General features: G+C 45.2%; 1 protein-coding gene across 1 annotated transcript; it reads right to left on the reverse strand.

The window, feature by feature from the left end:
- Window positions 1-1457: 1457 nt before the first annotated feature.
- On the reverse strand, window positions 1458-120384 carry KCNK18 (potassium two pore domain channel subfamily K member 18). The gene is made up of 3 exons (XM_085603119.1): window positions 119920-120384; window positions 76259-76408; window positions 1458-4895 (listed from the first exon to the last, which is right to left on the reverse strand). Exons 1-3 carry the CDS (start codon window positions 120215-120217, stop codon window positions 4054-4056), a joined length of 1290 nt encoding a protein of 429 aa, XP_085459245.1. The 5' UTR covers window positions 120218-120384; the 3' UTR covers window positions 1458-4053.
- Between the last annotated feature and the right edge of the window lie 23795 nt (window positions 120385-144179).

Raw genomic sequence — 144179 nt, forward strand, 5'->3', positions numbered from 1 at the left:
TGGTAATAATTTCTTACTTTGCATTAAAAAAAATGTCACATCACTCATGACGTTCTATGACATCATTAACAATATCACTGCAGCATCTGAAATGACATCATTGATGACAACAGTGTGTATGGTGGGGTTTCGAGTTATAGGTACTTCAGGTCACAAGTTATAGTTACTTGAGATAACTATAACTGGTAAACTTCAGTGGTCGTCTATACTAATTAATATTCTTTTTTTCTGTTTGGGGGAAAAATCCCAGTCCCCCATGTTTATAATTTACTCCTAACTGCACTTCACCGTGTCCCACACCTAAACCCTAAAATTACAATTACTTCACTTTACACCCTACCCACCCTATCCATAAAATTACCCTTGTCTCCCTGTACACTGCCCACTTACCTGCATGATAAATAATTGTGTGGTAAAGACACAAACATTTAACTGTTTTGCGCTTGCCTGCATGGTAAAGGCTGTGTGATAAAAGCATTGAATGTAAAGACTGTATTATAGATGCTGTTTCCCATTAAGAACTATCACAAGGACTTCTTTATCAGTAGCGGCCTGTACTATAAGCAGGGAGAGGGGGGTGGTTGGGGCACAAATGCACTCATAAACCATCACTCACACTCATGCATTCACAACACCCACACATGAAAGCAGCAAAAATGAAAAACAAAGCCATACTTGCCTGCAATACTTTTCCTTTGACATCCCATGAGGGTTGGGACTGTTGCTTTTCCTCATTGGCTCACCTAAGGCCAGCCAATGAGGGAAGGCAGCAGTCCCAATCCTCTAAGGTTCCAGGCGGGTTGGGATTGCTGCCTTCCCTCATTGGCTGGCCTTAGATCAGCCAATGAAGGAAGGAAGCAGTCCCTCACTCGACACAGAGTAAAAAATGAGGTCTGTGAAACTTCTTACCCCACCCCACTCTGTCACGAGGTGTCTGTGATTGACACTCAGCCTTGGCACTTCAGGGCTTAGAACTGAAGTGCCCAGGTACGAGGCAATCAGTGACTATCCCATCGTCATGAGGGGGAGGGCCTCGAGGTGCTTTGCCAGGTTAAATATGTCACGCCTACAGGAGCTATGACTTCTTCAGCCCGGCAAAGTTCAGCTCAGCCAGCCAGGAGCCTGCACATTTAGCGAATGTCTAGCTCCTGGCTGCCTGACCTGAAAATGAAGTGTCTGCCTAACAAACATTCTTTATACAGGCCAAAATGTGAGGGGCGTGGCACATTAAGACCAAGACCGACCACAGCTATCCTTTTTTTGACAGCTCATTGTTTCTATTGAAGCTTCACTCAAATACACACTCTACAGATTTCGTTCTAAGTATCACCTAGCATTATTCACTTAACAAAGGATATGGTCGACATATTCCAAATAAATCAAGTGAAGTAAGAACGACGTGGAAACAAAAAACCTTATTCTTATGTTTTCATTGGAAAACGATTTATGAAGAGCAGTTCATTCAATGCAAGACTACGTTCCATTCATATTATAAAGTGCACGTGCAAAATGCAGTGACGTGTACAAATACAACCTAATACCAGAGTCACTGAATAAACAAACCAAAGAATACATATAAATATTGCATTGGTAGATCCTGAAATTTTGTTTGAAAAACGGTAGTTTCTGCACATTGTGAAGGTAGTTATGTAGACTAGCATCAAGCAGGGCGTACCAACACTCATCTTGTGAAGGCAAGTTCACGTTGTTATCAGAAACGGACATTCCTGACCACAGGGATTTGACTTGTCATGAAATCTTGGAAAACTATAGTCAAATAAAGGTCAAATCCAGTGAATGACATATATTTTTGCTTGCAGCAGCTTTGAGCATTTAAAAGCAATTCATTGATGTGGTTCCATCTTTGCTAAAAGGATGTCATTTGCGTCACACTCAATGCAAAGCATTTTCCAGAATACTTTTGAGCATTTCTGGGAATTATCCTTGCCATCTGTAGCCATATCTTGAAATTTTGTTGGACTAGAGATTCTGATCATTCAGACATTTCTGTTTTCTTGATCACTGTTTTTGTTTCCTTGGATAGTTTTGAATTCCTTAAGCGTGCCTGCTTGCTTGCACGTTGCCAATACCTGACATGAAGAAGAAGGTCGTGTTTGAGGTGCAATCTTGTCCTCTGACTGCTTCAGTCTTTTGCGAGTGTCGCTAGAGTGGTTGAGAGAATGTTGATCTTCGGTCCACATTCCCATAACAGAACAAAAGAGATCATGGACATGTTTGGCGCATCTCCATTCGTCATTTCAAACTTTATATTTCATTTTTCGTTTTGAGAAGGTATGAGATTTCTAAATAAAATAATTCAATCTTCTTTCGAATGCAAATAAGTTCCTGTTCCCAAGACCTTGAACAAGAATGTGTAGCTAGTGCTATCCACAGAATTTTCTATGAACTCATAGGTGATTTCTTGCAGCAATATATTTTCTGTTGCATGCTTCCATTGTTAAGGCAGCCCCTTTTGACAGCGTCTAATAATGAAGAAGTAACGGTGGGTTGAATGGTGATGTGAACGGAAGGCACAGTTGTGGTATAGCTCCAACGGATACACCCAAAGTGTCACAAGTCTTATATGTAATACCATTTTCAGAGCCACGACATTTAGCTTTGGGTGATGCATGAGTTTGCACAAAGGATACAGGTACACCTAGGTAGCTAAAATACACCGTCCCCCCTCCCCCCACCACCGCCACCAAAACATGCTGTTTAAACTCCTTGCAGATTGAAGGCCACACTTTGGGTTTTTATGTGGTATATAGTTAAGCCTCTTTCTTCACACAACTGGTCAAATGTATTAAGAACCTATTGCCATCCCAATGGTGTTGCTGTGTCATGCACAAATAACATCACTCAGACGTTCCAGGTAAGCCTCAGTCATCCCTGGATTAAAGCCTCTTAGTGAATGGATTGTGTAAAATAAAAATGTTCTAAACGTTGGAGGCTCTCAAGTGTACAGGAAGGCTGAATAGGAAAAAATAAAAACCTGAAATCTTGGTTTTTGCCATTTGCATGAAATACTCCAACCACAACAATAATCAAAAATATGCTGATTATAAGATATGTTAAATTTTTGTCTTTTAGGACCTGCAAGAGGTACGCAAACTGAGAGAATAAACGTCCAGACAGGTGATTTTGTGCCATCACTTTTTATGGCGCTAAATCAAGAGAGTGCTTTATAGCACATCTTTAACTTAGTGCAAATAAAAAAACTTTGTTTATTTATTTATATAGTTATGTGACATAAAGTCATCGAAACATATATGTCCTATGGGCCGTTCTGTGTCTATGGGAAAATGTGTTTGTACATATAGCCCTATATTTTGATAGGGCACTTACTGCCACAGTCCAACTTACTCTTTCAGATTCTACTTTGGTCTCAAGTTCAAGAACTGGTTAGCATATCTACCGGTTTCAGGGCTGTTAGGAAAATTCCAGAATCTTTAACATTCTATGACAAATACAACTTTATCCTAAACTGGAAGCCGGGCAGAATATATGTGTACATCTAGACTTCAACCAGCTAATCCTGCTGGGTACCTACATCACACTCAACTCAGTCTCTTTTCTATCTTGCTTGCTATTTGACAGACTGGCCTTTCATTTACTGTATATCAACCCCATCGCTGGAAATAGAAGAAAGACATCGGAGCATCACTGCACACTCATTAGCCATAAGACAGTTTTACCCCTTTTCATCCGCTTCTGCAGTTGGCAGTATTAGCACTAGAATGGAAGAGAAACTTCATGTGCTGTCTGAAAAAGAACTATTGCAATCAGCAGTCTTGGTAGTATCATTCCAAACCGTGTTGCTATAAACACAAAACCAAAACACTTTCTACCAGAACATAAAGTGTTGTCGGGCACACAATAGTTCAGTTGACAGTCACTATCACTGAGGTCTCTGAAGGCAAATGGTGTGTATAGTTCATGCGCCTGTAATGCAAGGAAGTCAATATTATAGTGATGATGACTGGCCTTGCAAGTAGGCCACTGAACATTCTTTGGGGAAGACAAGGACATGGAGGATCAATTGCGAAGAGCCTACGCTTTGCTGTACTTGCGTGCCTTCCCCCCACTGATGCATGAAATGCTCTGTTTGTAGCAGCCTACTAACCTGTCTTGGCCCAGCTTGAAAGCCATAACCATAATGGCCATGCCAATGACCGTGTAAACCGACAGCCCCAGGAAGTAGTTAGGATGATTGGGAAAGATATCGCCAAAGCCAATGGTAGTCAGTGTGATGAAGCAGAAGTAAAAGGCGTCCACATAGTTCCAGTCCTTCTCCCAGATTAGGAGGATGGAAGCCCCGCACAAGGTGTATGCCACCACAATGAAAGCAATCAGAAAGATGGGCACATTAAGCTTGTTAAGTTCCTTCCCAATCTTGTCAAAATCCTCCATTGCACTGTGGGCCAAGGGCATCTTGTCCAGCTCTGGGCAAGAGCGGCATCGACCTAATTTGAGGTTGTTTACAGACAATAGTTTTAGGTTCCCTTTAGCGATGATCAGTTCAAATATTTCTGTGTTTCTGAGGACAACAGATTTATTTTTCCCCAGCTGGTGTCTCTTTACCACGTCAGCGATGCTTAGAGGTTCTTTTAAGACCACACGTTGGCTCAAAGGGAGCACGGGCTCAGACTTGGATGCAGTGTCCTGCTTGGTTTTTCGTTGTGAAGAAAATCGGGCGGACAGTAGTGACGTTGACTTTCGAGATGCTCTTCTAGACCATGCCTTCTGAACAATACAGTAGGACTTAGAAAGTATTGCTGCCAAGAGGTCTCCTAAGTCAGCCAGAAGAAGGAGCATCAAAGGAATTCCCACGGAGGCATAGGCAATGCATGCAAACTTCCCACCATCGGTGACCGGGGATAAATGGCCATACCCTAAGAAAATGAAAGCGACAATGTATTAAATGATGGAACCATTGAACGCATCCAGCATGAAACTCATTTTACCAACAGCCTTTGAGCCAAACCAGTAAAGTGAAAGTTTTCATATGGGAACAATGAGCATTTCAATGTAGCGTGGAATAAATAACACGCTAGCAGGGCAGTGAGTCCACACATTTGAGAGTTAGCAAAGAATGTCAGCTTTGGTTTTTTGCAAGCCTCTAGTTTGGGATATTTCTGTGAAATATATACTCAAGGATGATTTGTGATGGCATTAAACATTACTATTCCATTTTAGTGTTAACTAGATTAATTAATTTACTGACATTCAATAACTACGCTGTATCCAGGTCATATATTTGCTACTGTGCATAAAAACATTTGCCAAACAATGCTACCAAGAAATGTGATGGTTTTAAATTCAGCGATGACCCATCAGCAGTCCCCCATGGTGAAAGTAATCTTGAATAGGTAGGCCATACCAATTTATTAAAGCAAAACCTAAGGGGATGATGGACGGAGTGTTGAACATTGCAAGCACTCACCCCCAGTCAACTGATCTAGGTTTAATCCGTCATCATTCTTTAGTTCACTCCACCACCCCAGTTCAGACATGGCCATATGCAAATCAGTCTGACCCCGTGCCTCATGGAAACAGTCCAGCACAAACTGCCAAGCCATGTCTTCACTCGACCAGAAACAAGCATCCTGGGACCGGTTTCTGGCTAATCACCCGTCATCAGCCAGGCTAGCTTGAATCCAGTGGCAAAGTGAGCAAGGGACCCATGTCTGGGCATACCCTGCCTACTTAGGGCGAACAAAGCAAAACCAAAGGGGATGATGGACAGAGTGTTGAACATTGCTAGAACTCACCCCCAGTCAACTGATCTGGGTTTAAATCATCATCATTATTTAGCTCACTCCACCACCCCAGTTCAGACATGGCCATATGCAAATCAGTCTGACCCTGTGCCTCATGGAAACAGTTCAGCCCTAACTGCCAAGCCATGTCTTCCCTGGTCCGGAAACAAGCATCCTGGGACCGGTTTCTGGCTAATCAGCCGTCATCAGCCAGGCTAGCTTGAATCTAGTGGCAAAGTGAGCAAGGGACCCACGTCTGGGCATACCCTGCCAACTTAGGGCGAACAAAGCAAAACCAAAGGGGATGATGGACGGAGTGTTGAACATTTCAAGCACTCACCCCCAGTCAACTGATTTGGGTTTAATCCATCATCATTCTTTAGCTCACTCCGCCACCCCAGTTCAGACATGGCTATATGCAAATCAGTCTGACCCTGTGCCTCATTGGAACATGGGGTGAGCAAAAAAACGATGGATTTAGGCTCAGATTTCTGTACTGGGGTGAATGTATGACATTGTTCTGCATTCTGTCCATCAACTGTTATTTTTGCATTTGTCACCCCGATTGGGATGGGTATGCCAGATGTGGGTCCCGTGCTCTCCATGCCACTGGAATCAGGCTATCCTGGCTGAAGAGGGGTGAACTCCCGAAACCGTTCCTAGGATGCTTGTTTCCAGTCCAGGGAGGACCTGGCTTGGCAGTTCGGGCTGGACTGTTCCCATGAGGCACGGGGTCAGACTGATTTGCATATGGCTGGGTCCAAACTGGAATGGCATGGTGAGCAAAATAAAGATGGATTTAGGTCCAGATCTCTGTACTGGGGTGAATGTATGACATTGTTCTGCATTCTGTCCATCAGCTGTTGTTTTTGCATACCGATTTATTACAAATTACTTTGCATTCAAAGAAAGTGCTATGAAATGGATGTTCTCGAGATCAAACATGGATTAAATTTTTCAGCAAAGAAACAAAGAACTGTAAGAAACAAAGCAACAAATATGTATAGCAGCCACTACAAATAAACATCAACTCGACAAACTGGAAAATGGCTTCTCACACTAAGATCTCCTAGACTTCAAAAACAGCTGCACAAAACATACTCTTATCATAGGTAGTATGCAATAAATTCAAAATTGTACTGTACTGTAGATGATTTAGTTATCTCACATCCCTAACAGTCAAAAATATCTCGTTGTTTTAAAATAAAAACATAAAATCACAGCACTAGAGCACAACACCCTTTACGACATCCAAAAAGAGCACAATAAACAAATATATTTTGTTAGTGGTAAATATCTATTTTATCTCTCTTGGGTGTAATGAAAAGTCATTCCATAGCCCTTAAGCAAGCATCATCTGTACAAGAGAATTTAGAATTTGTGACAGCCACGGTATATGCCATACTGACAAAGACAGCTGTGTTGGTTGGTAGTGTGAAATTTTACCCACTAAGCTTATGGGGTCATGGAAGGTAAGCACTTGTCACACACAAGATTTGAAAAGAGATTCTCTGCTGTATAGAAAACCAAGAAAGACAGAAAAACAGCAGGGTCGCCAATTAAGGTGTTCTCTGTCCAACATTCAATTGCCCTGCCCAGTTCTGTGGATTCTGAAAACAATAAATCTGGTAGATTGGTAAATCAGAATCCATGACATTAGGAGAAGAAATTACAATGCCAATATCACCAATGCATGGTTTTTCTATAGGAATTAAAAAGAAACTCAAAATGATAGAAGATTGTTTTAACATGCCTTCCAATCTAATAAACCAGCCAATGATCCGCATCCTAGGATGCTCCAAATTTTCAAAACGTCTGCTTTAACCATCATAACTGCATCACAAAAGATAGTTGGATGCTCCAAAAAGATTGTATGGCTGGATCCCCAAAAGCTATGTTTGCTCCCATCGTGTTTAAGAATGTGTACACCTCAAACGTATTTCCTGGGCAAACCCTGCCTCTGACAAAGTGAAAAACTGGTGATGCTGCCCAGAAACCTACATGTAAATGTATGTGCCATTAGCATTGTACTGAAATCACAAGCTGTGGTCACCCATCAGACCATAGTCCATGTGTGGTGGCATACTGAGATTGAATACAAGAGGTGTGAGCAGAGACTCCTGGGTAATGCCTCGTGCTACTGGAACACATAAAGAGAGCATACTTCCTAATCACTGCTCTCTATGAGATAGAATTGAAATTATCTTCATAACGAATCCAGGTCATTTGCACCAACACCAAAGAAAAATATCTTAATATTATATTAGACAATCTGTCACTGCTAATTGTACACATATTTTCTGACCCATTCTATTTAATCTTTACATATTGTCAGTAGGAGGCATAGAGCATGGGCTAAACAAATCTATACTAGGGGTGGGCAGTAAACTACATCTCTGACGGCAGAGTTCGCAGTGTTTTGACACTCTGCACTCCGCTTGGAGCATGGAGTTCAGCAAAAACTCTACCAACCGCATTTTGTCAGAATATACCACCCACCCCTAGTTATGAATGGATGAAAGTGTGTGTTTTTTCACTTTCCTGCATTGGTCATTGATCAAGGCCTCTAGTTCTAAATGGATTGGCAGTCTGGGATGAAGATAAAATGTACTTTGTCTGCTAGAAGCATGTCTATCATGTATGTGTTGTATCTTGCATTTAACACCTGTGTGGCACACTTGTCTGCAAGGCACTTCATCGCACAAACTGATGAGAATATCATTCCTCATTCACCCACACATACCCCTCCCCCTTTCCTTTCCTCCCGTTATTTATTTCCAACTTAAATATTGGCTGGAGGTTGCAGAGAGTACGTTTGCGACAGTGCTGAAGAGCCTCTACTGGAAAAGGCTAAATCGTCTCACGTTAATCCATGCCCGATGGGGCTATGCCTGGCATACCTTGCTTCATGATCGGGCATAAAACAGTGAAGAAGGACTGTACGATTTTCCTGTGAGCACTCAGAATTGGCGGCCTTCTTGTAGTTGTAATGCTGTTCGGGCTTTTAAGCATCATTTGTTAGGAGTTGTATATTGACTAAATACAGTATTAGGATGGCAGCCTAATTTCGGTCACTGCCAACGAAGAACTGTCAAGTATAAAGGAGTGTCAAAGTTGAATATAATGCAAATGGGATCTTGTGCAATGTACCGTTTTTGTTTCTGGTGCAAACTTGCAAGTGTTTGGATAGCTTCCTGTCAGCTGATGCCCACAGTGTGGTTCTTTCCAAATGCAGTGGGGAGTGGGGGTGTTTTTATAAAGAGACACACTGAATGGCTGTGGTATGAAAGCCGTGAAGGATGTACAGTTTGGCGCTATATAACTGAATACCAAAATACATGATGAGTGACGTGCATTTATATTTTTATTGCCATGTCCCGTGCAGCGCGGAAGCCCATGTGTTAAATGTTTTTACCTGGGATGACGAGTGACAGTAAACAGGCCAGCGGCGCCATGGTCCGTCCTGTCCTAGTGGTGCCTCCAGCTTGTAGCGCCTTCTGTTCTGCCTTTGGGAGGAGCCAGACGGTCTGTGAGACAGAGTAGTCAGGCTTGGTCTGGGCACAGGCTGGCTGCAGCAGGGTGCAGCTGTCCAGTCAACAGGCCAATGCAGGAAGGAGAGCACAATGGGAGGGCCTGGTTACGCTCCTGGCTGGGTGGGTATGAGAAATCACCAGATGCTGGCAGTCCATCCAGGCACTGAGACCATCCAACCTGCCCATGGCAACAGCAAATATTCTGCGGATACTTCCCACGGAAGGTCATCTTTTTTATAGCATGGCAACCCAGACGGGTGTGATTGTTGGCAGAAAAACTAAATAAACATGATTCTTTGGGATGGGCAGAACTCCTCAGAACCTCAAGTAGTTTTTATGTAACTCCGGGAGTTCCACCCACCCCGTAAGCTCTACGTCACATGCATGGCTACATTGGGACATATGGCCCAGCCATAATATGTTAGGTTTATTTATGCCCCTCGGGGTTGGTGCTGGGTTGGCTCACCTTGCAGACCTGAATTTAATACTGGAAAACAACTTGTGAATTTCACTCAGATCACAGATGAGATCCAGCACTAAAGCTCTGCACATCTATAGACCTAGAGATATCCGAGTGAAATTCATTCCACAACTGTGACACCACAACTTGAATGCTATTCCACTATCAAGCAGGCGATTGCAGATCTATGATCTCAACTGGGGATATGCCATGCAGAATGTGTCCACCAATGTTCTGGGCACTTGTAGCATGCAAATTCTCAACCATGGAAAGTGCTTTGAACTTGATACAGGCTGCAACGTTCTGCCAGTGAAGCCATCATAGCGGTCGAGAGATTGGTCATTGCAGGCTACTTTTGTTGCTATGTTGGCCACAAGATTTTGATTTTTCTGAATATGGCCTGTTAACATTTTAAGGGTCTGTGTAAAGAAAGTTACAATAGTCCAAATGAGATTCCACAATAGCTTGGGATGTGGTTGCTCTAGCTTGTGCTCCTGGGAATATGCACAGCTAGGTGGGTTTCCTTATAGAACCCTCAATTTATTATCACTTGGTTTTTCGTAAGCTCAAATCAGAAATCCGAAGTTTTAACTTCTGTGGAAAGGCACATAGAAACTGGCCCAATACAGTTGAAGCTGAGCTTCTGGGAAATTCAGACAGATGCTGAAGACTTGGCTCTTCAAGCAAGTCTATCATTAATATTCTGAGTAGTTCTATGTTACTTACCTCAGCGCCAAGCAACAGTTCGGTGTATGTGTGCTATACAAGTTATATTAACAGAACATAACAGTGTAACTTTGAGACCCTCCCAACTGCTGCTCAGATTTTCTGGTGCTAAAGGGCAATGAATTTCCTCCTTGCGATGGATGTGGTGCATCGTGCAAAACCTGTTTATTGCTCTTTCATACTATTTATGATAAGGACCAGATGGCAAATGGGAAAAATTGAAGAATGGACTTCTCATGAGCAGTTTATTTCATTTATTATTTTCATGACATGTACAAAGTTACACATTATGTTTGTGTTCCAAAAGAACAATCAGATAAGAGTTTGCACAGGTGCCATTTGAGTCTGCAATGCTGTAATACTGCCATCCAAGATTTATTTTCTGTGTTCATGGAGGTATGTGAGTGCAGTATGGGGTATCTTGTTGGCAGTTTGAGTAGGTCACTCTAGGCCTACTCTGATGTGTACAAAATCGTATCTTTTCCGAGAGGCCAGCAGTGCTGGTGTCACTATTTCTCAGTGGATCCATTAACCATCATCAGTTTCGCTTTGGGTGGTAGTGATGTTGAGAAATGTCTGTTCATCACATGCAGTGCTAAGGTGCCCTCAACACCTTGCATGTTCACCAGACTCGCTATTCCGTGATGCACTTCCACTGAGACTCACTACATTATCTGACTTCGCCTATTGTTTTGTATCTACGTGTCCAGGGAAAAATGCCCCTATTCTACAGCAAATAGAGGGGAGACAAGGTTTTGCGTAGGAATTTCATGTAGTTAGCCGTATTGGCTGTGTTGGTGGTCTCGGGCAGACCCACCGCTCAGGGGTCATTACGCTGTGTTCGAGACTCCAAATTTTCGTTCCTTGCCTGGATAACCTGCAAGACCTTGGCAATATTCTGTTGTTTGTTGCTATGTCCTGTAGTGAGGTCTTCAAGGAGCCGTATCCTTGCATCAGTGTCTTGGAGTCTTTTTTCCTGTATATTAAGTTTGGTAGCTATCTTATCAACCCTCGCCGTGAATGTATCCAGATTCCCAGATTCCCATTAACGGAGGTGAGTTTTTTTGCATGTGGAGCAAGAGGGATTTAAGCTCTGGATCATCCGCCACCTTGAAGTGTCTTGTGTTCCGTCCAGGCCTTCAAAAAATGAAGTGTTTTTAGCACATCATGCTCAAATGGTAGCATGGTCTGCATCTGGTCGCCTTTACCCATGCTGGAGGTACACACAAGCACGAGGTGCTGTTATCCCTGGGTGTTGGCAAAGTTGTTAGTAGGGTGCACTCTCCAGTGTAACAGGCCCATTGCTTGCCTCCAGTGGTCACCCAGCAAATATGGGTAGTGTAGTCAGGTCCCAACAAGGCAATACCAGTCTGCGATAGATGGAAGACAGTCTAAGAAGCTCCAGCGTACAGTCAAATGGAGAAATCTAAGGCCCCTCTTAGCGAGAGACAAAAGAAGCTAGGACAATTCAACAGCTCTGGGCAGGCGGATCCATCAGGAAGGGCCTTATGAGGCTGTGCCTAGCGTGTCCATGCAATAAAATATGGAAAGTTCCCTGCTGTGGGTTGTTGGTTGGTCAGGCTTCCGCAGAGAACGGTGGCAGGTGTGTAGTTCACGCAGTCGCTTTGGCAATCATGCTCATCTGCCCCACCGTCTCGGTGAGTATTGATTTGAGTGGGCAGCTGGTTAACAGTGCAGGTTCCCTCCAACAGTGCCCTAAAGTCTTCAGGATAGATGCTGGTGATAGAGGCTGGAGCCACCACACCATATCAAACCACCACCGCTCTCCAGAGTTTCTCAAGGAGGCCGTTCTCCCACCATGCCCAGGCAAAAAGGCGCCAATGCAGTGGAGCTGGTTCAGGCATCTAATTCTATGGTGCTTGTTAGATCTGGGGGTCTCTATTTGGCAGAGGTAGGTACCACTGTCCAAATAGGGATCCTTGCTTCTAGTTAGGGTAAGGGGGATACACTCTTTAGATAACCCCTGCTCACCCCCTTGGTAGCTTGGCATGAGCAGACAAGCTTATCAAAGGAATGTGTAAAGTATTTGTACCAACACTCACAGTAACAGTGAAAACACCACAAATGGACTCCACACCAGTTTAGAAAAATAAAAGTATTTAATCTAAACTAAACAAGACCAAAATGACAAAAATCCAACATACACAGTTCAAGAATATGATTTTCAAAGAGTTCTAGGGTTTGCGTCAAAATAATCCACGGTTACGTCAATTTTAGCCCAAAGTACCTGGTGATACGACAAAAGTTCCAAGCGGCAACTGAAGCGTCAAAAAACAAGCGATGCATCACTCTTGAGACCCCTGGGGAGGCGATGCGACAGCCCCACTGCACGCAGCGGACGTGTTGCGATGAATCCGGTCTGTATGGGGAGGGAGGCGATACCTTGTGTGGATTCCGGAGCGCAGGTTTCTCCGGTCGGATGCGCCTCGCACAGGCACGATGCGACGATCTTTGGGGCGGCGACGATCTCCGGTGCGGCGCCGATGCGCGGCGCAGTCTTGCTCTTCTTCTCTCACGGCCTCTCGATGCGTTGGCTCTGCGACGATGTTCGCAGCGACGTGATGCGGTCCGCAAGCAAGCGGTGCGACGATCTCACCCAGCGACGACAGGCTCTGAGACAACACTCGCAGCGACAGGAATCTTCCCGCACTGGGGCGATGTGCTAAGCAAGCGAACGATGCATCGGTTCTTGCAGCGGCAACAGGCGCTGCGACGATCTTCGCGGCGACAGGAATTTTCTCGCACTGTCGACGATGCGCTCCGCAAGCGAGCGATGCTTGAAAATTGCAGATCTTCTTCTTTTCATCTTGTCCAGCTCCCCAAACAGCAGGCACAACTTCCAGAGGCTCCACAATTGGATCAAGCGCTCTAGGAAGGGCAGAACTCATGCAGCAGAGTTCAGGGGGGAAGCTGGGGGTGAAGTCCTTTTGTTACTGGAACTTCTTAACAGGAGGCCAGCTCTCCTCAGGCCCTTGGAGATCTCTTCAAGCAAGGGGACACAGCAACAGCAAAGTCCTTCCCCTCTCCTTGGCAGCAAAGCAACTGCAGGACAGCCCACAAACACACAGCAGGACAGTCCTTCCTCTTCAGTCTTCCAGCTTTCTCCTTGGCAGAGGTTCCTTCTTTATTCCAGGATGATCTAATTTCTTGAGATCAGGGTCCCACTACTTATACCCCAACATCCTTTGTCCTCTGGAGGCAGAGGGGCCTTTGCCTTGTCCAAACCGGTTCTGGTCAGTCCTGGAGCACTTTGTTTACAGTACTCCTTCTTTCCTTTCAGAGTGCAGGGCAGAGACATCAGACGCACCACAGGAGGTGGAGCCAGCATTGTGGAGGGAAAGCACAGCCCTATTCAGGTCCCAGGTGCAACTCCTCCCACCCATCTACATGGAGATCTCTCTATTCAGCCCTGTGCTGACTCACCCTGTCTCTGGGAATTTCCCAGCCCCCTGGAATTCCCCAGCCCCTGTCACTCAAACTCCAGACAAGGAATACACAGCCTAGCAGAGGCAGGCTTGGACAGTTAAGCAAGAAAATACCTATTTTCTAAAAGTGGTATTTTCAAACACAGAATGTTAAAAGCAACTTCACTAAAAGATGTATTTTATCATTCTGAGTTCAGGCATACTAAACTAGAATTTCTACCATGTTCCCTGAGTCAGTTAGGATTATAAGATGTAATATTCAAACTGCCCATTCTGGCCTATGGAGAACAGGTAGCCTTGCAATAGTGAAAAACAAAAATGGCTGTAATTCACTATTAGAACATGCCACACACACCAGGGCATGTCCTACCTTATACTTACAATGCACCCTGCCCTTTGGCCTACCATAGGGGTGTCTGATATGAAGAAAAGGGAAGGTTTAGGGACTGGCAAGTGGGTGCACTTGGTCAGTCAGCATGGCAGTCAGAGACTGCACACAGGCTCTGCAATGGCAGACCTGAGACACACATTTACAGGCTGCTTCTGTGGGTGGCACAACCAGTGCTGCAAGCCCGCCAGCAGCATTTGACTTACAAGCCCTGGGCACACATGGTGCACTGTACTAGGGTCTGACAGATAAATCAAATAACCCAATCACGGATAACCAATCATAACAACAATTTTACAGAGAGCATATGCACTTTGGCACTGATCAGCAGTGGTAAAGTGCCCAGAGTCCTATTGCCCACAACCACGGGTCAGAAAAAACAAAGGAGGAAGAAGCAAAAAGTTTGGGGATAACCCTGCAAAAAGGGCCATTTCCAACAGTGCTACAATGTTGTTACACTTGAGTCTGCTGGGTTTGGCGTGGTGATGCCTCATCAGGTCCGACTTCCATGTAAGCGGCCTACGGGGTTTCACAGAAACGGTTTTGCCAATCTGTGGTAGATTAGGAGCCTTGCACCCCTGAGATGCAGATGGATGTTGCCCCGGGACCCAGAATCTCATGCTAGTGCAGCCATCATGGGGCCCAGCACTGTAGTGCCACCTTCACTCTCCTTTTGATGCAATGCAGCTGATAGACATTCTTTACTGTGCTGTATTGCAAGGCATTCAGTACATTTCCCCCTAAATGTCCTTCAGCATCAGAGAGCTTCTATACGACTGGGCATTTTATGGAAACTGGCAGTACTGGAATATGAGTCAAGTTGGGTTCGGCCTTGGTGGCACTGATGTTTCTGAAGTCTGTAGTAAGTGATTATTATTACACATATTTATGGGGCTTGGATTGTACAATAATTAAGATATTCTCTTTTTACATTTAAAAGAGTTGCTTCAAGTCAGGTGGGTGCCCACAAGCTACTCCTTCTGCCTTTTGGCTTGTAGCTAGGTAACACATTTTAGGGGCAGTTTGTTCTCGAGGGCGGAGGAGAGTCGCCCCACCTCCCGCCTGCTTCAAGCTACGCAGGAAATAATAAAATGACAATGAAAATATGTAATTGTCAATTTATTTTTACCGGCGCAGTGCGCACCGCAGAAGCACAATCCCCGAGGCCAGAACATGCTGGGTTTGTCCTCTGCTGCCAGAGCTGCCAATTAGCAGCAGAGAAGGACTGAAGCAGGGCTGACTGGACCCTCAAAAGAGCACATGTCACTTTGACATGCACACTTTGAAGCTCTCCACCCAGCTGTCCCAAGACAGCTGGGTGGAGACCAAGCACAGGCCTTTAGGGCCTTAAGGGGTCCAGCCAGCCCACTCCATCCAATCCAGCGGATTCTCTCATGCTGGTTAACAGCATGAAAGCAGCATTTGGTAATGGTTAGGGGAGCTCTTCAGGCATCGGCGAAGTAGAAGAACACCGACGAGGACACGCAGTCCGTGGGTAAGTGTTGTTTTAATGTATTTTATATGATATGTGTGATGCATGTAAGTGTAATGGTTGTATTTTATTTTGTAGTTAGTTGTATGTTTGTATTTTGACTTTTGGAGGGAGGGAGTATTTTATTTCGGGCTTTTGGAGGGAGAGGTGGTTTACTTTTGGGTTTTGGAGGGAGGGGGTGTTTTATTTTGTTTTTTTTGGGTAGTGGTTGGGCACTTCACTCGCCTCACCACTGTCAAAGGGTACCAACCTCCCTGGGTAACCTATCTTTCTTTAAGGCGCAAGCTGAATTTCCCACACTGGTCTTTCTTATAAACTGTTTGTACTACTAACATTACAGTGTACCACTGGGAGTCCAGTAATGAACACACACATTTTTATGCAGAGGGAATCTAAGCTGAGGTCTCAAAATAAACAGTGTTCACATAAACATGGACTATTGTGCAAAACCAATGTACCTCAGAGAAAGAACCGGCTGCGATGATGTGATGTGTCCTGATCATCCTATTTGCCTCACAGCCTCTTGCTGGGAGCAGAAGCAGATGTAGATCCAAGCTAATGATTTGTTTCAGATCGATTGCCAAATGAAAGGAAAGATTTGGGGGCAGAAAGCTTGCAGTGGTCTCTGACGCCTTTAATTGGCGTCCTTGTGCTACAGTGCCTTGCCCTGTCCTGGCCCTGACCCACTGCATATGATATATTCAAACCTCTTTCCTGGTTCATGTTGCCACTGCTATCCTTTCTTCCAACATCATCAGTGCATTTTATAATTATTTTGTTTCAGAGAGCCACGTTTGATTTACCACAAGGGACACTGGCAGCTTCATCTCATTATGTTTTAATGACGGATTGTTTGCTATCCAAGTGATAATTAACAATGACAAATTGTGCCACGTTGGTTTTTGTGTACAAATCCATACAAAATGATTTCGATCTGATGCAGCAATGAGCTAACAAGGTTTTGTAATGAAGCTAACTTTATACTGTGGTCCAGTTTTACACAAATACAGTATATGCACCCCGGCACCAATGTAAAGTTTAGCTAGAGCTGTCATTCTCACATGTACAGTAACTAATCTTGGCATATCTGAATCCACTTGGTCAGAAGTGCTCCGGCCCATTGTAGTATCTGGCAATTATCTACTAGAACCCACTCTGGTCGGATGGAACTTTTTACTTGCCCAATAGCGTGGAGGGAATAAAACACAATTATCAAAATTACTGTCCACAATTAATCATAATCAAGGACTCGAGACTTAATCTCTTGGCTCTCTGGCTTTTATTATCAGCATAAAGATTTGAAGATACAAAGTCCTCAATACGAGGCACAACAAGTACATAGGCACTAACACAAATGCTACTCTACGAAGAATCCGCATACGGCTAAAAATAACTAAAAGCACAATCTCTAAAAGCATGAGGTAGAAAACTACCAAGCCAATGTCGATGTTAGGGACACTGGACCATACCATCTCTGTCCCTACTCTGTACTAGATGACATCCCTACTTAGCAATCCCTTGAGACCCTCAATCGAAAGGTGTCAGAGTGAAACTTCCTAAGAAGTCTTCACTTAGAGAGCTTGGTCTAAGTTGCCCCCTCTATCTCTTCGCCTAGCCTTTCTCTGCTCTGGGCTGCTCTGATCTGCTTCCACCCTCGGGGCGCTTTCCCTAATACAGAACCCCAAATCTCAGAACACGCCCTTCGCACCTCCTCTTCTGCGGGGTCGTCTTTCAGTAACTTTCCACAGAGCGCTGTCCAGTTCCATCGTCCATCGCTTGGCCTTGAGTCCCAGACACCATCCGCACTAGGAGTTACGATTGGCACATTCCAATGCACTCCCATGTCTGGCTTTTACTACATAAGTCAATTCATGAACAAAGAGCTTCTCTACTAACGAGCAACTGTCCTTGCACCTGGGGTGAGATCATGCAAGACAGACATACTTCACATCTTTTAACTTGCAATTTACTACAGCCTAAAACCTCTACTGGAATAAATCCTTTTGGCCTATTGCCCTTGGCTAACATAAGAAAATACCAGGCCTTTCGCCTCAACGATATATGCGAATTCTGGCCACTACTACGGTTACACAAGCATGTCTAAATCACAGTATTGACATTTACGTCTTTCTTTCATGTGTGGTCAAACTAAACAGTCTACAGACACGAATTCTAATCTACACGTTTTAACGTCACATTGTTCAAATGACTGAACTCTGTGCATTTCTCTAATACATTCACAATATGCTTGTACATAGCTAAAACTTCTATTGAAATCGATATAGATTATACAATTCTTAATACATTGCACACAAAATACCTGAGTACACATTTGATTATATGCGGGTGCCGACTAACAGTGAATATAACGCACCCCAACGATTTTCAAACTTTTAAGCGCTACATCAGTTCCCCCCTTTGATGACATCTGTCATCACACCATTACAATCTCCCTTTCTTTAGAACTGATTTAAACCGCACTGGTCATGACTGTACCATGTCGAACTCCCTCCATTCTCTTAAGACTCTCATATTGCTGCTCCTGAAACTTCGCCATTCTTTTCTCGTTTGCTCTAAGAGCTCTTTCAACTTTGCCTCCTTGATACCACTTCCACGCTTTCACGCATCCCCACAAACAAATCACACAAACGGCAGCAATGATAATTGGCTTCAACACTGATCCAAGAAATCCTCTTCCCAAATTCGCAAACCACGTTCCCACTCTTCCAAACCCTTGTCCAATCTTTTCCCACACATTCTCCTCCGTCAAGTCCATAATCTCCTTGTGAATAGTTGTGATGTTATCTATGTACTTCCCTATCTCCCTCGTGTTGTCTGGAATATATGTGCAGCATTCTTGAACCTTCAATAATTTGCAGACTCCGCCTTCCTTGGCTAATAACACGTCTAACGCAAGGCGATTCTGCATAACCATATTTCGTATCGACAACATTTCTCCAGCCACCAACAACAAAGACCTCGCCGTATTCATAGACAACTCATCAACTACAGTCGCCAACCTCCTGATCTTCACGTCATTCAACACCACACCCATACTAGGTATCATTGCTCCATATATATCACCAATCACTGCACCTGCATTTACAGCCCTACGTCTTCTAGAATGTTGCTTCGTCTCTAACAACTCCAAATCCTCGGTGTGATAAATCTTCGGGAATATGATAGCCAAATAGCATATGCCATACCAATTTGCGGGTAGCCTGACATAAGCATTCTTCCCACATACATAATACACTGTCGGAATCACTTCTACCGGACCTTGCATAAAACCCTTAACAGAAGCTTCCAGAGTGAAGGTCTGAGAACAGGTACTATGTCCTACTGCAACCTTCTCCGTGGCCGATTGAGGCCGCCCAATACACAAATTCCCTCTCTGCACTTCATCTAACGCTATTGGTCCATAACTTCCCTTGGACTTGTGAGCCTTCTCCTCCTCTGTCCAATCTACTGGGCTATCTCCGGTGTCTCGTGTCTGGGTCAACTTTCTATATCTGTCCTCCACTTGATCAATGAATTTCTTCTCCGTCCCCGATAACGCACATGTCAGGTTATGCCTGTGAGCATGCGCAGTATCCAACTTCACAGTCGGTCTAAAATACTTCAGGAGTCTGTCCTCTTTCTTATAATAATCGTATTTATTCAAATGCTTGATTGCTGGAACTTCAGGAAGTACCGTGTCAAAATTCGAAAAGAAATACTCGAAATGTCTCCTATCATAAAATAGACTGAGCAATAAACTACAAGAAATCCCATATGTCAATGGGAGATGATGATACTTGATACCTTCATCCACTGAAGCAGGCAACTGCATACACACATAATAATCCTTCACATCCATCGCATCAACATATTCATACAATAACTTTGCATAAGCATTAAGCTTAAAATCACCCTTCGACAAATCCATGTGGAGTCTGCGATCCTCACTTAACTTGGATGTTCCCTGTTCCCGGATACTGACATCTCTCTGTCCTGGGGTAATAAGTGTGGGTGCTCCCTGAACCTTCCCCTCCTGCCTGTGAGCCACCATGTACGAACTTATCACTACTGCGAATATAGTGACTATCACAACCAACCCCTATCAATGTGCCTATTATCAATTTAGCCCTACGATGTGTGTTTGCAGGATCTGCCATCTTCGGAATATGCTCAATGTCCAGTACAGTCTCTGAAATGGTAAGTCTCTTTCTCATTAATGTCTCTTTCGTGAACTTAGGCAAACCCTCCCTAACTTTTCTTCGTTCTATAACGGAAAAATCCCTAATTTTGTTCTTCTTCCGCTCGGATCTAGGTTATCTTCTTCTCTACTTGCAACCCTCTCAAATCAGTCCAACATAACCGCTGGTCCCAACAGTTCCAGGACTCCCTGCAATATTTCGAGCTTAAGGATGATCAGTTCTTGTGGATCTGGCACAGTAGTGAACGTCGGGAACTCCAAATTGTCCAAGATCATACCTCGAATGACACTCAGAAAGGGTGGACTCGGAATGTGGATAGTCAGAATTCCTTCGATCTCCAGTCCCGGAACTTTCAGCAACACTTCCACTCTCTGGAGCGGGACACTGTTGACCAATGTCATCGACCTCAATCTTCCCGTGCTCGGTAACCCTGGCATCAGTCACTGGATATGCCCACTCTGGTGAAGCGTACTTCCGACTTGGCACTCTTGTTCTCTTTGATCTTCTCACACCACCTTGAGGATACTCCTCGTCGCCTGATTCCCCTTCTGGCTCCTCCGAAACTGGTGCAAGATCTGTGTCCGTCACCAACCTCAGGTTTACCCGTTTCTGTCCTGCGGGCCAAACCCTTTCTGCTTCTGTGGCACCTCCGGTCTTCCCTTCGATACCCTGTGCACTGACCTCCTCCTCTTCGGCAGAACTCGATTCCGTACTACCCACTGCACCTCTTGCTCCTTCGCCCGTTTCTGGGTCAGTACTTCTTTCACGTCCTTCCTCAGCTCGGTTCAGTGCACCACCAGCCGCTTCAGCAACCCTTACAGCTTGACTGGCCCTCTCAGGTGGTTCTGTCGGCTCAGCTGGATTTTCGTTCTCGAGAGGGGCTGTATCTTCTAAGGGTGCTGGAACTCTGCGGGTATGGGAAGCATGCACCCAGTTCGGTAAACCTCCACACTTGACAGCTGTGTTCGTAATGAGGATCACTTGAAACGGGCCGCGCCACCTTGCATCCAAGCAACTCTTCCTCACGTGCTTGCGGACTAAGGCCCAATCGCCTGGGCATAAGTCGTGGCACAGGTCGCTCGCAGCTGGAACCGTTGCTGTCTGCACCTGCTGAGACACAGAACGGACCACGTCAGCAAGGCCTTTACAATAGTCCAGGATCATATCATCAGTGATATTTATCAGCGCAGTAGCAGGTATTGCAGGCAAACGCATCGCTCTCCCCATGAGGATTTCATGGGGAGACAACCCAGTCCTTCTATCAGGCACACTTCGGAGGCTCATAAGGACCAAGGGTAATGCATCAGGCCATTTCAGAGACGTAGACGAACATACTTTCGCCATCCGAGCCTTCAGAGTTCCATTCACCTGCTCCACTATCCCTGAAGCTTCTGGTCTATAGCTACAATGTAGTCTCTGATCTATATTCAGGGCAGCACAAAGCAACTTCATAACTTCGCTATGGAAATGAGTTCCTCTGTCCGATTCAAAGGACGTCGGGAACCCATACCTTGGAATGAGTTCTCTCAATAGTAGTTTAGCTACCGTGAGTGTGTCACATCTGCGTGTAGGGTATGCCTCCACCCACCTGGAAAAGACACATACTATGACTAATATGTACCTCAACCCATTACACTTCGGCATTTCAACAAAATCCAGCTGCATCCTATTGAAAGGTCCTCCTGACCTCCCTATGTGGCTCAACGTCACAGCTGTCCTCTTTCCTACATTCATCTGTTGACAAGTGACACACCTCTGGCACACGGTTTCAGCCACTGCCCGAAACTTCGGGTTGTACCAAGTCTGACGAAACACTCTCATCATTGCGTCTCTCCCAAGATGCACAGCACCATGTATCAGCCTGGCCATGGGGTTCAACAAACTTTCCGGCAACACTGCTCGTCCATCATTCGAAACCCATATATCCACATCTCCTTTCTCACACCCCGCTCGTATCCAACTGTCTCGCTCCTGATCCGAGACTCCTTCCTGAAGCTGTTTCAGTTCTTCCCATGAGTCTGCCATTGCTAACATCTGATCATACACCAATTCCTCCTCGGTTTCTTCAATGTGAGTCTCCGTAAAATTTCATCCCTGCTCTGCACAAAACCGAGCTACCTCATCGGCATAATTGTTACCCAACTAAACAAAATCATTTCCCTTCGTATGAGCAGCACATTTAACAACGGCAATTTCATCAGGGCCTTGCAATGCTTCAAGCAATTTTCGTACATGGTCACCATTTCTTATAGGAGAACCTGAAGACGTCATAAACCCTCTCTGGGACCATAGCTGTCCGAAGTCATGAACCACACCAAACCCATACTGGCTGTCCGTGTAAATAGTTACACGGATCTTCTCGGCTGCCAAACAGGCACGAGTCAAGGCAATGAGCTCAGCCACCTGCGCGGAGTGTACTCCTTCCAAACAAGCGGCTTCAACCACCCCCGTGATGGTGCATACAGCAAACGCTGCTCTCAATCGACCGACACTGTCTCTTAAACATGAACCGTCCACAAAGAAAATCTCATCTGACACTGGGAGCGGTTCATCGACAATGTCAGGTCTCGGTTTGGTGCATAGTTCCGTAACGTCGAGACAATCATGGTCCTCACAATCTTCATTATCATCTATATTTGGAACAGGTAACAATGTAGCAGGATTTAAAACAGCACACCTCTTCAATGTCACATTATCGGCTGCAAGGATAACTTGCTCATAACGAGTCAGCCTATTATTCGTGAGGTGCTGTGTTTTAGTCCTAGTCATCAACAATTCAACAGAATGTGGCACATGTACAGTAAGAGGATGACCCATCACAATGCTCTCACATCTCTCGATGCTGACACCTGTTGCCGCAACGGATCTGAGACATCCGGGCAACGCAGAAGCTACTGGATCTAAAGTAGCTGAGAAATAGGCAACTGGTCTACGGACACCCCCATGATTCTGAGTTAACACTGCTAATGCGCAACCTTCCCTTTCGCAGCAGAACAATGCAAATGCCTTGTTGTAATCTGGCATTCCCAACGCAGGAGCGCTACATAAGGCTTCTCTCAGCCTCAGAAATGATTTCAAGCAGTCGTCGTCCCATGGTACCGGATCACTCACATCCTTTCGCGTCAGCCGCTGTAAAGGCTTCGCTTCAAAGGAAAAGTTTGGGATCCACTGGCGGCAATAGCCCACCATTCCCAAAAACATTCTAACTTCCCTCTGTGTCGAGGGAACTGGCATTCTCAGAATTGCATCAATGCGATCTGGAGACACCTTCCTTTTACCCTTTTCAATTCTGTGCCCCAAATACTGTACCTCAGGTAAACAGTATTGCAGCTTGTTTGGAGACACCTTGTGACCGTTCTCTCCCAGGAAATTCAACAGCGCAATGGTATCGGCCCTGCAAGCGTCTTCTGTCTCTGACGCGACAAGCAGGTCGTCAATGTATTGCACCAAAACAGAGTTTCGCGGCAACACAAGACTTTCAAGATTCTTCTTTAGGAGCTGATTAAAAATCGATGGGCTCTCCGTATACCCCTGTGGGATACGACACCACGTTAATATACGATTTTCTAGCCTAAATGCAAAAAGAAATCTGCTCTCTTCGTGTAGGGGAATCGAAAAGAATGCCTGACATAAGTCAATCACTGTGAACCATCCAGCTTCACATGGGATCTGAAACAGTATCACAGATGGATTCGGTACCACTGGACAACATGGAACAACTATGTCGTTTATTTTCCGCAAGTCTTGCACTATCCTGAACTTCCCACTTGGTTTCTGCAGTCCCATAATGGGCGAGTTACATGGACTACCCATGATCTCCACCAGTATTCCCTGCCTAATCATAGACTCGATCACAGGTTTAATCCCTGCAATCGTTTCAGGGGATAATTTATACTGAGGTGTTCTCGGGAATTCCGCGTTTGGCTTAACCTGTATCTTCACCGGTTCCACTCCCCTGACTAAGCCAATCTCCTCTCCACTTAGGTCCCACACGTCAGCCGATACTGACTCCCTCAAATCCTGTGGAAGCTCCTCCACTGTCAAAGCTGGGTACATTTCCACGCACACCCGCTGATTTGCAACCTTAAAGGTCGCATCATCATCTCTTGTCTGCACCTCTACTCCTTTCGGGTTACAGTAGATTGTGCAATTGAGCTTGCACAATAAGTCTCTTCCCAACAAACAAACAGGACTAGAATTGCACACCACGAACTGATGTCGATCCCTAAAATTTCCTATCCTGACTGGAATCGGTTCTGTCAAGGGGCTAACTAGCCTCTTGTTCGCTACTCCAACCACTTGTATGCTTTCTCCAGAAAGGGCTACACCCGGGACTACGGCTGATCTTATAGTTGACCTGGTAGCCCCCGTATCAACTAAAAAGGTAGTAGGGTGTCCATCGAGTTCTGCTTCCACAAAGGGTCCTCTCTGATCTACTTCTAAAATGGCCCTAAGTATGCAATCATCATCCTGGCCTAAACTCAACCGGGCCAACAAATCTGTATCCCTCTCCTCGCCCACTTCAAACATGGGCATCTGCAAATAGGTTCGAGCTCCCTGCTGTATGTTCTGTATCCTGGGTGGCTGGGGAATCTGCACTTGCGGGATGCCGGTCCCCCCTTGCATCATTCTCGGTACAGTCACCGTCTGTACCTGTTCCGCCCCAGGGACCTGACCCATTCCTCCCTCCATCTGTGGCTGATTATAGGGGTTCAAGGGACACTCGCGCCTCCAGTGTCCCACCTGATGACACTGGTGACAAGCTGTCGTCTTTTTCAGTATTGCTACGTCTATACCTGTCCTAGGGTCTACGGGCCTCGGCCTCCCTTGACCCTGCACGTTCTGATTCCCTGTCTGATAATTTCCCTGTCTCCTTACCACTGGACCCCCACTCGGCAGTCCCTGAGCAGCTTGCATCTGAATGAGCAATAGGTTATCCTTCATCTTCTTGTGCTTCGACTCAATCTCATCCGTGCAGTACCTGGCGTACCGCAAGATTTCATCTACGGGCTTATTCTGCCAACAGATTAAATGCTGCTGTATCATGAGACTAACCTCGGGCTTCAGACCCAGCACGAACTTAGACACAAACTGTCCCATATCTTTCGTCTCTAACTCGTCTAGACCACTGTACTGCTTGAAAGCCTTCAAGAGTCTCTCATAAAATTCATGTGCTGTCTCCTTTGGCTCCTGCACCGTCCTGTCTATTTTCACCCAATCAATGTCTTGGGGTGAAACCTTCGATTTCAACCAGGTAATTACTTTCTCATACAGCCTCATCACCGCTGGCGACGGACCATTTGTAATCATATTCCTCTCAGGCTCATAGTCCGGCCAATCAACAGCAATCTTACATGCGTTCCACAGATCTCCCGGAACCACAATGTCGAATAAGGTATTTAGGTCTATCCACAACACCTTCGAAATCTTGACAAAACGCTCAACTTGCTTGTACCACTCTGCAGGCTTCTCCCTGAGCCTGGGAAAATCATTCGTAAATGATGCCAAATCCCCCCTGCTCCATGGTACATGCACATATCCTCCATTTGCCACTTCCCTCAGGGGAAAGGTCTTTGCTAATAACAACCCTTCACCCGGGGTTCCTCCTTCCGCTTCCTTAGAGGTCTTTTTCTTAGACCATTTCTCTTCCCATTTATCAAGCGTCAGCCATGGCCGCATGGCTAGAACCAGTTCTCTGGCATGTGACCTCAATCCAACAACCCTCTTCTCCACCAACTCTCGCTCAGTATAATGCATCCTATGACTTCCTTGCAACACCCTAGTCTTGGATAAATCCACATCATATTCCTTCGCCAATCCCCTCAATTTCTCGTGTGCCATTCGTGCTTTCCGAGTCACATCTTTCGCTACGAAAAACAGCTCATCCGGATTGTAAGATACTATCCTCTCAAGAGGTAGACTTCCATATATAATTTCGTCTACCTCTGCCTTGAGCCTTACTATATCTATCATCCCTGCCTTCAAGGCTCCTTTCAACACCTGACAACTGGCTCCACGTCCCTCATCATATTCACATTCCGGTTCCTTCTCTCTCCTCTCTTCTGGTGCTTCTATAGGAGCAGAATAACTCCTAAAGTTATCCTGAGCTTTCTCCGCTTGGCCCATATTCCGGTTCAGGTGCCTCTCTGACAGTACCCATGACCTTAAATCTGATCTCGACTCCATCAGAGTCCTCGGCCTCACCGATCTCTGGTCCTCTTCGCCCCTAGATGTATCTGACACCGCTGCCAATGGTGTACTCCATTGTACAGGGCTTGGAGGTCGGGCCATTGCCCCTTCCAAACCCACTTTCCTCGCTTTCTCTCCTCGTTCTTTCTGCCACTTGTTCAGACCTCTCTCCTTCCTCCGATTCCGGACTGTATATCGACACAATCGGTCCAATGGTGACCGGTACCCTCAATGCATCCGGTAACCTCATCTCCCTCTCAATCCTCCCACTAACTTCAGACTGACTCCGTGAACTCTCTGTTCCACATGAAACCAACCCTTCCACTTGGGTCTCGGGTTGGATTGATACCCTTCTAGTTTCTCCCCTCTCACCCCACCTATCATCCGCTTCATCTGGATTATAAGGAGGTGGTCTTTCGTCTAACAATCTTTGCAATACCCTATCATCGGAGTCACTCTCTTCATCCTGTGCTTTCACATGCCTTATCCCCGTCGAGTCTATCAGTAAGGGATACAGTTTCTCTTCCTCAATTGTCTGCACTCTCCATCTTTTCTCCGCTGCGTCCCACTTGGCATCCTGAAATGCCCTGATCGACTTCCTCATCCTTTCCTGACTTCTTCCCTTTTCCTTATCATGCGCTGCTCTAATCCACGCATGTAATGCTTTGAACTGTGCCGGTCTTGGCAAGGGTCTTAAGGACCCCATCACCGACTTCAGTTGGTACAGCACCGCTAGTCTAAATGAGCCATACCTCGGGAAAGCTAGTTCCCCTTCACCTTGCCAATTCTCGATCCAAACTATAGTATGTAACCCCACATTCTTTGCCATGTAATGTGCTGGGGTGTCCTCGGGAGGGGCTTCTTCTCCCTCACGAACAACCACATGCTTATCGCCTCTACACAATTCTCGCAAAACCCTAAGACACTTCATGACGAGCGAATTTGGTCTCGCGCTCTATTTACTTCTTGTTCTTAAATCCTCCAATAACAGCGCGACTCACACCAACCGGCCTATCACAGCGCGACACCCTCTGACGTCACCTTCCTCCGTTCGCAGCAGTTCCCTTCTCCAAACACGTTTCACGCCTGCTCTCGTCCCATTCGTACACTGAAATAACCGATTAAGTTACTTCTCTGGCTGTCCGTCCACAGCCTCTGACTGTTCGTCCACAGTCTCTTGACCTTGTTGACCTCGATTGGCGCCCGTCTGCCCCGTCCGGCCAGACAGATCGCCACTGATAGGTTACTAACACTCCGATCCGCACACAACAACCCACGACCAGCGTTAAGTTGCCATACACACACACATTCGCTCCCCCTATCTCGGTCCAGGTGATCGATGGTACCTCACGATCTCCTTTGGGTGGTCAACAAAATCTATCTCAGGTGTCTTTTACACCACAATTCCCGGGCTGCGCGCGCTCACAGCCTGATCTCACAATCACACGACATACACATCAACTCCGCAAGACATCACACAACAAATCAACACCGCAATCTACAACATCTCATTATGTTCATACTCACTCCTGGAACTTCTGCTTTCTGCCGCACTGCTACTCGCCGTCGATGCTCATCTGCTGCCGTCTGCTGCTCGCCATCTGATGATTCAGCATCACTTATCGTCTTTTGGGCCTCAAGGATCACTTATCCTTATCTAATCTAATCGTCCCTCGCTATCGGAAGTAACCATCCGTCTCTGCTACCAACTGCTCCGGCCCATTGTAGTATCTGGCAATTATCTACTAGAACCCACTCTGGTCGGATGGAACTTTTTACTTGCCCAATAGCGTGGAGGGAATAAAACACAATTATCAAAATTACTGTCCACAATTAATCATAATCAAGGACTCGAGACTTAATCTCTTGGCTCTCTGGCTTTTATTATCAGCATAAAGATTTGAAGATACAAAGTCCTCAATACGTGGCACAACAAGTACATAGGCACTAACACAAATGCTACTCTACGAAGAATCCGCATACGGCTAAAAATAACTAAAAGCACAATCTCTAAAAGCATGAGGTAGAAAACTACCAAGCCAATGTCGATGTTAGGGACACTGGACCATACCATCTCTGTCCCTACTCTGTACTAGATGACATCCCTACTTAGCAATCCCTTGAGACGCTCAATCGAAAGGTGTCAGAGTGAAACTTCCTAAGAAGTCTTCACTTAGAGAGCTTGGTCTAAGTTGCCCCCTCTATCTCTTCGCCTAGCCTTTCTCTGCTCTGGGCTGCTCTGATCTGCTTCCACCCTCGGGGCGCTTTCCCTAATACAGAACCCCAAATCTCAGAACACGCCCTTCGCACCTCCTCTTCTGCGGGGTCGTCTTTCAGTAACTTTCCACAGAGCGCTGTCCAGTTACATCGTCCATCGCTTGGCCTTGAGTCCCAGACACCATCCGCACTAGGAGTTACGATTGGCACATTCCAATGCACTCCCATGTCTGGCTTTTACTACATAAGTCAATTCATGAACAAAGAGCTTCTCTACTAACGAGCAACTGTCCTTGCACCTGGGGTGAGATCATGCAAGACAGACATACTTCACATCTTTTAACTTGCAATTTACTACAGCCTAAAACCTCTACTGGAATAAATCCTTTTGGCCTATTGCCCTTGGCTAACATAAGAAAATACCAGGCCTTTCGCCTCAACGATATATGCGAATTCTGGCCACTACTACGGTTACACAAGCATGTCTAAATCACAGTATTGACATTTACGTCTTTCTTTCATGTGTGGTCAAACTAAACAGTCTACAGACACGAATTCTAATCTACACGTTTTAACGTCACATTGTTCAAATGACTGAACTCTGTGCATTTCTCTAATACATTCACAATATGCTTGTACATAGCTAACACTTCTATTGAAATCGATATAGATTATACAATTCTTAATACATTGCACACAAAATACCTGAGTACACATTTGATTATATGCCGGCGCCGACTAACAGTGAATATAACGCACCCCTACGATTTTCAAACTTTTAAGCGCTACATCAGAAGTATGAGAGGCTGATTGGATCCAAAGCAGAGCTCTGCTCCTCTTTGAGTAGATGTGCAGACTGCAGCCTGCAGGCCGAATCAGGGACATCTAAAGGATTTTGGGGGCCCTGAGCCAAACGTATTTTGTTCATAACAGCTTGGAATTCATGATTACATTTCAGCCCTGTCATGCCTTCTTTGGCCAAGACCGTGTTTACATCTAATATTCAGGGGTAGTGACTGTGTTTTCAATATTGCACCACAGCAGCAGCTCAGCAATATTACTGCAAATATAATCTTTATGACCCCACCTTCCCATTTCTCATATGTGAGATCCTATCGTGATCTAAAATAAACTTTTTATATGGATGTTGCATGAAACATAAACACAACATTTCACTTCAAAATGTCTGTAATAGACTCTCACACATCGCACACATTAAAAATAATTGAAAGGAAAACGGAATTTAAAGCAATCTGTTTAAGAATTATTCAAGGTCATCAGTGCAAGACTCTCTGCAGAATAGAGCTGGCTCTATCAGGGGATCCCTCAAAGACTTGGGCCCTGGGCCAGAGCCCACTTTGCCCATGCCTTTAAACGTCTCTGGGCTGATTGCAGGGTTGAGTCGGTGTCCGTGTCAGTAATGGCCCATGCACGTTTTATGACAGTGAGGCCTTCACATTTACCCATCCAATCACACAAAGTGTGAGTGGACTCTCTACAGCGCACCAGTGTCTTTCGGTTAGGTTTGCGCTAAAGAAACACCACAAACATACATGCAGGCAGGCAGGCAGGCAGTGCACCTTGAGAGACCTACACTGGCAGATTCAGCTCATTTCTTTGTAAGGCACTGTAGGTATTCTCTCAGAAATAGTGTTGCCTTTATTCCCTCCTGCCACAAACAGAGTAAATAGAACTTCTTGACAGTATGTTCACATTATTGATACCTGGTGAGCCTCAAATAAGCAAATTCATGGAACTGTTCACACTTTAGATGAAACAAAAGACTAACACTGGCCTCTCTCAGGGAAATGGTTACTGGGTTGGACTCTTACACTTATTGCTGGTAAGGCGCCCAGTCTCAGTAAGCCAGACATCTTCAGAATGCTCTTGCTTTTTAGTCGAGTACTTTGAATCAATATCTGCTTTAGTATTAGAAGCTCTTCCACAGGCACACCAACAGGCTTTATTCAATAGCATGGAAGTAAAGCAGCGTCTGGTCGCCTGGGTAAATGGAGAGCAATTGCCCCACTATTCGGGAGTCGGGGCCTGATTTAGATCTTGGCAGGACTTCTGTTGTCCCTCCGTGGTGGCAGTCACCAGTGCTCCGTTGAGCGGAATTGGTGCATAGGTGCCCTGCCCTGCCACTCTCTGCTGCCACTCTGCGTGGACGGAAAAAACTGACAAGGGGGCCACCAGACCCTGGGGAAACTTGCTCTGATTTAACACGTTCCAGTGTAGGAACTCAGGAACAGATCCGGGTAAAGCTAGTAGGCTTGCCTCAAGAAGGCTGTATGTATTGTTTGCAGTGTGTTTTATTGTACATTGTGCAAGCAGATAAATACTCCTTCTTACATAAAAACAAGCATTTGACTGACCAATTATTTATTGAGGTCGTTGGATGTGTTTTGAGTTGTGAGTCTGTCCTCGCCTTACACCTATCTCATCCCCGAGAGGCCTTGGACTGCTCAACCCGAGCTACCAGTGAGAGTCAAGTGCTGAAGGGGTACTTGTCCCAGTTGCTCAGTGCATATAGTAGGCAGTAATTCCTCCTTGCCCCGTGGTCATCTCAAATGGTTTCTGACAATTGGCAGCAAGTGGTGGGAATTAGAAGTTTAGGCTGTTGTGTGCATTGGCCATTTCCAATTAATGTCAGCACCACAATACGTCCAGTTTTACGCACAAACCTACACACTCGAATAATGGAAAACACAGGGATGGGAAATATCCTCAGCACCAAATCACTAGATTAGATGAAGGATCTATGTAGGGACAGAGGGTTGAGGGTTTCCAGGATCAGGGGCGGAGAGGTCCCTGCTGATTTCATTATGAGAAAAGGCTGTGGTAGACTCAGGGGAAGGAACCATGTTAATAATCCAGGAGGAGAGTGCTGTGAAGTCAGGCTGTCTCCTTAGGACAGATCTATCTCATGAACTTTCTAGAGTTTTCCTAATACAGCCAATCCCTTAGAGTTTCTAGACAGCCCCAGGTGTCTACACCACCCAAATTTCTAGAGTTAAGTTGTCACCATTTCCAGAAGTAAATCCCCCAGGTGGGTCTAGCAGAGATCCTGAGCTTGCAGTTGGCTCCACAGAAGGCTAAAGCTGAGCTAGAGGAGAAGGCCATGGAGTTCAAGAGAGAGAAGCTAAGGACTAGCTCACCAGGAACAGGACGAGCAGAAGCGGGGAGAGACAGGAGGAAAGGGCCCAGGAAGAAAAGTCACATGAGAGGGAAAAGAAACAGAGAGAAAAGGAGGAGAAACAGAGAGTAACAGAAGTAAAAGGAAAGAGAGCTGGAGAGGGAAATGATAACCCCTGAGAGAGAGAGAGAAATTTTGGGTTAGAGGCAGGATAACTCCATCTGGGATGAGTGACTCTACCTCCACCTCTGACCAGGTTGGGGTCAGGATTCCAAGAGATCTTGTGCATGGGTATTCAGAAGGTCAGGACATCTTGGAATGGTTTGTGAGGTTTGAGGTTGCTTGTAAGGTGCAGGTCTTTAATAAGGTATCTAAGGCAGCTGCCATAATGGGGAGTTTGCCATTGGAAGGGACAGCCATCATTGGACGGATGTATTTGGCCAACCAGAAGGTCTATATGTGGATTAAGAAAGCTCTAAGTAGAAGGCTTGGGGTGAAGCCAGCTAAGTACCTTCACAGGGTTAAGGAATTCAAGAAAGTGGATAATGTTCCATCTGAGGCATGGATTCATGGAGTATTGCATGGCTGGAATGAATGGGTGAGAGTTATGGAGGCCAAAGATTTGCAGTCCCTTAACAAGTTGATAGTGACTGAGTGACTTAAAGAGAAGTACTCTACCCCACATAGGCAATACCAGTCCATTCAGACAGAGAACATTTCAGGGAACCTTGTACTTTTGGCTGACAAGTGGTAGCCAACAGGGTGAACAAGGGGATGGAATAAAATGGTTCTAGGCCAAATTGGGAGAAAAGCTCTCTCCAGTCTGGTGTAAAACCTGAAGGTACAGGCCAGGGTAATTCCCAAGTGACCCAAGAGGTCCCATGGAGAAAAGAGAATATTAATGGTGCATCTGGTAAGGAGCATCATCAGAAGGGAGAACAGTGAAGTTCTTCCAAGACCAAGGTAATGACTCACCACAAGCGCCACCAGGTGGGACATTTTTAAAGAAAAGAGACTGTGAGGTGAAAGACCCTGACCAGTGGCATTTATGGTTGCAAATCAATTTCATGTGGGTTCAGGGACCTGGGAGGGTCCGGTTACCCTCAACCTAGTGGCTATGGACATCTGGGAGACGGACCCAGATGTTCTAAGGCACATTCAAGTGAACACAATGGGATTTCTGCAGAAAATTATCAATGGTAGGAAAGTGCCTGCCCTGAGAGATACCAGGGCATTTTGCCTAATGGTTGATAGGAAGTTCCTTAAACCTTAGGAGATTCTTCCTGGTACCAAGGATACAGGTTTGCTATCCAGTGGAGAGAGCAGGGGGTACTCACTTGCCCAGGATCAGATTGAGCTCTAAGGCAAGGCAGCCATGATTAATGTTGGGCTAGGGGAAAAGCAAGATGCGTGTTGTCTCTTGGGCAATTATCTTGGTGCCAGCACCAGAAGCCTTTATGGCTTGGACCATGTCACCCGTCTTGACCAGAGCACTGGGAGAGACTGGAACCATAACCAATTTGCAGGGATAAGGTAGTTTGTAGGAAAGGACAGACTCTGGGAAGGCACGCCCGTTGAGGTTATTCCTTGTACTCAGGAAGGAGAGTAAAATGAGGCTCCCGCTACTGACCCGGTGCTGGAGTCTGGGCCACTTCCAGAGTTGTAGGGTTTGCTAGGTGCTGGGGGGGCCTACCCAGGATGATTTGTGCAAGGCACAGGAAGAGTGCCCTACGCTTGTGGTACTTTAGAAGGAAGACCAGGAACAGGTCAGCAATGGAGTGGTTGGAAAGCATAATGTTGGCTGGGAGGATGGCCTAATGTACAGTGAGCCAGTGAATCGTGAGCCAGGATCTAGTAGGAGGCTTGTGGGTGCATTGGTACACAGGAACTTCCTGTTGTCAGTGGCCCATGAAGGGCCCTTAGCAGGTCCCTTGGGTGTTAGAAAAACTCAGGGTAGGTTGGTCTCTCTGTTCTACTGGCCAGGGATGAACAGAGAAACAGAGAAACAGAGCGGTTCCATAGAACCTGTCCTGCTTGTCAAGTAAGTGGTAAGTCAGTAGGGAGGGCAAAGGCACCTTTAGTGCCTCTACCAGTTGTAGGTGTTTGGTGTCAATGGATGGGAACACGCATAGTGGTCCATTTGACCCCCTGTCACAGTCAGTTAGCAAGTACATTTGACTTGTGGTGGATCACACCACCAGGTACTCTGAGGCAGTACCTCTGAGGAGAACTACTGCAAAGCTTGTAGCAAGAGCTCTCCTGGGGATTTTTTAAAGGGTTGAATTTCTGAGGACAGTGATCTCAGACTGAGGAACCAATTTCATATTGTCTTATATGAAAGAGATGTGGGAGGGGCGTGGCTTGGATGCCGAGGGGAATGGCGGCGTGAGCTCGGAGCTCCGCGCCCGATCCCCACGAGAATCCTGATAAAATACACGGAATCCGTCGCGAACAGTGCCACTGAAACAGCTCTGTGCGTGGGACGGGTGGCGGCACCTCACAGGACGTAAACCGGAACTGCTTCAATGAAGATCGGCCCGCCGAAGAGTGCAGAGTGTCCAGCGAGTAACGCGGCCGCGGCCAAGGGCCAGCACCACTGAAAGGAGCCTGGACCGCGGAGCCCCCGTGGGAACAAACGGAGAGTGAGCAGACCCTACCGGGATTGCCCTGAACACAGGCGGCGAGTTGAGCCGCGCTCTTGAACGCTGTGGGCAAAGATTGCACGGGCGGTTGATCGACCGTCGGGGGGCAGGGATTAAAATGGTGACCGCCCTGAAGACTAGCGACTGACGGCGCTGCAGGACGAGGCAGCGGGGAGGTAGACTGGGAGAGCGGCGGTCGGCGGGCCCTGGCCGAAGCTCCGAGGGGGGACTGACGCCTCCGCCAGCCATGCGACGGGGAAAAGGATCCGCGACCCAGGCAGTGGCGACCCTAAAGGAGCTGGCGAAGGGCCCCGATGGACACAAGGTGAGAGGGGCGGCCCGCAGTACCAGCGGCATGGAGGAGGTGAGAGGCCCGGGGCCCCGAAGAGTCTGCCCATACCCCTGGGAGTGCCTTCAGGGTTTGCGGGAGAATCGGATGAAGGAGACCTGAGAGGGGGAGTGATCTGGGGCCCTACCGGCGCTGCAGATACTGGGCCGAGAATCGACAGGCGCGGATGCAGCTGGGCGCGGCGGCGAGGGGGCGCCGGATTGCGCCTTCCACGAGCGGCAGAGCTCCCACCGAAGGCTCGAGCTGCGAGTAGCGAGAGGGGTCTGCTGGACGGAGGAAGAGCATCCTGACAGCTGGGATCTACGACCTAAAGCCTTTGAAAGGTCGGTTGGATGTAGCTACGAGGCCAGCACCAGTTGAGCGAGAGGAAGCGTCCACTGGGGAGCAGGCTCTGAGGAGGTGCGCCGCTGGGGCTGGGCTGCGGTTGCCCACGCGCTTGGAGGACACACTTCACAGGGACGCAGAGCGGCCTCCGAGTAGGAAGAGCCCCCGCGCAGAGAGAGGCCAGCACCGCAACGGAACTGGGGGTTGGCAGTCGGCACCCTCGAGCATCCCTGAGGAGTCTGGAGGAGCCCTGATTGGAGGAGGATACTCAGCGGGGGCCGCTCCCAGAAGCGTGGCACCACGAGGATCACCACGGGTGGGGGCCCACGGAGGCTCGGGAAGACCCCCTGACGGAGGCTGCTGCTGGGAATCGGGCGGGAGCGCCAGGAGAGCCCCCCCGGCGGCGAAGGGCCCGTCGGGCGGGCAGAGGCAGCGGTGAGAACGTGGAGTAGCCTGGATTTGGCGTCAAGACGGAGGGACAGAGGGGAAAGAGAAGGCTCAGGGACCCCCGGAGCCCCAGAGGAGGGCACACTGCAGACGGTCTTGTTGAGTGGCACGAGGAGGCTGGTTGCGCCCCGCTGTCGGTCGCAGAGAGAGCTTGGACAGAGGGTGAGCTCCCGGGAGTAGGGGAATAGGAGACCAAGAGTGGGTGCGCCGACACCGATTGGCCCTTGGGCCCGACAGCCCAGGGTCCACTAGCAGAGGGTTGGGGTCCTGGCCTTGCGGGCCTGCTGCCTTTGGGAGAAGCACTATTGCGCCCCTTCGGTGAGGACGGAGCTGGAGGAGCCCCTACTCGGGCTGCGGGACGACCGCGACCCACTGGAACACCTGAAAGATGGGCAAGCCCAGGGCTAAAGGAGGGGAATTAGCACCCGGCGCGGAGGCGCAAGACGGAGCCACCCAGGGCTCCGCAGACTTGCAGCAGTTGCGGGACTGTATCCTGGAGGCCATAGCGGCCACAAAAGATGCATTGCAGCAGGACATAGCCCAAGTGGCGTCGGGGTCGGGGCTCCTGCGAGCGGACCACGGGAAACTAAAGGACAGAGTGAAAACCACGGAAGACACGTTGCAGGAACTGATGCCGGCACACAAATCCCTGGAGGAGAGGCTGGTCAATGCGTTAGATCGCATACAGGTCCTGGAGCAGCGAGCGGAGGATGCTGAAAATCGCAGTAGGCGCAACAATGTTCGCTTGGTGGGTCTGCCGGAAAAAAAAGAAGGCGACGACATAGTGGGATACCTGGATGCTTGGCTGCGGTCAGAAGTGGCACCAGAGGGACTCTCGCCCTTCTTTACATTGGAGCGGGCGCACCGAGTGCCGGCAAGGCCCCCCAAACCAGGCCAACCACCGCGTCCGGTGGTGATAAAGCTGCTGCACTACAAGGACAGGGACTGGCTGCTGCAGCGAGCCAGGGATGCGGGTCCATTTCAAGTGGATAACAGTAATGTCACAATGTTTCCGGATTACATGTTTGAAACCCAGAAATTGCGTGCCTCCTTCTTATCAATCAAACGAGAACTGAGAACTGAGGGTATACAATACTCGCTCCTCTTCCCGGCCAAGCTGCGAGTCATGGTAGACAACAAGACGCTCTTCTTCCCAACATCGGCGGACGCCTGGGCGTGGTGGGACATTTACAAGGCAGGGACGGATGGAGCGAGATTTAGGGTTGAAGGGGGGCAAGGACTGCAGCCAGTGCGGAAATCGCGGAGGCTCCGGCAGCGGAGGCAGAGAGCTAGAAAACCCACAGAATCACAAACAGAAGAAGAGAGGAGAGCGGCACTGCAAGCGGTGGTGGAACTGTCAGGAACTGTAGCGACCCAGTCAACCCGCGGGTCGGGCTCGGAAAGCCACGTCACGAGCTCGGAAACGGCCCATTCAGAACTTAATGGGGCCACGGCCCAGTGGTGACCCCGCAGACGTCGGGAGAAATTATTGAAGGCTGATGGAGAAGTCCTGCCGGGCAGACAGCGCAAGGGGGCTGGGGAGCCGGCTCCTGCCGCGGATGCCGCATGCAGAAGAGCTGTTCGGATTTTCGTGAGTGACAATGGAGGATTGGGGAGCGGGGGGACGGGATTGTGGTTGCCGCCTTCGGTGCCGAGTTACACCCTAGAGGCCCATAAGGCCACCGCAGTGTAGACTGCGGTTTAGGTGGGTGGTTGAGCAAGTTTGCTCTTCCTTAGTTTGGATCGGGGCTGCTTTTGCGAAGTTAGGTCCTGTTCTGGGGGGGAAGGGGCCGAGAGTAGTTGGGGGGGCTCGAGGCGGGGAAGTTGGAGGGGGGGAAACAGTTTTTTCTGGGGAGGGGTGGGACAGTGTCACCAAACGCGACTAGACATGGAAGGGTGTTGCATCCTGGCCTCTGACATGGGATTATGGCTAATGCTGGAATGGTGAAATGTGTGACATGGAATGTACGGGGACTCCACACCATGGCAAGGAGGCATAAGATTCACGCTTATCTGGTGCGCAGGGGTGTTCAGATTGTGCTATTACAGGAGACGCACTTAAAGAAGCAAGAGGGCATTGCGCTGCAGCGTAGGTGGAGAGGGCAATTATTTAACACCACGTACTCCGCCTTTGCGAGGGGAACTCTGATTTGGATAAGAGCGGGGACCCCCTTCCAAGTAGTTAGGCACACAATAGATCCGGAGGGTAGGTATGTGGCTGTTGAGGGCAAACTCAGGGGCCGGGACATTGTGCTCTGTAGTGTGTATGCACCTAATATAGACCAGGGGCCCTACTTCACGAAACTTTCAGGAGCGCTGGTCGGTTACCTGACAGGTCCTATCATGCTGGGAGGGGACTTTAACTCAATAGCAGACCCTGCACTAGATAGGTCCCATCCGCCATTGGGGACATCCCCGGTACACCGGCTAGCGAAGCGTAGGCTCGAGTGGCAGGGGAGGTGGGTCCTGGAGGATGCTTGGAGGGCGCAACACCCAACAACGAGACACTACTCATATTACTCAACACTGCATGACCTACATGTCAGGCTAGATGCTTTTTTGTGCTCCCCGGCCGTGCTCCAGTCAGTGGCACACACAGAGTATTTAAACCGCACGTTGTCCGATCACAACCCTTTACTACTGACGCTAGAATGGATGACCGAGATCTCGAGGGTCCCAACGTGGCATCTGAGGCCTGATACACTAGATGACCCACCATACCGGGAGGCACTGGGAGAGAGGATTACTCAATATTTTAACGAGAATAGCGGATCCACGGCGACCAGAGCGATGGAGTGGGACGCTTTCAAGATAGTGGTTAGGGGACATTGTATAGGGAAATATGCCGGGGTGCGCAAGACTCTGTTGGAGGACTTGGACAAGGCGGAGGGGAAGTTACGGGTGGTTGAGGTGGCGCGGCCTGGTCACCCCGAGCTCCAGGAGGCAGTTTGCGAGGCTAGTGAGGCGGTGGCGGTTGAAGTGGAGAGGCTCCGCAGCTTCGACTACAAGAACTATTTGGTGAGAGCACACGCAGAGGGGGACAAAGCGGGAATGCTGCTAGCTTGGCTGGCCAATCCCACTAATTGTAGCCAACCGATCTTGGCCATAGAGAGGGGGGAAGGCGGCATGGTCACAGCCCAGATGGACATACTGGATAGTGTCTGCTCGTACTATGGGACACTTTACGAGAGCGCACTGGAGGGGCTGGAGGGGGACATTGACGCCTTTCTGGAGGGGCTGCAGCTGCCACAACTTGACCAGGAAGAAGCGGAGGCCTTAGGCAAAGACATAGACCTAGCGGAAATCAGGAGGGCAGTGAAACGAATGGCTCGGAACAAAACCCCGGGCCTGTACGGTTTGCCCATAGAATGTTATGGTAGATACCTAGATCAACTGGCCCGAGGCTCCAGGAGGTGTATAAAGAGGCCAAGAATAGGGGTAGACTGCCACAATCCATGTGCGAGGCACTGATGATCCCACTACTGAAGCCGGGAAGGGAGGGTACCGACCCGGCTTCTTACAGGCCACTGTCAATGCTGACGACGGACTATAAAATCCTGAGCACCATACTGGCGACCAGACTGCTGCAGCACATGCCGAGACTGGTTCATGGTGACCAGTCGGGGTTCATCCCTGCGAGGGACACCACCGCTAACATCCGCCGACTAATCCGATTGCTGGGGGACCCGATGGCGAGCGCACGAGCACCACTCGTCTTATTAATCGATATAGAGAAGGCATTCGATAGCCTAGAGTGGGATTATCTGTACAGAGCCATGAAGCGTTTTGGCCTCGGTGATGGATACATAGGTTGGACAAAGGTCATATATGCTTCAGCAGTGGCGAGGGTGCGGGTAGGATCCCTCATATCGAGCCAGTACCAAGTGTGCCGGGGCACCAGACAGGGGTGCTCACTTTCCCCGCTGTTGTTTGCGCTGGCAATAGAGCCCCTCGCGGTGGAGGCCAGAACAGGCCGTTACTACAGGGGGCTGGACTACAGAGGAACCCCGCAACTTATCTCACTATATGCAGATGATCTGCTTTTGTTCTTGGAGGACGCCGCAGGTGCGCTGAAAGGCGCGGAGAGACTTCTCGCGAGATTTGGCAGGATATCTGGGCTACAAGTAAACTGGTCCAAGACCTGTTTGTTCCCGCTGCGCCAGGGCGAACCGCGACCTGACATCCGACCACTGCTCAACTGGGAGCCTAGTTGCCTTAAATACTTAGGAGTACATGTATACCATTCTGCTGTAGATATGCTGGAGGGCAACGTGGGACGCTGTAAAAGAGCACTGAAGGGCAGCATGTCCTTTTGGGCCACACTCCCGCTCTCTGTAACAGGACGAATCTCATTATTAAAAATGATAGCTTTGCCATGTCTCCTGTACTACTTCCGCACGCTCCCGGTATGGATACCGGGCTCTGTTTTCCGGCAGCTGCGATCGTTATTAGTCTCGTTCCCATGGGGTACGCGAAGGTGCAGAATTGCGATGGCGACTCTGACACGGCCTAAGGACGAGGGGGGCCTAGCGGTCCCGGACTTCGAGTTTTACTATCTGGCGGCGCAGCTACAGATCTTTACACAGGAGGTGGCAAGAGTATACCGGGGGCCGGAGCAAGACAGAGAGGGGGGCACCCCCCGCCATGTGCTGGCGTATATCACGCTGCAGCAGAGGCTGGTCGTCGGAGACTTGTCCATGGAGGAACAGACGTTCAGGCAATGCTGGAACCGATCACAGCGGCGAGCGGGAGTGCGGCGCCCGTATGCGCCGGAGATACTGCTGGGAATGGTGACAGCGCTCCCGCACGGAGGAGATTGGTCGGGATTACAGGTGTGGGAGGAGGCGGGCCTACAAATGTTGGCCAACTTGTACGAGGAGGGAGCGTTGATCCTTTATCAAACTCTGCAGGAGCGGTTTGGTCTTCCGAGGGGAGATTATCTGATGCACGTGGCAGTGACTGGAGCGATACAGGCGCACTGGGGAGAGGGGCTCCTAGAGCCTACCACATCTGCGGCTTGCCAATACACCATGATGTCTGCTGGCACCTACAAAGCAGTGGCTTGTCTGTACTCCAGAATGATGCGCGAAACCTTGCAGCCGATGGCGGCGCTGAATGCGAAATGGGAACTGGATCTACAAACAGAGATCCCTGACACTACGTGGGCGGGTATAGTGAGGAGGGCCAGGAAGAGCACAAGGAACGCACGCTTCCAGTTGATACACTTTTATATCCTCCACAGGGCCTACCTCACACCAGGTAAAATTGGAAAATATTTCGGAGCGGAGGATGCGGCGTGCCCTAGATGCGGCGCAATAGGAGCAGAGCTAGGTCATATGCTATGTGACTGCCCTCACCTGCGCAAATACTGGAGGGAAGTGGGCGGGACACTGGCTGAGGTAACGGACAGAGAATTGCAATATAGCAAGGCGGTCTGTGTCCTGCACTGGTTTCCTCACACGCCCAAGAACAAGACCACAAGCAAATTTATAGATATGGGCCTCCTCTTGGCAAAGAGGGAAGTGACGAGACTCTGGAAGTCGAAGGTGGGCCCCACACATGGGAGGTGGATTAAGGAAATACAGAAGTGGGCGGCGAGTGAAAGTACACTTAGATACCAGCTGGCGAGTCGTAGGTCAGATGATAGGGCACTAGAGGCGGCCACAGAGTGGGAGGTGTTGGTGCAGGCCCTGCGCAATAGCGCGGTTGAGGAGGAAGAGGAGCCCTCTGATCCTGATGATGATCCGCGGAACGTTCCAGCCGCACATACACAGTAGATAGTCATTTATTTCTGATACGTACCCAAGACTACATATTAAGGCCGAGACCAGTCGTAGGCGAGGGCACTGGAGGGTGGAGAGGGAGGGAGATAGGGGGATAAGGACTGGGGAGGGGGAGTGACTGGGTGGGGGGAAGGGGGGAGCAAACTTAATAGCGGAACGCAGACATCCTATAATGATATAAACAAACGTACAGGTTGCCGTATGGTTAAGTATAATGACCTACATGTTATCGCTGCCCGGCCTCTGGGATGTGGGCTCACAAGCTGTGTACGGAAGCCTCATGGCCAAGAAAGGAAACGGCACTGGCATTTGCGGTGCAGGGTCATTATGTATGTAAGCTGCTTATCCTATTGTTCTGCAATAAAAACGGTTTTAAAAAAAAAAAAAAAAATGAAAGAGATGTGGGAGTGAACTGGTGCGACTTGCCACTTCTCCACAACATACCACCCACAAACTAATGATTTGGTGGAGCACTTTAAGAAAACACTGTAGAGCTGATGGGGACTCTGCCAGAGAACTTTAGGAAGATGTGCCATCTTCGCCTGCCTTGTCTCTTATTTGCTTACTGAGAGATTAGGCAGAAGAGTGTAAGGTTCTGTCCCTTTGAGCTTCTGTATGGACGTCCAGTTTGGGTATTACTTGCCTTAATAAGAGAAGAATGAGAAGGAACTTCAGAGTCTCCACAGAAGAATGTGGTGGACTCCGTGATTGGCCTCAGGAAGTTGACGGCACAGTACACGAGTCCATCAAAGGAAAATCTACAGGCTGGCCAAGTGCTGATGAAAGAGTTTTATGACAAGGAAGCCATGCCGACTAGTTATAAGCAAGGTCAAGAAGTGTTGGTGCTAAAGCCTATTTGTCCTAGGGCTTTGGAGGATAAAGCACGTATTTGACTGGGCAATCATTTATTGGGGTTGTTGATGTGTTTTGAGTTGTGAGTCTGTACTCACCTTACAACTACACCTACGTCCTCCTCAAGGAGCCTTGTACTGCTTGACCTCTTCTAACACTAAGAGTCATGTGCTCAATGGGTACTATGCCCAGCTGCCCGGAGCCCATAGTGGGCTGGAACATCAGTAGTAAAAGTCTAACATATTGCATTTAGCTTCTAAGGAATCTAAGCAAAACAGGCTAGTGTACGGGTTTGAAACAGAGAAAGACTGCCATGAGATCAACATTCAAGATATGGGGCAAATTTTGCATTTGAATCTGGTGCGGTCAAATATAGAACACCACATCCTCAGAAATGATGAACAATATGTTTGTCAAAATGCTTGAGCTTTTCCCTAAAGTGAGTATCTTGCTGAACGAAGCCACTGCTTTAACTCAGAAAAGTACTTTAATTGCATACATTTAAATGCAGTTACATGGCATGGAGTCTTCAGATAATATTTTTGTTGACCTCATTGAATTGAGTGATGTGTCAGCTGAAGGCGTAGTAAACAGTTTACTGTCTGCACTAAAAAAAGACCCAATTAAAAAGAATGAGGGCTTTATTACCAAATATCTGGTTTCAGTTATTTGTGATGCTCCATCACAAATAACTGAAACCAGATATTTGGTATAGTATATTTGGATAGTGATGTTTAGCTTGCAATAGTGTTGTTGTAAAGAGGCTGCAAGTAAAAAATGCATCCAATAAAAAAACAGTACTTGATAAGCTGCATTCACTATTTTGCACATTTGTACAGATCTGTTTAAAGCTAAAAGCCTGTGCAGAAGCTTTTGACATTCAATTTACTGAAGTGGTAGCATGTTAGATTGATGATGGTTGCATCATGCTTTAGAATGGCTGAGGCTATATGGAATGCTTTTTTAGCTCTCTTTAAGCAGCTATTTACGGCAGCTGATTATGGTTCCCATGAAAGCTCAGTATGATATATGTAGGTAGGCCTAAATAGGTAGCTATCATTTGTCAAGTTTGTCAATAATCTTGGTATCATGTGTGAGTTATCAGAGGTATCTGTGAGTTGCAGAAACATGACATCACGATCACTGTTGCTGATAAATAACATTGCTTAAGGCACTGATAGACAAGCAAATGAAAGATTCTGCACAGTGTAGGGAGGACGGAGAAGAAAATGTATTTCAAGGTGTGCCGCTGTACAGAGTAAACACTGCAGACACAATAATGGAGCTTGGGAAGTTTTCTTCAGCCTTACAGCAAACGTGCACAATTGCTTCTTATCTGTAGAAGATGCTTGGGGGTCTTTGGCTTGACTGCCAAACATGGCGGTCGCTTGCTGAAAGAGCTCCCCTGCCCTCGCTGATCCTTCTCTATCCACAGGGGTCATCCTCATGAAGCTGATTACTGTTCTGCCACGGATGTCCCCAACACACATTTTGTTTGTTATCTACAGGAGGTGCTGGGGGTGTGGCTTGACCACCAGACATGGCTACCGCTTAGTGGAGGAGCCCCCCTGGCCCCGCTAATTCCAATATCTCTAGCGAGGCTGAGGGCATCCTCTTGAAGCCAATTATTGCTCTACCGAATCTGGCCCCTTGGAGCCGGAGACAGTACCCGGGAGTGGGACCCCTGAGGAGTGCGATGCTCAGCCCAGTGTACTGAACCGGTTATGGGAGACTGTGAGTCCGTTCAGCGTGGCACAGTTTGTAGGGCCTGGGATGCCCATGGCGGCTGCTGCATGCATCAGCCTGGATCCTGACAGCCCCTGGATAAGTAGAGGACACAGTCCCGTGGGGTGAGCGAGCTCTGGTGCTTCCTACGGTCGGCACTGGGTTTGGATTGCAGGGTACACATCGAGCGGAGCCGGCCCTAATATGTGGCGACTGACGCAGCCATCGCGGCTTGTTGGGCCCTTGGATTTCATGCTCGCGGACATTGGCAATACCAGGCCAGGCCCGGTGACGGAGTTGCTCTATAGGGGGCCTCAGGATTTGAGTAGCGAAGGACCCCAGGATTCAGGGGGGCCCGTGGATGTTGACACTGTGGCCTAGGAGAGTCTGCGTGGCCTAGGTGACGTGCCAGGACCCTGTATTCCCACATTAGAAGGAGCTGGGAACAGCGGGCCAGACCTGCCTTGGTGACTGTATCGCTCCACATGGGAACCACTCTTTAGGGAAACAGAGAACCGCAGAGCTCAGGGGGCATATTGATGCTGGAGGTGCTGTGCATCAGGAGTGCCTGGGTCTGGCTAAAAACCTTGCCCATTACTGCAGCAGACTGCAGGGGCCACCAGCTGGGTTTGTTGGCCTCTGGTGTGTCCACCCATGGATTTGGGGTCACACTCGAGCTGGACTTTCTTCTGGGGGACCTGCATTTTGGGGTATCCTGGCACTCACTCTGCTGTGCTGGTGGCCCTCTTCCTACACTCTGTTGCACCCTAAGATTGCTCATGCCCCTATAGCCCACGATGTACAGACACTAGCTCTAGCGGGTCTCTGACAACTGTGAGCTCTTGGTCCCTTTGTGGACCGTTCCTTCATGGTGGTGGTGCACCAAACCAGTACGAGGCCTATGGGAGAATGGAGGGGACCAGGGGCATCACACCGAACCTCACCTGGAGGCCCCGAAAGAGGACAGCTATACTCTGTCCCGGGTGGCTCGGAGACCCTCTTCCTGATGGCTTCTGACTATGTGTCTCTGCCAGAGAGGAATTCAGTGGTGTTGCCACTGGCCCCTAACAAACTGGACAAAATTCTGGACAACATTACTGAGTCCTAAGTGGCGTTTGAAACTAAATTTTACTCATTTACAAACAATCTGACAATCCTTCGGGAAAATCAACAATGACTGTCCGAGGGGGCGTGGCTAGCAGCCGAAGAACATGGCCGCAACCTAGTGCGGCTCCGGAGCCCAGCGCCCGATCCCACCGCTTTCCGGCATACATCCTGGCCGTAAACCGGCAAAACCACCACGACTTGGCCCCCTGGACACCCGGGGCTCCGAAACTTGAAGAAAGCGCGAGCAGCGCGGAGTCTAGCCCGTCCGGCTGCCTCGCTGCGGGTGCGGGGCCTGTCGGCGGCGGAGACGCCGGGGCCTCGAGTGCTGGTTGCCTGACCCGCCGCATTACACGAAGGACCGGACTGCGCGCCAGCAGTGTGGGCGGCCGGGCCGGGGGCACGCCGCGACGGGATCGGGAGGAGACGGAGGGCCGGATCTCCTCTGGGTACCCCCCCCCCCCCCGCCACCAACTGCAATCAGCCCGTTGGCAGGAGACTCTGGCCTGGCGTGGCACCAAATCTGCACGGCGGCCCACTGGGTATAGGGGCACCGCTAAGGACTTGGGGTGCCCTAGGGCCCTGGACACCCGGGACTCCGACGATTCCTGGAAGCGCGAGCGGCGCAGCATCTGGCCCGCCCGGCTGCCTCACTGCGGATACGGGGCCTGTCGGCGGCGGTGACGCCGGGACCTAGAATACTGGTTACTGGTTACTTGACCCGCCGCGGTTCACGGAGGGCCGGACCAAAGCCAGCGGTGTGGGCGGCCAGACCGGAGCCCCCCCCCCCGCCATCGGCAGGAGACGCTACGAGACGACCCGCTGAGGACTTGGGGCAGTCTGCAGCGCGGGGAATAGACGGCGACGAGGGGCAGGTGACACTCCGGAAGCGAAGCCCCCCGAGAGGGAGAGCCCCGGCGACTCCCGGAGTCGAGGAGAGCCGTGCAGTAGTGGAAGTAGGCCAGGCCTAAGGCCTGGCGCAGCAGGCGCGGGTGGAGCGAGTCGCGCGCCAACTTCCCCGGTAAGGAGTCAGCGAAGGGTCGGAGGCGGCGCAAGACCGGGACAGGAGCGGGGCAGACACGTGGCCCTGTGGTGCCCTGCTGCAATACTTTTGCACCTCCGAGGTAGGTTCCCGCCCCCGCTGACGTCTGTCGCCGACCACCATGGGGGGGAAGGGCCAACGTGGTGGAGCGCAGGCCAGGCTTGACAAGTATGCCTACCAGAAAGACCGGACTGCCTCCCCCCCCCTGACAAGGCCAAAGAGATTACCCTGGCAGATGTTATGGCCACACTGACTCAAATGCAAACCTCTATTGGCACAATATCCACAGATGTGACGCTGCTGAGGGCCGACGTCGCAAAAATCAGCAATAGACTGTCCGAGGTTGAGACGACTACCGCCACCCTTACCAAGGACGCGACAGATAGCAGAAAACGTATACAATCACTGGAAAGGGTTCAAAAGCAGCTTCTGGACAAGCTGGATGACCAGGAGGGACGGTCACGACGGAACAACGTGCGCGTCGTGGGGGTGCCTGAGAGTGAGCGGGGACCAGCACTGGACCTCTTCGTGGAAAAGCTGATCACGGAGCAGCTGCAACCGCGTGGACTTTCCAAATTTTTCTCGGTCGAAAGGGCACACCGGGTGCCTGGGGGGAGGCCACGGCCTGGGGCCCCCCCACGCCCGATCCTGGCCCGCATCTTTAACTTCCGAGATAGAGACGCTATTCTTCAGGCGGCGCGTACTGCCCCCCCGCTGCGGATTGACAACTCCACGGTGACCCTCTATCCGGATTACACCGCGACCGTGTCGCGGCAACGCTGAGACTTCCTCGCGGTCAAAGCGGAACTGCGCGCGCGAGAACTGAAGTACGCGATGCTTTACCCGGCAAAGCTGCGAGTGGAGGCGGAGGGGCGCACATGGTTCTTTGCCACGCCGACGGAGGCCATGGAGTGGCTGGAGGGCTGGCGCCCGGCGGAGGCATCGGGCCGGGCGGGGCGCGCCCGTCGCAGCCAGTCTGCCTCTCCCGATAGATCTGGAGGACCCTGAGCCGCGGGAGACTGTCGCTGCACTACGTGGCCGGGCCGACATGGCACGAGAGAACTTCAGCGGTGGAGGGGAGGCGGAGGCCACGGGGGCCTGGATACACACAGTAACCTCGGACAATGAAGGGACGCTGCAGTCGTGATCTACAAACTTGGCAACATGCTGTGGACCGGTTTCTTTAATGGACACGCACATGGTGCGGGGATCGGACGAGGGGCATGGGGCAGCCATTCCCCCACACGCAAGTAGAAAGTTATGGGACTTAAGCACTCTGCTACGTTGGGGTGGCGGGTAGTTTTAAATCCGCTGGGCAGGGAGGCAGGGAGGAGGGTGGGGGGACAGGGGAGTTCTGGGAATTTTGGTTTTTGTTTGGTTTTAGGTTTGGTTACTACACATTGGCCAGCTTGGCAACTCCGGAAGGTTGGAGGGACACAGGGAGATGTGCGGGGACGGCTATTTTCCACCACCCTACATGGCAAGGGAATCACATAACAACATCAGCGAGGCCACCGTTGGCTCCACGAAGGAACAATCACAGCAACGCAGCCCCGCACTTAAGGTCCTATCGTGGAACGTAAACGGGTTGGGAGATAAGATTAAACGGGGGCTGGTCTTACAATATCTTAAGCGCAAGGGACCAGCGGTGGCACTTCTACAGGAGACACATCTGGTAGGCTCGACCACGAAAGCACTGGACAGATGGGGTTTTAAGATGGCGATACACTCTGAGTTCACGACTGGGTCCCGTGGGGTGGGCATACTGGTAAATAAGCGCTTCCCACTGATTCTAGTCGACTCTCGTAGGGAGGACCTGGGCCGCTTTGCGGCGCTCACCTGCCAGTGGGAGGGTAGAATGTATAACATAGTAACAGTATACATGCCGCCGACACTCCACCAGGATACACTCCGGGCGTTAGGGGAATTCCTGCTGACACTACCGCCAGGGGACCTTATTATGGGCGGGGATTTCAATGCGACTATGGACCCGCTACTGGACAGGTCATCCTCCCGAGACCACGGTGGCGCTACCCCCAAGTTGCGCGAATTCGCGGAGGCACTCGGCCTAGTAGACACCTGGAGGGCCCACTATCCTGATGACCGACAATATACCTTCCACTCGGGGGCTCACAACACCCTCTCCCGTATAGACTATATCTTCACTTCACCCGCGGGGTTTAGGGGCATGACCGACATATCTCATTTGCCCAGGGGCATCTCGGACCACTCACCTGTACTGATCACGTTTACACTTTCTATGCCGCACAATCGCAGGATATTCCCAATCCATCCAGGATACCTCAAAATCCCAACAATTCGCAAGGCCCTTCAGGCGACGACCAAACATTATTTTGCTGAAAACATGGCCCCTGAGATAGGCCCTGCAACTATATGGGAGGCGTACAAAACAGTCCTTCGAGGACAAGCAATCTCAGTGATTACAGCCTATAAGAAGACTCAGCAGCTAGAGGTGCTTGGGCTTGAACAGGGGGTGAGAGAGGCAGAGGCCGCACACGCCACGCATATCACTGATGACACCGCACATACCGCCCACATGGCACGGCAGGAATATCGCTCCTATCTTTGGGAAGCCGCACGCGCCAAACAAACGGTTACACGACATACTGTTTACGAGCAGGGTGACAAAGCGGGCAAACTGTTGGCCTGGCTGGAAAGGCGGGAACGGGCGGCGTGTTGGGTGGCGCGGATCAGGCTAGATTCGGGTGACTACACGTCGGAGCCGCGGCAAATCGTAGAGGCCCTAGCGACTCACTACCAAAAGGTGTATACGCCGGAGGCCTCGTCCACGGTGGCAGAGAACGAGGCCTTTCTCCGAGACATCGCGATGCCACGGCTGGCCCCGTCGGACGCAGAAGCCCTAGAGGCGGACCTGAAGGCGGAAGAGCTCACACTAGCAATCCTCGCTCTCCGTGCCGGGAAGGCGATGGGCCCGAATGGAATTCCGGTGGAGTTCTATAAGTCCAACGCTGCCCACATAGTCCCGCATCTACTGGCCATGTACGAGGACAGCCTCTCTACCGGGATACTCCCCCCGGATCAGAGAGTAGCCACCATAGTGGCGATTCCGAAGCCTGCCAAACCAGCGCATGAGTGCGCTTCCTATCGTCCAATCTCATTGCTAAACGCGGAGGCAAAGATTCTAGCGAAGGTGCTGGCGACGAGGCTGCAGCCCTATCTTACGACCCTGATACACCCGGACCAATCGGGATTTATGCCGCGCCGGAACACCGCTTTAAATCTACGGCGGCTCCACGGAATTCTCGAGCGCCGCACCTCGATAGAGGAGGATGCGGCCATCCTCTCGTTGGATGCGCGGATGGCGTTCGACCGGATGGAATGGCCGTTCCTCTTCGCTGTCCTCCGTCATGTGGGACTCGGCCCCAAGATATGCGCATGGATTCAGCTTTTGTATACCGCGCCACTTGCACAGGTGGTGGTCAATGGCCATATCTCAGATCCCTTTCCGTTGGGGAGGGGGACGCGGCAGGGATGCCCCCTTTCCCCACTCCTCTTTGCTTTGGCGCTGGAGCCGCTGGCGGCCTGGTTGAGGCAGGACCCGGTGATCCGGGGATTAAAGTGGACAATGGGGTGGGAGGATCACATCTCCCTCTATGCTGACGACATCCTGTTATACTTGGCCTCCCCTGCGCGCTCGATCGTCTGCCTCCTGGATATATGTGCATCATACGGGAGAGTGTCGGGCTACGAGATCAACTGGGAAAAGTCCATTGTCTACATGCTCCGCGGTTCCCCACCTCGGCTCCCGCGGGGTTGTGAGATTCGGGTGGTGATGGACGGTTTCAAATATCTGGGCATATTTATTACAGCGGACAGGGACCGTTTTGTGGCTGAGAATCTAACGAAGCCGCTGCAGCGGTTTAGAAGCGACGTCAAACATTGGCGCACCCTGCCCCTGACGCTACTGGGGAGGGCTGCCCTCTATAAGATGATGGCTCTCCCTAGATTTTTGTATATACTCCAAAACATCCCCTTCCCGGTGCCACCATCTTACTTCGCCGCCGTCAATGCGGAAGTCACCTGCCTACTGTGGGAGGACAAGGCGCCGCGGATAGCACTCCACAAGCTCACCATGGGGTGGTACGATGGTGGGATAGCCCTCCCAGACTTGCGACTGTATTACTGGGCGTCGCAGCTTACGGTGATCAATCAGTGGTTGCATGTGCCAGGGGAGGACCCGGCATATCGTATGGACCGGCACCTGCTGGGGACTGCGGGGGTCATGGGAGCGCTCTACAATCACAAGAGGGGCCTCTGCCCCCCAGGCCCCACGGCGCACACCCTCCGGCTGTGGTTCGAGGCGCAGCGAGCCCTGAGGTGGGCTGGGAAAATAACCCAAGCCACTCCGTTGTGGGAGGCGAAACAGCGGGGGGTATTGCGTACGACCAAGGGGTTCCATCGATGGGACCTAATCGGCATCTCCAGGGTGGGAGACCTTTGGCAGAAGGGGGAAGTGGTCACATTTACCCAATTGCAAGCAGATTTCGACCTGGCCCCCACCGAAGGGTTCCGGTACATGCAAATCCGGCACGCACTCCAGGCAGCTATCCCGCCCGGAACCCGACTTCCGGAGTCGTCGCCTCTGGAGGACCGGCTCCTCACGGAACACCTGGCACAGAGGGCGACCTCCCTAACATACAGAAAGCTGATAAACAACCGGCCAGATCCATTCACAGCCCTTAAAGACCGATGGGAGGCCGAGCTGGGGGAATTCGACGAAACGGACTGGCAGGCGGTGCTTTCCTCCCCTAGGGAGGTGGGCATCTCATCTAGACTACGTCTGGTCCAACTTAAAATTCTACACCGCACATACTACACTCGTACACTCCTATTTAAGCTGAACCGAACTGACTCCCCGCTATGCCTGAGGCAGTGTGGTATGGAGGGAACACTTTTCCATACACTTTGGGAATGCCCGGCCATAGCTCTGTACTGGAAGGGAATTTTGCGCACACTCTCCCAGGTGACCAAGATCCCAACACTCCCGGAGCCACGGAGGTGTCTCCTTAATGTCTGGGAACAGACGGATCACAACAGGACCACGCAACTCTGGGTAACACTGGGACTTATGCTGGCAAAACGTAATATTGCCCAAAAATGGGGCTCCAGCCAAACTCCGACCCTCGCCCAGTGGTCCCGAGACATGGACTCCACAATGGTGGTTGAAAAAACTGTCTACATTCACAGAGGCTGCCCCAAGAAGTGGTCCCGGGTGTGGGGTGGGTGGAATGCTTATAGAGGGAATATATGTGAACCCCCGAGCGATACATCAGACTCAGACCTCAGTGACCCCGAATAGGCGAGATATCACTGGTCGATGCAAAGTGATGTATACTGTCATGCGCAGAAAAAAGGAGCTCTCTGTTTTTCACCATGTCATGTATGTCCCGCGACACTTTCACTGGACCTCTACTCTACTGAACCTGATGCAAATGTGTAATGTTACATGTTTAAACTTCAATAAAAATATTTACAAAAAAAAAACAATGACTGTCCGAAAAGGTAACCGTGAATTTGCATGTGCTGGGAGAGCTGTGGCAGGATGCCCAGGCTGTTGCTGAGCAGACTTTGGACATTGCAGAGATAATGCAAATTGTTGTATGGAAGCTGGATGATGCAGAAGGACACTTCTGCCTCAACAACATAGATCTTATAGGCCTACCAGAGTGAGCGTAGGTCGCGGACCTGGTGCAATTAATGGAACAATGGATCAAGCAGGAAGTAGCTTCCACCATGATTTTGCCTTATTTTGTGATTGAACGAGCGCACAGAGTGCTGGACTGACTTCCCCTTTCAGGGGCACCCCCTTGACCCATGGGGATGAGACTTTTGAACTACCATGACCAGGACTCTGTGTTGATTGCGGCTCGATATAAAGGCACTGTCTGGTTAGAAAAGTCGAAGGTAAAATTTTTCCCAGATTACACACTAGCAATCCAATGCCAGAGGGCTTCATTTCTGCAGATTAAAAAACAGCTGCACAGAATGGGACTCATGTACGCTCTTCTTTTCCCCGCCAAATTGCGAATCTCTGGTGGCCAAATTACCCATTTCTTCTCACAGCCGGCGGAGGTTTGGGACTGGGTGATATCTCACACAGACCAACCCTGTAACCACTTGCCCTTCCCCAACATGGCCAAGGATGATCCAAGTAATGAACATGGTCCGACAACTGTGCCTCCGGAGCTCAAAGGAGGGGATGCTTACTTCTGTGCAGTGCTGAAAGGAGCAACGCAGTGCTGTTGCGGTTGCTGCCTAACTCCAAGGGCTCTCTTTGACACCTCACCTCCTTACGTCTGATTCGGCTGCTTCTTGTGATGACAAGCCCTCCAAGAACTCCGGCCCTGACTGTACTACTCGTCTGGTTGTCACGGCTCAAACTATTTGCCCTGTGGCACTCCGGCTGGGTCACCACTGGTGCGGCCTCCCCTCTGCTGTACTCACTGCAGTTGGTACTGAAACCTTGAAATGTGAACTCATGGTTACACTCCTTGTAATTCTTTGGATCATGACTGAAATCCTCAGCCTCCTCATGACCACGGTCTACATCTACAGGGCTCCACTGCCGCCTCCCTGCACTTACCCCAGTAGTGGTTCCACTTCGGCTTTATGATGGTGTAAGAAAGTGCCCTCTTTTTGCAAGGTTGCCCCCACTTTTTGCCAAACTGTTGATGTACTTTCACTGAGTGTGGTCTGGGTTCCTGCCAACCAGGTACCCAGGGCCTATGTTCTTTCCCTAAACTGCATTGATACAAAACCCAATTGGCATTCTTTAGCCACATGTAAGTCCCTTACAAATGGTACCATAGGTACCATGGGCACTGTGGCCAGGGAAGGCCTCTCAGGGCTGCAGTACTTATTGTGCCACCCTTAGAGGCCCTGTACCTTTATACACACACACTGCCATTGCAAGCTGTGGGCTTTGGTGCATAATAAAGTGAACAGTCGACATGGCACACATCACTGTGTGCCATGCCTACAACCCACTGCCCTGGCATAGGTAAGCCACCCCTCTAGCTGGGTGCACTATACCAGTGGTGAGGGTATAGGTGCATGAGCCCTGTATCCCTACAGAATTTAAACCAATTCTTAGACATTGTAAGTGCAGTATTGCCATTAATAGTAGATGGTCCTGGGGGTTTGTCATTATGAACTCCACTGCACCATAATAGCTTTACTGAAAACTGGAACGTTTGGTATCAAACTCCGCAGCACATTAAACCCACACTGATGCCAGTGTGGGAATTAATGAAAACTGCGCTCAGAGGGCATCTTAGAGATGCCCCCTGAAAAAGTACCTAACTCTAGTGTCCTGGCTGAGTGGCTGCTCGCCAGCTGCCACCACCAGACATGTTTCTGGACCCCTGGATCGAGAGCCTGCTGCTCTTGGGGTTCTGAAACAATGCACATCCTGGGAAGAGGGGACAAGCCTCCTCCCCAGGATGGGCAGGGTCCACAAAGGTGAAGCTTCAAAGGACGGGAACTGCCTTCAGGGTGGACAGGACATTTGTGGCATACGATGGCTGGTTCCTGCTGGTCGAAGGGGCTCTTAACAAGCATCCTTTGAATCTTGGAGTGGAATATGCACCACATTCAGGCCATTTGGCCTTTGGGCTACTGATCTCCTCTGCCATGGCGGACCTGCCAGTGGCCCCCTGGATCATTGGAGGTGATTTCAATACGATCCTCGATGCCTTCTGAGATCAGACAATGCCTCTATTGCCTCAGTACCCCGTGTTATTGAACACCATCCATCTTCGTAGTTGGCTCACCCACTGATCCTTGGACGACACTTGGCGCAAAAAATATCTGACAATCCGTTATTTTTCTTTCTATTCTCCTGTTCATAAACAATAATCCCGCCTTGACAATTTTGCTTGTTCAACCTCTGTGCAGACAGCCATTTCAACTCAATCTCCTATGTTCAGTCATGGCTTGTAAATGGATGAAGAGCTGCTGATGATGGTAGGAGTAAGGCAAGGAAAGAGGAGGACTTAGAAACCATATGCAATATAAGAGCATGTGAGGTTTAATAAACAGCTAAAGGTCTTTCCTCTTTACAAACACAGAACTTTGCAGTATTTTGAATAAGTTCAAAAAGCAAATACATAGACTTCGGAATCTGTAAATTGGATGGAGGTGTTGTTCTATTTTATATCGTCTATTGTTTTTGTATGTATATTAATTTTTTGGAGTTCCTTTTAAATTTTATAATGTGAATGTATGTTTTCTTTCTAGTGATGTCATTTGTCTGTATTTGATCATTTTATTGATTTGATATTATATTTATTTTTATCGGACTGTACCAGTTTGTACTGACAAGGATGACTTAAGATCTAGTCAAAATGTCCAGCCAGTAATTATTCTGTGCTTTTTTTTCCAAAAGAAACTTTTTTAACGAAAGGGTGATAGTTTGTACAATTGTCTGTATTTAATATCTGAGTTGTGCATCTCTGTACTAATTCTTCCAGAAATATATTTGGAAAAGGCAAAATAAGTAAGAGCAAGGCCCTCTTGATTTTGTATTCCAAAGTTTATACACAATTACAATTCAGAAGCAGTAAGAAAAATCTGAAAATACATCATCACATATACGGAACTATACTAACTTCTTAACGTGTCAGTGCTATAGCATTCTCGACGAAAACTTCGGCAACACAACCAATAATCCGGTCAACATACCCAGCACCCAATCTCCCAACCACGTGCCCGGTCTGTACGTAGCAATCACAGCATTTAGGGGCATATCAACAACAACTGGCGAAAATTATCGCTGAGCGCACTTAGCGCTCGGATAATCATCGCCGGCTAGCGCCGATTTTTATCGCTGAGATAGCGTGCTATTAGCAACGCTTATCTCATCGGCGATAAAAATCCTAGCGCTAACTGGCTAACGTGAGATTATCGCTGGAAACCCAGCAATAATCTGACGTTAGCTAGTTGATAAGGACTCACAAACTTAGCCATGATATCCACCTTCCATAGGATATCATGGCTAAGTCAGTCCTGAAGCAGGTGTTAGGAAAGTAGCGATAACAGGTGTTATCGCTACTTTTCCTGACGCTATGCTTCATAGCGTGCGGCTTGATGATAGGAGAAATGTCGCTTAGCGACATTTCTCCTATCATGTCAGGTCAGGAACGCCCACTTTGCATCTCATTGAAGAAGCAAAGCTGGGCGTTAGAAATCCCCATGCTAAAGCAAGGTTTCACGCGTTAGCGTGACCTTGCTAATATAGCGATAAAATTATCGCCGCTTTTCGGCCGAAAACGGCCGCTAAAGCAGTGATAATTTTTTATCGCCTCGTTGTAAATATGCCCCTTAGTGCTCCCGGAGACTACCGTGTGAGCACATTGCCCTCAAGACAAGATCAATAAAGGGAAAAGGGAAATTTAGGGGCGGGGCAGAATTTCTCCGTTTTCCTATCCATTCGAATTGGGAGCGATTTCTTTCTGACCCTTCTGCACCCGTAGGCTGCTCCTCCACCCGAACATCCGAGGCCCTGGCGCCGTCCATGGGGCACCGCCCCCAGCTGGCCTCTACCAGCAAAGAGCCCCTCATATATTTAGCCCACTTACGGAGCTCCCCCGTCCATTTGGGAAATAATGGTCTCCGTTTGCTCTTTCACTTCATCGTGATCTGCAGTCTCGCCAGAATCAGCACCAGATCAATGAATCTCGAGATGACTTTGTGCTTGGCTGGCCTTCGGGGCAGGAGGCAGACCACAGGTTCCACCCCTAGCGTTCTCTTTGTAACTTTAGTGATCACAACCATCACTTTCCTCCAAAACCCCTCCACAGGAGAGCAACTCCAAACCATGTGGTACATGTCAGTATCTTCATAACCTTTGGAGCGACGTGAAGCTCCATCCACCAATCGCATACCCAATTCAAAATATATTCCACAAACACCACAATAAATTGAATAATCAATTATCATCCACTGTCATCTTTGTTTTATTCCATAATTTTCTCTTTACTGTCTCCATTCACGTAAAGGCTGCATGTTTCTCAGTAGTTTCAAATGCTATAGGTATATGCCTATGTAAATGTAAATTTGATACTTGTATAGCACACTACTCACCTGCAAGGGTCTCAAGGCGCTTGTACGAATACCGCTGTGGAACCCATCCTGACTTTCCCTGTGAGGCGTCCATTCCTGGGCACCCCCAAGGTGGAGGCCAGGCATCCTTAGCGTTGTGGGGGCCGTTGTGGAGATTAATCAAGCTATTGCCCAGAGTTGCAGAGTGGGACTCCATGATTGGAATAGGCACCAAGGCGAGAATTATCAGGTCCGTGGAACTTTTGAGCCCAAGACCTGCCGAGGAAGGGAATTGAACCCTGGTCCCGGGCTAGACCTCTGCATCAGGGTCTGCCGCTCTAATCATTGAGCCACACTTCTCCACTATCCAGGCCTTTTTCTGTATCATGTGGAATACAGAATTCATCCTGGGCAGCTGTGACCCAATGCATTTCGGGCTAGACAGCCCTTCATCAGGGGTGGCTATGAATTCAAATTAAAACCACTATTAGTATTTTGTAACATTTAGCATCAGGCATAAACTGTGATATTTTAAGCCATAATACAAACTGTAATCCATTCTTATTTAGTAGAAAAAATATAGTGCATGCACTCATACAGCGCATTATCTTCAGTAAACAATAAACATGAAAATAAAAACCTAAACGCAGGCGCGGCCGGCACAGGTAAGAATGGTGAGGTGGTGGGGTGGGAGCGGGGCAGGGTGGAGGGGGGTAGTCGACAGGCGACGGGATAGGTACAATTATATAAAACATAAATAAAACCGCTTACCTTGGGCATCCCGCATCGCTGATTTTCTTCTCATCCATCCTATCTGAACAGCTTGCCAGAGTGGTAGTGATTGCACCAGAGGCTTTGGGCGGTATCCATGCAGGTAGGCAGCGGAGCAGTGGTTTTGGGCCGCACTACTGGTGGCAATGGGCCTTGTTGTGTGGACTGCTGGACACAGTCTAGTGTTTCTGCCAGCCACTCCCCCGAGGGCTGGCCCACACACACACCGTCCCTCACCCCTCCAACACGGACGTCACCAGTCAGGTGACCCCGCTAATAAAAGGGCCAGAGCGCACGTGCTCATGGCTAGTGTTCCAGTACCATACCTAAGTGTCCGTTTTGTCATTCCGACAGTATGTGGGCCTAGGGCCCAGAACATAACAGGCCTCACCCAGACAGGACGTGGGCAGTGGCCTCCACAGACATTTTTGGGGAAGCTACACCCCTCTCATTGTAACCTACAATTCATAGGCTTGAATACCTTAGTACAAATCCAGCTTTCATCCTTCTACGGTTGGTGAAATGAAAAAGGAAAAGCTGAAAATTGAAAACACATATTATTCGTGTGTCAACTGACAATTCTGGTTGTGGTGTGCACTAGATAAATGGGCAATTTTGTTATTGTTTCCTTCTGATTGTTCATGAAGTCGACAAATGCATGCCTGAATAAATAATCCCACCTGCATCAATCCACACGTTGTATACTTGCTTCGAATGGAGATATTTCGAAAATATATCACATGTCGACAATCTACATTGGTGCACGTCTGCCTCCCTGTGGACCTTGAGGAGCGTTGCATTGTATTGGAAGAATGTAGGTTCCATCATGGTTAACTATGTATTTTTCGTTTATTCAATAATCTAATATGTTTTTGAATTATAATTAATTATTAGATCAAGAAATACATGCAGTTACTTTTCCCTGTATTACCATCCTGTTTTTTAATATTATTGATTCCCACGGTAAATGCATGTGATTTTCTAAATGTGATGCTTTCTGGACGCAGGAAAAATAGAAAGATAATTCAATGATGTGTTTCATATAAACGCGTCAATTAAAAAAAAATCAAGTCCACTCTGGAAATGGTGCCTATTGAAGTGATTTTGGCCCAGGGGTCATGTGAAATGGGGACCTCATCGCAAATTTGAAGGGGGCACACAGTGAAAAGTAAAAAAGCTTGTCTTCCCACTCTATCGTGCACCATGAATAATCACCAATAGCAGAGGTTCCGAAATGGCCATTAGTTTGAAGACGTCTCATTGGTTGTAAATCCTACGGAGACATTGTTTACAAGATGGCCCCTTTAAAAGGCTGAAAGGTAAAATAGTGCCTCACAGGAAACACGTCTGTGTTCAACGTGAGCACTATCAGTGTTTTGTAACTGACACATCACGCCAAGATTGGGTTTCAGTTTCAAAAGACCTTTATTCGAATTTGTTAAAATTCATAAAAGTACCGACACATCAAAGAACATATACATACACATAATACAAAACAGTTAAATAATTTACATTTCATAGTAACAAAGCAATTCATACAGAGGATAGACAGTAAATTCCATTAACTTATAAGGTTTTAGCAGTAGTATTTTTTGACTGAATCTGATTACAAGGACTTTCCATAGTCTTGCGTGCACGTATGGCTAGTCTTAGAAAAGTGCTAGTGCGAAATGTCAGTTCATCATTGTCCAGGGTGAGCAGCAGCATGTAGGATTCCTGAAGTGTAAGAGGTCTGAGCTTTCTAAAATATGGGGTTAAAAGCCATTTGGTATATCTCACATAATATTTACAGAAAAACAGAAAGTGCAAATCATCTTGAGTGCTTGTACCGTCACAGGGGCAGGGGGTAAGGACAGTATGGTGTTGATACCCCAGAGGAAAAGAGAGCAGAAATTTAACAGTTCCTGCCCTTAGACGAAACAGTAGAGATCGTTCCCAATTTGACATAGGCAGTGATAGGTAGGGTGGCATGATTTGCATACAGAAACCATTACCAATGTATTTTTTTACCCCTGATTTCTGTAGTTCAATTCCAAGCCGTTCATTACGATAAAGTGCATAGAGTGCCTTTTGAACCTCATGTTTGTCCTTTGGTTCAATAGCCGTTGGCTCAGTAAACAAAATACCTCTTCCAATTTCATTAAATATTTTAAAAACTTCTTTAAACCAGGGGATCTGTATACCATTATCACTATTGAGGCAGTCCCTAATGATGTTTTGCGTAAGGGCAGCAGCCTCATTCCTCCAGATTCTGATCCAGAAGAGTGCTGGTCTTGCTTTAATAAAGTCGTTTATGAATGGGAGGTTAAGTTCGTTATGACAGATGAAATTGGAAGAGGAAATTGGTGCTCCCAGCAGTTTCCTGCAAAAACGGTTTTCCTCTCTTTGAATACCAATGCTGCTGGCCGAACCCCAAACTTCGGCTCCATACGTAGCAACAGGGGAACACTGTAATTTAAAAATTTGAACAATAGCTTTAGTGGCGCCGATTTTCTTAGGGCGTGGGAGACTCAGGACGGAGTTGTTGGCTTTCGAGAACTTGCTCGTGGTGTGGGCCACATGCCCACTCCAGGAGCCGTTCGCAGCGAAAACCAACCCCAGATAAGGGAACTTATGGACAGATTCGAGTTTATCTGTTCCAATTTGAATAGTGCCGAGTTTCCTTTTGCCCGGCCCACAAGTCATAATAAAAGACTTTTTAAAATTAACTTTTAAATCCAGTCCCTCCATAAAATTTACAAAACTATGTACAAGCAGACGTAAGGCGTTTGGTGTACGTGCCAAAAGGACAGCGTCGTCTGCATATAAAAGTACGGGCAAGGGATTTCCTAAAATGATTGGGACATCGGGGGTAGCTTTCTTTAAACAGTTGGACAGGCCATTAATATAAATGATAAACAGCAGGGGTGCTAAAACGCACCCCTGTCTCACCCCCCTCCCTATCTTAATGGCTCCCGATACCTCTCCGCCCATACCAATACGTACCCGAGCTTTCAAGTCAGTATGGAGATAGGCTAAGAATCTAACAAGAGTGGCATCGAGACCATTTGACAGGAGAGTTAACCATAGCTTGGATCTATTCACAAGATCGAATGCGGATGAAAGATCCATAAAAGCTAGGTAAACGGGGGATGAGCGAGCAATGCAGTATTTATCTATTATCAATTTTAAGTTTAGGCATTGCTCGACTGTTCCTACCCCACTCCTAAACCCCATCTGGCAGGGGTCTAAAAAGTCAGAATCAGACGCCCATACCAGTACCCTATTATAAATTATTCGTCCTAGTATTTTTAAAGTATTGTCCAGGAGGGAGATGGGACGATAGTTTACTGGGTCAGATCTGTCTCCCTTTTTGTAAATGGGGACAATAATACTAGTAGCCCAGGTGGCAGGCATGGCTACATGTGGAAGACTATTAAAAATATTTAAAAGTATTGGTGTCCAAAGATCAACGTTAAATTTAAGGATATCTATAGGGAGGCCGTCTGGCCCGGGCGCCTTGTTGCCTAGGCTCTCTTTGATAGCTTTCCTGACTTCTAAGTCCGAAATCTCTAAGCCTGCTGTTTGGTTCAGGTTAGGGAGAGGTTGCTCATCAGAGGGGGCAGCATAAATATTAGAAAAATGGGTCTCCCAGGCTGTACTGGTTATGTTGCAACTAATTTTAGTAAGCTCTTTGCCCATTTCCCTCGTTCTCCTAACTGCCGTCCAAAATGGGCCGCTGCCACCCAGATTGGCGCTGATAACCAGCTTATCCCAGTGATCGGAGAGCAAATTTGCCTTCCTTTTCGATGTTTTATCTTTATAGTTTTTCCTGGCGGCTCGAACAGCGTCCTTACACCTGGGATTGGCAGAGAGGGCCTTTCTTAACTCTCTATTGGCCACGGAGCAAGATGTATCAAACCACCGTGGCTCTTTATGGTCAGTAGAGAGTGGGACTGACAGGAGAGTTTTTATATTGGTGCATAAAGCTTCAAAATCAGTAATTAGTTCTTCATTATTTGTACTGGGGGAGGAGAGACATTTCAATAGATCCGGATATGCCTCCTGAATCGTATCTATAATGGCCCCACAATCAATTCCTCTCCATTTAAGGCGAAGGCCATCAATTGAGGGTGTGATATCCCTAGCTCCATTTAAATTCATAAAAATCGGACTGGGTGCGAGGTTAAAAATAGCAAACAAAGGATTATGATCGCTGAAGGACGTTTGCACCACAGAAGATTTGATTAAACAGTCCGTTAACACAGGTGATGTAAAAATGTAATCGATAATTGAACCGTTATCCCTGCCCTTAAACGTAGGGGCATAGGGAAAATTCATATCATACCCTACACTCATTACATCAACAAGATTAAAATCAGAGAGTATGCTAATCAGTTCCAAACCCCTGCGGTCATTACAGTGATCAAAGTTAGTGGATCCATAGTTATCTATAAGTTTCACATTAAAATCTCCCCCGATCAGAATACTAGTCTTAATATCTACTGACATGGAACAATCAATTATATTTAAAACCTTAGATAAAGCAACAAAATTTTTGTTCGGTACACCATTAAAATCATTATTGTAAAAATTGATTAAATAAATTGTGGTCTTTGATTTCAATTTATATTCCAGAATTTGAATGTTGGAATTAGCAAGGTTATCTGACTTCAAAACATTAATTGTACCGCCTGCCAAAATTCTAATCCCCGTAAAGAGTCCACCCACCGCTCGGCCAAAACTAGGTTTTAGAGATGTCAGGCTGAAACAGTGGTAGCCTTCGATATACAGGTTATCAACAGCCCAAGTCTCTTGGAACATGAGTATGTCTATGTCCTTAATTAGTTCGGTCCAGGCAGGGTCAGAGAGCTTGGATTCTAAACCTGCGACATTCCAGCTTAGGATTGATAGGCCGTGTTTGAACCCCTGGTTAATAAATGTGCACCTAGTATTCCCATTATCATAGATAGTTGATTCGTTTGAAATGGCCGGAGTGCTATCCGACAATATGATTTCTGGAACTACTGTTTTAGCATGGAGTGATGCAAGTGAATTTATGATTGTGGCATCCTCTTGGTTACAGGCTTTTGCATTCTTGCATGATTCATTATTAAGGGGTATGCTCAGTCAATCCTGTTCGTCTAATGATGATAGATAGTCGAACCGATTGAAAGTTGGGATATTGTACATTGGCCTGACTTGTGTCGTCTGTGCAAACTGGAATGGGTTAGGGATTGGGTAAGACCTATCCCTGTGATTGCTCTGACGCATAGTTGGGGCTTGAAAATGTTGTGGATGGTTGGGGGTAAGAATTGGCATTAGAGGTTGTGGATGCCAATTGGGGTTGTTGGAAAAGGTTCTGGTTTTGGGCAAAAAAGGGTGATTTGACCCTTGCACCAAAATTCATCTCTTGATATGAGTTAATGGGGAAATTGTTGGGAGGGTTAACCGTGGCTTGTTCTGGAGGTATCAGGTGTCGATAAAAATATCCTAAGGGAAGGAGCGTGGTGTTAAATTCCCATGGCGATGGTAAAGGGGCGTTGGCTAGTGTTTTCTCTGCCCAATGTGGTTTTCTAAAACTAATAATGACACAGTCGCCCTCAAATTTTTTCCTAAGGGGTCCAATCCAACCCACCCGCTGTGTGTTAATAATCTCCCTTGCACCATCAATCGGGTAATTGCAGTTAGTAATTAGCCAGTGCAGGGTTTTATTTTTGAGTGATATGGGATTTTCATCCTGATCCTCTCTTAGTTTAGTAACGTTTACTAACACTAATACATATGCACCGCATTCCGGAGGAAGATTGATGCGGGCCGGAACTTGTCTGGGCGGTTTTGGGATGGGTTGGGTCAAGATAGAATTGCTTGTAGAAATTGAAGGGTGACCTGTGGTGCTCGCAGTTGAGAGTGTGATATTCGCGGTGGTATTGATGCCAGGATCCTTTCTTATATCTGTGGATTTGCTATTAGTGTGTGGTGTTGCTGTTTTTTGTTTAGTAATTGGGCCATTGGCCAGCGCAACAGGTACAACTTTATCTGCATTATTTGGGGCGACTGGGGGTACTTGTAAGATAGTTGTTTTGGGGCCTACTATATTGGTGGGGTTACTATTTTTTGTACTGGTTGCAGGACCTCCCTTTAGGAAAATCTTAAGAGGGTTGCTCAATTCATCTAGCTGTTTTTCTAATCGAGCAAGCCTATTTTCGATTGGGGATAGATAAATGCTTAATAAATCCCCCAGTCTTTCCAACAGGGGGTCATATGCCTTGTCTATATTTCCGTTAGTGTTCGTTGTTCTGCCCTGCTGAACAGTTTCACTATCATCCCTCTGGGGTATTACCGTAACCTTAGTCGCGTTATGATTATTGTCAGGGACAAAGTTGGTATTTTTCCCAGGTTTCCTTTGTGCCCGGCCATATTTCCTGATCGTAGTTACCCGGGGCTTGGGTACGTGTAACTTCAGTTTTTGAACTGCCCCCTCACGCCTACCTCTAGCATGCCTGGTGTTATCAGCAGATTGTACTTTGGGAGAGGGGTTAATTAGTAAGTCAGGCGTTTTTTCCAGGTCTGTGCTAGTGTCGGTATCTGTGTCTAACAGGGGAATTGAGGCTGAGAGGTTAACCTCGCTAGGAATGGTGTGTATGTCAGCACAAACATCAAGTAGGGGTCTGATGTTATTAGGCATAATTTGTGCAGGTGTAGTGGCGGTAGCAATAAGGCCAAGCGAAGAACGTTTGGCATTCGCCAAGTCTTGTGATACCCTGCGTTCTAGTAGGTTTATGCCCTGGTTGATGGCATCATTGGCCTTAGAAATAAAAAGGTCAATGGGGCCAGTCACAGCGGCAGCAGTTTTGCTGCGGGTGCCTCTTGGGGCCATGCTGACAAATAATAACCCCTGTTCTGCGGTTTGGGTTGTTACGCAGGACTACAGATACAAGTATCAATGACACATAGCAAACATTATAGTTATAAGGCAGATGTTCCCGGAAATGATAGCAGTACCCACAGTTCCCAAATGAGGAATGGCCAGTGAACCAATGAACAGTACCTTCAAGTTGTAACGAATAGGTGAATAAAAGGAGGTGGCCCCGTCCCGTCCTCCTCGTGCCTCTGAGGGCCTCAGAGGGCCCGCCCTTGTCCCGGGCTTCTCCCGGCGCTGCCCGCGCGCGTCCCGCGTCGCGCACAGTGTTGGGAGTTTATTATTAGGAGGAGGAGGGGCTAACTGGCCACAGGTGCTCCTGGCTCACCGATTAGCGCTGGGCTGCTGGGAGTGGTAGTCCGTGTTCTTCCAGGTACACGGAGGGTGGCGGGGAACAGGTTGGCTTTTCTTCCCGTTTTCGACCCCCAGAAGTACGCCCTCAGTCCACGGGCAGCACAGGTTCCCCACTGCAGGCAGGACAGGAAAGGAAAAGCGCCGGCAAGAAAGCCTCACGCAGCGGCACCCGCGTTAATGAAAGGAACCATTGTCACATCCTTTGTGCCAGAATTTGAAATTTAGAGCATTTCCAATGAGATGTCTTGTGATGATCTCAGCTTCACGCCACTGGAATCGATCAAAAAAATTAAAAACAGGACAAGAGGTGTGTTAGGAAGGTCCAGTGATACTCAGAAACATTCAGCCTCTGGTGCTTTGAGTACACGTTTATAGGTTTATAGAGAAGTCAATAGTAAAGGTGTCCATTACGCATTCTATGGTAGTTGTTCGCAATTACTCCGAAGCCTCAGGGGCTGATAAGTGCTAATTGGTGTCTTTAATTAACCTAGGCATGTCCCTCAGAGAGAAAGGAAAAGGGGAGTTGATGATGTACAGCTGTGGCAAAAAAGTTATACAATAGTAAAACTCCAATAATGCAGCTAAGCGCAGACTGTATAGATCCTTTTGGCAGACAGCTCAGAATGGCCAGTGCCCATCAGTCAAAATCTATTTACTTAGACCTTGGCATTGTCACACTTAATTTTAGACCACACTTACACATGTTCAGTTCCTGTTTGAATCATATATAAAGAGGCATTAAGGAGAGATGGATGTATCACAAATCATTCATTCCCTATTTTTTGCCACATTCATCACCTGCTTCCCTCTTTTTTGTCTCTTATTTTTGCTCATTGAAGTTTGCAAATAATATCCTTTGGACACGCATGGCTCATTTCTCTTCCCTATTTTCAGGGAGAGTTTGATGGCTTCCTGGTCTCCTTCTGCATTAATCTTCATCTTCAATCAAGAGCTACAAGATTCCAGAGAAGGTTTTTTGCCTTTTGAGACTATTTCCTCCTAACTGAACCCTCTCTAAGGAGACACCAGGCAGATTCACATGCATTATTAGATGCAGGAGAGAAGGGTGGAGGCGACCTGTATTTGAGCAATCAAGAAGACAACTTAACAGAGGTTCATAGCATTCATTCCTTGACATACTGAAATCCAAGAGCTACTGATGTCAAATTATATTGGGTTTGGTTGGATGTTTGTTCCCAAACGTTTGTGGGGGTTAAGGAATCGTCACAATACTTGTTTACTATCCCCCACCAGGGAGATACGGGGATTTTTGCAGACTGAATGCCATGAAGGTCCCAGGGATCATCATGGTTAGATCCCTGCTGTGGCCCAGAACCGATTGCCACACTAATGTACTTCAATTCTTTTCTCCCTTGGGCTATTGTGTGCTGCACTTGTTGAGGGTGCCTATGTGCAACATTCCGTCCATCATCTTGTGTGTTTTGCGCTTGTTGAGGGGCAGGATCTAGCACTCTATGAATGTATTCAGGATTAGGCCCAGGCAAAATTTGTTTTATGACGGCAAAATTAGCGTAGCTTTGGTAATGTCTTGTTACGCTTGTTAGGTGACATTCTATTAAACATCACATAATTATGCAGTTTGTGGTAAAAACTAGGGGTGGGCGCAATTTGCGTAATTGCGTTACGCAAATCTCCGCGAAACGGTAAAAAATCTCCGCGAACACGCATAAATTCCGCGAACACGCGGAATTGCTTGTTCGCGATGCTTTTTTCCTGTTCGCAATTGCTGTTTGCGTGCTCGAGGAGAAATATCTCGTGAACATGCATTTTGAGAACGCGAACAAGCAAAAATTTCGCGAAATCCCGGAAAGCAGACTTTTGAGCAATTCCGCGTTCTCCGCGGAACGCGAAATTACGCAAATTCCGCAAATTCCGCGAGCGGAACAGAATTTGCCGCCCAGGCCTAGTAAAAACTACTGCGAATGCACCATACACATAAGCAAACAAAAGGTGGTTTTAAAAAAGTTTTTTAGCACAAAATGCATCCTCATCTCTAAAGTGGATGCGAGTATGCAATTTGCGCTATGATACAGTAACAAATTCCAAATTTACATGTCAAGTAATTTTGCTGAAACCTTGTGTAAACACGTAAGAGAAATGTACGCACAACCTTCAGAATGCATGGCTTATCATATTCACCTTCCCATTTGTAATTAAATAACCATCACTAGGCTAATATGTTCGGACTCTCAGGAACCCCGGTCCCGCACTTTTGTTTCCATGAACTTTATGCAGCAGTGTATGACTTGGCCCTTTTTGGCTAATTCCCTAAACGTTTTGCTTTCCCCCTAGACCTTTTTTCTGACATGATGTTGCCAACTTACAAGCTTTGGACACTTTGCCACTGCTAAACAGTGTCAAAGTGCAAGTGCTCCCTGTATAAAGTGTAATGGTAATTGGTTGTCCATGATTGGTCTGTTTGCCTTGCTAGCAAAGTCCCTAGTAAAGTGCACAATGTGTGCCAGGGTTGGTAACGCCAATGCCACTAGTGGGCCTGCAGCACTAATTGTGCCACCCACGCAAGTAGCCTTAAAAAGGGAACTAAGGCCTGCCATTGCAGTGCCTGCATACAGTTTGTTAAATTGCCATGTTGTTCTGACAAGTGCACTCACTTGCCAGACCTTACCCTTCCCTTTCTATGCACATCAGGCACCCCTATGGTAGGTCTAGGGTACCCCCTTGGCAGGGTGCAGTGCATGTGAAAGGTAGGACATGTACTAAGGTGTGTGCTATATCCTGACAGTGAAATAATCTCCATTTAGCTTTTCACTTTTGAAAGTCCATCTTGTCCATAGGACAGAATTGGGAGGCTGTGTAATATGTTTTCCAGCCTATCTTCCTAAAAGCTTAAGATGGAAACATGATGTTTAGTATGCCTGAACTCACAATGTAATAACACATCTTGTTATGAAGGTGGTTTTTGCATTGTGTGTTTAGAAGCCACTCTTTTAGAAGTGGCTGAGTTTTTGTGCTCTAACATTTCTGTGTGTCTCTGCCTGGCTGTGGATTGACTATCTAGATTTGAAAGCGATAGGATCTGGGGAATGTCTTGACCCAGGGTGGGAGGTGAGACAGCAACAGGCTGACCTGCATCTGGAGTGTAGGGGGAGGAGAAGCCCCTAAAGGTGAAGAGGCCTGGGTTGCTGCCATAAAACAATTGTCCCATCTCCTGCTGAGTGATAGAGAGTCCAGACCCCCACTAATCAAAGGAATAAGGTGTCACTGGCAGGGAGGCATCTACAACTGGTTTGAACAGGGGTCAGTGCCCCCCTGAACACAAAGACTTCAAAGCCATTGAGGGGTATAACCATGAGAGCTGAAGCCCCTGAACTTTGGAGAATGGCTTGATCAAGATTGAACAAGACTGGATCTACTTCGTGGTCAAGAGGAACCTTTGCCAAGGAAGAAACAACTGAAGAGACTGAAGGAAAGGACTGACCCCTGCTGTGTGTGCTGGGGCTGGTCTGCAGTTTGCTCTTTTAACCGAGGAAAGGCTAAAGGGACTTTGCTGTGTGCTGTGTCCCCCTACTTGAAAGGACTTTGCTGTGCTGTGTCCTGAAGTAACTAATCCCGAAGGGCCCGAGGTGAGCTGGCTCCCTGTTGCGGAAACTCAGGAACACAAAAGTTTCAAGGAGAGTCTCAGCAACGCTGTGTGCGTGTGCTTTTTGCAGCCTGAGACCCTCGTAAGGAGTGCCCTGCGATCGTGGGCACTTGGAGTCCAAGACAGTCTCAGCGATGCATGTGCGTGTGCTTTTTGCAGCCTGAGCCCTTCATGAGGATTGTCCTGTTATCGTGTTCACCGGAATCCAAGTGAGTCTCAGCGACGCTGTGTGTGTGTGCTTGGTGTAGCCTGAGACCTTCGTGAGGATTGCCTTGTTAACGTGCACACCCGGAAACCAAGTGAGTCTCAGCGATGCTGTGTGTTTGTGCTTGGTGCAGCCTGAGACCTTCGTGAGGATTGCCTTGTTATCGTGCACTTGGAGTCCAAGTGAGTCTCAGCGACGCTGTGTGCGTGTGCTTTGTGCAGCCTGAGTCCTTCATGAGGATTGCCTTGTTATCGTGCACCCGGAGTTAAAGTGAGTCTCAGCAATGGTGTGTGCGTGTTCTTCGTGCAGCCTGAGACCTTCGTGAGGAGTGCCTGGTGATCGTGCACCTGAAGCAGTAGCGGTCCGTGGAGGGAGTTCGGTGGGGCAGAGAGGCGGGGCAGGGGAGGGGCAGGGTGGGGAAATGTAAACACCGGAATATGGATGAACGGAGGTAAGTACACATTTAAATAAATAAAACGAATTTCGTTGTGCGCTGCAACAAAAGATGTTCACATGAAGAGTGAGGGTAACGTAGAAGACCTGAAGGAGGAGGAATTTATTTGACAGATCAGTGAGGTGGGGGTTGCTTCTGAGTCTGTGCACCCTTTTTATACTATCACGGTGGATGGGGTGGAAGTAGGCATCATGGCGGATTCTGGTGCACGCTATACCTTGATTGGAGAGGATTATCTGAAGAAATATCCCCATCACAAATTATTTGAACTACATATCAAACTTGCAGCTTATGGGAACAAGCCCATAGAGTTGTTAGGCTACCTTGAGGGTATGTTGAAATTTCAAGGAATAGAGCTGCGTTCCAAGGGACTTATTAATAAAGCTAAATCCCAACCACCCGGAACAGGTCCTGGGGGCACAGTTGAATGTGTGCATGATGTGTGATATAAAGTGGCATGAAAACTTTACCGGAGGTATTAAAAAATGAGTTAGGTTTGCTCAAGGGCTTTACACACAAAATTGTATTAAAGGAAATAGCGAGTCCAAAAGTGTATAAGGCTCGCACTGTGCCTTTGGTACTGAGGGAGCTTTTAAAGAAGGAGTTTCAAAAGTTGTGTGATGCAGGAATTATTGAGGAAATTGAAGCCTCAGAATGTTTGGCACCGGGGTGTGTTAGCAAAGAAACTGAGTGGAGAGCTCAGAATGTGTGTGGACCTGCGGGATTTGAATAAGGCCATCTGGGTAGACAGACATCCTCTACCCAATTTTGGGGATATGCTGATGACAATCCAGGGTGCAAGAGTGTTTTTCACCCTGGATTTGTCATCAGCCTATCATCAGATAGCATTACATCCTGATTCGAGACATCTCACGTCATTTATCACCCCAGAGGGAGCATACAGATTTAAGCGCATGCCATTTAGTTTGGCTTTAGCCTCTGCTGTTTTCCAGAGGGCAATGCACCAGTTGTTCAAGAGACAGAAAACGTGACTTATTTTCAGGATGACACCCTGATTTTTGCCTAAAATGTGGCCAAACAGGATGAAGTCTTGTATAAGGTGTTGAGTATTTTGCAACAATGAGGTCTAACCATAAAGCTGGACAAGTGTAAGTTTGGGGTTGATTGCACTGAATATTTGGGTCATTGTCTGGATGAAAGAAGGTGGCACCCAAGTTGCAGCTGGTGAAAGCCATTGAAGAAGCCTCATCACCGAAGGATGAGAATCAATTGAGATCTTTTTTGGGGTTGGCTGAATACTACTCACAGTTTATCCTCAGGTTTGCAGACACAACTGTGTTTATGCAGGGGTTGATGATGGAGAATGCAAAGTTTGTTTGGTGTCCTGAGTGTGAGCAGGAGTTCAAGTAGATTCAGTTGGAGATTGCATCTGCCCCTTCCCTCAAGCGTTTGGATACTCATGACGTGAGTATAGTGTGTATTGATGCTAGTGCTATAGATTTAGAGCTTGCACTTTCACAACAGAGACAAGGAAGAGAAGTCACTATTGCATATGCCTCTAGAATGTTAAAGGATGCTGATCCCATGTATTCTACAATTGAGCTGGAAGCACTGGCATGCGGGTGGGGGGGGGTTAATCATTTTAAGAAATTTGTGTGGGGTACTGAATTTGCTATTCATACTAATCGCTGCCCCTTGGGTGATGTTTTTACCAATAAGGGTACCACTCTGGCTTTGTCTAGAATTTTGCAGTGGGCCCTGAGAATGTTGGAGTTCTTGTGTACCATGGAATACATGCCAGGGAGGAAAAACGTTATGGCTGACTATTTACCGCGCTTGCCGGTGGAGTGTCAGAGTAACAAAGTGACGGATGATAGTGGCGAGTTGGTAGCTAATGATTTTACTGTCATGGAGGGTCGCAATGAACATGAGGAATGGTTGCAGGCGGTAAGGGAGGATGAAATTCTGCAAGAAGTCGTGAGACACATGTCTGTGCAATGGCCAGCTAAAGGGAAGGTTTCTGAGGATGTGGAATAATTCCAGAATGTTAACATGGAACTGTCAATGGAGGCTGATATGTTGTTCAGTTGGGAATTATTGGTGATGCCAGGGGTTTTGAGATCACGCATTCAGGCTCATTAAGGGCATGGGGAAATGAGTGTGTCCAAGCGTAACATCAGAGCAAAATATTGGTGGCCGGGATTAGATAAAGATGTGGAAAGGATGGTTAGAAAATGCTTATCATGTGCATGGAGCAATAAGTCTCAGAGGACTGTGACTTATCTCCTGGTAGAAGTGGAAAAAATTGATGCTTTGTGGAAAAAAATGTTTGGATATAATTGGGCCACATAATGTACTACAGTCTTGTCCTGTGTATGTCTTGGTCACTATCGATTATTATTCTAGGTTGCCTGAAGTGGAGTTCGTGAATCATATAACAACCCAGGAGGTGATTACATTTTTGAAAAAGCTGTGGGAGAGAGAAGGTGTTTCAGAAATCATTGTAACCGACAACGGTGTAAAATTTGTATCTCATGCCATGAGAGAGTGTTTGCTATTGTATGGAGTAGAGAACATCAGGTCATCAGTATATTATCCACAGAGCAATGGCCTGGTTGAAAGATGGAGCAGGACATTGAAGGAGGAAATTCAGTTGGCTATAAGTCAGGGTGAACAGTAGAGAGTTGCTGTGCATAAGCTGGCGTTACCATTTGAAGTCCTGAAGGGTAGAAAGCCTAGAGCGCTGATGACCAAGGGAGTGCCAAGTGAATGGAGGGATGACGAGTTATCGGGTGATTCCAAGAGCATGCTCAAGACGCAGCTAGTTGTTGGTGATTTGGTGCAAGTAAGGAAAGGATGGAAGAAAAGTAAGGGTTTGTCTAAGAAAGTGAACTGTTAGTCTGTATTGTTGAGTGATGGTAATGTGTGGAAAAACAAAAAGGTGGTGAGGGTGCCTGATTGTTTGATGGATGGAGAGTCGTCCGAGGAGAACAATAAGGTAGTGAAGAAACCTGGTGGTTGGATGGATGGAGAGGCATCCGAGGGGAGTTTGAAGATTGAGAATGGTTGTGAGGGCATGGGTACCCAGGAATGACTGAGCAAAGGAAGTTGAGGCAGAGAAAAATGCGTTACATGCCTAAGCGGTTTCAAGATTTAATCATGGGTCATTAAATGTACTTCATTCGTCAATGTATATTTTATGTTGCTCAATTTGTTTTATGTACTGTTTTTACCTCTTGTCTAGGCTGAACTGTTGTTATCAAGAAATATACAGTTTTGCCATGCATTTTGTTTATGTTATGTGTGTTTTCCTTTGGGTATGTCATAAGTTTATTATTCTTTCAATTAAATGTTATTGTATTGTCCAATATGATGGGTAAGATGTGCTATAGCTGTGCTTCGGATGCTGTACTGGTATTCTATAGGGTGAACAGTCACAATATCGAATTTCAAATATCGATATGGCAAAATATTGAGTTTTAAATATCGAGTGGACATATTTTCGATTTACAAAAATATAGTGGTGCAGAATATCGAAATGCAGGTAAGAAATATAGTTTTTCATAATATCGAAGTTAGTAATATCGATAGTCATAATATAGGGGCCCATTAGCATAGCAGGCGGATGGACACCGCCCTACCAGCAGTGGCGATCCGCCCGCCAACACACCCCGCCGGATGGCCTTTTACCCCTGCCACATTAGCATGGCGGGGGGTACTACGGTAGAAGGAAAGACCATCCGCCGCTTTTCCGCCGGTAGGCAATTGTCCCGTTTGCCTACCAGGCGGAAAAGGCCCATAATATGGTGGCACCGCCATCCATATTAGTATGTAGTATGTGGCATTTTCAATGCCTTTCCATGGCGGGGACTCCGCCATGGAAAGGCATGCGGATTTCGCCTCAGGGGTGTGTTGCAGGCCCCCAGGGGGTTGGGGGGCTGCACTATGGTACCCCCCAACATTGGCATGGACAAGGTGGCAGGCACCGCGCGATGCCTGTCACGTTGTGCATGCCAATGCACAACATGCATTATTGACATTGCGGCGGGTGCTGCTTACAGCACCGCTCGCTGCAATGTTAACTATGCAGGATGCGATGTCGCATCCTGATCGCCATGGCGGGACCGTCGCACCTCTTGCTGGGGGTCCCGTTTGCCGTTGCAGTGCCCGTCATCATAATCGACCTCTAAGTTGTTAAAAATATCGTTTTTTTGTGTGTGTTTTAAGTGTTAGTATATGTGTTAAAAGTATCTATTATTTTTGTAATGTATGTTTGAATTTTTTTAAAGTAATGAATTTTATGTTAATTAATTTTTGCGTAATTCAATTCTGTAGCGGGTTGTGGGTTTATAGGGGAATAGGGTGAGAAGTAATTTAATTATAATTTTTTTTTAGAATTAATTATTTATATGTTAATTCGTTTTTGCGTAATTTAATTCTGTAGCGGGTTGTGGGTTCATAGGGGAATAGGGTGGGAAGTAATGTAATTTAAATTAATTAATTAATTATTTTATTAATTAATAATTTAGTATTTAATAATTTCTATTGTTAATTAAGTTAAATATTTATTATTAATTAATTATAAATTGATTAATACCAATTAATTATTAATTGGTAATTATGTTAATGGTGTTATTTTTTTTATTAATTAGTAATTAATTAGTTATTAATTATTAATAATTAATTTGTAAATATGTTAATTGTGTACTTTTTTAGGAGTGGGTTGAGGGTTGTTAAGGGAGTAGGTTAGGAAGTCATTTAGTTTTAATGTAATTGTTTATTATTTTTTATATTAAATTAATTAAAAGTTATTTTATAGTGTTAATTGTGTGAATTAATTTAGATTTGATGGTTATTAATTTTATTGTTCATTGTAATTAGTTAATCAATTAATTGTTAATTAATTAAGTTAATTTATTAATATTTTACAATATTGTAGGTGACATTTATAGGGGGAAATGGTGGGAGGTAAATTAATTTTGAAAAAATAATTCATTCTTAATTAATGTTAATTATATTGCAGGAGTGGGTATATTAAATTATTCCCCTACACTATCCAACACTTTCCCTACTGTTACACTTGGTGGAGTGGGAATATTAAATTATTCCCACCAGCTATCCAACACTTTCCCTACTGTTGCATTCGCTGGAGTGGCAATAGTAATTTTTACCCTCCCGCTATCCAACACTTTCCCTACTGTTGCACTCACTGGAGTGGGAATAGTAATTTTTACTCTCCTGCTAACCAACACTTTCCCTACTGTTGCACTCACTGGAGTGGGAATAGTAATTTGTATCCGTCCGCTATCCAACACTTTCCCTACTGTTACACTTGGTCAAGTGGGAATAGTACATTATTCTAACCCGCTATCCAAGACTTTCCCTACTGATGCACTCACTGGAGTGGGAATAGTAATTTTTACCCACCCGCTATCCAACACTTTCCCTACTCTTGCACTCGCTGGAGTGGGAATAGTAATTTTTACCCACCCGCTATCCAACACTTTCCCTACTGTTGCACTTGCTGGAGTGGGAAAAGTAATTTTTACCCTTCTGCTATCCAACACTTTCTCTACTGTTGCACTCACTGCAGTGGGAATAGTAATTTTTACCCACCCGCTATCCAACACTTTCTCTACTGTTCTACTCGCTGGAGTGGGAATAGTAATTTTGATCCACCCGCTATCCAACACTTTCCCTACTGTACCACTCGTTGGAGTGGAAATGGTAATTGTATCCTTCACGCTATGCAACATTGTCAGTATTCTTATATTTAATGTAGTGTAAAATATATTATTTTTTTTAAAACAATTTTTTTATGTTTTAACTTATCATATATAATTTATTTTTATATTTATATTATAGGTTTATTTATATATATTCTGCTCCAAAGGGAAATGTGGTCCGGATAGCACACAAATCTTGCCCTGTATGGACCCTGCAAGTGGAATCGTCCTCAATCCTGTTTGCCGCTGCTGGCCCACATAGCCGACATTATAGTTACCATGTTGGGTGGCCCCCATAACATTACGGGGTGGTGCACACTCCGTGGCAGGACATCCGCGTATTACATTCTGCTCCAAAGGTTGTCCACCAGGTGAGCAGCTTTATTTATGATAGGCAGGGACGAGGATCCGCTTGTAGAAGCCGCTCCGTAATGGAATTGTCTGGCGCGTTTTGAAGCTCCATATGTTTCTCTTCAGAGGCTTGAATGGAGACGGTGTGTGCAAATGCTGAACCCACTTCGCCATTTTCATATTGCACACCCACCAATGGGAACTTCAAATGAGACTGTGCATTGTGGGAAATGTGGTTCGGATAGCACACAAATCTTGCCCTTTATGCACCCTGCAAGTGGACTCGTCCTCAATCCTGTTTACCGCTGCTGGCCCACATAGCCGACATGATAGTTACCATGTCGGGCAGCCCCCATAACATTACGGGGTGGTGCACACTCAGCGGCAGGACAGCCGTGTATTACATTCTTTTCCAAAGGTTGTCCACCAGGTGAGTAGCACTCGATCAGCAGCTTTATTTATGATAGGCAGGGACGAGGATCCTCTTGTAGATGCCGCTCCGTAATGGAATTAGATATATATGTAATTATATTTTAAATTATATTTTTTACATTTTATCATGAAAAATATGAATTATTTTTTAATATTATTAAGTTAATATATATAATAAAAAATAAAAATGCATGTTTATTTTTTTACATTACATTTACTATTTATTAATTTGAACGTTTTTTTATTATTTTTAAGTATGTTTAAGTATGTTTTACTTAATTATATTTATTATTTCATTAATTTTATATTACTTTTAAGACATTTAAAAAAGTCGATATTTTAGCAATCTATATTATTGACAACGATATTTAGGATTCAATATTTTTGTACTCACCTGTTTGTAGATAGGAAGTCAATATTCGGTCACTCGATATTTTTACCTTGACATTGTGGCAGGTCTATATTCTTCTCCTCGATATTCTGTCAGTGATCCACATCGTGGAATGCTGGAGGGCGAGAGGTGGCAGTTGGAGAGACAGTGGTGGAGCTGGCTGGCAGCTCCCTCTGGTGATCTGAACAAGATAATAAATGCAACTTGAACCTACCTCGTCAGGTCTCCGTTTCAATGCTGTTGTGCAACATGTCTAATAAAAACACTGACAAAGCCAATAGATGTTGCATAAGCGAAACCTATTGGTGTTGCCAATGCTTGTCCTGCAGAGGATTGTTTCATTGCCATGGTGAATAAAATGTAGGGACAGGGCCTCCTATCACAGCAACCCATTCTAGAGAAGCTCCCTTTAGCTTCAATGCTGAAATAGAGTTGTTTATGTTTTTAAAGGAGCTCTTTTTATTAAAGGTGGTGCTGTTTGTACTGGAAGCCTCTCTGTAGTATCTGTATTAGATGGGCACTATTGCAGCACTTATCAATAACAAAAGTGCAGCATTAAGTGGTATATAAATATACAAGTTATTACTGTTTGCAAGTTTCATAATTTTACAACTTCCAATAATCACCAATTTCAAGATAGAACAATTATCTTTTGGACATTAAACCTAAAACACATTCAAATGTAATTTCAATATTGGCGGTCTTTTGGTATTTGGGCCAATTCTTACGGGGTACTTATGCCAAGGTGACCACAGGCACCATTCGGAATAATAATTAAGCCACTCATTCTGTGAGAACTTGATTTTAATTTCCAAGAGCAGTGAGGATGCAGCAATATAGATTGTCTAATTTAATTAGGCACATTTCCAGCTACAGTTTAGTGTAAACGTATTTCCCATTTCTAGCCACATTGTGAGATGAAAGATTCTTTGTCCCAGAGGATCAATTTTCGCATAATGCTGACGCTCATTTAATGTACCACCCGATTTGTGGTCGTCATTTTTCATTGACAGTCACCGCTCTGATTGAGGTAACCTGCATGCACTTAAGCGCGGCCATGCTTCTGGGTGACATATGTTTCAGTCTCTTGATTAAATGCCAAACCTTTGAGTTATGTGGGGGTGTCTGTTGGGTTTAATAGAGATTGACTGCAAACATGTGTCCCATGGGGTCGTAACCATAATCACTTACCCACAGTTGTGAAGACCGTACAGCAGAAGAAAAGAGACCCCAGGAAGCTCCACTGAATTTGCGGGGTTTTGTTCCATTCCATCTTAAAGTGCTTCATCAGGCTCACGGCCTGCACTGTGAAGTTCTGCTTCGGACTCAAGGATGAGTTTCCTGACACAATAAAAGACCAGAATGTTGGGTGAGAAACAATTGTAGCTTAAACATTGACTACCACAATGCTGTAAAGGTAAACATAGTGTTACTATTCTCAACTCTACATCTACATACCTTGGAGAGATATTTTTTCAATGTAAGTTGATGTGGAGCTAACAAGAGTAGATCTATTCTTACCCACATTATTTAATAGCAGTTTCTGGAAGTTCTCCACATAAGACTATGGGGTCTTTTAAACTGTGGGGGAGTACTCTGCCCATCAACGTGACGATCTGACCACTCTATTTAAAGTCGAATCAACCATCGTGTTTCTGCCGAGGATCCCCACTCTGAGTCTGCCAGCAGAATCTTTACACTGACGTACCTACAGACATGGCACTGTTGGTATAAGTACATGAGAAACATCTGTGTATTTGGGGCGAACATTCTGATGCACAGGGAACAGAAGCCAGCCCTGGCACATCCTCTCGACCAGCTCCTAGTAACAAAACCAGCCCCATGGGTCAAAAATAGGCCCCACCCTTCCTGCCCACCAGGAAAACGCCTGGTGCCCGGTATGGCCAGTCCGGCCCTGCTTTTTTCTGTTAAGGAGAAACCAGAAAAGTGTGGCAGTCCAGAACAGAAAAAAAAAGAAAAATGAGCGCCACATCCTTGGAGAAAACTCCAATGGTGTTAGGATCATTATTATATTGTTCCACTTTGGGAGTTTCTTTTTTAATAACAAAGAAGGTTTCCGAGTGACTGCTTGAAGTATGGCGGCCATTCAGTAAACTGACAATGCCTTCAAAGAAGTCGCAGAAAAATCTCTGCCAGGCAGAAATTTCTAAATATGGTGGGTGGTAATCCATCTGGTTGGCAGAGACTATAACCCCCGCCCACTAGCAGACAGCAGCTGACAGCGAGCCACATGCCATATCTCTAATTAAGCACCAATGTCTTTAGACAATCCAAAATTAAACAGGACACAATCTTGTCACTTCTTTTTTTTAAATGTTATTTTGCATTTAAAAAAAGAAAGGGCAGTTTAAAAAACATATTTCATCAATAGCTGACAAAAGGTACAATGCCAAGTTCATGTATATTGCATAAAGTGCAAACGAGCCAAAAGCTGAAATAATATGCAGCTGACCTTTCATAAAGCATATGGCATACAATACTCAGATTGTGCAAATAGCAAAAAAGTGCAAGTGCCTAGCCAATCCATAATGAATCAAGGCAGTGTATTAAAACAGACCAGGAGCGGAGATATTCCTCGACTGAAAGTTCACGGGACATATAGATTGCAGGTGCATGGGAAAAGCGCCAGTTAGGGGGAAAGCGTCTGTGAGTTACCCAGCTTAGTAAACAAAACATGCGTATCCTGCAAAGATAAAAAGACATGCTACATTCTTCCACCATTTTGATATTATGCAAGAATAGCCAAGTTCGATCTGTAATACCCATCATCCAATAAATGGGCTTCCAGATTCAGGGAAAAAAACCTGAAATGTAGTTGGAAGGAGCATATGCAGTTAGCAGGATACACAGAACAAGTATTGGTCACAGTGACCTGGGGCTTCCCTGGTTAAAGTGAAATCAATTCTGTCCAGGACAGACCCCAGCTAACCGCGTCCATTGCCTGTGCAGATCTAGATCACACTCTCCATCCACTTAGTAATGATCAACCAGATCCTCGCACCCCGTCTCAGTGCCTACCGCCCTTTGCACTAATACAGATTAATTTCCATGTTAAATGTTGCCAAAAACCTGGACCTCCATTCTGCAATGCTGGGGGCTCTGAGTTCAGCCAGCCTGAAGATACACTTTTGTGCAACTGCCATAGTGATGAATATCATATATGACTCTTTCTTTAAAGACCCAGTGGCAGCAGTGCCGAAGACCACCCCTAATAACATCATCAAAGGAGTAATTTGAATCTGTCCCCAATGATTATCTCAATGAAGTAAGAAGGTTAGCGCATAGTGGCGGAGGTGCACACAATTCAGGGGCCACTTTTGACAATACAGGAAAGGCGGCGCAGGGGGTAGAAGCTGAAACGTTCTTTGGGGTGCCAATGGGTGGCAGCTTTGATGATCCTGTGTTGAGTAATCCCGACAAGGGCATAGTAAGTACAACCATTGAACAATGCCGAACACTGTCAGGCCAACCCACTGGTAGACTTTGATACAGGAGAGCACGTATTCTCCCTTTAGGCTCAATCAGACTGGTCAGATGAGGATGAAGAATCCCTGGGAGATTGCCATAGAAGAAGGTCACAGGGCAGGGCATCAAGCGATATGGGCAGTCTTAATGGAGGGGGATGAGGCTCCAGTATCGGAAATAGCTGAGAATGAGGCCTACCTGATGGTCAAGAAAAGGAAACCTCAGCATGAGGCTAATAGTACCTACCACAAGGGATGGATTAAAATGGGGCTATTCAGCTATTGTCTTTAAGATAATATGGGGGGTGGAAAATGCCTGTGGGGTCAAATCATCCGCACGTGGCTACTTTGGCATCGATTTATCAAGGCATTATGGTTCATTGAGAGGAAACCCTAGCAGGCAGCCTCAGAGCGCAACTCCCAATAGGAAGTTACAGGGGGCAATTCGTAGAGTTGTCAAAACCTGTGATGATTTCTCTCAAGGAATGACAGAAGTGGACAATAGAGTGGTCACCCTGGAGAGCGAGGTAGCAATTCATAAGAAAAAGGCAAAGGGATTTGAATCACAAATAACTGACACCCACTGGAACCAAGAAGAATTTGAGAACAGGCTTAGGCGCAACAGCCTCAGGATGCTGAGTGTTGTGGAAGGAGCTGAGGGACCTGACACACGAAAATACATTGTAGAGCTGTTTAAAGGCACCTTCCCAGAACTGTACAATTGGAACTGGGATTTGGAGATTAAAAGAGCCCATAGGTTTCCATTTAAACAACTGCCTCTGCATCTGCTGGATGGTGGCAAGGCTAGGGCGATTCTGGGGCTGTTTGGGAACTTTTTACTTAGACAATCGGTGTTTGGACTTGCCCACCCAGACCAGAAACACACTTATGATGGATGGTCATTTTTTGTCAGGGTTAACTTTTGCCATTCCATCGTGGAGCGGCAGTGGTGTTTGAGGAAAATGATACAGCCCTTTCAGAATAAGGGGGATGAAGTGTTTCTGATGAATCCAGCCAATCTGAAGGTCATCAATCAGGACAGGGCTCAATTTTTCACTTCAGAAATTAAAGCAAAAGAGTTCCTTGACATGTATCACTTGGGATAACTGTTCTGGGAAGTTACAATTTGCGAATTTTTGATGATGGCTGATGTCGGTGTATTGCTCATAAGTCTTGATAATTGTATGTGCTGAAATAGTGCTGATTGATGATTGATGTTTCCTCTTGGCTATGAATTTTTTATTTAAACACAATGAGGAGATGGGGCGAAACAGGCTTATGCTTTTGTTTGGAAATGTTTAAGGAGTCAGACATAGGAAGGAGGGCACCCTACCATCTACGGACCTGGATGGTCCAATTGCCCATAGTGGTTGGTTGGGGGGTGTGGAAGGGGGCAGGCGGCTGGGGGAGAGGGTTTAGATGGGGGGACAGGAAAGGCAGAGGAGGCCGTGGGATTTGGTGGAGGGTCAGGGCACAGAATTTCGATACAACAGACAAAGGTAGTGTGTTAGACTCACAGCGAAAAGGTATTGGGGTTGATTCCTTCACATATCTTGTTTTTGGAATAGGGCAGTCTGTTCGCTTTGGTGGCATGCTAGCAGATGGATGCCTCACTTGGTTTAGCTTAAACATTTTGCTCAAAGTAGGTTGGAATGGGTGATAGTAAATTATGTATGTGTACGATCAATGTGTGTGGCCTAAATGATAGGGCCAAGAGGGGTATGGTGGCACTAGGCTTGAGGTTGATGAAGCCGGATATAGTACATGTTCAGGAGATGCACATTCCTTGGGGTAAGAGAGGACTCATGTCTGATCTCCGGTTGTCACTTCTGGGTTGAATACAACAGGGTTTAACATCTAGGGGGTAGTCATTCTTGCTAGTTAATCTAGTTGTTCTGTAGTTTGGAGCTCTACCGATAAGCTGGGTCAGTTTGGAATGCCTTACGGGAGGAGGAAGATTTACGTTATGTTCAGTTTTCAGGACTAATTTAAATGAAGCTGATTTTATTGACTATTTGAATATTGAATTGTCAACTTGGTCATCCCCTCTTATTCTATGTGGGGAGTTTAACTTAGCAAACACAAGGAGATGAAGCACTGAGCGCTGAAACTTTTTAAACACTCACCCCCAGTCACTATTAGATCTGGATTTGATTCCATCATCGCTCTTTAGCTCACTGCACCACCCCAGTTCAGACCCAGCCATATGTATAGAGTTTAACATACAAATGTTAAAAAGGATTCACCTGGACCAAATTATATTCCAGTAGGAAAACCGTCAGTATTGAGGGCATTTCAGCAGGTGGTCAAAGATCATGGGCTTGTAGATGTATGGGACAAACATAAAGCTCATGGACCCCGGGTACATGTTTTTTTCTGATCCGCACAATAAATGAGTGCACTTGGACTACTTTTTTGTTTCCACTCTACTCAGTGGCTGGGTTTCATTTGAGAGATACTCCAGGGCCCTATCGGAACATAACCCACAGGTATTGAAAGTCTCACTTACTGGTTTTGTTAAGCCTTGCTCTAATTGGACCTTTGATAAAAAGCTTCTGTCTAAGACAAGAGTCTAGATTATATGCGTAAATGGCTAACTAAATTTTTAGCTTTCAATAGGGGTAATGTGACGAATACAATGGAGTGGGACACTTTAAAGGCCAGAATCACGGGCGAAACCTTAAGTTATGTCTTGTAGCAGCAAAAATAAAAATGCATTGAGATCCTGGGATTTTATAAAGCACTTTCATTATTAGAAGAGTAATAGACTAAATTAGTGGCTCAGAGGCTTGATAGCACTGAGGTTTAACAAAATATTTCAGCGCTAAAGGCTAGAATCACATGATATTTTAGCAGCCAGATCGCTGCCAAATTTCACAATCACAAGTTGGAGTGCTATGAATATGAGGAAAAAGCTGGACGCTTACTGCATTACGTATTAGACAAAGGGAGGTCGAAAGAGGCATAGAATCCATAGAGGACACCCAGGAGTTTAAATTTGACTCCACGGCAGAAATAATTGGGGTTTTTAAAGAATTTTATGAGAATTTGGACACAGAAGATACAGCTCCTTTCCAAGGATATTACATGTAAATAGAGCTCTGCTTAAACTGGAAGATCAGGCCACTCTGGATTTACCAATATTTTCTGAGGAAGTAGTAAAAGTAATTAATTCACTAGTTTCAGGGAAAGCCAAGGGGCAAGATGATCTACCCCTTGAGCTTTATAAGGCCTTATATTTTGAGCTTCGGCAAGATCTGCTTTCAGTTTTTCTGAAAGCACAGGTTGGGGAGATTGGTGTGAATTAACCAGTATTATCGTATTTAGAAAGAAAAGCAAATCCCCTTTAAATCTAGGGTCATATAGACCGATCTCCTTAATACACTGGGATTCCAAAATATAACTGGCTAGGAAAAGTTAGCTCCACCCTGGTATCTCCCGACAACATGGTTTAATACCTGGCCGAGGTACGATGGACCACATTAGGAGGGTAATTGCTCTGTTTGATACTCCTGAAGTATCTAAGACAGAAATGGATCTGGTATTATTAGAGGCCGAGAAGGCACTCGAGTCGCAGGGGCTCAGCCCTGGATTCATTAAGGCCATTAATGCACTCTAGTAAGCCCCCAATGCAAAATTACAAATTATGTGGATCGAATTAGAAAGGATATTGATTACCAGAGGGACAAAACAAGGGTGTCCATGTTCACCATTGTTAGTTCTCCTATATGACCCCTTTATTACACTTTTAGAGAAGAATTCACTGATCTGCCCTGTGATGGCGAACCAGGTTGAATATAAGGTGATGGCTTTTGTAGACAGCATAGCGGTGGTTACAATTCTATCAAAGTTGCTATATTTGTTTAGAGCCATCCTGTTGGAAATCAACACATTTTGCCTGACTAAGTTTGAAAGTCTGTGTTTTAGTTTTCTTTGTGAATCCTGTCACTTCTTATTGTCAGTATTTAGTGTGATTCCAAAGTCCTAATCACAGACAATTGGACAAGTTGAATAATTCTTTAACATCAGCCAACACATGTTTCAGGTAAAATGTTTCATCGAGACTTATTACTCTTTCTTTTATTACAAAACTTAATATCCCTCATAGTTTACTGATTATCACCATATGTCATCATAGACATCTCATTTCCTTCATCCTAATAATGGAAAGCATAGACTTGTTGAGATTTCTTTAACCTCTTCAGTGCCCATGACGAGATAGTCTCGTCATGGAGCACGGTTGCGCTGTGCCCATGACGAGACTATCTCGTCATGAACCCCACCCACTAGTGCAACGCCCGGCACAGGAGGGGGAAAGGGCGTGGCACTGAAGGGGCTAAGCTGTCATCTCAATATCTATAGATTGTTGTGGTAGAATGAAAAATTGTCTAGCAAACCCGACAAAGAATTTTCAATTCTAGTAAGGACACGGAGGCGAGGATAATGCTTCTCTATCTTTACTGAAATCAACAGCAGCCAATATACAAACTTTAAACTGGCATGACCCCGGAAGGTAAACCCCTTCCTGTCTGTGCACCAATCACTGTATAGTCCGCCACATAAGCACATTTGACGCCGCCAAATCTTTGCAATCATCTCCCACAGTCCAACCAAACTGGAAACTCCACGTGACGTAGATCCGTGTCACAACCGAAACTGTCGCCAAAGTTCATAGAACCACTTCCTGCAGATGCCGTAACTCCAGGAACTCAGGTTTGCTTGTTCTGGTCACCTGCAATGGAAACTAACATCGTAACTTCCATTCCAAAATAATGGAACTACAATAAACATAAACGAAGTCCAGGGTGGGTAAAATACCTTATAAACTTATACAATATTGTCACTGACCTTGTAGCCTGGGTGGGATAATCCTCGCCTCCGTGTCCTTAATAGAATTGAAAATTCTTTGTCGCGTTTGCTAGACAATTTGTCATTCCATGTCAGTCCACAGACGCCCTGATTATGCTAGTTTAAAGTTGTTCTACCACCGCAGATGCCACATCCACAATAGGTTTATGATAAAACGTCTTAAATGTGGAATCAGCAGACCAGTCCGCCACGGTCATGATATCTTGCAGCCGGGAACCTGCCCCAAATGACTTGGAGGCCATAGCTCCCCTAACCGAATGAGCTCCAAAAATGGAAGTATCCACCCCCGCTAGACGCAGTAACCAAGTGACCCACCTGGCCAGGGTTGCAGAAGTGAAATTAATAATTGGCCTAACACATCAGATCTAAATTCCCTAGTACAGTCTTCATAAACCTTTAAACATTTGACCACACATAATTTGCTGTGATGAGGAAAAGCAGGGTAAGAAATACAATGTGAATGCGTTTTTGTGCGCCTTGAAATCGTAAAGGAAACTCCCGAAAGAGTAAATACTCTACCTGCCAAATCCAAGGCACGTACATCCGACACTCGTCTACATGAGATCAAACACAGCAAGAGTGTCAATTTTGCTGATACCTGCTTTCTAGACAATGCTTCATTATTCGGCCAACCTATCAAAAAGCGCAATACCACAGAAACATCCCAAAGTACATTGTACCTAGGCTGAGGAGGATTCATGAAACGAATACCTCGCACCACCTTGCAAACCAGAGGATGTTCCCCCAACGGTTTGCCCTCTACATGTGGATGTCCTGCCGAAATTGCTGATCTGAAGTTATTCACCGTCCTATACGCTAACCCAAATTTGGCTAGCTCCGACAAGAAATTTACAATCATATGAATGTCGGATCCCATGGTATCACCCTGTCGTTCACTACACCAACTAACCCATCGTTTCCAAGCAGATTCATATCGCTTGTGTGTGGAGGGTGCCCAAGCTTGCGATAAGAAAAAGAGAGTGTCCTGTGAAACTCCCGGCACCTGCCAACGACGCCTGAAAGTCTCCAAGCCATGAGGGCTAACTGGTCTTGTAAGACCAACGGGTGCCGAAGCCCCTGCGGATGGATGTATGACGTTACAACGCATGCTATTACAACGCATACCTTTACATCGCATTTTTTACAACGCTAGTACTACTACAACGCATTACTTTACAACGAATTCTGTTACAACGCAAAACCTATTACAATACAGAAAAGAGCTGTTACAACGAAGTATATTACAACGCATACCATTACAACGCGATTTTTTTTTTTTTTTAAATTAAAAGTACAATAAAATCTGGCACGGGATGCAGGGAAATTAGGGGTTTTAGGGTGGGGAAGTGTATTAAAACGTGGAGAAGAACTGTACGTAAATCGACTAAAATGCGGTACCAAATTAATACTCGGGTATTAAAATTAATACTCGAGTATTAAAATTAATACTCAAACTTCCCCATAAAAATCAGTTTTAAGACATTTGTAAGTTTTTAAATAATAAGGAAAAAATAAATTACAGTGCATACACATTTTTAACATGAATAGATCGCCAAGTAAGTAAACTAACGAAAACATAACACACATACACGTAGGCGCCATTTTACCCATCTCACTTGTAAAACTTGTCCTACCACAGTTTCTATGTAAACAATACCAAAAGACATGTTCCAAAATGGATGCCAAAACGGATCAAATGATTAAAAACAATATTTCTTTAAAAGCATTTTTAAATTATCATTTTCCACAGTAATACAAAGCATTAAAAAAAACACAACGAACGCAGTTTTTAAAAAAATTAATAGTGACACAGAGTAAAACTTATAAATACAAGTGAGACACCATTTTGCACTCAGTTGATTATCAACTAGCAGAGAGAGCAGACGTAGTAATCTGACCCTCTGTCACCTGCACTGCGACCTCCTCAGAGAGAGCACGGAATTCACTCGAGAAAGCCTAACAACAGAGCAATTACTAGTAAGTTATTAATATATATCTAAACGTTAGTTTTTTGAAAAGTATATTTTCTTAAGCCACAAAAAATATTTTTTCAATTAAGAATAAAAACTGAAGAAATGAACTGTTTCCAATATATTATCAATAAAATAAAACACAAAATTAAAACAAGTAATTTATTTCCCTCAACCAGAAAATCGGAAGATTTTTACATTCCACAGCAGCTGAACCTATTTGGGCATCCCCACCACGTAAACGACTGACAAACTCAATTGTTAAGGTAAATGTTATTTATGTGTCATGGTTTTACTTATAAAATTTATTTTTAAAAATTTCATAAAGTCATGTATGCCAATGGTTTTTTTTTAAAATACTCAATCTCACCGCATAATAATCTAAATATTACCATGATGCTGGAGTAACAATTTCTAATAAGACTTCAGTTACTTAGCACATCAGCAAAAGCGTTACATATTACTTAGAGAAATATTTCTAATCTAAGTCCAAGAATGTACAGTATTTTACTAGTTTAGTAATAGTTTGGAAATTACCTCTAATATTTTTGTTGAAAAAAGCATTAAATATGTAGTATATTTTCCCTCACCAATTGTTACTCATACTCCTTTTTTTATTCCAAATCGTTTTTTTTTTTTTTTTTTTTTTTAACAACGTTGACAAAGGATCAATTATTTATCTTTTTTTTTTCTCAAACAGTGAACATCTTTTCCCCAAAACCTTTTAACCTCCCGCAAGCATCAGGATAAAGGCACGATAACAAAAAACCTACTAGAAAAGGTATGTTATTTTTTCCATGTTTTTTAAACGATACATTACTCATTCTTCCTTTTGCAATAAATCCTCCAGTATCGTACCTAATTTGAAAACTAATTGATAGTTTTGAGAAACAATATTCAATTTCTTCTCTAGGACAGAGCACCATCAGTGATATTTTTGTGTAGGGTAGGGGTACATATCTCTATTTCTACTGCAGTAAGGTGCATTGATTAGGACAGTATCATGTAGTACTAGTTATATTGTATGTCTGTTTAATTTTAAAGATACTCAGGTACTACATTTCGAATCACCGTTAATTATCTTTTTATCCCCTTTTTTCCCCCACAGAAAAGAATTTTTTTCACAAAACTAAAATTTTGAGTCTACAAAGAAAAACATCTTCAGCGACCTCATCCACAAAAGCGAATTCTCCAAAACAAGGTATATTTTTACAGCACAGATTCTTTACCTCCTAAATATTTGACTAACTATCACATAGCTAATTTTCAAATAATTAATCAATGTAATTATGATTAAAATTTCCCTTTTTAGATTTATATTTCATGTCTAAAGGATGGTTTATCATTACGGAAATAATTATGTCCAGCAACTTATATCACATGTGCAATTTTTGTGGAATAATTGTACAAAACACATTTCTCAACATCGTACTGTTTTCTAATTTTTTTCTTTTTCCACATTTCCAGACATTTATTTATCCATTCCCCAACAAATCACCTCAAAAGTGTCTACACAAGCCTACTTACCAATACCACTGAACAAGAGTCTTGCAGAAAAACAAATCGGAAAAAAAGGTAATTTAGACCAACATTGTAAGTTGCAACAATTTTTAAAATGTACGATGCTGTAGAGGTAACAATTTACTTTTCCAAAATCTGAAAGGTGCAGCAGTAGAATAATTGTTGATTAGTGTAGGGGTATTAATTTTCTATTCTAACTCCAGGAAGGTGCATCAGTAGGGAAAGTGTTGGATAGTGTAGGGGTATCAATTTACTATTCTAACTCCAGGAAGGTGCATCAGTAGGGAAAGTCTTGGATAGTGTAGGGGTATCAATTAACTATTCTAACTCCAGGAAGGTGCAGCATTATTGAAAGTGTTGGATAGTGTAGGGGTAACAATTTACTATTCTTACTCCAGGAAGGTGCAGCAGTAGAGAAAGTGTGGGATAGTGTAGGGGTATCAATTTACTATTCTAACTCCAGGAAGGTACTGCAGTAGGGAAAGTGTTGGATAGTGTAGGGGTATCAATTTACTATTCTAACTCCTGGAAGGTGCTTCAGTAGGGAAAGTATTGGATAGTGTAGGGGTATCAATTTACTATTCTCACTCCAGGAAGGTGCATCAGTAGGGAAAGTGTTGGATAGTGTAGGGGTATCAATTTACTATTCTAACTCCAGGAAGGTGCATCAGTAGGGAAAGTGTTGGATAGTGTAGGGGTATTAATTTTCTATTCTAACTCCAGGAAGGTGCAGCATTAGAGAAAGTGTGGGATAGTGTAGGGGTATCAATTTACTATTCTAACTCCAGGAAGGTGCTTCAGTAGGGAAAGTGTTGGATAGTGTAGGGGTATCAATTTACTATTCTAACTCCAGGAAGGTGCTTCAGTAGGAAAAGTGTTGGATAGTGTAGGGGTAACAATTTACTATTCTAACTCCAGGAAGGTGCATCAGTAGGGTAAGTGTTGGATAGTGTAGGGGTATTAATTTACTATTCTTACTCCAGGAAGGTGCATCAGTAGGGAAAGTGTTGGATAGTGTAGGGGTATCAATTTACTATTCTAACTCCAGGAAGGTGCAGCAGTAGGGAAAGTGTGGGATAGTGTAGGGATATCAATTTACTATTCTAACTCCAGGAAGGTGCATCAGTAGGGAAAGTGTTGGATAGTGTAGGGGTATTAATTTACTATTCTAACTCCAGGAAGGTGCATCAGTAGGGAAAGTCTTGGATAGTGTAGGGGTATCAATTAACTATTCTAACTCCAGGAAGGTGCAGCAGTAGAGAAAGTGTGGGATAGTGTAGGGGTATCAATTTACTATTCTAACTCCAGGAAGGTGCTTCAGTAGGGAAAGTGTTGGATAGTGTAGGGGTATCAATTTACTATTCTAACTCCAGGAAGGTGCTTCAGTAGGAAAAGTGTTGGATAGTGTAGGGGTAACAATTTACTATTCTAACTCCAGGAAGGTGCATCAGTAGGGTAAGTGTTGGATAGTGTAGGGGTATCAATTTACTATTCTAACTCCAGGAAGGTGCATCAGTAGGGAAAGTGTTGGATAGTGTAGGGGTATCAATTTACTATTCTAACTCCAGGAAGGTGCAGCAGTAGGGAAAGAGTGGGATAGTGTAGGGGTATCAATTTACTATTCTAACTCCAGGAAGGTGCATCAGTAGGGAAAGTGTTGGATAGTGTAGGGGTATCAATTTACTATTCTAACTCCAGGAAGGTGCATCAGTAGGGAAAGTCTTGGATAGTGTAGGGGTATCAATTAACTATTCTAACTCCAGGAAGGTGCAGCATTATTGAAAGTGTTGGATAGTGTAGGGGTAACAATTTACTATTCTTACTCCAGGAAGGTGCATCAGTAGGGAAAGTGTTGGATAGTGTAGGGGTATCAATTTACTATTCTAACTCCAGGAAGGTACTGCAGTAGGGAAAGTGTTGGATAGTGTAGGGGTATCAATTTACTATTCTAACTCCTGGAAGGTGCTTCAGTAGGGAAAGTATTGGATAGTGTAGGGGTATCAATTTACTATTTTCACTCCAGGAAGGTGCATCAGTAGGGAAAGTGTTGGATAGTGTAGGGGTATCAATTTACTATTCTAACTCCAGGAAGGTGCATCAGTAGGGAAAGTGTTGGATAGTGTAGGGGTATTAATTTTCTATTCTAACTCCAGGAAGGTGCAGCAGTAGAGAAAGTGTGGGATAGTGTAGGGGTATCAATTTACTATTCTAACTCCAGGAAGGTGCTTCAGTAGGGAAAGTGTTGAATAGTGTAGGGGTATCAATTTACTATTCTAACTCCAGGAAGGTGCTTCAGTAGGAAAAGTGTTGGATAGTGTAGGGGTAACAATTTACTATTCTAACTCCAGGAAGGTGCATCAGTAGGGTAAGTGTTGGATAGTGTAGGGGTATCAATTTGCTATTCTTACTCCATGTAGATGCATCAGTAGGCAAAAGAAAGGATTGAGTACATGTTATGTTTTGTATACATATATTTTAAAATATCAGGCTAAATTTTTTAACTTTTCTCCTTTTTCAGATAATGTCTAGCCTTGGAGCAGCAAACTTCATTAAATCCAGGAAGGGCAAAAATTTGTTAAACCATGGTGGATACATATATAGTAAGGAAAGAATAAGTTTAACTAGAAATCATTGGAGGTGCGTGCAATACTACACTACCCATTGCAGTGGCAGAGCGGTTACTGTTGATAATTTGGTTGTGAAAACCACAGAACATAACCACTCTGCCTCTGCAATGGATGTAGAAATCAGAGAGACAATAAATGAGATGAAAGCTATTGCAAGCACCTCCAATGATTCTACAGGATCCATTTTAAGGGAGGTTGCACAGCATGTCCCCAGTCATGTTGCTAGCAACATGCCTATAATACCCAATTTGAGAAGAATTATTCAGAGACAAAAGCAGGCAAGTAATATTCAATTGTCTACACCACATACATTTTCTGACATTAGAATTCCTCATGATCTTTCTATTTCTTTTTCTGATGAACCTTTCCTTCTGCATGACAATGAAAACCCTCAGAAACGAATTTTAATTTTTAGTACCCCCCGTAACCTTGCTAAGTTAGAAAGTAGTGAAATTTGGATGATGGATGGGACGTTTAAAAGTACACCCCATCCTTTCACTCAAATTTACACTATACATGCGAAAATTAACAATAGTGTAATTCCCTTAGTGTATAGTTTGCTACCTGATAAGACTTCTGCAACATACACTGAACTTTTATCAGTGATTAAAAGCAAAACATCTGCAAGTCCTCGAAAAATAATTATTGATTTCGAATTGAGCATGATCAATGTGATCACTAAAACGTACACGGATACCCAAATTCAGGGATGTTTCTTCCATTTTTCGCAGGCATTTTGGCGTAAACTACAGAAAACATCCCTAGTTGCAGAATATTCTCGGGATAGCAAATTACAGTTTGAACTAAAAAAATTAACTGCACTTTGTTTTGTTCCTCCCGATAGTGTGGACGAGTACTACACTGCAATTATAGAATCTGTTTATTATACGAGTAACGAGGAAAAATTGGCACCCATTCTAAATTATTTTGAGGACACATGGATTGGACACCTAAGCAGATCGGGTCGCAGGAGGAAGCCACGATTCCATGTGGAGTGGTGGAACTGCTACACGAGTTGTTTAGAGGGAGAAGCCAAAACAAACAATGCCATTGAGGGGTGGCATAACTCCTTCAATCATACAATTGGAAAACCACATCCTAACTTCTACTCATTTTTGGAAACTTTGAAGAAGGAGCAAAGTTTCCAAGAAATGAGATTAGCACAAACACTCGCAGGTAGTCTAAACCCACGAGTAACAGTCAAAACAAGGGAAATGTCTGAGAGACTATTGGCAATTCTACAACAGTTTTCGTTGTGTGTGGCTATAGACTACCTGGAAAATCTTTCTAACATTCTTTCTTTTTAAAACAATGAATTTGCTTACTTTCCTGCTTTGCCAAAAATTATACTAATTACAATAATTCAATTTGCATATAAAGTTTTTTTTTAAAAATTTTTTTACAAATTAACAAGTCGGGTTTTTTCCATTTTTTAAAACAAATCTACATTTCATCCAAAATAAACAAATGATGACAAATTTACTGTTCCATAGCATTTGAACCATTTATCATTATCGGTACGCCATTTTTCAAATTACCGAAAAAATCCAATTTAAATTCCGTCAAAACCAATCACCAAAACTCAATCCGATGTATAAAATACAAATAAAACCATATTCCTTAATGCACATTGCAGCTGAATCATCATTTGTATTTCAACGTTAGATATTCAAAATATAAAAGTACGCACAATTTTTGAACAAAGAAATGAAGATCGACAGTTCATCTTTTTCTTCGAAAACAAACAAATCAACTGTCTGAACCGTAACTTTTTATTTAGAAAGAGTTACATACTTTTTTAAAATAACTAACTTAATTTTAATGACCCGACATAGGCATGTATTAATGACATTAATGTGGACATGTTTTCCAACTTTTAAAACATCTATTAGTTTTCCAGCAACCTCCCCTTATTCTTTCCTTACTATATATGTATCCCTTTAAAAGGTTTAATCTATAATATCAACTGAAAATATTTCCTACCTGGACGCAGATCAGCTTCCTGCTGCTTCCTCCTCCGATGCTCTGCAAAATGGCGCATTACGTCGACGCACACGTCCTTACGTCATCGCGTGCTTCTCTATTTATGGCGGACTACTTTTTTACATTCAACTGTAAATAAATGTTAATATATGTTATTAAAATATTTTTATTTTGTTATAAAAATGAAACTTACTTTGAAAAAGTAATGAAAATTTTTTTTTTTTTTTTTCATGTTTTTTAAATCAAATAAAATTGTGAAATAAATAATTGTTTGCTGTCATTATTTTTAATTAAGTTTTATAAACTCCAATATTGTAATTTAATAAAAGTAAAATTACTAAATATGTTCCTTACCTTGCCTCTATTGTCTTTTCCTTTCAAAACTTCCTCTTACTTCACTTTCTGTACCTTCTTTTCTTGTTCCGCGGGTTGCATATACTGAGGCTGCCAAAATAAATGAAGGACAAACACGCTCATAGACTTAAATGGAAAACCGTGGGAAAAAAATTTAAACAGTAAGTTATAATTGTTATTTCTTATTTTAAAATTTTAATAATGTTAAATTGTTATATTTATTACTGTAAATATTTTTAAATGTTTGTGTTAATATTTGTAATATATTAATATTTTATTTATATATTAAATAATTCAAAAATTCAATTCCATTTCTATATAAAAGGACACTTTCTTTTCAACATATAAATACTCTTGTCTTTTCATATGTGTTAAAAATACTCTAGTATTTAAAATTAGGTACTCAAACATTTTTCTTAAAATTTTAATATTATATACTCTTTAATGTTTTTTAAAACTTATTTTTTAGTAGATAAAACCAAACTAAAAATACTAAAGTATTAATTTATCAGCAAACAAACCAAACTTTTCTACTAGTCACAATACTCAAGTATTAATATTTTAATAAACTACTCACTTATTTCAAATCAATATTGCATTTTTTAAAATTATTTTAATACTCAAGTATTTATTTAACTGCTAACCAACCAAACATTTCTACCAGACAAAATACTCAAGTATTAATATTTTTATTAACTACTCACCTTTTTTAAATTAGAATTGCCAACCAAACATTTCTACCACACAAAATACTCAAGTATTAATATTTTTATTAACTACTCACCTTTTTTAAATTAAAATTGCTATATTAAAAAAAAAATAATACTCTAGTATTAATTTTACTGCTACCCAAGTAATAAACAAGATAAATATTTTGCAAAAAAAATGCGTTGTAATAGTATATGCGTTGTAAAAGTACTTACCATATAACATCTTGCGTTGTAAATGCATGCGTTGTAAATGCATGCGTTGTAAATGCATTTTCAAATAATGCGTTGTAAAGGTATATGCGTTGTAACAGTACTTACCATATAATGGCACGCGTTGTAAAAGCATGCGTTGTAAAAGATTTTGCGTTGTAAAAAATGCGTTGTAATAGCACAGCGTTGTAAAAGTTGCGTTGTAAAGGTATTTCCCCCCTGCGGATCCGTGAGGATGTCTGGAAACGACCGAAGTCGAACCGGAGGGGCACACGTCTGTGTCAAGGCGATCGGAAACCACGCTTGTGCTTTCCAACATGGTGAAATTAGAATAACTTCCGCCTTCTGTCTGCGGACCTGTGCCAACACCCTTGGGATCATGGCAAACGGTGGAAAGGCATAAAGAATGCCCATCGTCCATGACTGAAGGAAGGCATCCGAGCCGACCGCTAACGGGTCTGGTCGCCAACTGTAGAACAGTGGAAGTTGTCTGTTGAGTCTGAACGCAAACAGGTCCAACACACAAGGACCCCATTTGAGGTTCAAAGTCCTGAAAATCCTGGGATGCAGCTTCCAATCGCTGCCGTTCCGCAAGTGTCGTGAATTCCAATCCGCAATCACGTTGGATGACCCTGGAATATATTCCGCTGTTACCACTATGCGATGGTCCAGGCAATATTGCCAGAAGTCCTTGGCGATTTCCGCCAGGAGACGAGATCTGGTCCCTCCGAGGTGATTTATGTAACGAACTGCGGACACATTGTCCATGCGGAGGAGAATACAACAGGAAACCCGCTGAGGGGCCAGAGTGCGAATCGCAAATGAGCCCGCTAGAAGCTCCAAGCAATTGATGTGCATTTTCAATTCCTCCCGGGACCACCGACCCCCTGTTTCCAAAGTCCCACAACGGGCTCCCCAGCCCCAGCGACTGGCATCCGACTCTATCACTACATCCGGACTGGATGAAAAAATTGCTCTGCCATTCCAGGCATCCATATGCTCTAACCACCAATTCATCTCCGTACGAGCCTCTGTGGAAAGAACAATCTGTTGCGCGTACGAAAGGCCCTTGCGCAGATGTAAGATTTTTAATCTCTGTAGGGCCCTGTAATGTAGGGGCCCCGGAAAAATCGCCTGAATGGAGGCTGCCAGAAGGCCTACCAGGTGAGCTAGCGTCTTCAATGATATAGTCAGAGAGGCAAGCGCTCCTCAACTCTTTCCTGATCGCCACTCTCTTCTTGAGAGGAAGAAGTAATTGTGTCGTGAGAGAATTGATTTGAAAACCCAAAAACTCCATTATTTGCGATGGTTTCAATAACGATTTCTCCAGGTTCAGCAGAAATCCTAATTCCTGCAGAAGTTTAATTGTCCATGAAAGGTGTACTAACAACAGATCTTTCGACTGCGCCATAATCAAAATATCGTCTAGATAAATGATCAGACGCACCCCCCTTTCTCTCAACCACTGCACGACCGGTCTCATGAGTTTGGTGAAACACCAAGGGGCGGATGAAAGGCCAAAGGGCATGGCGGAAAATTCGAACCATTGGTCGCGCCACCGAAACTGAAGAAAATGCCTGTGCGGTGGTAATATGGGTACCGCCAGGTAGGCGTCCTTCAGGTCCAAGCGAACCAGCCAATCGTTTTCTAGAAGGATGTCCTGCAGAAGGTGTATGCCCTCCATTTTGAAGTGGCGATACACCACCCATGCGTTGAACTCCCTGAGATTCAACACCAAACGGAACCCCTGATCCTTCTTGGGAACCAAGAAAATCGTGCTTACAAAGCCCTGATTGTGTGGAGCAGACCCCACGATTGCTCCCTTGTGGATCAAAGCCTCCACTTCTTTGTCGATGAAACTCTGCTCTAGTAGGGTAAAATGTAGGGGTGCAGGCACGTGAGTCTGTTTTGGAGAGGCATAGAACTCTATGCGAAAACCCTGCACTGTTTGTAAAATCCAGGGATCGGACGTGAGCTCTTGCCACCTGTGAAGGAACAATGCAATACGACCTCCCCCCATACATTCCGTGGTACTTAAGATCTTTACCTGAATAGGAGTCATCTCCTGCTGAATTCTGCTGCCCTCTGTAGACTCCTCTCTGGCCTCTATCTCTACCTCCCCTATTGCGGGAGGGATAGAACTGTGGCTTCTGGCCACCTCTGCCTCGTTGCTCTGCTCCTCGTGAGGTCTGATTAAAACCTCGGCCGAACCCTCGACCTCGTGAGCGGCCAGCCCTGTCAAAAACACCTGTGTGGAATACTTTTTTAATGTTCGCCTGAGCTTTATCCTTGGCCGAAAACGTGGCCACGTATTTCCCCATTTCTTTTACAAATTTGTCCCCGAACAGCATGCCGTTGGCACGGGAACCTGGTTCCGTTGTGACCATCTCCGCCAACTGGGAATCAATGCGCATCAAAAAGGAGCGCCTCCTCTCCGTCGAGAGAGCCACATTGGCATTGCCAAGAAAACACAAGGCCCTTTGAGCCCATTCCATAACGTCCGACGTGTCCAACGGAACATTTTGATTCTTTGCGTTGACCGCCGTGTCCAGAATTTTCGTAAGGGGCCCAGAGACATCTAATAATTTGTCCTGACACCCCCGCCAAGCCCTATCTAAACCCTTTTTAGGATCCTTCGCGAATTTTCTCATAAAAGTCGCCATGTTCGGGTCTAATTCTGGCGTGTCTGCCACCTTACCAGTCAAGGAGGGTCTCGGGCATTCTGATCGTAAGATGGCTCGCACCTCCTTCTCAAATCCCTGTCGCAAATTGTTAGCCACATAATGCGCCACCTCAGGACAAGGTACCCACTCAGTGGACCTAGGATGGATCAAGCTCTGGGGGTCAAACAATAGGTTCTTGGGTGCTTGACTGTCATCCGCTTTGTATGCTGTGTGCTTGGACTTTTTTGCCTTCTTTTTAGGCAGCACCGATTCAACCTCGGAGTCTGAGGTAGCCGGTGTGGACGGGAAAGACTCGTCGGTAGTATAAGTAGCCATGCAGCCATGATCCTTCATCACATTTCTGGCCATGCGCGCTAAAACTCGGGCAGATGACTGCGTGCTCTCTGCGCTAGTGTGAGAAGATTTCATCTTCCTCTTACCATAACTGTGAAGGGGTTTGGTAAATGGCTTCAATGCCTTAATCAAAGCTTTATTAACAGAACGCTGGACGTGGGTATCCCGGGCTTCCACCAGATTCTCCTCCAATTGTTCATCTTCTGGCTCCTCATATTCCACATATTGGTTGCATTCAACCCACTGATTTTCCTCTTCGGCGTAGTACGCCATCGCTTTAAGCAGAGAGGGTTGGAGGAGTGTCTCAAGGGGGGGAGCAGCCCAGGGGTGTCTCAGAACGTTTACAAAAATGTTTTAACCCTGATAATAACAAACACTAATGTCCTGAAACCTAACAATCAAGGTGGAAGGAGAAACCCCTTTATAAACTCCCCTAGAGGCAAGCTCTAATCCGGAAAACGCTCCGGTCAGCGTTCAAATGAGGCCAGAGATGGGTGCAGTCTTTCCGAGCGCTACACGCGAAGAGCCGTTCACTCGTAATGCGAGAGAAACGTCTCTTCGCGGTCACGAGCAGCGTCTGGGGCAACAACGAGACTGCTCTTTGCGCACGAGGGTCTCGCGTCTGCCGCCTCCTGCTCCACCGCCGCCTAGTGCTACACGCGCACCGCCGGTGAAGAGAAACACGCGCCGCAACTACACGCGCTCCAGGGAAGGAACGAGTCACAAAAACATTATGAAAATCACCATAACAAGTGAAGGAACGAGTCACTTAAAATCACCATTACACAAACGCTAAGTCTACCTCCCCAACAATCTTTACCACAACGATAAAAAATAAATGGAAAGGCACTTATCTGCTGCTGCAGCAGCAAAGAAAGAGGACGTTATGGCGGCGTCATATGTACTTATATGGCGGACTATACAGTGATTGGTGTACAGACAGGAAGGGGTTTACCTTCCGGGGTCATGTCAGTTTAAAGTTTGTTTATTGGCTGCTGTTGATTTCAGTAAAGATAGAGAAGCATAATCAGAGCCTCCGTGGACTGACATAGAATTCAAAGAGATATGCCCATGATTTGCTCTCAATTAATTGAAAATACATGTCAGTTTCTAATTCAAGACTCAGGTCCTATCTCGCTCCCACATTCTCCTAGGTTCCACAGTCTCCTAGGTTCAGCTGAGTGCACTCGTCATAATCCATTACATCTAATATCTAGTTCTGTTGCGTTCAGTCAGGTTTTATGTGAAAGTGACAATGACCTGCCACCCCCAGCACACCTTTTCCTTACTGGAATGCACCCCTTTGGAATGTCTGCCTTCCTGGCAGGAGAGGTTGTGTATTTGTTTAACTTCTGTGTACAATTCATTTATTTTGCAATGTAAGTCATTGCAGTAAATGCATTAGAAAGCTTACAAGAGTATGACACACCAAGAGAGCAGTTTTGTTATTTTCCATGAAAATGCAAAGCAAACCACTTTCTTGACCTTTGAGCTTTGAGTACTGTGTTTCCTGCTTACGAACACGTTCCCAGTGCAAACATTAAATGGCTGAGTGCATGAAAGCATTAGCTGAGCGCTGAAAGTTGCAATACAGTGCACTGTTGCTATACTGCAGAGGTCTTTAAATGGTGGGGTGCGCCCCCTGGGGGTCCGTGGCTGCATTCCCAAGGAGCGTAAATGCTTCTCTGAGTACTTGTAAATGAAGATGTCCTGGAAGCCAACTTTGTCTATTTTGTGGGTTTCCAGACAGCCTTCATTTACATGCAGGGTTGAAGTGCTTAAAAAACAGAAGTGGGAACTGCAATCCCTTAGATTGTGATTGGGGTCAAAGACTTAACTAAAAAGAACCAACTATTCAGTGTCTTCTTGTGTTTTTACCTTCAGGTAAATGCATATAAAAATGCACAAACCTTAAATGCAAGATAAATGTAAGTTAAATGAATGAGTGGGAAATGCAGTCTTTTAAATTTAAAATTAATTAATTAAAAATTAAATCTCAGTTGGTTAATGTGATCCCTGTAGATGTCTGTATATGTGATCAAAGGGCCAAAGAACTGAATCCTGATTGGTGGGGAATAGTGACTATGTATAATGCTGCGAGGTCCCATCGCGTAACAAAAAGCACTTTGAATATATAATTCATTATTTTAAAATTGTATTGCACACAGTCTACAATAGGCTGCCATGAAATAATTTAGTGTTTAGGATAAAAACAAGTGTGTTCAAAGTATATATAGTAAAAGGTAAAATGTACATAGTGTCGTAGCGATTATATATAGCCTCCATTTTAGCATTCCATTCTAACCTACCATCTTTTTAAGATGGGGGGTTGAATATGTTTTTCATTAGCACGAGACAGTGTCATGTACGCATTTATTTTTGGCAGATGTTGTTTGGCTAAAGTCTGCGTTGTTAGTTCCAGGAGCATACATATTAAAACGTGATATCCTTGCTAATGTGCTCATAAGAGATGACTCTCTCTTTCAGACTAAGTAAAATTATTATTCTGCATCTCTTGCAGAATGTGAAAAGATCTGTGTTTTATCATTTAAACTATGCCCTTGTTGAAATCAGCATAAGGCACTTCACACTAGCGTTTTCATGAATGCTGCAGAGGGCTGTGATCAAGATTCAGCCCTGCAGGCCCTGACATTCATCCTAAGAAGGAAGGTAGCTGTGCAAGCAGAGATGTGCGCAGGCTTGCTCACTTAGACGGTTGATTCATTAATGCACGGAGGCCAGCTTCCTGAGCCATTACACCAAGGTATGGGGTCACGTCATTTCAACTGGGCCTGGCAGAAGGATACTTCTATTATGCTCTCGTTAGAGTGGGAGTATTTTTGATAGATAGGAGTAACACTAGAAATAATTAACGTGGTTGAATTGTTTGTGTTTTTCATCATTCTAATAATGCTTATAACAGTGATGAGTTTCATCTGTGTAATAAGAGCAGCTCACGCTTTATTTACAAGGATTAGATCTTTTCAATAAACATTTGAAAATATATTGTTGTTTCTCTTCTTTGTAAAACTTTGGGCAAGTAAAAGTGACAAACAAAAGGGTTAGATTTGATTCCACGATTTCCTTAGGAATATGTGGTCATTTTCGAGGTTACCAAGATTATCTGTAACTTTGGAGGTTTAGGAGTTTAGATGCTGTACTGTGAGCTACCCGAATCAATATTTACTGATGATATGTGTAGACTTAATCTCTATATGGTGAGGATTTGTTGAACTAATACGCAGCCCTACTAAATTTGTAGGAACCGTATAACAATAGGGCAAATATTTTTATAGTGTCCATTAAAGTACACTTTCCAAAACTCAGTTAACACACTTACATTAGTTCTTAAAAAGAAATAAACCTTTATCTTCATATAATTTCAAATGACTCCATCAATCAAAGCCTAGATTGACTCCCAAACAGCCTTTCCATTTGGTGATTAACCAAATGCATACATTTACTTTTCTTTCAGGTAGCAGGCACCCTGGTGAGAACAACTGTTTCTTCTTTAACCCTCTGTCCCTTCTTTCACTTCACAGCACAGTAGACCCCCAAACCCTCTACCACCCTCCATCCCTTCACTTTCACACAGAGTCATTACAAGGCCTACATTAACCATTGAGGGACAGTTGTTTTCTAACAAATATAATGGGAATAGTTTGGGTCATATTAAAACAGCATGGGCATGTCAGTACCCATAGATTCTGCCTACTTTGAGCTCTGTCTAGATTTAATGTGAAGAACTCGGCTACACTGGCATCATTACACATTACACAGTATTCTTCTCATATACTCATTGGTGAGGGTCTCATTGTGTATGGCTCATCTACAAGAATCAATACTTTGAGGAAGATGCAAAATAGGATGACGCAAATTAGGAATGCAGATGAGAGTACCTCAGAACGCAGAATCAGAGTTATTGTTCTGGATTTCAAGTCACAGATGACAGACAAATCTAAGAAATGCAGATGTGTTCCTCTTAATTGGATACCAAGTTGTAATTACAGGAGAATGAGATGTCAAGATGTGGAACCAACTGATAATATATCGTCAAGCATTTACAACCAGAGGTTTTGGGAAAAAACTGGATAAATTATGAGTCACCATATGCTACAAGCTAGTGATGCCAAGCCCTTTGTTTTTGCTACGTCTTCGCTAATTTCTGCAGCCACAACTGTACATAAATCAAATAAGTGATTAGCCTTGGTGAGAGGAAGGAACCAGACAATACCTCTGTTCAATGTTTCATGTCCAGGCTTTAGGCTGTATCTGTTTCAAAGGAATCTATTCCATATTGACCTTTAGTATTCCATCTTTTGGGGAGAACTTTGATGGCAGAGGATGACGTCCTGCCTTGAGATTCAGTTTACAAGGGAATGGACTCCCCATTGGAGAAAGCATGCACAGAGGCCATTTGGCATTTAAAGCCAGCCTTTAAGTAATGTGCATGATTCAGTCAGTCCATTTTGACAGATGTTAAGGCATTGCTTTCAATGATCAAGGTATGGTCAGTTTGCCTTTCACGGGTAAGAGAAGCTTATTTGTCAGCAGGAGCAAATGTGACAGCTCAAAAGCACAATCATTTCCATGACTGGTAGACTGATTCAGTCCAGGAGGCAGCTAGACTGAATGTTTTGTTTAGTGAGCTTAAATATTTTGGTGAACAGTCACACAATACAACAGTTGTTCAAAGAACATCAGCATACTGGTGGGTAAAGAAGTGATCCACTGATACTAATTTCTCATTCAATAGCTTCACTTTACCTTATCCCTTGAGGCTCCACTCTCAATATAGGGTTCTCCAAAGTCGGCCCTGGAGGGCCGGATCCATGCCAGAGTTTTAGCCTATCCCCATTTAGATAAATGTAGTTATCTTAAAAATCTGGCATGGATCCGGCCCTCCAGGACTTACTTTCAAGAACCCTGATCAGGAGTTACAGAGTTTGGCAGCCGTTACCGAGAAGGAGAGACCGCCCCACCTGGTCCTGCTGTATCTTGAAGAGATCTCTTTTTTCCAGGAGGAGGATCTCAGAACTCTCCTGGGGGTATACCATTGGAACATGTTTTTTAACTGCAGCGAGCCTTTACTATGCACAGCTTTATATACCGTGCTCAGAACCTTGAAGGAGATACGTTGCTTAATGGGAAGCCAGTGCAGGGCGTCAAAGTCCCTCCCTGGCAGTTTGTTGCTTTGGAATGTTCTGGATCAGCCTTACTGCTGCGTTCTGAACAACCTGAAGCTTGTTCAGAGAGGTCGCATTGATGTTGAGGTATAAAGAATTGCAGTAATCAAGCCGGGAGGTGACAAGTGCAAAGATGTTGGACCGATGCAATTCTGATGGGATAAACTGTAATACCCTTCTAAGGATCTTTAAAATATAGAAACAGGTGCTGACTGTGTGGTTGACCTGAGCATCAGAGGTCATAAACTCGTCGGAAATGACGCCTAGATTTTTAGCTGTCTTAGCTGGGACAGGAAGGGTACTACAATCTGCCAGCCACCAGGCAATTGACCAGATGAAGTTCTGTAAGCCAAAAACCAGTATCTCGGTCTTATCAGCGTTAATCTTAAGGGAGTTACCCTTCATCCAGCAGATAATGCTTGCCGTTCACTGGTTGAATTTCGCCACAACCAATTACAAATCATTAGAGATAGAAACAATGATTAGCGTGTCGCCCGCATAAGAGATCACCTGGAAACCAAATGATCTCACCAGCTCAGCCAGTGGGGGTCACACTAATGTTAAATAGGATGGGACTCAGAGAGGAGCCCTGAGGGACCCCACATGGAAGGCTGAAAGCCCTAGCTCTAAAACCTCTGCAGCTAACGATATTCGTTCTTCCCAACATAAAGGAATGGAGAAGCTGCAGGGCTTTACCCATAACTCCCACTTCCTGCAGACGCTGAATCATATGCGTCAGGGAGACGGTATAGAAAGTTGCTGACAGGTCAAGCATAATTAACACCGCAGTTCCTCCCTGATCCACTTGCATGTGGATCTGGTCAGTGGCGGCAATATGGGCAGATTCTGTGCTGTGACCAGCACGGAAGCCATTCTGAGAGAGGGCTAAGCACTCCTGGGACTCAACATGATTCATCAGTACGGTGTTGATGAATTTCTCCACAATTTTGGTGGAGGCAGGGAGAAGGGAGATAGGGCGATAGTTTTTCAGCTCAGAGGGGTCAGCATTGTTTTTTTTAGGAGTGGTGAGACAACAGCCTCCTTCCAGGTATCTGGGTAATTCCAGGATAGGAGACTGTTGTTGATAACCTTGCACAGGAAGTTAGCTACAGGGTCAGGGACCAGTTTAAGTATGGAGGGAGTACAGGGATCTGATGGAGCACCGGATTTGAGGCCCATTAGGAGATATTTCGTTTGTTGAGCAGGAATTTGAGAAAATGAGGTAAGGGCATGCTACTCACGGTCCTGGGTAACCTCCTCAACATCTTTCAGTTGCTGGACTGTGATTTATGGGAAGGAATTAAATGCATGCCTCTTGCGGTCCTGAGTAACCTCTTCGGCCTCAGGGTCTTCAATTTCCATAGGACTAAACTCCTGGAAGATCTTGAGGACCTTGTCCTGAAAGTAAGTAGCTACTCTATCACAGAAATCTTGGGAGGGGGTCAGCAACTGAGTTCCTGGTGGCTCAGAGATCTCCCTGATGACCCTGAAAAGCATACTAGATGAATTGTCTGCTGATAGAACCTTTTCAGTAAAGAAACAGGATTTGGCTTGGAAGATGGCGTGCTTGTATTTCTGTAGCAGGTATTTCTGCTTAGCCTTTTCCCTAGAACAGGGGTCCCTACCCCATTTACTTTCTTGTCTGCGGCACTCCCGCCTAAGAGATCTGAGATCTTCTGAGAACCCTGGGGCAGATGGTTTAGCTCTTCTAGTGATGCAGTCTTTAAAAGGGGCTGCAATGTCAAGAGCCTTGTTAATCCAGTTGTGGAAGCCATCGGCCCTGGGGGGGAGCAGAGTTTGCCTCCCATCACAGGCTGTACCCGAGGCGGCCTTCCACTTAGTGGCTGTGAGCTTGTTCAAACAACTACAGTGTATGGATCTCAGAACAGAGCCCTCCTTCACCGTAGTGTGGAGGGTAGGGCAGACTCTGAACTCGATCAACCAGTGGTCCACCCAGCTGAGGGGCTGAACAGTCTCAATCTCTAAGTTGTCATGGTTGGTGAAAATGCCATTCAGGGTGTAGCCGGCGGTGTGGGTTGGAGATTGAACTAATTGCTCAAATCCCAAAGATGTCATGAGCTCAAGAAGGAGCGCTGAATCATTGTCTTGTTTGTTTTCTAAATGATAAATAAAATCCCCTAGTATGGTGAGATGAGCAAACAAATGGTTCCAATGTTTTATACCAAGACTCTGTAAACCTGGTTCAAGGGCCAGGCGGGCAGTATACCAGGAGGCCTGAAAAGCTATAAGTATCGGATAGCTTAATCCCGAACTAATCTACCCCCAGTAGCGAGCCAGGGTCACCATCCACGATGTATAGAGTGCATCTAAGAGAGTTCCGAACCACCAAGGTCTGTCTGCCACCTCTACGGTCAAGGCGGTCACATCTGAGAAAGATAGAGCCAGGGGGAACGGCATCTGTCAGGTCTGGACCCGAGTTCTCCCTGGCCCATGTCTCAGTGACATAGAGGCAATTTAAGTTAAGAGTTTGGATAAACAGACCAATTTCGGTTTTGTGTTTGGGCATGGAGTGTGCTTTTATTAATGCTCCCCAAAAAGGACTGGATTTGGAACTAGCTTTGACGTTAGTCCCAGTCTTCATCTCCATCCCCAATTCCTTGGGGCCCCAGAATGATCCAGAGACAGAGGCCAGGCCATATGTGGGTCTGAAATTGCAGTGCTGACAAGATTCAGCCTCCCCAGTAGTAAGGACAAGCTAGTTTGCACACCCCTGGTGGAGTGATTTGGGACGTAGATTGAGAAGACATGTCCTGGAGTAGATTATCACCGGGGCATTTTTATCTTCTGGGGAAAAACAGGCAGCATGTCTGGTCCCTGGCGCCGACTAGGCGCGGACGGGCACAGACAGGCTTGCCTTTGGTGCGCCAATGGGCATCCCGCTGAGCGTGTCTGCTGCGTGCCCGGGGTTGCTTCGGCATTTAATGCCTCAACTCAAGAGTGTACGCAAGTTGGATTTCTAACCCCGAAGATGGCGGCTAGCTAAAGGAAGTGTTAAGATTTTGCAGGTTTGCTGCTAGGAAAACCGTAATCAAATATATTATGGGATCTTCCAACTTCCAGTAATCTCGCTGTTTCTTTTTTTCTTTCAGAACATCAGGAGAGGAAAGCATCCACCACCGTTTGGATTGAATCTGGAATACAGTTTGTCCACAATTAAAATGGCGTGTTCTCTGGTCTGGATTCTAATATTAATAGCAGACATAGTAGGGGTGTAACGGCTTTTGTGTCTGAGTGTGCATATTCTTGAATATTATCTAAAGTGGGACAGTTTTGGTATTCGCTTGAAAAACGGTCTGGTATAAGAAAGGGGTAAGTGAGCATATGTCGGCAATCTCCATTAATCTCAAAGTTGGCCACTATACAAACAAGTTTGGTCAGACTCTCTGAGAAGAAACCCAGCAGTCATGAGGCAACCAGCAGCGCTGTAACTATCTATAAAGAGGATTGAGGAATGATCTATTAAGAAGATTGCAAACTATTTCCCATTGGAGTCACTGGTTATATTCTGTTCGGGTTCATTGCAGCAATCTGATGCTCATATTAAAGAACATTTTTAGAAGTGACACACTAAATCCACTGGAGAGACTCCATAGCACATAACACGAAGTGGATATTAGGGCTAGATTGGAAGCAAAGATAATACCACAGACCACTTCTGCAACATAGTGGGAACAAGACAGGTTCCACTTCCTGCAGCTGGTCTTATGAAATGTGTTACAGGCTGGTTCCATGATGAATCAACAACAATGTCTCCTAGGAAAAGCCAGCATTGCACATGTGCATTTGATGTGTGCCACGCGGAGATGGGTTCTACAATGGAGATTGAGAATGCGGACTGTTCCCCACTGGGACCCCACTCCAAATGCCTCCATTGAATGACGATCTGTAGGTTCTTTTGACAGAATGTATCCTTGCTGGAAAAATGGTGGCGAGCGTCAAAGGACGCCTAACTAGATATCACTCAATGCAGTTGGAATTAGTACTGATCAAAGAAACAGTGTACGTGTTGCTCCACAAGTAAATAAAAGATTAACTGCAACAGTATTTAAATTTGTGAAGCAGTCTTTACCTGAGATCTGTAGTCTAAGTGTATAATTATATTAATAATGGTCATATATGTAGCATAAATAAAACATTTTTTTAGGAATATTATGTGTCTATTATCTATCACCTCACTCAATGGTACTCATTTCATCACCATTTGAAGAGTGAAACATTAAGTAAGTGTATGCAAAGATTCACACTGATGCCCCAGGGGCTGCATCCAACTGTTTGCAGCCAGTTCGGAATACCCTCATCTATTTTGCCAGATTTGGAACTTGTTGTCTAGGTTATACAAGGACTTCTGCATCAAATGCCCTAATCCCCATCCTCACCGCCTTCATCGACTCTGCCATATTCCTGAACACCTAGAAACATGCCTCTGTCAAGCCCCTAGCCTTGCTTTCCAACTACAGACCTATCTTTCTCCTACCAAAGGTCTTGGAGAAACTAATCAATCAACACCTCACCAAACACCTCGGAAACCAACAGCTCCCTAAAGCCACAGTCTCCAAATTCAAGCCCAACAACAGTACAGAAATAGCACTCAACGCCGCCACAAATGACATCTGCTGAAAACTTGACAGAAAAGACACAGCAACCCTCATTCTCCCAGACATCTCTGCATCATTTGAAACAGTTTCGCATTCCATTCTCATCAGGCTCCAGACTCCTGTGACTGGCATCAAAGGACCCACTCTCTGCAGAATCTACTCCTCCTTAATGAATAGAACACAACCAGTCAGCGTAGCACTTTACGCTTTTAGGAATCCTGCAACTCATCTGCAGTGTGCCTCAAAGTTCATTGCTTAGTCCCACCCACTTCAATTCATATATGATCGATCCCTCTGGCCAATGTTATCTGAATACGCATCAATCTCTTCTCCTGTACCGTCCACACACAACTCGTACTCTCCCTTTCAGACAAGAGTTCCAACTTGAGAAGCAAGTTTACCGCCTGCATAACCAAAGTTGCTAAGTGAATGAAAGTCTCAAGATCAACACCAACAATATAGAAGTAGTGATCTTCAGCAAGAACACCTCACTGTGGGACTCTAACTGGTGGTCAGCTGAACTCAGGCTCACACCCAGCACCCACAGCAGGCACCTCAGAATCATCATCAATTTGGACATGGCCATAGAAGTCACCCTAGTCACTGCATCCTGCTTCCACACCCTGAAGATGCTGAGGAAGGTCTACAAATTATTTCCAGGCAAGACTAGAAAAATGGTCACTCACACCCCAGTCATTGGCATGTTGCACTACAGGAACAACCTCTATGCTGGGATCACCAAGCAATTCAACAGAAGACTACAAACCATCCCAAACTTGGCAGCCAAACTCATGCTCAACCTCCCGCACAAAACTCACATCACAACACACCTCAAGGAGCTCCACTGGCCCCTGATACACAAAGGTACTCATCTCAAACCCCTCACACACATTCAAGGCAATATACAACTTAAGCCCTACCTGCCTGAACAGTTGCATCCCCTGCCACCAATGACTCAGGCACCTTAGCTCTGCATGACTCCTACTCATCCACATCACGGGCACTCCCAGAACCAGACCTGGAGGACGGGCCATCACTTAATAGCTCATAAAGTATGAAACGACCTCCCACTCCACATCAGTGCCTCTTCCTCTCTTCTTGGATTACACAAGAAGCTGAAGATCTGGCTTTTCAATCAACCAACCGACAATGGGGAGGGCTAGGCACATATATCTGTTCACTGCCAGAATACCCTCTCTGGTGATGGTGTGCTTTACAAATACACATAACATAATATAGCATAACAAACAAATGCATTAACCTACAGAGTTATATAGAATACAAGCCAGTAGTTTGCTGGTTACCCACAACCACCAGAGTCAGGCACATTAATCTTCCATGCCATTTTGTGTTGATTAAAACCAGTGAGTACAGTTTACACTGTGAGTCTCTTTTGGACCAATATTCCAATTTCTAGCACTGACACAGTGACCAGCATATTTCCCCTTTAGAGTATGTTGCACATATGGCACTTGTTGATTGTCTAGGGATTTAAAGACAATATTACATGAACATTTTGAGGGGTCTATGGCAAAGACTCCCGAAGACAAATAGTACATTTTTCAAGCACACCATAACAGCAACTGTTAAAACTGAAAAGAAAATTAAAGGACAATTTACTGGAAGATTTGGGAGCTCTCCAAAAGCAGAATTTGGGTAAAACTGTGACGAATGGGCATTTCTTTCGATAAATCTTTTTATTGAGATTTGTTTAAAACAGTAGTAATAATACATGAACTTTGGCAAGGAGGTGTGTGGTTTTCATATGAATGACCACTTCAGTGCATAATTTGAGGCAGAGGTTTCCGGTGCGCAGCACTGGCACTTAATCGTCAACACCAGAGCTTTACCTGAGCACCAATTAAGAACTCATTCATTTATGAATTAACATGAAGTGACTTTCCCAGAATCACAGGATTTTGAGCCCACACCAGACTCCAACCTCGTTCCCCAGCTCTGGGGTCGGCAGCTCTAGCCATTACGCCACATCCTATCACCGCTTTCATGGTTAGTAGTTGGTTGTGTCTTAGGCAGGGCTAACAGGAGAAATGGACTGGTGCAAGCTGCCTCTTGACGAAAGCCCGGCACTTCTTTTTTTCCCCAAATAAACAACTGGAACCTTTCAAATACATTGCAATAGGTCTCTAACTATATAGGCTCATACGGTCCTCTCACGGCTCCTTCGATCCTCCCGTGTCTTGTGAAGGTCTATGATCAGTCAACCACATTGGGAATGTACATTTTAAACATGTTAATCCAAAAGACATGGTCAAAACTGCATCAGCTTTAAAAGATTCTTTTACCGAGGGCGAAGGGGAAAGTGGAGCTCAAATGAGCTTTTAGGAAGGGTTCCAGACAACTGGAGAATGGTTAATTTAAAACCTTCCTTAGACAGTAACATTGGTCAAAGTTACTGATTTTTAAACTACAACAGCACATAAGAGATAGCCTTATGAGCATATTTTTAGGTACAGTTATTAATAAAAGGGACATTCCTAAGCACATTTTGCCAAAAGCATCAACGATAATGAGATCAATAGTGAATCAAATCCTATAAAGGTCTTAATGCAGCTAAATAATGTTTGTCATAAACATAGCATTAGAGGTTGGAGTGCCTGAGAAAGGTAGAGCCTGGCTCCTGTTAGATGCTTCCTGCTCAACCCGACGTCCCTCCTCTTCATTGTAAGCACAAAGTCTAATAAAGCTTTGACTTTTTTCTTTTCACCAGCTGTCTCCCTTTGGAGTGCTATCTGTCTTATACCCTCAATGGGTTCAAAGGAAAACGGACTGGAGATTGCCCCTTGCTTTTTAGGTCTCATCAGGAGACAGCTTTTAGTGTCTGTTGTCCAAGACCAATTGTGGGCAATATCAATACCTAAAATGGGCTTTAGCTCAGCCCATTGTTTGTCATTTGTTGAACTATTCGCCAATCGCATTTGATTACAAACTATTTGACGCCTCTTCTTCTGTTTTTTCGTCTGATGAAGCATAGCTTTTATACCATCCTTTTGATTGGATAACTTGTATTCTTCACAGTTCCATATGAGAAAACTGCTTGTTTTGTTTCCAGTATTCCTGGGTCTTGTCTGCTGCTTCCCCTGAACATCCCTGTCCTCCACGCTTTCCATCTTGCTCTTCCCAAGTTCGTCCACTGCTTCTACATCGCCTCCCTCTCAGGTCTTTTTGTTTTGTTGTTATTTTTTATTTAGGTTGCACCACCTCCCCCCATTATTTCCTTTCTCTACACATTAGAGACAGTCGGTTTTGAAGTGTTTTGTTGAGCTGATTTTTGATGTCAGGCCACTCCTACGTGCAAAATATATGCTCTTTGGCAAACGTTTGATATTTTTCAATTTACCTCTCCAAAAATGGGCACCTGTCATCTGTTCAAAGTAATTTAAAACAAAAAACAAAATGGTGGCTCTATCACAACCTATATCTGTGCATACCTGTTGATGGAAATCATCATCACATAGCATTATGAATCATGCATGTGCATGTGTGTTGAGATGTGCACATGTATTCATCATTGCACTGTTTTTCTGATGCAGCTTATCATCAAAGAATATTTTCCTGTAAAGGATGAAGCGGATTTTAAAGATGGTGTGGGCTGGCAAAGGGACCCCATGGAGTTCTATCAAGATAGGGGTGACGTGATCATATTTCTTCAGGCCCTGGGTGAGACATGCTGCGGAATGTAGGATGCCTTTAAGGGGAGTGAGTTTAGAGTCTAGGGGGCCCTGGAGCAACGTGTTATCACCCTTCATAAGTGAGAGTATGAGGGGTGAATAGAAGTCACTTTCTAGAAATAGCTTCACTTATTTAGTAGAGGGAGATCCTTGATTTTTGACAAAGTATTGTTTGGGGTGTCCAGGGTGAATCCAATTGACTAGGCAGTCAGTGAAAGTTGAGGTTTGAACCCATCAAGGTTTGCGTCAATAAGGCAGCTTTTCACTATTTCTTGCTTGTTGATTTTTGGCAAATAACAGAAATTTGTTTGAGTTGAGATTCAGGAAGGTGCTGGGAATTAATGCCTGGATGAGTTGCAAGCAGTGCTTGAGTTTTTGGATGATTGGAACAGAGGAGACTTTTAAGTCTAGGTGTGTATTGATGGCATATTGGTGAATCTTAATGCTGTTATCTGTGACAGGAATCCCAAGCAGCTCTTTGTAGTGGTTAAAGAGGGAAACGTCCTTTTTAGGTCTCGCCTGACCCAGCGCATGCGCTGGTTTGGCGAGACTTTTTATGAGGGCTCAAAAAAGTGCTACCACTGTAGCCTAGAGCTACAGTGCATGTGCGCGGGCGCGCGCGCCTCACTTTCGCGGCCGCATGGCCGCTTTGATGTTTGATCGCGATCACTTTCACTTTCGCGGCCGCACGGCCGCTTTGATGTTCTCCGTGAGGTGAGCCAGTTGTTTTTTCCTGTTTATTACTTCTATGTAGTAATGGTGGCACCCGTGCGCCGCCATTACTACAGAGCAGTAATAAACAGAAACAAGCATTGGCATAGCCAATAGGTCTCGCTTTTGGGACCTTATAAGTATTTAGTTATGCAACTGTTGCATGGCTAAACACTTATAAGGTCCCAAAAGCGAGACCTATTGGCTATGCCAATGCTTGTTAAGGAAGGCTTTTGAACGAAAAGCCTTTACAGCGAACGTGGCAGCACGACGGCGTCATTACTACACCCATCTTTATGCCGAACCATTTACTGCACTCATGTCAGTACAGGTTCAGGGTAGGGGTTACGTCCTATTGTCAGATTTAGGGCTCAGGGCTCAGGGCTAGGGTGGGGTGGTTTTAAAGCTAAGGGTGTGGGGAGTGGTGTGAGACTGTGAGGAGAAGAGACGGAGAATGGGTGAACTGCACAAGCCCCATATAACCAGAGGGGGAAGCGTTGTGACACCTATCTGTTTTAAAGTACAGAGCTGTCCTAGATGCGGAATATTAGTGTCTCTAGAAGTCCGGCTAGCGGCAGCCCATGAACTTTGGGAAAATAACGTAAACATAAAGGAAGGACTACATGTTGGTTAACTTACTGCAAAAGCACGTTTGGCAGAAAACACTAATCAAAATATTACAACAAAGCTGCAACGATAATTGGCCCATTTCGGAACTTCTAAAAAACAAAAAAGTAAGTGGAAATGGTTACCTGCATACGCATTCGTTTTGAACAATTACTACATATAAAACAATTTGATGTTAAAAAGGTCATTGTAAAAAATGGACACGTTAACATGGCGTTTGTAGTGCCAGTATTTTTATGATACTGTATGTGACAGAGTGTTTTTTGTCTACGATGTAGAAATCGCCGCAAAAATGCCAGTCTCATGTAATAACTGCGTTCTAAAAGGCATTGGTAATCCACATTTCGTTGAAGCGTCATACATTCTGCTAAAGATGGCAGGGGATAGTATGGAACCCTGGGGAACACCACAGAATATAGTGATCTTTAGGGCCTTGGGGATGCCCATGTGAACAAAACTGAAATCAGTTGGAAAGGTAAGAGGAAAACGAGAGTAGAACATTGCCAAGTGAATACAACCATTATGGCATTCTATGAGAAACAGTGGGCATAAAAGAAAAGCAGGCCTAGTGTTGTAGATATGCTGTTGGGTCTCTTGAACCTTTTCACTTGAAGAAGAGGTTGATAGCATTGCACATATCTATGGAGTATGGGATTGGTCGGCCAGGCAGCGCTTGATACAGTGCTTGATTGTCTTGGAGAAGGTTCTGCTTCTGTTGCTGACGTCAATGATGGTATTGGTACAGTTTTTTGCTTTAGCTAATGCATTAAGCTGTCTGCATGTTGTATGGTGGAACTTCCGTATAATAGGGGCATGTGGAGTTTTGTTTTTCTTCCATTTTGTTTCCAGTATGCAGATGAAGTGTTTATTGTCCGCAAGGTCTTTATAACACTAGCACTCAAGGACTTCATTTGCACCTATGTATTCTAGTGGATGCATGTATGTTTAAAGAATATTTTTTTTAAATGTTAAAATTGTTTAGAAAGGTGCTATTGTCAGACGTGGAGTTGGCAGGGTTAAAGAATTGTTTGTTGGTGAAGAAGTCTTTGGAGGATTCTTAGGTTTGGTCTTTTCTTTTGGGTTGACCTCGGTTTGTTGGCAGGATGCTGAGTAGGGAGCTAGGGATGGCAAGGTGCTCAATGTAGGTGTGTCAGAAGGATGAGAAGGTGAAGAGCCAAAGATTATTTAATGAAGTCCTTGTTCTGCCCTGGAGGCCTGTAGATGAGATGGAAGGCAGTAGTCTGATTTGCCGGGAGTGTGAAGTGGCATGAGAGTTGAGTCGAGCCTATGCTGCAGAACCAGGACAATTTATGGATGACAACAAGTCCTCCTCCCTTCTTATGTGTGTGGTCCCCAGTGATGAGGAATGGTGTCTAGGATGGGTGAATTAGACATGTTTCTGTGATGAGGAGGGTATCAAGCTTGCGACAGGTGATGAGGTCTGCGATGTATGGGTCGTGGAGTACTGATTGTTTTGTTTGTTTCTCTGGGAGTGGTAGAAGATGGAGGTATAATGGCCGATGCTAGTTGAAAAGTGCTGCCCGTTCGATCCTTGAACACAGATGGGACAGATATTTTTTTATTTCTGTTTGTATGGCACCTAGCCTAATGATATCTCCTTTTTGTGTTCAAAGGGTTTTCAGTGATTTTCTTTTTAATTTGTGAAATGTTGTGAGCTAGGTCATTAGGGCAAAGGTGTCACGTTTTTTTTTATTAACTACGGTGTTGTTGGATATACAACACTTTTCTCTCAGCTCTCAGTGATGTAACTAGGTGAAAGATCCCATGACATCATTTCTAGCGATGTCACGGGTCAAAGATCATATGATGTCATCATCACCACCACTGAGGCTTGACTTGCACCCACCAAGCTACAGTAAGGTTGAGAGGAATTTATTAGAGAGTCACCGAGACACTTGTTTTCATTTCCTGCTTCAATTGACAAATGAGTGGATGCTGGGAGTTGCAGTCTCAGGGTGGAAACGAAGTGACAGGGTGGCATAGAGTCATGGACAGGGTCAATTGTAACCCCGACCCAAACTAGTGTGCAATAACCTTGCATCCCTCTGAAAGTAAGACCTTTGAAGCCACTCTATGGTTTACAACTGGTATATTAGCATAGAATAAGTATGAGCAATCGTGCACCCAATTGATGTGTGTACAGGTTAAATAAATCAAATGTTACTAAAAACATGACCACGTATTGCTGCGCCGTGGAGGCCCTTTTGCCAGGTGGAGTCAGATTACCTTTCAGTCGCAAATTGCTATATTTAGGTGTTAAACTGATATTAATGAGGTGAAACATTTGCCCACATAGTGTTACCATGTGTAACACTGGCCAAACCGTGAAGTAAAACTGCTTAATGTGCTACGTTATACCACTTTATTTGCCTTTTCTTGCTGCATAATTTAGTTAACCCTATTCCAGAATTTGGTTCACACCTGACACATGATTCCAGTGGTCCTGGTTATGAGGCAAAATCATGTGTAAAGCAAAGAGGAAGTCTTTGAGGCAGATTGTAGTATGGCATGGTGGTACGTGAAGTCTGACTACATGCTGCTATTCATTATGCAGCTTGTATAGTACATAAAGTAAAGGAGAGCATAGGGTATTACCAGGTGTAGATGGTTGTCTCTCCATCGCAGGAGCATGCAGGACATGCGCAGGGGTATGTTAACAAGGGCTTATCGCCACCAGAATGTCACCTTTTTGACAATCTGGTGGCGATAACCCCTTTGCCTTATTTACAAGGCAGCGTTAAGCCACTCAACGTGGCTTAAAGCCGCCTTGTAAATAATTTACCTTTCACACAGCCCTTATCGTAGAAGGGTCGAGCAATGAGTGTTGCAGTGGGCGTTTCTATGCAAAACCCATCGCTTTTTGATGCTGCCCCATACTTACAAGGGTTGTCTCTTCCTTTGAACGTTCAGGTAGAGCTGTTATAGAATGTTGGTTTTTTTGCCAGACAGTGAGGCACAGCTGATATGGCACGACTGGAGGCGTCTATTTCCTTAATACTTAATAAAGTATACGAACCCCACGCTGCCTCAGTCCATCTTTTCAGCTACCCTGTGGGATTGCCAGTAGTTAGACTATCAATCAATCAATCATTGTCATTTGTATAGCGCACTACTCACCCGTAGGGTCTCAAGGCGCTGGTGGGGGGGACGTTACTGCTCGGACAGCCAGGTCTTGAGTTGCTTCCTGAAGGCGAGGTGGTCCTGGGTAGTCAGCATTCCTCCCATAATCTCTTGAGTGTTTGTTTGCCAGTTGTATGCCTTGAAACCCGAGACTGGTGCAGCTTTCCAAGACTTCTACTCCCAGGTTTGATGAATTCTAAAAAGTAGTGCATTTGCATCCACTCTATTAGCACTTCTAGGGGACAGATTTGCCACTTGTTTGGTAAATGGGTTCTAAATATATCAAAGTTCCTGACCCAAAAAATTAACAAGTTAAAGCCTCTTAGTGAAATCAGGATGGGAAGAAAAACCAACAAAGGCGTAGCACACCAAAATCAATGTCCCCAAACCCAACCACTATTTACCAATTATTTGCCGAGTGTCAGACACCAAACACCCTCTCTCGAAGCTAAGCCCCTGATTTGCCAGTTTGTCCAACTCTACACAACAGCCATCACTCTCCGGTGACACCTGAATTCTTTGGTAATAACGAATCACTGTGCGAGGCCGAAAAGTCCATTGGTGACAGTTTTCCTGTCACCCCCTCTCCCCCTAAATCAGTGTCCATCCTGCTTAGTATCTCAAAGGGCCCCCTAAATGCACAGAATTGCCCTCCCTGTCTGCACTTTGATTTCATAAAAGAGCCGAGGTCAATATGTAATTGCCAAATTCATCAGCATTTCTGAGCAGACATAAACCTGAGCACATCATTTCCTAGATGCTTTTAATGCTTTTAGAAGCTTCGCCCAGTTCATGCTGAACTAAAAACCTGACTCCTTGCTGCTCTTCTCAAGTTTGACTTGTATTAGCGCCAAGAGACCAATCACTGGTCATAATGCACTTTGTAAAAATCAATACCATAACATGAAGTGATAAGGTATGCCATGATGACATAACTCCCCAGGAAGTGGAAGCAAAGGATGGCTGGGCTGGGCATGAAATGTGATGGGGAGTAAGGACTCTTAATGCGAGGGAGGGCCTTACTCTAATGGGCAGCTTTTAATGTCAGATACTGTGGACCTGATCCACAAAATGGCCTCCTAAACCTATATCCAGTCACACCTAGACACTCTACCACTCAGAAGTGTAGATTTACTAGTTCTGGGCATTCATAGACGTTCCCAGTAATACGCCAGGAAGGCTGGGCAGTTGCAGCCCTCTGGATGCAAACATGGAATGTTGTGGAACGTTTGCTCTTTTCCCAGTGCAGAGTATACGTGCACCTGCTATGCAAAGGCATATACTTTTTCTCCATAGGAAATACATTTTCCCTTGAAAAGACCACTTCCCACACATCCAGGAAGGTAGCGGACGTTTTGCTCCCCTTCGCACCCAGCCATGCCAGGCTCTTGCTGGAGTCTCTGACCGTTTCCAGGGTCATAAAGAGTCAGAGAGGAGTTTGTGAAATCACAAACACACAAGTTATTAGGCATTCGCAAAATCGCAAGCCAAGCCAATGTTCATCCACCAGTTCCTGGCTGCTTACTGCGTAATTGCGTTCGAGCAGTAGCGCCCCCCCCCCTTTCCCCCCCCCCCCCCCCCCAGCGCCTTGAGACCCTCCGGGTGAGCAGTGCGCTATACAAATGCCTATGATTGATTGATTGATTAATTGTAGGCAGTGATGACGTCCTGTTATGCTGTAGTAAAACCATTTAGACCTGCCGGGTTTGTTTACGACTGTAAATTGATTTGCGATTCGGGCTCTGCAAGTTGCAAAATTCAATCGCCAAGGTTGAGACTCTCTGATATCCAGTGAGAAGACAGCAGATGGAGTCACAGGTGGGTTTATTTATGTGCAACGCCCCACTTCCGTGACCTCTGGCCAGCTGCGTTTATAGACCCTTACCTCAGTTCAATTACCCACCTACCCATCAGCACCACATTCTGCTACCATGGATGCCACGCAGGCAGTATGCAGCGCCTAGCAGCACGAGAAACGATCTCTAACCACTGTTAAACAGCTAATGCTACGTATCGTGTGAAATATCACACATTCGATAAAAAGCGGCATTAGAAAACGCATAATTTCACTACAGAAGAAAAGTAGTAAGTGTTTCACTTCGGAAGAGGATGGTTGGCAAAAAAGTGCGAGTACTAAAATAGAACTGGAGCGGAGATTTCAATTTGTCCACCATTCAGCCTCTGGCTGGAGACCAGTTGAAGCTTTAATGTGATTACGAAGCGGCTCTGCTGCAACCTGCAGCGTCGAATGACATTTCGCCTAGTTTACGGGTGGACACTGCAGCCACTTCAACCCGCTCTAGAGCAGTGCAGGGCATATCTGGGACTAAATGGTTCACGGGACACCGGAAATCTCGTTCTGAAAATTCTTATGTAATCTCTGGCCATAATTCCTAAGAAACAATTTAAAAAAAAATATTTAAAAATTCTGCGTAGGGAAGTCGCAGGTAGGGAGATATTGGAGAGACGCAGTGTAAGCAGGGAAAAAGAGCTGAGGGTGTTGGGAGGTATGAGAAGTAGTTCAAGAAGCAGATATAACATCTCAGCACACTGAAGTTTGCAGTAAGACATCTCAGTGGGCTGATGCGCCTAGTGCAGAGATATTTCTGCAAAGATGCTTATGCTCTCTACGAGTCAATGGTTTAAAGTCAGACCGGATGCCATTGGCATTCAACCTTTGAAGTCTCGTTTTGGGATAAAATAAACACCATTGAGTTGGGTACAAATGTAACAAGATTATTTATTCATCCATGACTTGAAATCTGGACGGGCTTTGGGAAGAATCAGCCCCAGGTGAGGCATACCTGATTTAGGAAATTATTATGGATGTCGCGGTGGGGGATGCAATGAGGCATAACATTGGTTTTGGTGCCTTGCCTACCGAAACCTGCATGTTCACGAATTATCTGTGCATTTTCCCACAATAAATATTTGAAATTTGGTATGCTGATATGTGCCTTTGTAAAATTGAAGGAGTACAGGCTTTATCATACCCGGTAAATAACTTGAGGAGGGGGGGGGGGGGGGGCCTTCTGTGTTCAATTTTTAATTCCAACCCCTGTCAAGCCAGGGATTTTGCACAGAGGTCGGGATTTTCAGCCCAGTTGGAAAAAGGGCCCTAACCTTCAATCCCTCTAATGACCATAAACAGAGTACCAATCAGGGGGATGTAATTATAAATGGAGACTCCGCCACAATCAGGTGTCCCCGACAGGCAGAGAGGGCGGGAGCAATGTCAGGCGCCTTTATCCCTGCTGAGGTTGGTAAACTACCCCAGATGTGCCACTAAGTCTATAAATCAATGAAGGCACACGTCTGTCATGGCATCTTACAGGTTTCACGTTTTAAGGCCAGTAAGATAGCTTAGTGTGTTTATGCTCCTCCTGCAGAGACAGATGTGTGTGCGTCGGTGGAGAAGGATGCACGTGTAACACACACTGTGGGAACCTGACTGCTCAACTTAGTACGGTAAAGTCTCTCTGAGCCAGACACATTCCATCTGTGTGAGAACCAGTGCACTGTGGGGACATATTCCCCAATTATGTGTAGGGATTTTACAGCAAGTGTTTGCTAAAATGTGTTAGGACAGAAATATTTACTTTAGCCCTCTGAAAACATCCTCCACTTTCCAAGTGCATATGGAGTTGGACCAAAATACACTTTTCATTGAATATATTGGTCGACCTCGTGAAGATAGACGTGTAAAGTAGCTCAGTGGGTTATGTCTGCCGCATAGACTGGTGTTTAACCTGCACTTTGCTTCTTTCAATCCTGGTGAATAAAACATCGGTTAAGGGAAAACTGCAGGGATCTGTAAGTGAATGATAGATTTAAATCCCACTTAAATCGGTCTGTTGGTTGCGTACTGGCTGCAGAGACACAAGTGTTTTACACATTATAGGTCCTAACATACCTGAAGCACCATGATGTTATCCAGCTTGTGGGATGTGCTACAGATATGATCAATGTGCTGGATAAAGCCGTTTTTATCTTGCCTTTATCATGTGTCCTTGTCACACCAGGTGAATACACTTGCAAATCTTTTGTCCTCTGAAATTGAATTCTTGTTCCTGGGACTAGATCCAGGGAGGATCTTTGCACCCTTTGGGGCTGCTGTTTGCCAGCTGTCTCTATCATGCTTCAGCAGTCTTCCAAATTTGAAAATCTACAGGTACCTACTTTAAATCTCACTCAGCATGTGCCTGAATAACTCATAGAACTCATATTGTAACTGCCAAGTTTTCGTAGCCATCCCATCGTAAGATCCCTCCTGAATGCCTTTCTCTTTTCGCCAACTCGTTGGGAGTTGCATGTGTGTGTGTGGTGGGATGTTGAGGGTGGATACTGCCCAGCGGCAGCACTGGTTGATGTTGCTGCCTGTAGTATCTCCGGCCTGTGCACCAAAGCGCCATAAGAGGTGATAAAGTGTAAATGGAGCGCACTGAAGTCCGACAGTACCTCCCAGTAGAGGGCAAGAGAATTATTAAATGTTTACAAATTTACATCCGCGATCGTGTAACGATGCACCATCACACTGCTTGACAGTGTTCCATGGGTGCACTAGGTAAAAACACAAAGTCAAATATGAAGCCTGTTTAATGGTTTCCTAAGGCCGGTATTGGTGGTCAGGATTTGTATGCTTTAGTTAAAGACGTGTCATGATGAAAGGCAACCATATGGTTTTTCTATGGTGCTTAAAATAAGCATTTAGTCCATTTTTAAGCACTCCTTCATTTGTCAATAAGGCCACCGAGGCACAAAGAGATAAAACAATTTGCCCAAGATCACACAATTAGGTTAAGTGGGGAAAACTCGGTTAGGATTAAACTTTCCTGGTTCTAAAATTGACAATTTAGCCTCTGGGCACAGCTTTGCACTCTGCATGACACTTTTAAGCAGATGGGTGGTGAAGGATGATTCTAAATTAAGTTTTTATTTTATTTCTTTAGATAAGCAGACACAAAAGTGAACCCTTTACAGAGGAGCTGCCCCCGATCTGGTGCATAAAACATGATGATGGAGACCGCTGAATGGTAAAGTCTTTGATGACGCAACCATCTAACCACCTCTCTGCAATGTGTCCCAGGGACCCCACTGTGCTCCAGCTCCTTTCGACCATGTTCCTTCTGCCCCATCTGCAAACCGTCTACCTCCAGATGGCCCACACATCGCACAGTGAGTCTCCTATGCACCTCCTTGAGTAAATATGTAGGTTTAACCCATTCAAGTTTGTGAGCGAAGCCTCCAATGTAAGCGGCACTGCCAGGTGTTTATTCATGAGACCTGGATCTTACCCAGGGCGTTCCCACCGGCTTCAGTTGCTTGATCCTGGGCAAATCGTTTATCTCCTTGCTAAGCTTTGGAGCAGCTGAAAGGCTGAGCCCCAGTATTTTGTACTTTATATAAATACATCATTATATTTAACCACATTCTATGGCAAATACCAAGATTTATCTCACATGTATTGTCACAAAAACTGCTAGAAATAGCAATACGCAGGCATCACAAGGAGAGACGAAGACATTTAATGTGATGGATCGACAGTTTTCAGGAGCTTGGGTTAGTATTGAAGGAGGCTATTCAGTCTAGTGTCTGTGTTGTCCACTGGCTGTGGCACTGGAAGAACTACAAATAAGCCTGCATTCTCACTTGTCTACATTGAGTGGCCATGGAGTAGTACTTTACCCACATGAGCAACATTGTCAGCAGCGCAGCAAGGATGCCATGGGCTCCGCTGCATGCAACAGGGCCCCGTCGACTGCTGTTGTGCTAGTAAAATTCAGAAACAGTGCGGATTCGATGGGCCCCTCAGGTCTGTGCCACTGCACCTGCTGCACCGATTGTAGCAACGCCACTGTACATTATATGCAAACCTTAGAAACTCTTGGAAACACCCTCAGACATTCATACCTGGGTTCTAATGTCATTTATACTGTAAGCAGCTATCCATGAACCAAAGCAGGGAAGTTAGCAGAAACCTGCAATACACCCACAAAAATGCAGCACGAGTAGAAAAAGGCACCCAAATATCTGGCAATCTCACCAAAATCTGGCAATTCTCACCAAAGAGGCTGTTGTACACATGCACCCATCACTCATGCTAGACCGTCCTTACTGCTGCCCGGGCAGCACCTACCATCGGAGTCACAGGTGCTCTGGGACATGTTCCAGAGGTGGCCTAGGAACTCGTCGTAGTCCTCGGTGCGCGGCTCCACGCTGCCCTCGATCTGGCTGAACATGAGCGCCCCCAGGAGACTGTAGACCACCACGGACAGGATCAGGCACAGGTGTGGGAAGGCGGCCCAGAAGACAAGGCGCCACAGCTTCTGCTTCGGCCGCGCGCGCCCCGCCATACTCACGCCTGCAGGCAGGCCGGGCTGAGGAGCGCGTGCAGCGAGTAGGGCTCGCGGGAGAGTGGCGTGGTTCTTCTCCATTTCCACCGCGCAGCAAGAAGCAAGAGTCACACGGTGGGGAGGGCAGCGGAAGAGCACCTACCCCATCCTGGGCTGTTGTGAACTGACAGTGGATCTGTGCGTGGCTCCAGGTCCGTCGACGCGGAACTCAAGTCTCCCCTGCGAAGCTCCTCAGAAGCGCAGAGCCCCGACTGCAGCCTCATCCCAGAGGACGAACAGCCAACTCTCAACTAATCATCATTCAAATGCCCCTGTCAGGTGGTAACACACTGCAGCCAGCCAGGAGAGCGCTCGCTATTGATCGCGCGCAGTAATGTACGCAGATGAGCCACGCTGGGTCTGAGAGAAGCCTCTCTCTTTCCTTGTGCTTCCCACCCCGCGCTCCGCCGTGCTGCCGGAGCGCCTTATGCGGCAGAAACACTCGCTGGAAATGGACCCCAGAGCAGAGTGATGGAAGGATGCTGGAGCGAGATATGTCCCACCTGCCCCCGCTCTTCTCTACCACACCTCCGCGCTGACAGGAGTGTGTTTAAACTGATGAAAAAAGTCACGGTAACTCCATGTAGTAAAGTTGAACTCCTTTAATTAAGAATGAAGGTATATATTGACCCCATCCACAGCCAGTCAGAGAATTAGCTCCAGTGCTTGCTGCCTCCAACTGATCACAACATTGTACCATCCCTTACATTCCAGTGACGAGGCGCTGGTTATAGAGCAGAGCATCATCACATAGTTACAGAAGTTCAAAGTAAGCTTTATTTGTTCTTTGTATAGAAACCATAAAAGCAGAGAACAGCACCAATGACAGTGTGTTGTAGACAGAACAAAAATAATCGAAGCAATCCAAGAATTATCCACAACGAAGTTTATTCTTTTAAGGTTCCTCCGGAGTCCCTCCATCTCTGCTGCCCTGCACCTAACTGGCCAACTGGCAACGGCAAGTCTGTTTGCAACTTGTAACGGCCCTTAGAAGATGCACCCACACAGATAACACAAGCATAGAATACATGTCGCCTTGGATTGTGAAGATCACTGAATTATACTTGGGACCATAGAACCTTAGTAGGCAGGGACTGAGTTATTCTACCACCTTAGTACCCATGAGCCAGGGGCCGAGTAGCCTCCTATAGTGCCTCCTATAGTGTCTCACTTACCCTCCTACTCACTCACAGAGGATCAAGTGATTAGACACCCCAGAACACAACACCAGACCCTCTCAGGAATTGCGGTATCAGAACACACCCTTTCACTCTCACACTCGTACTTGTCCACAATAAGATCTGACAGAGACACGAGAAAAGTTTAAAATATTTATTTTAACTATCATGCTCTAGTATGCAGTATATGTGCCACAATAAGTAAGAAGATGCCTAACACAAATACGGTCAGCATAGTAAGTAATCCATAAATCATTAAAGGAGCTGTCATTATCTAAAGCAGGGTAAACTAATCCCCCCTCCCCTTCTACACAAGCAAAGTGATTATATATCAGAAGATCTCTGGGTGTTTGCAGCAGACCCCGTACCTTAGCATCAGGGCCAGACTGTCTACCGGGCGTTTTGGCATGCTGCCGAGCTGGGGGCTGATTTCGTTGATGGGGACCTCCGTGTGCTGAACGAAATTCGTTTTGCTTTGTTTATTTTGATGCACACGCAGTTCTCCATCAACAAAATTAGCCCCCACCGCAGTGACATCAGCCCCCAGCTCGGCAGCATGCCAAAACGCCCAGTAGGCAGTCCGGCCCTGCTTAGCATGCACAGATGTAGGTTCTACATCTCAGGTGTAGTAGCAAAATCTTCTGTGTATTTGCTTGTCTGTGCATACCTATATGTCAAAGAGTATATGTTCCCAAACAGCAGCTGCATGTGTGTTTTTTTCTCTATGTGCTAGAGCCTGACCAAAACAGAATAACAAGGGGCATTGTTGTATGACCTTATCTATAGTGTTCAGGCTAAAACCCAGGAAAATACAGAACACAACATAACAGCAAGTTCTGTGTGAAAGTACAGAGTGGCATAAAGCAAAGTAAGTGTGTGTAGTAACAAACATGTGCAAAGCAAAGCAAGGACTGCAGCGTGCTCAGGCTAACGTAGGGAAAACGGCAATGGGCATGCATGGGACTTATGACACTTCAACAGGACCCAGGACCCCGCACTGACATCTTTCATTCTCACACATCTTGCCTTGTTTTGGTACGCTGTCATTCTCTTCTGGGCTTCATGAACTTTAGTGCCCTGGTACTTTTGACTTAACCGAGTGGGACATAATCCAGAGCGAGACAGTCCTCACCATAACAAGGAACACGGGGACACTCCTGTAACCATGTGAGGGGTATTATGGTATGTCCACACTTTGTCCTGAACAAAGTGTTCACCCCACACGTTAAAGCTGTTTGCATATCTTCTTTTAGCAAAGGTTAGCCCTCTCAACTGCGCTATTGGATTCAATCAATCAATCAATCAGAACATTTGTAAAGTGCACTACTCACCCGTGAGGGTCTCAATGCGCTGGGGGGGGGATGCTGCTACTGCTCGAATAGCCAGGTCTTGAGTAGTCTCCTGAAGGTTAGTAGGTCCTGGGTCTACCATAGGAGGGTGGGGAGGGTGTTCCAGGTCTTTGCGGCGAGGTGGGAGAACGATCTGCCGCCGGAGGTCGCTCTTCAGATGCGGGGAACGGTGGCGAGGTTGGTGGAGCGGAGCTGGGAGTTGGGGGTATAGAAGGTGAGACGTCTGTTGAGGTATGCCGGTCCAGTGTTGTGGAGTGCCTTGTGTGCGTGGCTGAGGAGCTTGAAGGTGATCCTCTTCTTTACGGGAAGCCAGTGCGGGTTTCTCAGGTGGGGTGTGATGTGGCTGCGGCGAGGGATGTCGAGGATCAAGCGTGCAGAGGGGTTTTGTATGTGTTGTAGTCGTTTCAGGAATTTTGGGGATTGGGGCAAATATAATGCCACATTATGATGTTTAATACTCTTGTTCCTCAAAAATGACTGCATAGTTTCAGACACAAGTTGAACCCCATTATAGGTGATCAATTATTCAAGGTGCCCTTCTAGAGCAAAAATTCTCTCCAAAATTGGATAACCACTTGAGGACAAGTTTCAGCTACAAAATCATAGTATATCCACTTAGAGAAGTAACTAATGACTACAACCAAATATTTAGCACTGTTAGGTAATGCCACAATTGGTCCTGCCAAATCCAAAGCCAATTTACGCCATGGTCCTTGGGGCGATGGTGTGGCAACTAAGGGGGTATCCTTTGAATTCCAATGTTTGTTAGACATAATACACGCCTGACATTCATTGACAAATTTGTCCACATCCATATCAATGTACGGCCACCAAAAATAACACCTAAAGGGTTTTTCATGGACGTAGACCCTAAATGCTCTTTTTGTGCCAACTCCTGAACTTTATATCTCAACTCACTGGGAACTACCATTTTCCCAGCCTTCAGAAGAATGTTAATGTTTTTTTCCGTAGCGAGTCGATCAGCTAATTGGCAAAATACATTTAATTCCCCTTTAAAGTTTTTAACAGGAGGCCATACTTGTTGAGCAATCTGACTTTCTCTAAAATACTGTCCTGTGCACACGCATCATTCCATTCTGATTGGGTTACATTACCACAACACATGTTTACAACATCAGTACTGGCACTCACTTCCAAACATTTCCTCCTCAAATCCTTCTCCTGTTCCTTAATGGAAAGTCTGGACAAACTATCTGCCCGAGTGTTGGTGCTCCTGGTTATGTACATCACATCAAAATTGTACTCTTGTAATTTAGATAAGATCCTGATGAGTCTTGAGGAAGCGGTTGAAGTGCCTTTATCGCCCAACAAGTACATTAAAGGGTTGTGATCAGTACACAAAGTGCACAGCGTGCCCCAAACATAAGTCCTAAACTTCTCAGTAGCCCACACACAAGCAAGTCCATCCCTTTTGATTGTACTATTCTTCCTTTCAGTAGATGACAGAACTCTGGAAGCAAAAGCTACTGTAACTTCTGTATCACCCACTCTTTGACTCAAGACAGCACCCAAACAAACAGCACTTGCATCTACTGTTATGGTGTATTTGTGACTTCTGACATAAGTTTTTAAGGCAGAGCCATTGGACAAAATATTTTTAATGTCCAGAAAAATCTTCTGCTCAACAGTCCCCAAGCAAAATGTCTCCTTTTTTCGTAACATCCTCTTAAGGGTCTCCATGAGAGTTGCATACCGACAAAAAAACCTGAGTAGTAATCTAGCAGCAGAAGCTTTTCATAGAGCTCTAATGAGATCCTCCTTAGGGTTAACCCCTTGGGCCGTGATACAATGTTGCAAAGAGTCCACATTACCTGTTTGAATTTATAGAATAGTAATTCAACACTATTTGACCGCATAAGTATTGTTCTTTTGCATTCTCAAAACAACACAAACTAGCTAAAAGTGGGAGAGCAGCAAGATACTGATCCATTTTCTCCTCAGATGATTGCTTCCTAGAATAAAAAAATGGTTCTAAAACAACACTAGATTCCTCAGAAAAGTGTTGTGCTAATCTTTTTTCAGACCCTACACACATTTCATGCGTCTCCAGCATCCTCCCCCAGTGGTTGAACTTCCGGCAAGTTAGCAAAAAAGTTCTACCCTTCAGTGCCCAAACAATTGTATAAAGTTGCCATTTTCCTGGCAGGGCTATAATCGACTCTATCAATAGCCATCAAGTAATTTTTGAAAACCCGTACCCAATGTTTCCATTCGAATTTCGGTTTCCCAGGAATGTCTACAAAGTGTGTTTTTTTTGGTACATTTTCACCTCCACCACCCGACATTTTAGCTTGTTAGAAACTTGTTCACTTACTACATGCCAAACCGGAGAACAGTGTCTAGCCCAAGAGGAGTGAACCGCCGAAAAGTGGGTACCCTCCCACTGCCCAGGGTGCATGTGCCTCCAGGAGTCCAGTAACCGGCCATCCCCTACAATAACATTCAATATCTTGTGCATAAGTGTGAAATGCGTTGGGTTGACTCGGGACCGATCTAGCCGCGACTGCAGTGTCGTGTTAAAGTTCCCGCCCCAGATGACATATGTGGTGCCTATCTCCTGAATTTTAACCATAACCTAATCAGAGTGTGGGGATCATCAATATTGGGGCCGTAATAATTAGCAAACATCACCTCATGATAGTGAAGCGTCCCCCAGAGCAGACAGAATCTGCCACCGCTATCCACCTCTACGCCACCAGGGGCAAAGGGCACCCCTCGTTTAACTAGGATAGCCACTCCACGGGAATAGCTGGAGTAACACGCAAAGCAGCGGTGTGCAGCCCAACGCGAGGCAAATAGCGGTGTGCCACCGGGGCCGAGATGGGTCTCCTGCAACATAGCTATTTCGATATGATGCCGATCTAAGTACCCAAGCACCTGCCTTTTCTTTCTGGGGTTATTCAAGCCTCGCACATTCCATGTTGCAATCTTCAGTCTATTAAAATCTCGTGTGGTGTCTGCCAAGGTGTACTCTATAAGAACCTGTTTCTATCACTGCATTCAAAAGGACCTTACTGCAGGTAAACAAGCAACTGGTACCCAAACCCCCTCACCAACTCCCACATCGGCAACCCCAACATGCCGTGTACAGAATCCCCCCCACCCCAACATATGTCAATTTCCCACATTGACTGCCCCACAACTTCAAATATTCGGGGGATGCCCACATAGGGAATGCTTGGGCCCACGACCTCCCTCCTCCCGCCTTACTTTCACCCACCCACCGCTCCACCATAAAGTGGGCAGCTGTCGTGGGGCGGCAGGGAGGTGCCGATCAGGACTTCATGCTGGAGACCAAAAGAAACAAGGAAAAGGCAATACATCACCAACTACAGGCCCATCAGTTACAGCGTATTGTCCAGGAGAGTCCCAGGTGGAATCCGGACCCCGAGGAGGCCCTATTCCGGGTCCGGCAGCGGGGAGTTTGATCCAGAACGCCTTTGCGCCCCCGGACCACTGGATGACGCCTGCCGGCTGCGCTTAAGGTACTCCTCCACCTGTTGCAGATTCTGGAAAAAGTGTTGCGTGCCTTTGTGTGTTATCCGTAATCGTGCCGGGTATAGCATAGCGTAAGAAATATCTTGCGCCTGGAGCTTCTTTTTGACTGCGGAGAATTTACGCCTGGCGTCTTGAACTGCTTGGGTGAAGTCGGGGTAGAACGCCAGTACGCCATTCTCGTAGTGAACTTGCTTTTTCTCCCGGGCCAGTCGGAGGACCGCATCCCTGTCCCGATAATTCAAAAAGCGGGCTATCACCGGCCGCTACGAGCCCCCAACGATCTGTGTGCTCTTTCCACTGTTAGGTGCGCCGAAAAGGATTCTCTGCCAAATAATTCCACCACCAGCCACTCAACGAAATGCTCCATACGACCAACATTCGTGGATTCCGCCAGGCCAAGAATTCGGACGTTGTTTCTTCAGGAGCGGGCCTCCAAATCCTCATTTTTGTCCGCAATTATCTTCAAAAGTTTGTCCATTTGCGCCGTGTGCCCCCGGCTGGACGCTGCCCCGTACTCAAGGTTCGAGACTCTGGTCTCAGCTTCCTTTATCTGCTCCTCATGTTGGTCAAGCTTATGCACCACAGTTTCCATACGCTCGTTCATTGTATCGATCTTGGCGCCAATAGATGCAAGACTGTGCTTCATGCCCAGCAGAAGGGCCTTCCAGTCCTCCTCCAGCGCCTCCGAGGGGCCCGACCCAGCACGTTCCTGCGAAGCTGACCTAGGCGCCCTGCACGCTTCAAAGGGCAGCTTGGACTGTTTTGTATCCGTGCGTCCCATCTTTCAAGTCTCCAATCCAGGCAGCACCACAGATGAGATGTCCAGGGGGGCGATCCAACCTAACAATCCCTCCAAGACTGGGTATGCAAATGATCGCCTCCGCGCAAAGCGATTGTTCTCCTCGCATGTGCGATGAGCGGCAATAGGTGAACCACAAAATGCCGGTATCGTCAAGCAATGTATTACACCGCCGCCTGCAACACCCGCACCAGTGCCCCCCAGGACGCAGCTGCTCAGCGGAAAACTACCAGCGGCCTCAGGAGTGCCACCGCTCACGCAATCTCTCCCCTTCCGTCTGCCCTGCGCAATCACCCACCTTCTATCAAGTTGAGGACCAGGGTGTTGCAACTCCACAAAATGGCCGTCCGGTCGCACTGTCAGCCCTCCTGCGAGCAATGCCTCCTCACTGCGCGGAAGTTCCCAACCGGGTGCACTGCTGGTTTGTCGTCATAGGCCCCACCGCGATCTCAGGAATGGTAGACCAGGCTACCAGAGCAGCGTTTCTAGCTCCATTCTCCAGGCATCCCGTACTTAAAATGGCTGCCACTATCCTTGCCCCCGAAGGTTCTGCAATGCCGGCGTCGTCCGAGCGCCACGGAGGGCAGGCACACAACGCAGGTCCAACAGGCCGCAGCGGGGGGGGCCCGTTCCGCCCCTCCGACTAGGTACACCCCTGCCACTGCAATGTCTCCCGGCGTAGTGTTAGTCAGCCGCCGTCAGCGACGGGCCGCCAGGGTCCCTGCACTCCGATCCACAGCGCCGTCCGGGCTATCAAGCCCCGGGCGGGAGCTCCGGCACACCCCTCGCGACCGCTGTCAGATCTCCTCAGGGCAGTCAGGCGCGCCGCGCCTCCGATCCTCCGGATTATTCACGTGGCGAGGCAGCGACTCCCCTACCGCGGCCCCGGGCCCACCGATTCCAGACGTTCGCCTCTCGATTCCGATCCGCAGCGCTGAGGGCCGTCCAGTACACCACTATGTTGCCGCCGGAATGCCGCCCACCCAGCAGGTAAACTCGGCACCGCTGGACACAGCAACGATTCCGCCAGCCGATGGTGCCTCCGTCTGTCGGTTTCTCCGTCTCAGGATGGGATAAAGTGTATGATCCTGCTCGGCCGGGCAGGAGCCTCACAGGCGTGCGGCCATATTGGTCGTGCGCCACCTAGCGCCCCCCAAACCGGAGAACAGTGGACTGGGAAAATAGCCTTAGAATATTGTGTTCCACTTTCTGCAATATAATTCATTTTCTCCCCCCCCCCAAAAAAAGAGAAAGGTAATACTGTAAACACGCCAATCACCTTAATATTTGGCTCAAATTCACAATTAGATGCTTAAATCTGTGGAAAACAGCTAGAACTGCTGTTCTCAGCACAAGTGCAAAGCACACTTGACAGTTCTATGTTCCTCCGTGGAAGCAATTGGAACAAATATGACGGCACGCCCACTATATGCATACTGAACTAGAGAAGGAATAAGTGTCAGCTAGTCTAAGGACACACGCCTGACTAACGCATTGCTGCAGCGGAAGCGTTGGGGGATTTTTATCATCTCACTTATCCACACCAACTGCTATTTACTAGTTGGAAATGTAACTCCAATGACGGGCCCATAAGTCATTATCACTCAGTTACAACATCAAAGGTCCTCCGATGAATCTTTGGTAGAGCTAAAAGCAACTACATAATGAAAGACGGAATGCTATTTCTCCATGAGGACCTACAATGAAGAAATACGTGAAACATTAGTCATTATAAACATGTCCAAATAACTTTAAAACTCAGTAATAAAGGCAAACACTGTTCTTTTCTATTTAGTTTTCCTTGTTATTACATAATAATGAATGATCAAACACAGTTTCAAATTAGAATGTCATTACTTAGGTTCACAAAGATACAGTTCAGATTTACAATAATTATAACAGCACATTTATGAAGACATCAGATCATCAAATATAGAGACATGAGAGGGAGAGGAAACATCAGCAAAACACAGTTCACTTACAGAACAGAAATACTAATGCACAGCATGCAGTTAGTCTGAAAAGCGAACCCCACGGCCGTTAGGGAGTAGCAAAAGCAGCACCACCAGCCGATGAAGTGCAAAGTCTCTAGTAAAGTCTTTTAGGATTTGCAGGATATACCAGCCAGTGAATCAGGAATTAGCACGGCATTCAGCATACCAAGAATGCAGGGACAGGTCACCAATCTTGTGAACAAGCCGAGGATCACTTTCCCACAGGAATCTTTATAGGACGCTACTTCCTTTCGTCCGTTATTATGCTGCATTCTCTCTTCTCCTCAAGACTCTCTATTGGTTAATTACGATGGTGTGACAATCTACTGACAGTGACTTTACTACTGTTTTCTAAACACTCTTTTTCTAAATATTGTATACCGTCCTTGGGAGGAAGAGGAGAGAACCTAGCTACAAATGTATTCAAAATGTTGGAACAGTTACATTCGTCATCTACATCCCTTGCCTAGACAAGAAAGAACTCTGGTGATTTATTCAGAAATAAACTAAATATCTGTACTCTAAGGAAGCATTTGAAACATTTGAAGGACAGGAGCACGAAAAAGCACATCCGCTAACACTTCTAAGGCCTACATTATTTTAGCAAAACAGAGAATAATTTCTAAAAGCCTAAACTATACTTTCACGAAGAATAAAGCTTTTTCTTTTGCCGTTTATTTTCTGCAGTTAGAAAAACAGAACAACATCCAGTTAACATTATTCTCCTTATTTTAACTAGAAAATCATACTGTCGTGCCTTGTGCACATTTCACTCGCTGTACACTTTGTTGTTATATGTTAGTAATTCCACACACATTATAACAGCGTGCATTGGGGTGGATTACATCGAGCAGATTTTATTTACAAAAATCGTGCGCCATCAATCCCCCATCTGATGGTATCCCAAACCATCACAATAACCCTTATCAGATTACTATCTGATAACATAACTTTAGAATGGAGAGTCCATTGTTCGCACCTAACACCCTCTAAATCTTCCATGACACTATAATAAACACCCTTTAGATCATCCATTTCTAATTCTTCTCTCTTCCCTTTTCTCGCTTTTCCTTTACATCTTTTGTATTATTCTTGCAACATTTATAAAGCAATAATACTATTAGTACGTCAACAGCAACTATCGGTGTTAGTATCCACCCTAATAAGCTGTTAGCAAATGTCGAAAACCAATTACCTATAGAAGAGAAACCCTTACCAAGTTTCTCCCAAGGACCATCAACCTTCAGTTTTACTAAGTCATCATGTAAATTAGTAATGTTGTTCATATTTTGTTCTAGATCTCTACTTCTATCTGGATTATACGTGTAACATTGTTGGATTTTCAGCATACTACAGACTCCACCCTCTTTTGCCAATAATACATCTAAGGCAAGTCTATTTGATAAAACCATAGTTCTCATAACAACTATTTCTGTATCAATCATTAAAAAACTATCAGGCTCCATGTCACACGCTGCCTTTAACGGCACCCACGCTTGCACACGGATCAGAGAGCCCCGCCCGCCGTTCCCTGTCAGTAGCCGGGGGCGGCGCTTAAGGGATACTTAAGGACGGGATCCACGCTGGTAACGTGCTTCATGTTCCAATTCGGATCCCGCCTGGCCTCCTACCGCTAGCAACATTTTTTCCCAGCTTACCTGTCTCAGTCCTTGATCTCCGGTTCCCGTGTTGGTTGCTTGAGTTGCTGTTGGTTTCCTGAAGGGCTCTTCTGCTTCCTGGGTCCTTGGGTGTTCTTCAGGGGCTAGTTGCTTGCTGCTCTTCTCTGGTCACGTTACATTGTTGCTAGAGAGCTCCAGTCAGTGTTAACCCTTGGCATCCTGGTTCTGCAAGATATAGAAATAAGCAAAGGGTTTTAAAGCATCGCAGTATCTTTGTTTTGTTTTGGATTATACCAAACTTTATTTTAAAATAGAGGAACAGTACTTATCTGATGGTCCTGTGTTCCTTTGAGCATTTCTGGTGATTCTTTTGTTTTCCAGTCACAATAAAGAAAGAAGACATATTGGCATTATAAAAGAGTCCAAAATCCTCGTCAGTGTTAGTTGCATAAAATGAGACCCTTGTTTTTTTTTTTCCTTTTGCCCCGTACCTCCTCCTGCGAAGGGAAATTCGTTTTTTGGTTTTTCCCTGTGTATAGGAAGACGGGTATATTCTTTGTTTTACTTAAGGGATCCTACATACCTATTGTGATTCTAACCTAGATTAGTACCCTATCTTTCCTTCTTGTTTCATATGCTAACTGATGCAGTTCTATTACTTATTGACCCTTGTCCATCATTCTAAATAATGGGTTGTTCTATCATCCCTGGGAATTGTTTCTTCGTACAAGTCAGCTTCTTCCATCCAAGGCATCCATTAGGAATAAGGTGGGGTATATAGCTAGCTTGCTTGTGTTTATGTTTAGTACTCACCTTGTACTTCCTCCTTTAGGGTTCTAGAAGACTCCCTCGGTAGATCCAGCGGACGTCTACTCCTTCTTCCTTCTCTTGTTTCCCCTTCTTCCCCACCTTTCCTCTTTTGCTTTGACTAAGTTGGGCGAAGGAGGCGGGTGAGGGAAGTTGGGGTCTAGCCTCGTGTTCATCCATGCCGTCCCTGCAGTAAACCGAGGTGAGCTCTCACAGAACGCGAAGCCCACATTTACCTTGCTGCCCGGGCGTCATGGAAGAACATCCAATAACGTTAGCAGATGTGATGAGTATGATAGCGAACCTACAGATGGAAACCCAGGCCCTGTCTCTTAGAGTCGATTCCCTACAGCAAGCCTCTTGGACTGTGCACCTTTCTGACCTGCCTACAGGCTCCCATGCTTCCACGTTTGCCTCCTCTCCTCCATCTTTGAGCACTACTCCTCCCATATATCACATCACAACACCTTCTTCTATCCCTTTAACACCCCCAGAAAGATTTTTCGGTGATCCAGTTAAGTTTGCCACTTTTATCAATCAGTGCCAGCTGCACTTTATGTGCAAGGCTTCCTGCTTCCCCACATAACAATCCAAGGTGGCTTTTGTTTTGTCATACTTGGGTGGGACAGCCAGCACTTGGTCAATTCCCTTAGAGGACAGAAATGATCTTCCGTTGTACGATTACCAAGTTTTCTAGGAGGAGTTAAGACGTTTATTTGACAGACATTCTTTCATGTAGTCTGTGGATACTGAGTTGTTAAACCTTAAACAAGGATCTAAGGATCTTCTGTCTTACGTTTCCTGTTTTAACAGGTTGGTGGGCGAAGTTGGTAGGCCGGAAGCCAAACATAGTGCTCTCTTTTATAAAGGCTTATGGGATGAACTAAAAGACATTTTGGCACAGGTGGTTGACCCCCCTGAATCCTGTAATGCATTAATTGATTTGGTCTTTCAGATCTCTTTTAGCATCAATAGTTACATGCTCTTTATTATTTGTAATATGAACTCCATTCATAAACATAAAATGTGGTACTACAAATGTTAATACAAACCATACAAACATTGTTAATGCAATACATGCAAGACAAACATTAAGACATCTTTGCCTAAATATGCCTTGATTCTGTTTACCAGTATCAGTTTTAGTTTTATTCATTCTAAAAATAAAAAAAAGAGTCAAAAATTCAATCAAAATTTACTCTGCTAAATTAAAAAATGTAACCAAATTTACTAAACTAAATTTCTTAGACTAGGTTGTGCACCCCACACCTTTTTAGAGCCTTCAGCTCTTCTTCTGCTCCTGCTTCAAACCCTTTTCAGAATTCATTTATTTTCATAAATCTCCTCTCTCTTTTTCTGCACCCTTGTCCCGTCCAACCGGTGAAGTATGATTCGTAGGTAAAAAATACATACAAATCGTATCGGGAAAAGGTCTACGAGACGTACCTGGACAGTTTTACGTACGATTCGTAAAACTGAAGTCCGAGCGCACAAGTCCGATCCGTACCGGCGTTCCGAATACAGCAGCGTATGGAAAGCGTCCCGTATGGAGCGAACTGTGTACGACTCGTATCCCGGGTAAACTTGTGCCCGGGGTACGAGTCGTACGCCCCCCCGCGTATGTCCGCACCGTACCCCAGGTGTACCCCAATAATAGCGTATGTACGGGCCGTGCATATGCGATGTCTGTACGGCCCGTACATACGCGATGTATGTACGGCCCGTACATACGCGTACGATGTGGTTGATGGCGTGTACGTCGCGTACCGGGCCGCCTTTTCGTCGTGCATCGCAGCGTACTTAGCTTTTACGGCAGTTTTTGGCTCCCATAAAAAAAGAGGATGTCGCGTTCGCGCTGTCCTGGATCAGAATAGTTGGTATTTTTTAGCCGTACGTAGTTTTGTACGATTCGTACGGAAATGGTATTTCTGTACGAATCGTACTTGCTGGTTTGTAAGGTGGATTTCCCGGGTACGAGTCGTATGGAGAATACGCTCCGTACGACCATTCGTACCCGGGTTTTACAGGATTGGAATCGGCACCCATATAGTTACCTTTCTGAATAAATGTAATTCTGTAATTATACTGGATTTTAAAACTTCACTTACTTTCATGGGCCCCCACTTAGCTTTAGAAGTGCCTCCATGTCTTCAGGTGAAGGCCCGCTCTCTATCAAACCTAGTTTTTAGAGAGCAAGGACTGCCGATGATGAAGCATAACACCTAGTGGTGTGTGAGGACAGTCCTTCACTTTTTGTGAGATGCCAGCATCTTCCCTTAGAATTGAAGAGAGTGTCGGTCAAAAATTCAGGAGCAGCTTCTGTTGTGTATTCAATCATCCAACGAATCAGTCCTCAAATAACCCCCTCTCCTTGCTGCTTTCATCTGATCCAACATTAATTTCTCTTTCATTTTCTGTGTCTCATTTTTATGTCATCTCCACAGTACTTCGCATAACGAAGTATTTCATCAATCGACTTACTCTGGGAACAAATCAAAATTTGCTGAATCATAGCACTTATTTCAGGTTTCAATCCGTACAAAAACCTGTACACAAAGTGCCCCATATCTTTCTCTGTGATATTTTCTATACCACTATACTGTTTAAATTCTTGAAGAAGCCTTTCCTAATATGCATGCACTGATTCTTTCAATTATAGTGAGTAGTCCTGCCAATTCTCACCCAGTCTGTTTCTTTCGGAGAAATCATCCCCTTCAAATAATTTATGACCTAGCTATATATTTTCATAACCTCTTCTGAAGGTGCTCCTGCTTTTGGATCTCTTGGATATTCTTTTTTCGCCAATCTACAGCAATTTTATACTCAACCCACAAATCTGCTGGGACTATAATATCAAAAGGCCTTCCAAATCACTCCACAAAACTTTTGAGACCCTCACAAACCTTTCTACGTGTCTGTACTATTCAACAGGCTTTTCTCTCAATCTAGGGAATTCATTTGTAAATGACAATATATCCTGTCTTGACCATGGAACGTGCACAAAGCCACTTCCTGGTACCTCTCTCATTGGGTATACTGTAACTGCATCATCTGATACTGATTCCTTTTCTGCTTCTCTTATAGGATACAATGGTAAAGCAGTTTTCACTGTTGTACTCACTTCATCCTTCTTTTTAGCCCATCTTCCTTTCCATCTGTCTAAATTCCCCCAACGTCTTAATGTAGTAATCAATTTTTTAATCTTCACTCATCTCCCTGATACATTCAGATTCTCCAAATCTTTATATGTGAAATATAACCTGTATGTTTTTTGTAAAACTTTAGTCTTTTCAATATCAACTCCATACATCTCTGCAACTTCAGCAAAAGTCTCATGTAAGCTTTTTGCTTTTCTCGTAATATTTTTACACAAACATAACAACTCATCTTCTTGATATTTACCCAGTCTCTCTGGACTAATTGTACCTGCAATCATCTCTACCAAATCTCTTTTCAATTTATTTGCATCTATGTATACTTCTTTATTTTGACCACTACAACCAGGAGCTATTTCTCTAATCCAATCATCTAATTCACCACCAGCCGATGATGTGCAAAGTCTCAAGTAAAGTCTTTCAGGATTTGCAGGATACACCAGCCAGAGAATCAGGAATTAGCAGGGCATTCAGCATACCACGAACTCAGGAACAGGTCACCAATCTTGTGAACGAGCCGAGTATCACTTACCCAAAGGAATCTTTATAGTACGCTACTTCCTTTTGTCCGTTTATATGTTGCATTCTCTCTTCTCCTCAAGACTCTCTATTGGGTAATTACGATGGTGTAACAATCTACTGACAGTGACTTTACTACTGTTTTCTAAACACTGTTTGTCTAAATATTGTATAACTTCCTTGGGAGGAAGAGGAAAGAACCTAGCTACAAATGTATTCAAAATGTTCTAACAGTTACATTTGTCATCTACATCCCTCACCTAGACAAGAAAGAACTATAATGATTTATTCAGAAATAAACTAAATATCTGTACTCTAAGGAAGCATTTGAAACATTTGAAGGACAGGAGCATGGAAAAGCACATCCTCTAACATTTCTATGGCCTATATTATTTTAGCAAAACAGAGAATCATTTTTAAAAGCCTACACTATAGTTTCATGAAGAATGAAACTTTTCTTTTGACGTTTATTTTCTGCAGTTAGAAAAACAGAACAACATCCAGTTAACATTAATCTCATTATTTTAACTAGAAAATCATACTGTCATGCCTTGTGCACATTTCACACGTTGTACACTCTGTTATTGTATCTTAGTTATTCCACACACATTATAAAAGCGTGCATTAGGGTGATTACATTGAGCAAATTTTATTTACAAAAATAGTGCTCCATCAGCATCATACAAATGCTGCACAATGATTGGCTCCCAAGACAACGACCCAATTCTAATTGGTGCCGCTGCAGACCCAGTTACAGCACGAATCTGCAATATCCGGATTGTTTATCTGGGAATAGTACACCAGACACAGCAGCCGAAATGCTGCTTGGGGAAGCCAAATACTTGGCATCGATGACCCAACATGCCTGAGGAAAAGCAGATAGTGTTCTCCCATTGCTCAAGAAAGAGCGGTGTGAAGTTTGGGGATGACTCTGACCAATGGGAGCGATTGGAGACTCTGATAACTGCTCTCCTGGGGCCCATTGTATGCAGACTCAGCTCAATTGAAGAAAAACTGCTTTCATTTAGGAACCTAGGGAGCACTGCAATAAACCAAGGGACATGTAGGTGTGCATGCGTGGCTCAGGGGGAATCTGTGACTCTAGCCCCATTACCTGTAAATGTGAATGAGGGGAGAAAAAATTGAGATATTGAGCAGGCCACCGGGAGAAATGTCATGTGCACTAGAGTCCCACAGGTACATGCGGAAGTAATTAGACCCAATGTTACTACTGTTGATAGGGGGTTGAGGGAATCAATGATAGGGTCCACAGGCAATCCCTCAACATGTCTAACAGACAATGCAAGGTCAGAAAGGGGGGCAAGGGGAGACAATGCGCAGCCACAACCAACAGAGATGTCCTCCTTATGTGCGCAGAGTACACCAGGCCTTCCAGTTTTAGACCTACCGCCAGAATCTTGCCCATATACAGTTGTTTTAACTGGTGTCCCAGCACACATATGCCAAAAGGAGGAACCCGCGACACAACTGATTAACAAGGTGGCGCATTGAATGTGTAGGAATGCGGGGTTCAATATTAGAGACTATAGACATATTTTGATGGCGAGGAGGGTGTCCTGGATCGGCAGATCCAGGAAAGCCTTCCCAGGGGACTGTGTGATAGTGACACTTAGGCATCCCGATCTCGTGCGCAAGACCCTTTTCCAGAGTAATAGGTCTAATCAAGTTGAGATAGACTCATGTGTTAAACTGCTCCCGTTAGGCTTTTTCTATAGACCCTCACCCTTCCCGAATCAACATCATAGAGAGGTATGCCGACAAGAGGGTACATTTGGATGGGCCAATGCACCATTGCAAAATAATGCCTTTGCACCACTTAGAGACCACAATGACCTAAATGATATTGATTGACTAGGTCCATCGTGGGAAGGTGACAGAATCATTGCTACTCCGATAACTAACTCAGATCGAGGGAGAAGGGGAAAAGTGACTACCACAGGGACAGTGGAAGGAGACACCATTTATGGTCTACAGGCTGTAAACGCCCATGCGGACAGTGGCTCAAACACGAATGTTCCCATGCCAAATAGTATCCAGGCAACTGATAGCATAGTAAGGCCAAATGGGAGAGAAATTAAAATCCTCTCATGGAACATAGCAGGCCTATCTACTAAATTTAAGGATGCAGAATGACTACTTTATATACAGGATTTCCAGATTATCTGTCTGCAAGAAACAGGGGAACCTGTGAATAATAACTTTTATCTGGAGGGATATAAAACCTTCTTTTGCCCGGCGCAAAAGGCAACGTCAGGGAGAGCCATCGGGGGGTTGGTTATTTATGTCGATCTCACATTACAGGGCAGATGGACAGATTTGGCCTGGGACTCTGAGGTTGCGCAGGGGCTCATTTTTCTCACAAAAGGTTACAGGTTTTTTTTTCTATAAATTTTTATAACTCAATGTCACATGGTCAGGGTCTCGCAAGCCTGCATGATTTGGATGCTAGACTCACAAAGATGCAGGAGCGAGGGCAGAAGGGGCTTCAGTTAGTCTTAGCAGGTGATTTTAACTGCCATCTGTGCCCAAACTTAAGAGCATTTTGTGGGTATTGGTCATCCTGTAAGTTTGAGGATGGCCCTCACTTGGAACACACAAAGGAGGGTAGGGAGTTATGCGGTTTATTAAACACGAACGCGTTAACGCATACGATGGAAATGATCAATGTCCAACAGGACAAATTGGTTCACCCTACATTCAAAGGCAGAGGATGTGCTTCTTTAATAGAATATATTTTTGTCTCTACCTCACTTAGAAATTGTGTGTCCAGGTTTAGTATCAGTCACAGTGCTTTTAGCGACCATAACCCCCTTGACTTATCCTTGGTGGATATCTGCCACCACTATGATCTGCCTGGAACGGGAGGGAGGGAGGCTAGGGCTACGGACCAGGGCAGGAGGCTGCGCTAGACACAGGTTAACGGAGAGGCCTTTTATAAATCACTTCTAGAAGAAGGCAAACATGTCATTTTAAGGTGTTTAGACCTTGAAGTGGAAGGGGCAGACTTAGTTGAGGCTTTCAAACAGGTTGCCCAAATAGTTGATACCCTGCTGAGAGCCCCTGTGCCTAGTGTCAAAAGAGATAATCCGAGATGGTTTGACCCACAATGTTCCCGCGCTCTTAGAGAGTTGAAAGATGCCTTAAAGACCTCCCCAAGAGACAGGGATTGGGTGTCCGTTTGCCGAAAAAATTATAAGTTAGCTGTCAAGGTACGTAAATGGCAATTACAAAAGCAAGCTTGGGATGACCTGACAGAGGAAATAACACTAAAAGACTCCACCGCTTTTTGGAGAACCATAAATAATTCTTGTTTTCAAGATTCGAACAAACCTGGGCTGAGTAATAACATCCTGCCGGAGCAATGGTATGAGCATTTTCAAGGGCTGTATAATTACGATCCAAGTGCGGATCAATTTCAGGTGTGTAATGGGGAACAGGGCATATCTCCACTGAGATTCTCATTGAGCGAGGTCAAAACGGGATTTAAGGGTCTAACTAGGAATAAGGCACCTGGCCCAGACGGGATCCCACCTGACCTTTTTATAAATAACGTGGATCTCTGGGCTCCAATCCTGACTAGGGTGATTAATGCAGCAGTGGATACAGTAATGCCATAATCCTGGTCCACAGCCACGATTGTCCCCATTTTTAAAAAGGGTAATAAGGATAACCCACAATGTTACCACCCGATTTCTCTCATTGATGTGTCAGCGAAGGTACTAGGGCGGGTGGTTTTAAGTAGGCTGATGGACTGGGCTGATGAGCATCAAGTTATAATGGATGTTCAATTTGGTTTTAGGTCAGGGAAATCTACCACCGACCAATGCCTCAACCTGTACCCCATTTCAGCCAAATACACAGTAGTCAGTCCAGGGACGATGTATTTGGCATTTATGGACCTAACTGCCGCTTTCGACAGAGTCAATAGAGGGAAACTGTGGGCAATAATAGGCGAGCTTGGCGTGGATCCCGGGCTTATTAACATCTTAAAAACTTTGCATATGAATACCACTGCTACGGTCCGATACAGTCAGACTGGAAATAATACAGAACCCTTTACGTGCTCTAGTGGTGTCAGACAGGGCTGCATATTAGCTCCCTTCCTGTTTACGCTATATATATAAATGGTCTTGATCGCACACCAAGCACTTTCCAGGCAGACACCCCAAAGATAGGTACCCGTGGAATTCCAGTTCTGCTTTATGCAGACAACGCGGTACTCCTTGCAAGCACCTCCAAAAGTTTGCAGATCCTAATAGATGGGTTTGTATCTTTTATGGAGAACCTGGACTTGTCTCCCAATTTGGCAAAATCTTACATCATGGAAGTGGGTAAAAAGCCAGGTAAATCCTATAATTACACAATTGGTTCTTATTGTTTAGGTAAGGTACAGTCCTTTTCGTATCTGGGGTTTTTATTTGATGGGCGATTACATTTTAAATATTTACTAGAAAAGAAGTGCCGAACTATGGCCAAATGTAACGGATCAATAATGAACTTTGCACAGAGGCTAGGACGGTGGTCCCCAGAGCAGATCCTGAAATTGTACAGCTCCTTGTGTTGTGCCAAAGTGCTGTATGGCAGCGAGGTGTGGGGATTCATTGAGACAAATCATTTACAAATAGAGGAGAACAAGTATTTCAGTCGCCTGCTAAAAGTCCCACAGAGCACGCCAGCCCTCATTGTACATGAAGAACTGGGTGCCCGTTACATTATGGATAGGTAGGCTGTCAACCCTCTAGTTTATTGGGTAAAGACCTGGTTAAAAGAGGAAGCTGCACTAAGCAGGCAGGTTATGTCTCTCCCTGGACCATGGACTTAACATTCCCTGGCTAAAATATGTAAAGGAGTCCCTTGTGAAAATTGGATGTGCAAACTTATTTGATAACCCCTCGAAAATAAGCACGCAGGGTAAGGCACTGGTTAAGGACCGGTTCTTTAAGTATGCATTGATGCACCGGAAAGACAGAGAGTTGTCCAAACCGCCGGTGAGAGAACACTTAGTAGCCAGGTCCACCGAGGGCATTGAACCATACCTGTCCTGTATAAGTATTCCCCCGATAGATTTTTAATGACTCGGTTCAGGCTAAATCTTTTGCATCATATTTTAGCAGAGCCGGCAGGGTGTACACTGCACTCAGAGATGAAGGGGCCCTGTGGCTGCGACCACAGGTCTCCACAGGACACCCTTCACTTTTTTTATTTTGCCCAATTTATCTTCATCCCTGAAGACATTTTCTGAGGCGTATTTAAAAAAAAGCGAGATTCAAACAAGCACGGGTGGCACTTTTATTTTTAAAATTGGCCCCAGATGCTTTTACACTCTTTTGTATTATTAATATTTTAAGGACTGCATTTAGACTAAGGACCACAAGGGGTAGTGTCAACTAAGCCTTTAGATGGGGTGGACCGATGAGAGAAATGTTCTATGTGATGTTTGTTCTTTTTTATCTATATACTTAAATTGTACCATGTAGATTTTAGATTGATGAATTGCTACTTTGCTTTTTTTAAAACAAAGTTTGTACTGTAACCTCTATTGATAAACTGTCACTTTTATGGTATTTCTTATATGGCGAATAAAGAAGTAAATATTAATAGTTATTCCACACACATTATAAAAGCGTGCATTAGGGTGATTACATTGAGCAGATTTTATTTACAAAAATAGTGCTCCATCAGCATCATACAAATGCTGAACAGTGATTGGCTCCCAACACAACGACCCTATTCTAATTGGTGCCGCTACAGACCCAGTTACGGCACGAATCTGCAATATCCGGATTGTTTATCTGGGAATATTACACCAGATACAGCAGCCGCATTCCTCCTTGGGGAAGCCAAATACTTGGCATCGATGACCCAACATGCCTGAGGAAAAGCAGATGGTGCGCTCCCATTGCTCAATAAAGAGTAAATACCATCCTCTGACGCCAAATATGTAGCAGACACAACATAAATAATCAAAGCAACCCAAGAAGAATTATCCACAACAAAGTAAATTTTTCTTTTAAGGTTCAAATGGAGAGCCCATCCTCCAGCATACCTCCAACTCTGCTGTCCTGCAACTGACTGGCCAACTGGGAATGGTAAGTCTGTATGCAGGAGAACAGAACTTAAAATGCAGTTCATAAGATGCACCATACAATTAATGCAGGCATAGATTACATGTCGCCAGCATGAGCCAAGCACGGCAACATAGAAGTCCATATTACATATTCTAAGATACAACACTGGTAAAAATATGCTGAGCATAAACAATAAAACATCAAGAATAAACATAACATGAGTACAATTGAATAAAAAGAGTTATACATAAAAAAGTAAAAAGATCATAAGAAAACAACCATTATCAGACAGATTAAATAGTCAATCACAGGTTTTCCTCAATTTCATGGCAGCTTTCAAGAAGCATACCACATTAAAAATGAATTCTTCAGGTAACAATTGTAAATGCAAAAGAACAAGACATACTTGGAAAAAGTTCATTCTTTTTAGCAGCGGTATAAAGTACGCAATCCTTGAAACCTTGCAAAATTTACAGAAGATTTTAAAACGCAGGGTGTCCTGTGGAGACACATTGTCTCAGCCACAGGACTCCAGTGAATGACCCCTGTGTACTTGAGCCAAGGAATATAAAGAGACCTGCCAAGGGAAATGCAGTCTTTTAAAATCTCCTTTTTCAATTTGGTCACAGGCCTTGTTGAAAACTCTAGCCATAAAGAAAAAGGGTGGAATACCGTGATATCTGTTAAAAACCTCATGCCCATTTCTTTATGCACAGAAAATGTTGGTGTGCTATGCGGGACACATAAAAGACATTTTGAAAGAGAGTTTTCGATGGTCTGCAGTTAGGCCTGATTAAGAAACCTTCAGACCTCACTCACATAGACTGGCTTGGAAATGCTTTTTGCCTGATATATCTGTAGTAGAGCCTTAACCGGTCTTCTCCCTAGTCTTGAGGCAAAAATAAAAACTGCCGCATTTGCCCTTGTAAATTCCTTCTTCTTCCTACTCATGAGAGGACACCAGCACAGTGAAAAATCAAATAACATACCCAAATAAGAAAAAACTCTTGTCTTTGGATGAACACTGGCCCCCAGGGTAAACCTGCATGTATTGGTCTTGCACGGGCCAACCACCATCATGGATGATGTTTTAACATTAACCGATAAATCCAAGTCCTCCGTGAAGTTAGTGAAAGAGTTTCATCTATGTATCTATTTAACCTCTTGCTACCTATCAGACTTACTTGGTCCTCCGATGGATCTTGTTCTGTGCTGAAAGGGATTGGATATTTAAAGGATGGGCAGTTATCTAATGAGGATAATTGTTATAATCAATTTACACTTCTTTACAGTCAGAAATAATCTAAAAAAATTTAAATGATTTACCCACAAGAAATGATGATACAGAATTGCCAGATTCAGTTTATATTTCAAAGTTTAGTTATTCATTTATAGGTAAGCAAGACTAGCATTGAAAAAGATAGTATACATAATAGATAAACATATATATCGAATTAGTAAAGGATTTAATTAAATAATGCCAAGCCTCCTAGATTAAGGGAGAATATAAAGGATGATCAGGGAAATATCTTCCTCAGCCGAGGCAGACTTGGACTCATACAGCGTATGGGTCGATAGGAGATAGGAAATCAGGTGAGCCTTATACAGACCATCAAGGAAATTCAGCAAAGCCAGTTCCAATCCATCAAGACTGCAACAGCAAAGTTACAGCAGTATGAAGTGAACCCTTCAACAGAAAAGGTTTAATCTGCACTAGCACACCAGCCGGCCGCAAACCGCAGTGTTAAGTCACAAGTTTCTTTTGTCCTTAGATGTCTAAACTCAAGCTGTCTTCTCCCTCCCTCTGTTCTCCCAACATTTGATCAATTATACTCCAGGAGTTTCCGGGGTGTCACCCCCTAGCTTCACTAGAAATGTCAGACCACTCAGTTCCATTGGTCAATACAAAATGAAATGAGGGTGATGTAGCAAGAAAGAAGATAGAATCCATAAACATTAAGAAAATCGATTACGCAGCTTCCTTAATTCAAGTAGGCATAGGATACGTCAAACATTGGGACATTATAGAAAGAAAACGTTAAAGTTCAGCTGTACGTTTTCCCAAGGAGCTGTTCTAGAAAGTTGCAATATTTATTACAATCACACTCTTCAGTATAAAGGATGTCCAAAGAAACAGTTATTAGTTCAAATATGATTTGCAAGTTTAGGGAAAATACCCACACGCTTCGAAATATTCAGTCCATGACTTTATTAGAAAAAGGAGAGTAGAAATGAGGCCTACATGAAATATGGCAATTTTGCAACAAGATTATGTTAAATTGCGAATCACACATTAACAGGGAGACTGACACAATAATTTAAAAAGAAAACACATTAATAATGTCTTCAATTGTATCATAATTAATTCATGTGAGTATAGGGTACTCATACATTTTTGGCAAGTGCCAACATTACACATACAGGAAAATGCATATTAATCTCCTCGTGTGAGTGTTCTTCAATAATTACATATATAAAATGTACGTTTGAAGGACTTTCACAGAGGCACCTTTCAACCAACTCGTGTAGCATCTACTTTTCTTTTGTCATTTTCGGTGCACATATTATAATATGAAATAATGATTTCATACTTTCCACATGAAGATCAATCTGCTACACCTTTATTTTCCTTAGTTTTATTAATATCACTTTAATAATCATGCAAATCAACCCCATTAGTACTCGTTTAATAATCACATCTATTGAAATTAAGTAAATAATACATCTCAAACTATCTTTCCATCTGCATGCTTTTATGATGCAGTGTCTGAGTCAAAAGTGTATGTTATTTTAAAAAATGTGGAACTTAACACACGTTGGTCATCATTAGTGTAAATGTTGCCATAATCATTTTTTTTTCCAGAAAATTCATTAGATGAAATCTCTGCTCTATTAATTCCCCCTGTGATAGTGAATGAAGGGATCACACTAATATCTCTTATTTTATATGATGTCATCAAAAGTTTAAGTTTAGAT

The sequence above is a fragment of the Triturus cristatus genome, chromosome 1_2 (genome assembly GCF_964204655.1).
Source record: "Triturus cristatus chromosome 1_2, aTriCri1.1, whole genome shotgun sequence".
Taxonomy (NCBI): domain Eukaryota; kingdom Metazoa; phylum Chordata; class Amphibia; order Caudata; family Salamandridae; genus Triturus; species Triturus cristatus.

Bases quoted from the DNA above. Each gene is read 5' to 3' on its own strand.
- KCNK18 (XM_085603119.1), bottom strand. From the start codon at position 120,217: ATGGAGAAGAACCACGCCACTCTCCCGCGAGCCCTACTCGCTGCACGC. The intron at 76,409-119,919 runs GTAGGTGCTGCC...TTATTGTGTCAG, and splicing joins GAGCACCTGTGACTCCGATG to GAAACTCATCCTTGAGTCCG. The intron at 4,896-76,258 runs GTAAGTGATTAT...TCATTTTCTTAG, and splicing joins TACGGTCTTCACAACTGTGG to GGTATGGCCATTTATCCCCG.